At 48.3% G+C, this 144,179-nt stretch overlaps 1 protein-coding gene and 1 non-coding gene across 2 annotated transcripts; one reads left to right on the top strand and one right to left on the bottom strand.

Moving 5' to 3' along the window:
* Positions 1-38,945: 38,945 nt before the first annotated feature.
* Positions 38,946-39,096, bottom strand: LOC138448126 (5.8S ribosomal RNA). The gene has a single exon (XR_011259986.1). It is a non-coding gene; the product is annotated as a 5.8S ribosomal RNA (ribosomal RNA).
* A 6,460-nt stretch (positions 39,097-45,556) lies between these two features.
* Positions 45,557-140,115, top strand: TEFM (transcription elongation factor, mitochondrial). Its single transcript, XM_069654961.1, has 4 exons — positions 45,557-45,762; positions 100,516-100,997; positions 117,032-117,181; positions 139,625-140,115. Exons 1-4 carry the CDS (start codon positions 45,726-45,728, stop codon positions 140,063-140,065), a joined length of 1,110 nt encoding a protein of 369 aa, XP_069511062.1. The 5' UTR covers positions 45,557-45,725; the 3' UTR covers positions 140,066-140,115.
* The last annotated feature ends 4,064 nt before the right edge of the window (positions 140,116-144,179 follow it).

The following is a 144,179-nucleotide window of genomic DNA, read 5'->3' as shown; positions in this document are numbered from 1 at the left end:
GACTTGCCTCACACGCCCAAACGTGCAATGACGTCATGAAGAGGGGACGGAGCGTTTCTAAGGTCCGTTTCTCGTATGGGAAATAGACCCCTACCAATTAGGAACTACCCGGGTTTCACAGCAAAAGAAGATGTTTTTTAAGCGAGCACTGCCCGTTTTCCAGAGAGGTAGATGTGCTGATTTGTGTTTGCGTTATTTGTTATTGGGGTTCCGGAGGTCAAAAGTTATCTAATTTGCAGACTTTTTGCCTGTTGAAGGCCAGGTTCAGCTGCCTCAGTGATCGGGGGAAGCGCTGATGTACAGCCCTCAAAAGGTTGGGAAAATTGTGCTTGCATGTGCCATGTTGCACAACATGTCCATCAGGCACAACGTCCCCCTGCCCCCCAACATGGACATGCTGCCACCAGAGGCTGAGGACAACACTGATGATGAGGAGTAGGCTATTGCAAAGTGCCGCAATGGCAGGGATGGACGTTTCACCCGCGGGGACCTTATAGACCAGTACTTTTGAGCACCAGTTACACACATGGCACAAGACATTGAGGACACTGGGCACTGTACATGAATAAATGCACTCACAATGAAAAATCAATGTCCAGTCATGATTTATTTTTCTACACCAAATATATTGTGACAAAAACTATTATTTACATTAGTAAAAAGCCTTAACTCCCTCTACTATCCCACCCGAACAATCCCTCCCCACACCCCCTCCCGAACTATCCCTCTCCACACCCCCTCCCCATCTATCCCTCCCCACAGCCCCTCCCCAACTATCCCTCCCCACACCCACCCAGTGTCCTATTGCCGTCCCTTTTTAGGCTGAGAAGTGCACTCGGCTGCTGGGCGAGTCAGCCGCTCAGATCGACGCCTTGGGCTGCTTGGAAGGGAACTCCCTGTAGTCGAACTTGTGGAGGGAACCAGTGGCATGGGCCTGCACCAACACGGAAATTGACTCTACAAGGGAGGACATGACACTGTTCCCCTCACACACCGTGCCAAATGCAAAATGGAACCTGTGACTCTGCCCTGTCACCGTGCACACCTCCTGGAGCTGACCTGAAGTCCCGCATGAGCTGGGCCTAATGCAGGTGGTGTTGCACCATTGAGGTCAGGGATTCATGTCGTGCCTCCAGTCTGGACAGGCGCCCCTCAATATGCCTGCCATTGCATAGGGGTATGGGTTTGGGGGCTCATTAGGCCCACAGAACTGAATCCCTCGGCCTCCTCATAGCTGTGGTCGCTTTCAATATTTCCGACTCCACCATCGTCCCCAATGTTGTCAGCTGGACCCCATTGCGGAAGGGGTGCAGGTGCCTCCTGGTCGGTTGGTGGCTGGGGGACAGGTGCCACCTGGTTTGTGGGTGGCTGGGCGACAGGTGCCTCCTGGATTGTGGGTGGCTGGGGTGCAGGAATTGTTGCCCGCTCTCATCTGCCGGAGGATGCAGTAGAGTCCTGGGTGGACGTGGTGGTGGTCCGGCGGCGAAGTGGCCTGGATGTGCTAGGCTGTTCAGCTTAATTGGCAGATGATGTGCCTGTGGGGGTCAGAAAGGCAGGGCATCAGTGATGGGTGTGGATTCATCAGTCAGACATTAAGTGCTAGTACTTTCCGATGTAAGTGCTGTGTCATGCACATGGTGGTGGCCATTGCATGGTGCACACATGCATGTGTCGGGGATGCTGTGTGGGTGCATGTGTGGTGTGCGAACATGGTGTGTGCAGTGGCTGTTGCGTGGGGTACTGGTGTTTCCCGGTTTGGGTGTTATGGGTGTGCCACATTAGCTATATGACGTGGTGTTGTGGCTGGCTGTAACACAGATGTGTTAGACATATGACTACTGCCCATGGCAGTTGCTGCATTAGTGATGATTTAGTGGGATGGGCTGTGGTAGATGGGACGAGTAGGCCACATGTATCATTGATGTGTGCATCTGGTAATTTGCTGGTGGTGGAGGTTCTTGACACTGACGTGCCTTTGGGCATGTGCTAGCACGGCGGTGACAACAGAAGTTGTGCTGTGTCAGCAGGCATTGGGTACGACATACTTGACATGTTTGCCTACTCAATTGTATACAGGGTACAAGGTGTGTGATCTGACATTGGGCTTACGGGTACTCACCAGCCTCATCAGATATTACACCTCTAGCCTCCGAAGCTCCTACTCCTTCAATGGTCTCGAGGTGCATGACACTGCTGCATGCTTCCTCCCAGGGCTGCACGTGGATAGGAGATGCAGGTTCGCCTCCTGTGACCGTGCCCTAGGTGCGCTGTACTGACAGGAGGTTCCGTACTCTGAGATGTAGATCGTTCCACCTTTTGTGGCAGTCCCGGACTGTTCTGGGTGTTGTCCCGACTGCCGTGATCTCTCGGGCCACCTGCTGCCAGGTGGCCTTTTTGTGCATTTGTGGTTGCTGGCGTAGGTCACTGCTGAACACTTCATCAGCATTTTCCACTAGCGTGTCTGCCAGCATGTTTAGTTCAGTTTCGCTGAACCATGGCTTGCGCCTCCTTGCTGCTGACAACCAACCACAGACATGTCATCAAGGCTGTCAGTGCTTTGGATGTGGCTGTGACTCCTGTGCACTGGATTGTGTTTTGTTAATGGCCGCCGGTCCATTTCCTGTTCCGGCGATCACATTATTTTTGGTCACGGTAATACCGGTACCTGTAACAGCGGTGCTGTCAGGTCTGGGAGCGCAGAGCCGGATTCAGCGTCAGCAGCAATGAGGGTGCCGGTACGGGGTTTTTTGGAGGAGTTTAGTGGTATAACCGTCATGCTGGTAAACTGTTTCCGGCATGCCGGAATGCGCGGGTACGTTGACACGGAATCAACCGTAGATTCCAGCAGCAGTGCCACACGGACACGGTAGCAACGGCATGCCGGCAATTACGATTTTTTTTCCGGCAAACTTATAATGAGGCCCTATGTGTGACCAGAGGGGACAGAACTGGTACACATGATGCCTTTTCCAGAGTTTGTCACCTAGGAGGGTTCTAAGTGAGAAATCTGTTTGAATTCAGCGCAATGAATGAGTTTCCCTAGACCACCAACGGTCTCCATAAATATTTATAACGTTTAAATACATACAGCCTTATTACGAGTTTGGTGGTAATCTAGTGGAAAATCTGTGGAATTACCACCAAACTCATTTGCTGTTACCGCCACTCGGTCCCAGGATTTACCATTGGATTAAGAGTAGTGACAAGGCTGTGTAAACCCCCATTTTTGGAGTCCATAAAACTACACAGGGATTTTGGCAGCAGATTTATCATGAGCGGTAATTCTGCCAGGTTAAATCTACCAATGTTTGGAAGCACAGTGCAAGATTCACCGCCACTATTTGCTAGAGGTGAATCCTCAACTTTACCTCCAAATTCGGAATTCTGATGTGCAGTAAAAGTTGCAGTAATTCCATTCAATTTCAATTTACTGCACCACCAAACTCAGAAGCAGGCCCTTACTATATGATATTTGTTTATTGATGATGACTGCATGCGGGTTGTATCAGTTAAGAGACCATACAACAAAAATAATTAAAGGAGAGCATCAGTGATGTTGAATTCCATCGCAGGAAAGAACATTTCAAATACCCCCCCATATTAAAACGTATCATTAGTAACAAATACTATTGAGAGCATGGTTGGGGGTCGATATTTGATCAGTGGAAAGAAGACTACATACTGTGGTATACAAAATATAAATAAAAAGTGCATTGGCACTCTATGAGGTGGTTACTGTTATTCATTTAGATCATTGATTACTTTCACTAAACCACTGCCCCTGGAATATGAGTACCCAATTAGGACTGGTGATCTTAAAAAGAGATATACTGTAGCAAGGTTACCAGATGATTCACCATATTTCATTTCAGCCTTGGACTATATAATCTACTATTTTCAATTGAAGTGACCCAAGATTACAAATCACCATATATTTGATAGGAGAAAAAGGGCTGTGGGGTGGCTAACCGCTGTGTTATGAAGACGTGACTTCAGGGAGCTCCTGCTGGATCTGTCAATGATCCTGATAGAAGCACACCAATAGCGTGCAGAAGTTGGATCCAAATGGAACAATCAGTTGCAGGACTGGTGTGTGACCCGCACAAGAAGTTGTAGCGGAGAATGAGGAGTCTGCGACGCAACCTCTCCAGCGACAAAGGCGGCCGCCGTTAAATAGTTGAGGACGGCCAACATGCCCCTTTGTTCGAGGTAGTCAAAATTCTCCTCTACAAAGACCGTCCTAACCCTCCTTTAAAACACCATTCCCAAATACCCCCTGATGAGCAAGACAAATCCTGTACCTCCCAAGCTCCCTGTACAGGACAAATACCTACGTTTGAACTCTCCACACAGGGCAAATACCTATGTTTGCCAATGCAAATGGCCAAATACACCCTCTGCACAGGACAAACTGCTCCTTTATACTGGAGCACAAGTAGGTCGCCATTTTTCACTACCCAAATGTGTCCCTCTGTGCAGGATAAATGCTCAACTATGCACGTGTTTATTAGCTCTCGACCATGATGCTGTCTCAAGGCCCTGCCTTCCAGCATGTGCGATGACAATGTGCTAAACTGAAGGGCGCTGCAATGCTCAAGAATGCCCCACTGCACAAGACACATCTCCACCCCTCTGCTGCACGTAAGAGATTCACAAACTAACCCCCTAACCGGGGCGGGCCTAAACACCCCTCCGTTAGGGTGACCAGACATCCCGATTTTGACCAGAGAGTTCCATTTTGATTGACTATTGATAGTGGGCAACACTTATAAGTCAAACAAGCATCGGCATACTTTACATATTTTCCTATATCCCATTAACCAGATCCGTCACATCGCAGGGTGGGATCATACCCCTAACCTTTCAGGTACCCATCACACGCATTACCTGATTGTGCCACAAAGCCTGGTAACAAAACGAATACATATGAAGGCATGTAATATTAATTGGTGCAATCACAGCAATAGCTCCTTTATTAGCGGCATACATAATAAAACTAAGTCCAGCCCTAGAAATACTGTGCAATGGGTGTTTCTTGTGTCCGCTTTGCTTGTCCCAGTGCTTTAAGTGGGCCGGGGCAGTCTCCAAAAAGAGGGACACATTATCCTGCCACGGCCGCAACGGGAGAGGCGCCCGCCATTAAGTCTGGCAAGCTGACAGAAGTGCCAGTCAGCTACAGCCACACTGTGGCTGGCTGGCACTGCTGTCAGTCACTGTAACTTCCTCTGGTGAGAGGAAGCTACTCTCCCTTTGTTTCCCCAGGTCGCCGAGACGTCTTTAACCCTCAGCGAACCTTGGAATTCCTTGACATATTTCAAGGTTTATAAAAGATGGCTTGAAAAGTAAACAATTCAAGCCATATTTTATAAAGCTTTGCCGACGTACAAAGACGCCTCGGGCTTTGTCCATCGTCAAAGCTTTATAAAAGATGGGATTGAATTGTGTACTTTTCAAGCCATCTTTTATAAACATAGAAATGTTTTAAAAAGATGGCTTGAAAAGTATGCAAACCGTAATGTATGCACACAAATATATATAATTGTTATTTGTTTGTGTGCGTACCTTACTACGGTTTGTGTGCTATGCAAGCCATCTTGAAGTACACAAACCATAGTAAGGCACGCAAACACATATATAAATGTAAGCATTTATGTATTTGTGTGCATACCTTACAGGTTTGCGTACTTTTTTAGGGCACGACCATCACACAAGCCACGCCCCAAATGAGCCCCCCTTCGATTTTTTTTACCCCACCTAAAGCCCTGGCTAGTCCTTTTATGTTTTTAGCCGTCCCATTTTTTTAAATCTTTAAAAATCTGGTCACTGTTCCCTCTGCACAAGAACACAATCCAAAAAATAACTACCCATCTTACTGTAAACGGTTATGCTGGAATTCGTACCCAAATGTGTCCGTGCACTGTCTGCACAGGATATAAATCAAGTATGTCCCACTGCACAAAACACATCTGGTCTCCCCTATCTGTTCCACATACAGCCCCAAAATAGCCCTCTCCAGCAGACAGCTAAAAAAAAAAAAGGCACTCCACAATAAAAACAAAAAAAACATGAACATTACTACTGTAAACTGGTATGCTGGAAATTCCCCTGGCAAAGGAGGCATGCCCGTGCTCAGCCCCATTGCACAAAAAACACCTCTGCACATTGCCCCTCTCCACTAAAATAACAAGCAAGAATGAGATAATTTTAAGACTTTCTGCACAAATTCGCTTGGTTAACGTGTTCATCAGCTCTCGGCCACGATGCTATCTTAAACTCGAGCGTTCCGGTCTCTGCCACGACGCTGCGCCATCCTCCCCTTCTTGCCGTGCCTTGCAAAGAAGATGTAACGCACAACCCGAGCCACGTGACTTGCCTCACACGCCCAAACGTGCAATGACGTCATGAAGAGGGGACGGAGCGTTTCTAAGGTCCGTTTCTTGTATGGGAACTAGACCCCTACCAATTAGGAACTACCCGGGTTTCACAGCAAAAGCAGATGTTTTTTAAGCGAGCACTGCCCGTTTTCCAGAGAGGTAGATGTGCTGATTTGTGTTTGCGTTATTTGTTATTGGGGTTCCGGAGGTCAAAAGTTATCTAATTTGCAGACTTTTTGCCTGTTGAAGGCCAGGTTCAGCTGCCTCAGTGATCGGGGGAAGCGCTGATGTACAGCCCTCAAAAGGTTGGGAAAATTGTGCTTGCATGTGCCATGTTGCACAACATGTCCATCAGGCACAACGTCCCCCTGCCCCCCAACATGGACATGCTGCCACCAGAGGCTGAGGACAACACTGATGATGAGGAGTAGGCTATTGCAAAGTGCCGCAATGGCAGGGATGGACGTTTCACCCGCGGGGACCTTATAGCCCAGTACTTTTGAGCACCAGTTACACACATGGCACAAGACATTGAGGACACTGGGCACTGTACATGAATAAATGCACTCACAATGAAAAATCAATGTCCAGTCATGATTTATTTTTCTACACCAAATATATTGTGACAAAAACTATTATTTACATTAGTAAAAAGCCTTAACTCCCTCTACTATCCCACCCGAACAATCCCTCCCCACACCCCCTCCCGAACTATCCCTCTCCACACCCCCTCCCCATCTATCCCTTCCCACACCCACCCAGTGTCCTATTGCCGTCCCTTTTTAGGCTGAGAAGTGCACTCGGCTGCTGGGCGAGTCAGCCGCTCAGATCGACGCCTTGGGCTGCTTGGAAGGGAACTCCCTGTAGTCGAACTTGTGGAGGGAACCAGTGGCATGGGCCTGCACCAACACGGAAATTGACTCTACAAGGGAGGACATGACACTGTTCCCCTCACACACCGTGCCAAATGCAAAATGGAACCTGTGACTCTGCCCTGTCACCGTGCACACCTCCTGGAGCTGACCTGAAGTCCCGCATGAGCTGGGCCTAATGCAGGTGGTGTTGCACCATTGAGGTCAGGGATTCATGTTGTGCCTCCAGTCTGGACAGGCGCCCCTAAATATGCCTGCCATTGCATAGGGGTATGGGTTTGGGGGCTCATTAGGCCCACAGAACTGAATCCCTCGGCCTCCTCATAGCTGTGGTCGCTTTCAATATTTCCGACTCCACCATCGTCCCCAATGTTGTCAGCTGGACCCCATTGCGGAAGGGGTGCAGGTGCCTCCTGGTCGGTTGGTGGCTGGGGGACAGGTGCCTCCTGGATTGTGGGTGGCTGGGGTGCAGGAATTGTTGCCCGCTCTCATCTGCCGGAGGATGCAGTAGAGTCCTGGGTGGACGTGGTGGTGGTCCGGCGGCGAAGTGGCCTGGATGTGCTAGGCTGTTCAGCTTCATTGGCAGATGATGTGCCTGTGGGGGTCAGAAAGGCAGGGCATCAGTGATGGGTGTGGATTCATCAGTCAGACATTAAGTGCTAGTACTTTCCGATGTAAGTGCTGTGTCATGCACATGGTGGTGGCCATTGCATGGTGCACACATGCATGTGTCGGGGATGCTGTGTGGGTGCATGTGTGGTGTGCGAACATGGTGTGTGCAGTGGCTGTTGCGTGGGGTACTGGTGTTTCCCGGTTTGGGTGTTATGGGTGTGCCACACAAGCTATATGACGTGGTGTTGTGGCTGGCTGTAACACAGATGTGTTAGACATATGACTACTGCCCATGGCAGTTGCTGCATTAGTGATGATTTAGTGGGATGGGCCGTGGTAGATGGGACGAGTAGGCCACATGTATCATTGATGTGTGCATCTGGTAATTTGCTGGTGGTGGAGGTGCTTGACACTGACGTGCCTTTGGGCATGTGCTAGCACGGCGGTGACAACAGAAGTTGTGCTGTGTCAGCAGGCATTGGGTACGACATACTTGACATGTTTGCCTACTCAATTGTATACAGGGTACAAGGTGTGTGATCTGACATTGGGCTTACGGGTACTCACCAGCCTCATCAGATATTACACCTCTAGCCTCCGAAGCTCCTACTCCTTCAATGGTCTCGAGGTGCATGACACTGCTGCATGCTTCCTCCCAGGGCTGCACGTGGATAGGAGATGCAGGTTCGCCTCCTGTGACCGTGCCCTAGGTGCGCTGTACTGACAGGAGGTTCCGTACTCTGAGATGTAGATCGTTCCACCTTTTGTTGCAGTCCCGGACTGTTCTGGGTGTTGTCCCGACTGCCATGATCTCTCGGGCCACCTGCTGCCAGGTGGCCTTTTTGTGCATTTGTGGTTGCTGGCGTAGGTCCCTGCTGAACACTTCATCAGCATTTTCCACTAGCGTGTCTGCCAGCATCTTTAGTTCAGCTTCGCTGAACCATGGCTTGCGCCTCCTTGCTGCTGACAACCAACCACAGACATGTCATCAAGGCTGTCAGTGCTTTGGATGTGGCTGTGACTCCTGTGCACTGGATTGTGTTTTGTTAATGGCCGCCGGTCCATTTCCTGTTCCGGCGATCACATTATTTCTGGTCACGGTAATACCGGTACCTGTAACAGCGGTGCTGTCAGGTCTGGGAGCGCAGAGCCGGATTCAGCGTCAGCAGCAATGAGGGTGCCGGTACGGGGTTTTTTGGAGGAGTTTAGTGGTATAACCGGCATGCTGGTAAACTGTTTTCGGCATGCCGGAATGCGCGGGTACGTTGACACGGAATCAACCGTAGATTCCAGCAGCAGTGCCACACGGACACGGTAGCAACGGCATGCCGGTAATTACGATTTTTTTCCGGCAAACTTATAATGAGGCCCTATGTGTGACCAGAGGGGACAGAACTGGTACACATGATGCCTTTTCCAGAGTTTGTCACCTAGGAGGGTTCTAAGTGAGAAATCTGTTTGAATTCAGTGCAATGAATGAGTTTCCCTAGACCACCAACGGTCTCCATAAATATTTATAACGTTTAAATACATACAGCCTTATTACGAGTTTGGTGGTAATCTAGTGGAAAATCTGTGGAATTACCACCAAACTCATTTGCTGTTACCGCCACTCGGTCCCAGGATTTACCATTGGATTAAGAGTAGTGACAAGGCTGTGTAAACCCCCATTTTTGGAGTCCATAAAACTACACAGGGATTTTGGCAGCAGATTTATCATGAGCGGTAATTCTGCCAGGTTAAATCTACCAATGTTTGGAAGCACAGTGCAAGATTCACCGCCACTATTTGCTAGAGGTGAATCCTCAACTTTACCTCCAAATTCGGAATTCTGATGTGCAGTAAAAGTTGCAGTAATTCCATTCAATTTCAATTTACTGCACCACCAAACTCAGAAGCAGGCCCTTACTATATGATATTTGTTTATTGATGATGACTGCATGCGGGTTGTATCAGTTAAGAGACCATACAACAAAAATAATTAAAGGAGAGCATCAGTGATGTTGAATTCCATCGCAGGAAAGAACATTTCAAATACCCCCCCATATTAAAACGTATCATTAGTAACAAATACTATTGAGAGCATGGTTGGGGGTCGATATTTGATCAGTGGAAAGAAGACTACATACTGTGGTATACAAAATATAAATAAAAAGTGCATTGGCACTCTATGAGGTGGTTACTGTTATTCATTTAGATCATTGATTACTTTCACTAAACCACTGCCCCTGGAATATGAGTACCCAATTAGGACTGGTGATCTTAAAAAGAGATATACTGTAGCAAGGTTACCAGATGATTCACCATATTTCATTTCAGCCTTGGACTATATAATCTACTATTTTCAATTGAAGTGACCCAAGATTACAAATCACCATATATTTGATAGGAGAAAAAGGGCTGTGGGGTGGCTAACCGCTGTGTTATGAAGACGTGAGTTCAGGGAGCTCCTGCTGGATCTGTCAATGATCCTGATAGAAGCACACCAATAGCGTGCAGAAGTTGGATCCAAATGGAACAATCAGTTGCAGGACTGGTGTATGACCCGCACAAGAAGTTTGGAGGTTGGGAAGTGATCCTATAGCGGAGAATGAGGAGTCTGCGACGCAACCTCTCCAGCGACAAAGGCGGCCGCCGTTAAATAGTTGAGGACGGCCAACATGCCCCTTTGTTCGAGATAGTCAAAATTCTCCTCTACAAGGACCGTTCTAACCCTCCTTTAAAACACCATTCCCAAATACCCCCTGATGAGCAAGACAAATCCTGTACCTCCCAAGCTCCCTGTACAGGACAAATACCTACGTTTGAACTCTCCACACAGGGCAAATACCTATGTTTGCCAATGCAAATGGCCAAATACACCCTCTGCACAGGACAAACTGCTCCTTTACACTGGAGCACAAGTAGGTCGCCATTTTTCACTACCCAAATGTGTCCCTCTGTGCAGGATAAATGCTCAACTATGCACATGTTTATTAGCTCTCGACCATGATGCTGTCTCAAGGCCCTGCCTTCCAGCATGTGCGATGACAATGTGCTAAACTGAAGGGCGATGCAATGCTCAAGAATGCCCCACTGCACAAGACACATCTCCACCCCTCTGCTGCACGTAAGAGATTCACAAACTAACCCCCTAACCGGGGCGGGCCTAAACACCCCTCCGTTAGGGTTACCAGACATCCCGATTTTGACCAGAGAGTTCCATTTTGATTGACTATTGATAGTGGGCAACACTTATAAGTCAAACAAGCATCGGCATACTTTACATATTTTCCTATATCCCATTAACCAGATCCGTCATATCGCAGGGTGGGATCATACCACTAACCTTTCAGGTACCCATCACACGCATTACCTGATTGTGCCACAAAGCCTGGTAACAAAACAAATACATATGAAGGCATGTAATATTAATTGGTGCAATCACAGCAATAGCTCCTTTATTAGCGGCATACATAATAAAACTAAGTCCAGCCCTAGAAATACTGTGCAATGGGTGTTTCTTGTGTCCGCTTTGCTTGTCCCAGTGCTTTAAGTGGGCCGGGGCAGTCTCCAAAAAGAGGGACACATTATCCTGCCACGGCCGCAACGGGAGAGGCGCCCGCCATTAAGTCTGGCAAGCTGACAGAAGTGCCAGTCAGCTACAGCCACGCTGTGGCTGGCTGGCACTGCTGTCAGTCACTGTAACTTCCTCTGGTGAGAGGAAGCTACTCTCCCTTTGTTTCCCCAGGTCGCCGAGACGTCTTTAACCCTCAGCGAACCTTGGAATTCCTTGACATATTTCAAGGTTTATAAAAGATGGCTTGAAAAGTAAACAATTCAAGCCATATTTTATAAAGCTTTGCCGACGTACAAAGACGCCTCGGGCTTTGTCCATCGTCAAAGCTTTATAAAAGATGGGATTGAATTGTGTACTTTTCAAGCCATCTTTTATAAACATAGAAATGTTTTAAAAAGATGGCTTGAAAAGTATGCAAACCGTAATGTATGCACACAAATATATATAATTGTTATTTGTTTGTGTGCGTACCTTACTACGGTTTGTGTGCTATGCAAGCCATCTTGAAGTACACAAACCATAGTAAGGCACGCAAACACATATATAAATGTAAGCATTTATGTATTTGTGTGCATACCTTACAGGTTTGCGTACTTTTTTAGGGCACGACCATCACACAAGCCACGCCCCAAATGAGCCCCCCTTCGATTTTTTTTACCCCACCTAAAGCCCTGGCTAGTCCTTTTATGTTTTTAGCCGTCCCATTTTTTTAAATCTTTAAAAATCTGGTCACTGTTCCCTCTGCACAAGAACACAATCCAAAAAATAACTACCCATCTTACTGTAAACGGTTATGCTGGAATTCGTACCCAAATGTGTCCGTGCACTGTCTGCACAGGATATAAATCAAGTATGTCCCACTGCACAAAACACATCTGGTCTCCCCTATCTGTTCCACATACAGCCCCAAAATAGCCCTCTCCAGCAGACAGCTAAAAAAAAAAAGGCACTCCACAATAAAGACAAAAAAAACATGAACATTACTACTGTAAACTGGTATGCTGGAAATTCCCCTGGCAAAGGAGGCATGCCCGTGCTCAGCCCCATTGCACAAAAAACACCTCTGCACATTGCCCCTCTCCACTAAAATAACAAGCAAGAATGAGATAATTTTAAGACTTTCTGCACAAATTCGCTTGGTTAACGTGTTCATCAGCTCTCGGCCACGATGCTATCTTAAACTCGAGCGTTCCGGTCTCTGCCACGACGCTGCGCCATCCTCCCCTTCTTGCCGTGCCTTGCAAAGAAGATGTAACGCACAACCCGAGCCACGTGACTTGCCTCACACACCCAAACGTGCAATGACATCATGAAGAGGGGACGGAGCGTTTCTAAGGTCCGTTTCTCGTATGGGAACTAGACCCCTACCAATTAGGAACTACCCGGGTTTCACAGCGGTTGATACTAGTTCCCATCTGAGAAACGGACCATCGGTTGTCAGGGCCATTTCTCAGATGGGAAATAGCTGCTTCAGTGTGAGTGAGCTAGTTCCCATTAGAGAAATGGCCCTTTTTTGCCCCCTAGTGGCTAAGTCCTGCATAATAATGGGAACTAGCCCACTCACACAGAGAAGGCTAGTTCCCATTAGAGAAATGGCCCTTTTTGCTCCCCTAGTGGCCAAGTCCTGCATAATAATGGGAACTAGCCCACTCACACAGAGAAGGCTAGTTCCCATTAGAGAAATGGCCCTTTTGCCCCTAGTGGCCAAGTCCTGCATAATAATGGGAACTAGCCTACTCAAACTGAGAAGGCTAGTTCCCATTAGAGAAATGGCCCTTTTTGCTCCCCTAGTGGCCAAGTCCTGCATAATAATGCGAACTAGCCTACTCACACTGAGAAGGCTAGTTCCCATTAGAGAAATGGCCCCTTTTGCCCCTAGTGGCCAAGTCCTGCATAATAATGGGAACTAGCCCACTCACACAGAGAAAGCTAGTTCCCATTAGACAAATGGCCCTTTTTGCTCCCCTAGTGGCCAAGTCCTGCATAATAATGGGAACTAGCCCACTCACACAGAGAAGGCTAGTTCCCATTAGAGAAATGGCCCTTTTTGCCCCTAGTGGCCAGGTCCTGCTATTTCCCATTAGAGAAGTGGCCCTTTTTGGCCCTAGTGGCCAAGTCCTGCATAATAATGGGAACTAGCCCACTCACACAAAGAAGGCTAGTTCCCATTAGAGAAATGGCCCTCTTTGCTCCCCTAGTGGCCAAGTCCTGCATAATAATGGGAACTAGCCTACTCACACTGAGAAGGCTAGTTCCCATTAGAAAAATGGCCCTTTTTGCCCCTAGTGGCCAAGTCCTGCATAATAGTGGGAACTAGCCCACTCACACTGAAGCAGCTATTTCCCATTAGAGAAAGGGCCCTCCGACCTGGAAAGGCAGAAAGGTCCTCTCGGCTAATGGGAACTAGCCCACTCACACTGAAGCAGCTATTTCCCGTTAGAGAAACAGCCCTCCGACCTGGAAAGGCAGAAAGGTCCTCTCGGCTAATGGGAACTAGCCCACTCACACTGAAGCAGCTATTTCCCGTTAGAGAAGCGGCCCTCTGACCTGGAAAGGCAGAAAGGTCCTCTCGGCTAATGGGAACTAGCCCACTCACACTGAAGCAGCTATTTCCCGTTAGAGAAGCGGCCCTCCGACCTGGAAAGGCAGAAAGGTCCTCTCGGCTAATGGGAACTAGCCCACTCACACTGAAGCAGCTATTTCCCGTTAGAGAAGCGGCCCTCCGACCTGGAAAGGCAGAAAGGTCCTCTCGTCTAATGGGAACTAGCCCATTCACACTGAAGCAGCTATTTCCCGTTAGAGAAGCGGCCCTCCGACCTGCAGAGGCAGAAAGGTCCTCTCGTCTAATGGGAACTAGCCCACTCACACTGAAGCAGCTATTTCCCGTTAGAGAAGCGGCCCTCCGACCTGCAGAGGCAGAAAGGTCTTCTCTTCTAATGGGAACTAGCCCACTCACACTGAAGCAGCTATTTCCCGTTAGAGAAGCGGCCCTCCGACCTGGAAAGGCAGAAAGGTCTTCTCTTCTAATGGGAACTAGCCCACTCACACTGAAGCAGCTATTTCCCGTTAGAGAAACGGCCCTCCGACCTGGAAAGGCAGAAAGGTCCTCTCGTCTAATGGGAACTAGCCCACTCAGACTGAAGCAGCTATTTCCCATTAGAGAAACGGCCCTCCGACCTGGAAAGGCAAAAAGGTCCTCTCGTCTAACGGGAACTAGCCCATTCACACTGGAGCAGCTATTTCCCATTAGAGAAGCGGCCCTCCGACCTGCAGAGGCAGAAAGGTCCTCTCGTCTAATGGGAACTAGCCCACTCACACTGAAGCAGCTATTTCCCGTTAGAGAAGCGGCCCTCCGACCTGCAGAGGCAGAAAGGTCTTCTCTTCTAATGGGAACTAGCCCACTCACACTGAAGCAGCTATTTCCCGTTAGAGAAGCGGCCCTCCGACCTGGAAAGGCAGAAAGGTCTTCTCTTCTAATGGGAACTAGCCCACTCACACTGAAGCAGCTATTTCCGACCTGGAAAGGCAGAAAGGTCCTCTCGTCTAATGGGAACTAGCCCACTCAGACTGAAGCAGCTATTTCCCATTAGAGAAACGGCCCTCCGACCTGGAAAGGCAAAAAGGTCCTCTCGTCTAACGGGAACTAGCCCATTCACACTGGAGCAGCTATTTCCCATTAGAGAAGCGGCCCTCCGACCTGCAGAGGCAGAAAGGTCCTCTCGTCTAACGGGAACTAGCCCACTCACACTGAAGCGGCTATTTCCCATTAGAGTAACGGCCCTCCGACCTGGAAAGGCAAAAAGGTCCTCTCGGCTAACGGGAACTAGCCCACTCACACTGAAGCGGCTATTTCCCATTAGAGAAACGGCCCTCCGACCTGGAAAGGCAGAAAGGTCCTCTCGGCTAATGGGAACTAGCCCACTCACACTGAAGCGGCTATTTCCCATTAGAGAAACGGCCCTCCGACCTGGAAAGGCAGAAAGGTCCTCTTGGCTAATGGGAACTAGCCCACTCACACTGAAGCGGCTATTTCCCATTAGAGAAACGGCCCTCCGACCTGGAAAGGCAGAAAGGTCCTCTCGTCTAATGGGAACTAGCCCACTCACACTGAAGCGGCTATTTCCCATTAGAGAAACGGCCCTCCGACCTGGAAAGGCAAAAAGGTCCTCTCGTCTAATGGGAACTAGCCCATTCACACTGAAGCGGCTATTTCCCATTAGAGAAGCGGCCCTCCGACCTGCAGAGGCAGAAAGGTCCTCTCGTCTAATGGGAACTAGCCCAGTCAGACTGAAGCAGCTATTTCCCATTAGAGAAAGGGCCCTCCGACCTGGAAAGGCAGAAAGGTCCTCTCGGCTAATGGGAACTAGCCCACTCACACTGAAGCAGCTATTTCCCATTAGAGAAACGACCCTCCGACCTGGAAAGGCAGAAAGGTCCTCTCGGCTAATGGGAACTAGCCCACTCACACTGAAGCAGCTATTTCCCGTTAGAGAAACGGCCCTCCGACCTGGAAAGGCAGAAAGGTCCTCTCGGCTAATGGGAACTAGCCCACTCACACTGAAGCAGCTATTTCCCGTTAGAGAAGCGGCCCTCCGACCTGCAGAGGCAGAAAGGTCCTCTCGGCTAATGGGAACTAGCCCACTCACACTGAAGCAGCTATTTCCCGTTAGAGGAATGGCCCTCCGACCTGCAGAGGCAGAAAGGTCCTCTCGTCTAATGGGAACTAGCCCACTCACACTGAAGCAGCTATTTCCCGTTAGAGAAGCGGCCCTCCGACCTGCAGAGGCAGAAAGGTCTTCTCTTCTAATGGGAACTAGCCCACTCACACTGAAGCAGATATTTCCCGTTAGAGAAGCGGCCCTCCGACCTGGAAAGGCAGAAAGGTCTTCTCTTCTAATGGGAACTAGCCCACTCACACTGAAGCAGCTATTTCCCGTTAGAGAAACGGCCCTCCGACCTGGAAAGGCAAAAAGGTCCTCTCGTCTAATGGGAACTAGCCCATTCACACTGGAGCAGCTATTTCCCATTAGAGAAGCGGCCCTCCGACCTGCAGAGGCAGAAAGGTCCTCTCGTCTAATGGGAACTAGCCCACTCACACTGAAGCAGCTATTTCCCATTAGAGTAACGGCCCTCCGACCTGCAGAGGCAGAAAGGTCCTCTCGTCTACTGGGAACTAGCCCACTCACACTGAAGCAGCTATTTCCCATTAGAGTAACGGCCCTCCGACCTGGAAAGGCAAAAAGGTCCTCTCGGCTAATGGGAACTAGCCCACTCACACTGAAGCAGCTATTTCCCATTAGAGAAACGGCCCTCCGACCTGGAAAGGCAGAAAGGTCCTCTCGGCTAATGGGAACTAGCCCACTCACACTGAAGCGGCTATTTCCCATTAGAGAAACGGCCCTCCGACCTGGAAAGGCATTAAGGTCCTCTCGTCTAATGGGAACTAGCCCATTCACACTGAAGCAGCTATTTCCCATTAGAGAAGCGGCACTCCGACCTGCAGAGGCAGAAAGGTCCTCTCGTCTAATGGGAACTAGCCCACTCACACTGAAGCAGCTATTTCCCATTAGAGTAACGGCCCTCCGACCTGGAAAGGCAAAAAGGTCCTCTTGTCTAATGGGAACTAGCCCATTCACACTGAAGCAGCTATTTCCCATTAGAGAAGCGGCCCTCCGACCTGCAGAGGAAGAAAGGTCCTCTCGTCTAATGGGAACTAGGCCACTCACACTGAAGCATCTATTTCCCATTAGAGAAACGGCCCTCCGACTTTTCTGCCTCTCCAGGTCAGAGGGCCGTTTCTCTAATGGGAAATAGCTACTTCAGTGTGAGTGGGCTAGTTCCCATTAGACGAGGGGACCAATTGATCTCCTGTTGATCATCAACTTGTCCCGAATGTCCTCTTTCTGATAATGTTCAAAACAACACTTTATAGCCAACCCTCACAGTGCTGTAACAAACTCCTCAATGGTCTCACAACATTTCTGTTGTCTGATGGAAAATTGATAACAAGCCAAAATGTTATTCCCCTTCACCTCGTAATGCTTGTCCATCTTGGCTATGCATACATCAAGCTGGTTGCCCATCTTGATGCATTCAGCTAGTTTTAAGAAATTGTTGTCCAGCCCGACCTTGACAAAGAAACAGTGCCTCTTTCTTTTTACTCAAATAATTAGGACCATATACTGCTAACATATGCTTCTGGAATCTTTCTTTCGATTTAATAACCTAGGAATAACCCAGTGCCTGGTATATTTCCCATAATCTTTGAATTCATTTCTGTTGCTTCCCTATTTTTGTGCTCTTGGTATTTGTCACCTTGTTCACAGGGACAAATGTCTGTAATCTCCCTTTTAAAGTGCAATGAAAAAACACCTCTCAAGAGTAACAGCCAATTGTGCTACGGCATGCTCCCTTCTTTTGCAAGTGCAAGTGTTTCTTTTGGTCGCTACAGTGCACGTGGGACAGGCACAGCACGGAGCGCAGTGTCCGCAGTGAAGGCCTTCAGCTTGTTACATAGCTAAGCAACAGACATGTCAACTCCTTATCATGTCTAAAATTGCCAGGTAACAACTTGCAACACCGGACCGGACAAGATTTATTATAACCATTTAATTGGACCAAAGTGTGAAATATCTTAGCCGTTGGCATAATTATGGATCTATGTGTTTAAATTGAACCTGAAGTAGTTGCATTTTTTCCAAATGTTTTGTACCCATTTTTTTAAATATCAGATTTTGGGGTAGGTCGCTCTCACTGCACTTGAGGATGGTGGACTCACATGGGAGACAGATGCCGAAGGCCGGGGACATCACCTCCAGCCGTCCTTGAGTTTTGGCTGGGCTACATTACAGCTTTTCCCTTCGTGGAGGTTTTGGCACACTGCCGGGGCTCCCTGGTGGGGGAAAGCTGTAACATAGGCCAGCCAGAGCTCCAAGATGGTTGCAGGTAAAGTGCCCAGCCTTGAGCGGCTGTCTCCCATGTGGGTTGACCATCCCGCAGCCCAGCAGCGGTTCCAGGAAGCACCAGAAGGGTGCCACTCCCTCAGGGTAGGTGACCCTGTCAGTGCTCCCTGGGACAGCCGCTGCACTTGTAGATGGTCACTCCATATGGGAGACAGCTGCCCAAGGCCAGGAACAAACTATCCTGGAGTTCTGGCTGGCCTGTGTTACAGCTTCTCCCTCTGAGAAAGGTCGAGGAACCTGCCGGGGCTCCCTGGGAATCCTGCTGCACTTGGGGATGGTGGACCCACATGGTAGAGTCATCCAAGGCCGGTGATATCACCGCAGACCATCCTGGAGCTCTGGGTAGGCAGCATTACAGAATTTCCCCTCAGGGAACGGATGGAGACCCTGCTGGTGCTCCTTGGGAGTGCCGTTGGACTTGGTGATGGTTAACACTTTTTCACCCAGGTAGGTACACCCGCACGAGGTACTGTTTTCATCCAGACACCTTTGGGAAGGTAGGCCATGTGTTGGCGGTATGTTTCAGTAGTTTCCAGGTTGGAAATGTCTGAAAATTGTGTTTATTTTCCCTAAATTTCAGACTTTGCCAGGCTTTTGGGTAATAAATTCTAGGGCAATTGGCACAAGTCAGACCTCTGTGGGTTCCTACGGGAGTCTGCTCTCCTGAAACACTTGGGTTACCAGTAGTTTAGCCCTTTCCATTTGCACCAAGGTAGTTGCACCGACACATGAGGTACAGTTTTCGTCAGGACATGTGTGGGTATGTAGGATAGTAGGACATTTGTTGTTTTCTCTTGGTTTAACATTTTCATGCATTTGCTATTGCACTTTGTTACACAACCCTTTAATTTCCCAAATGTGAACTACATGTAGTTGCCGATTTAAGCACTGTATGCTTTTGTAACCTGCTCAAGTCACCTACCCTTCAAAAGGGCTGCCTGTGCTCTTTCAAAAATGGTATGCTTGCCATTCCTCACATTTATTTTCCTTATTTACACATGCTAAGTATGTCTGTTTAGGCCGTCAGCATAAAATTCCTGTGTACTATGGCTCCGTTTTTGGCTTATGGTACATGCGATTTCCTAACTGGAAAAGTCAGGGGAATGTAGCGGGGCACTGCTTTTCTAAATATTCATAGAAGCCATTACCTTACAGGTTCAACCATGTCCAGCACATACCTTTTTTAACTGTAATTTTTCAAATCTTTCCCCAAACTATGGGCATTTTCCCTACATAGATGTTGCCTCACCTGCACAAATCCCCCTTTCCTAAACTTGGAATTTTGTCTACTTTTCAGAAATGTATGCCTTGGTCTTCCCTTTCAGCTTTCCTACCCTCCTCTTCCATTCCGTCCCCGCATGGACTATTGGGGGGGGGTGGGGTTTGGGGGGTAAACCTGCATAGCTCTCACAAAATTGATGGTAACCTTATTTTTTTGGTTTTCACTCAACCTGTTCTTGAAAGCCTGGAAAATGGCAAATTCAGCACAGCAAATCATTTGTTCCTAGCTCTTACAAGGAAACACCCACAGGCTTCTTTGTACATAATTTTATTGGCATTGTCTGAAAAAACACGAAATGTGCTCCGTTTTCGGTTATTTTCTCTCACCCCCATACAGCAAACTAGGATTCCTAGGTGGCGTTATGATCCCCTACATGTGGGAAGAAAGGGGGCCAAATTTGAGGGAGATATCACATGTAAATAAAGCATTACAAGGGATTGAATGGCGACATACCGAAACCACCAAAAAAGGGCTTGGCGCGCGGGGGGGGGTGGGAGGCATTGGCAGTTAAGGGGTTAAAAACAAATAACACATTAGCTTAAAGAAATAGACAATTGGGTAACTGAAGTGTTTTTATTATGACAAGTGCTTACACTGTAAAGCAACAAATAATACATATACATGTGTAATCCAAAGATCAAATTGGTGGAGGCATATGGAGTGAACCTGCTTTACCTGGGGGATTGGAAGGAAAAAGAAGCCGAATAGTGAAACATTTATGGAAAAACAGTTCTCATAACTGCACATGAGTCGCTGCAAGAATTGGATAAAAGAAAAAGTAAACTTTATTATTGCAAATGTTCACAGTCTTTTGTCACAATATTTCCTGTAAGGGCTCAACAGATATTACGACTTCACACCTTCAGTAGGGGAACGATGATACACAGTGCCGGAGGTTTGTGACGCAATTATCGATCTATAAATTATTTGCTTTTCATAATGGTGCTGTAGTGTGAATAAGTACAGGTAAACTATAGACAACTAAAGGTCTCAGAATATTTGCAAGTAAAAAATGTCACTCGAAATATGGATTTATAGGACAGTGGGCCTCATTACAAGGTGGGCGGAATGGGTTTAACAGCGCCGGTAAACCCAATCCACCCTATTACGAGGTTCCCTTGCGGGACCCCCCTCAGAACATTTGGTCAGACCAGACGTCCTTTGCGGGTCCCGCACGGGGACCATTCCCATTGAGCCCTGTGGGGGCTCAAATGGAAATGGGGATGGGTTTTTTGAATGAGGAATTACCGGATCCTCCAAGGTTGGAATGGCCTGGTAATTCCTCATTCAAGGAACCCGGACCAGAGTTTGGAGGCAGCCATGGCGCTAATAGCACCATGGCTACCTCCAAACTCGTAATGCGGCCCAGTGAGTTAAAATAACATGAAAAGCAACTCACACTGCCTAAAATTAAAAATGCGATTAGAGTGGAAGGAACTCAGAAACACTTGACACGTTTCTCAAGCGCACCTGGCACTTTTTGAATCCGTTATACTCTTGGCACTTTAGTCAGGCATTTGTAATAGTTACGATTTGCCTTGAAGTAATATGGTTCTGCTTTGACTTTATGACGCATTTGCACACAGCACTTTTATATGGATGTATAATGGATTTATATGTACAAGGCAGTTTGTCAGTATTTAATATCAGGCATTCCAAGCGGAGTGGCCGAGCACGAATGTACAAACAGAATTTAGCCTGTAGACATTCTGCCCCAGTTCCATAAAAGGCATGATGTACTAGACATTAGCCCTTGACCTGAATGGGCTTGGCCATGGGTAGCCAATGAAGATGGTGCACACATGGAGTAATGTGAGCACAACTAGGTGTGTAAGTGGCTACTCTGGCTGCAGAGTTCTGCAGGACCTGAAGGTGCCATAAGAAGTAGCCAGTTTGTGCCAGAAATGGGGCGTTGCAGTGTTCCATGGAGGACATAACAAGTAAGGACACCACAGAGGCACGTAACTGAGAAAGGAGTAAACAAAGAACCTTGCTATGGGGTTTTCAGTTGAAGATGGCCCCTTTGACATACTAGACTTAGCTTTCCTGTCTGCGGAATCTCAGATGTCATATTTACCCCCTAAAGATGGCCAAAAAGAGGGGGTCCAAAAGGCAGTAGAGGAAGGAGGGCCCACCACCAACACCTCATTTTTTCCCCTTGAAGCAGCTATTACACATCCATGCACCCACAGCTTCGAGACAGGACCTAAATCTGGTCGCTGTCTCGACAAGAGAGAGATCTAAACGGACCAGGATCTGTGTGATCTGTTAAGAATAACAGTGGAAGCCGTGAGAGCAGATAAGCTTGGTAAGAGGTTACATGTACATGTTAAACAAAACCTGGGAGATGGAGGAAACCTGAGGGAATCCACATCTCAAGGCAGACGGTACAGAGTGAAAAGGGGGGGGGTGGAAATTGACTGTTCGGTTAGAGGAAAGCAAAAAGAAAGTCAGGAAAGTATGGCACCAGAAAGGCCGGCCAAGACGAGCAAGGCGGCATGGTCAACGGTATCAAAGGCGGCAGATAAGTCTAGTAATAAGCACCGACGCTGCCAGAGTTGTGCATCCAAGCCGCATCATCAGCGTTGGAGACCAGCACCCCCTCTGTGCCACATCCTGGACGAAAAATGGATTGAGAAGCGTGGAAGAAAGATTACTCAAGAAAGGGCAGACAAAGGTTCAAAAAGCTTCATAAGAACATTCCAAAAGGGCCCCCGCGACCACCCCACCGTGAGGAGCGCGCTCCTCCCCGGCCATCCGAAAAAGGAGCAATAAGTGGCGTTACAAGACCCCAGGGCAGCAAAAGCAAAGGGGACGACCCGTGAAGCGAGCGGTCCCCAAGAAAACTTCAACTGCAGCGTTTGGGGGCAGAGTTAGTGGACCTGAGACCGCCAGCAGCGATGCCTGTGTGGGGACTGGCAGTCAAGCCGGAGGAGATCAGAGAACCCACGCGGGTGGTGCAGAAGACACAGGGTGCCCATTCAGCCAAGGCAACATAGGCGAGACTGGGGAGTGTGAGCGGACCACTTCGGATCCACTGGCAATACAGCAGAGCCGGCGCAGCCAGGACGCCCAGCTACAAATGAGAGGGAGCGGGTAGTATTCCCCTGAAATCCTGCGCCTGCCTCTGCCCCATACAGCAAGCCCGGCTCCACGCAGCGCAGGGCCTCCACGAACCACGCGGCACAGGGCCCCCATGAGCTGTGATGCGCCCCAGCTAGCGCAGGGTAAGTAGGCATAATTAAGGGAGTTGGCAGCCATGAAGCAGGCGCACACAAGACGCTCCTCTCCCAAACAACGGACATGGAGGTTTATGAAAGCATCTGCCCCAGCGCACCATAACCTACACTTGGAAGGAGACCCCCCCCTATGGCAGGAGACCCGCAGCATACCCGGACCCCAGCAAAGGCCCCATGCCCATACCATTCAGTAACATCAGAGGCAAACTGCAGTAATAGAAGGGTGACAGCACTAAGTCTCCTACAGCACCCCCCCCCCGCTAACGGCCAGGGAAGGAACCCGGTGCGAGGGGTGGGGACGGCACGTGCCCCCAACCCTCAACATTTGACTCTGCAGGAGAGCGCCGCTTCGCTCCACCACCCACCCTTATGAAAACTAACCCTGCCATGCAAGATTAACCGAGAAGGAACCTCCATGGGTTCAAGAGCATACTTAGAGGCTCAGGAGTGGTGGGAGCACAGGGGCCCCCCGGGAAGAAATTCAAGAAGCTCCTGGGCTCCAGGCCAGTGTGACACTGCGACCATAACCACTTTCACCTTTGAGCATATTAGTCCCACAGCCCCCAGGGGGCAACCAACCCAGGCTCTAAAGGGGAGCTAGACCCCCGCTGCGCACAGGAGGGAGAGAAAAGCATCCCCTTCCTACAGAACAACTGGCCAATACCCCGGGGTCAAGAGGAACCTCAGAGGCCTGGGAAGAAGCCCCCTACAGTAGGGTGCAGGCAGGCACTCGCCATCAGCAGGCAATGTTGCGCAAGGAGGCCAAAAAAGGCCCCCCCAAGGACCAAGATCTCAAGAAAACAGAAGGGACCCTCCAAAAGATATGTAGAAATGAGGGGGAAGCCGCGGAGGAAGAGGATCCATGGGTGACAGAGAGGCAGCAGTTGGAGGAGCCCCCGACGTTACCACAGGGGCAAGAGGTCACGAGCAAGGGGCTGCAACAGTGCTTTAAGGCATTCAGTGACCAAATGACTGCTACCCTTCAGACACAATTAAGCCTAATACACACAGAACTTGCACAATCCCTGCAGGAAATCAAAGGCGACAGTTGAATTGATACAAATGAAACGCAATTCAAGAACTCACTTAAAACACCCGGAAGATAGATGTATTAGCGAAGCGGCAGGCGGTAGCGACACAACCTGGAGCTCCAAGCCAAGGACTTGGAGAACCGCTCGGAAGGTCCAACATCAGGGTGAAGGGGCTGCCAGTAAGTGTGAGCGATGCTGACCTCAGGGAAACAATGCAGCATGTGTTCAAAGATTTGCTGGGCATGGCTGGGGGAGAAATTCTCAGATAGAAGGTCCGCAGCGAGAAGAACCCCAGTGTCCTATTACATTATTCCTAGCTCAAGTATTCAGGTGACCAGCCTGCTTTGAACACACTACTTTTTTCAAAGTAAACGCTTCAGACCCCCAGGACGCTCAGGCAGGGGCTGGGACAGGCAGTGGTAGCTCGCCTCACGGCGGACCGCCAGCTCAATCCCAAAATCCAACTACAAGCTTTTTAACTGCAGCAACTTTAATATATGCTATTGGAGCTGGAGTTACCGTGGCTGCTGGCACCAGACTTGCCCTCCAATGGGTACTCGTTAAAGGATTTAAACATTGTACTCATTCCAATTACAGTGCCTCGAAAGAGTCCTGTACTGTTTTTTTCGTCACTAACTCCCAGAGTCGGGATTGGGTAATTTCGGCACCTGCTGCATTCCTTGATGTTCTAGCCGTTTCTCAGGCTCCCTCTCCAGAATCAAACCCCGATTCCCCATTGCCCGTGGTCACCAAAGTACCATCGAAAGTTGATCTGAATCCATCGTCACGGTCACATGGATGTGCGATCGGCCTGAGGTTATTTAGAGTCACCAAAGCGGCCGGGCGAGCCCGGATTGGTCTTGGTCTGATAAATGCATGCATCCCGGGAGGTCCGCGCTCGTCGGCATGTAGTAGCTCTAGAATTACCAGTTATCCAAGTAACAGATGGCACGATCAATGGAACCATAACTGATTTAATGAGCCATTTGCAGTTTCACTGTACCAGTCGTTTGTACTTACACGTGCATGGCTTAATCTTTCAGACACGCATATGCTACTGGCAGGATCAATGAGGTAGCCGCACCTGATGGAGGGTGGCAACGGGAGGAGCCGCGCGACTGCCTCAGAGCCAACCTGCGCACCCTCTTGGGCTGTCCGCAGGACCCGAGCGCCAAAGAGCATCCCTAGACGTGTGCGTGTCGGGTGGACAGGTTGGTCACGCAGGCGCCCGGGCCTGCTCAGCCATGCCACAGGGTGGGTGGGAGGGAGAGGCCAGGCACAACTTGAACCGGTAGTGGGGTTTGCCAGCACGCTGCCACTGGTATGGCGACAGAGGGGGTCAGCAGCCAACGTGTGTTCCGAACTGCTGGAGAAACGTGCTTGGTGGAGGAGGGGCCGCGTCGTGGCTTGCGAGGGGAACCCGTCTGATCTGACCACTGGGGAGCTGCCGGGCTGCTTAGCCTTCGCTCTAGAGCTGCCCAAACGAGGGGGCCCTCCCCGAGGGAAGCAAACCCTTGACACGGTCCCAAGGCGGGTGGAAGCAAATTGCTTGAAACAGCCGAGGATGGCCAAGCAGTCCAACCCTAGACAGACCAAGTGCACCAAATCGATCCCATGGAGTGCTCGGAAGAGCACCCCCAGCAGGCCAGTCTCTGCTGGGGCATTGCGTGGGGCACGCCCCCCGGCTGGCCCGGGTTTTCACCATAGAGCCTGGGTTGGGCAACGAGAACCAAGAGGAGCGCAGACAGGTCCCTCTCACCCAGTCTATAGTAATCCGGAGGAAGGAGACTAAGTTTCGTCATCTGTGTACCCAGAGTGACAGAGCGGGACCTCTCGGCAAAAGCCTCGGGCTCCTTAGAGACCCAACTGGAGAAACATTTTAAACTGACGCCCATCAGAACTTCCAGAGCAGCCAAGCCGCCTGGTCCTTGCAGACATTCCTCTGGCCAATAACCAGATGGCCGGGCTCAGAGAGCGGCCATCTGGTAGGTCAAAGCATTCCAATGGGCCTGGATGGGAAGGGCCTTTGGCCCCCCCACCTGACAAAAGACAAGGCACCGGCAGGTGCCCAAAGGCATGGGCCAACACCAATCGTCATCCTCGAGCTCTGGCAAGGCCACCTTAGAGTTTTTCCCCCCCCCCTCCACATAAGAGGTTTTTGATCCACCCTGGAGCTTATCCCTCTGGGGAGGGGCAGTCGCCCCACATGTGAGACAGGTACCCAAGGCTGGGTGCTTGGGGGGGACCAGCACCCCCCCAGCCATCCTGGAGCTTTAGCAGGGCCCACTTAGAGCTTCCCCTTCCAGGGCTCCCAGCAACTACCGCAAGGCTTGGGGACTCCACCCACACGCACAAGGCTGGCACCCAAGGCCAGTGGGGGCAGCAGCCCCAGTCACCGTGGAGCTCTGGCCCGGGCCGCCTTAGAGCTTCGCCCGCCACATTAGAGCTTTACCCTCCAGAGAGGGACAGGGCTCCCCACGATCACCACCAGGCTTGGGGACAGTCAACCCAGACGTGAGACAGGCACCCAAGGCCAGGACACCCCCGCCGCCAGCCACCCTGGAGCTTTAGCAGGGCCCCTTTAGAGCTTTTCCCTGTGGGGAGCGATGCGACTACCACTGGGTCCGGGGGCTTTCACCCTGGAGCTCTGGCCTGAGCTGCTCCCACAACATTAGAGCCTTTCCCTCCAGGACTAACCCACAAACACTGTGGAACTCAGGGCCGGCCACTGCGAGAGCATTTACCCCCACGCGGAGGAAAGGGACCCGCTCAGGGCGCCCCTTGACACACGCACCTCGTCTTGGACCTGACCACAACTGGTTGATACTTGCCAGAGGACCGGGAGAAACCCACGAACGCCATTGAACTAAAGCCGGTAATTGCGCCACGGCCGCCCTGAAGGCCGCAAGGTGGCACTTCCATGCCAACCGTAGACAAATGCAGGAGTCAGCCGTGGCAACCACAACTCGGGCCATCTGGGCCTACTCCCCGGGCCAGATGGCCCAGCGGCCGTACCTGCCCCCACCGCCCAGGGGCACAGGCTTAAGGTACCACCCCGCGTGCTCTGGGGTGGGTGCTTAAGCTGCTGCCTCTCTTCCCCCCCCTGGGTTTAAGGCACCAACTCAGCGCTCTCGGGCCAAGGAGACACTTCCACACCGACTATTAAGCTTACGGAACCAGACCGGAGACAAATGCAGGAGTCAGCCGCAACTCGGGCATCTGGTCCACCAGCCACAACTTGGGCCATCTGGGCCTACTACCAGGCCAGGTGGTCCAGTGGCCAGCCGGGCCTGCCCCAACCCCACTTTCCAGGGGCACAGGCTTTAGCTACAACCCCGCGCCCTGGGGTGGCTGCACCCTCTCTTCCCCTGCCCTGTTCGGGGGCTTAAGGCACCACCTCGAAGGCCCAGGCCCAAGGCCATCTGGTCTGCCAGGCTGACCAGGAAAGGTGAGAAGAGTGCTCCCCGCCCGCACACCCCCGCAGGTGCGCCTCTGTGGTGGGTGGTATTTTCCTGGTTACCCCGCATGCCCCAGGAGGAAGGATGGAGAACCTTGGCGGTGCTGCCGCCTTGCAACAAAAGCTTGGCTCAGAGGATGACTTCCAATAGATCGCAGCGACGTAGCTGCTCTGCTACTTACGAAACCCTGAACCAGAATCAGGTTGTCGATGAATGATTTAGCACCAGATTCCCACAAACATGCGGTGCACTATGGGTGAGAGAGGTGGCCCCCATTCTGTCCACACTCAAGTCCTGAGGCAAGCGGCTCTACACACCGGCCCCAAGGCCGGTTGTCCTAAGCTAACTGATGCTCGACAGCGCTGCAGTATCACGGTCTGGGGTGGAGGGGGGGATTTTGGACGTAGAGGCGTTCAGTCATAATCCCACAGATGGTAGCTTCACCCCATTGGCTCCTCAGCCAAGCATGCACACCAAATGTCTGAACCTGCTGTTCCTCTCGTACTGAACAGGATTACTATTGCAACAACACATCATCAGTAGGGTAAAACTAACCTGTCTCACAACGGTCTAAATCCACCTCACGTTCCCTATTAGTGGGTAAACAATCCGATGCTTGGTGAAATCTGTTTCACAATGATAGGAAGAGTCGACATCGAAGGATCAAAAAGCGACGTCGCTATGAAGGCTTGGCCGCCACAAGCCAGTTATCCCTGTGGTAACTTTTCCGATACCTCCTGCTTGAAACCCAAAAAGTTAGCAGGACCGTGAAGCCCTGCTTTCACGGTCTATATTCATACTGAAAAATCGAGATCAAGCTAGCTTTTGCCCGTCTGCTCCGCGGGAGGTTTCTGTCCTCCTTGAGTTCGCCTTAGGACACCTGCATTATCCTTTGACAGGGTGTACCACCCCAGTCAAACTCCCCACCTGCCACTGTCCCCGGAGCGGGTCGTGCCCGGCAGGTGTCGGGTGCTTGGAGCCAGAAGCGAGAGCCCCATGGGGCTCGCCCCCCGCCTCACCGGGTAAGTAGAAAAACAATAAGAGTAGTGGTATTTCACCAGCGGCCCGAGGGCCTCCCACTTATCCTACCTCATGTCTCTTCACAGTGCCAGACTAGAGTCAAACTCAACCGGGTCTTCTTTCCCTGACGATTCTGCCAAGCTTGTTCCCTTGGCTGTGGTTTCGCTAGATAGTAGATAGGGACAGTGGGAATCTCATTCATCCATTCATGCACATCACTAATTAGATGACGAGGCATATGGCTACCTTAAAGGTCATAGTTACCCCATCCGTTTACCCACGCTTCATTGAATTTCTTCACTTTGACATTAGGAGCACTTGGCAGAAATCACATTGCATCAACACCCTCCACAGGCCTTCGCAATGCTTTTTTTTTTAATTAAACAGTCAGATTTCCCTGGTCCGCACCAGTTCCAAGTCAGCTGCTAGGTGTCGGCCGAGGCAGAATGCCGGCCCTGAACCCCCAGAGGAAGAACAAGATTGGCGAACACTGCAGCTGGGGTGATCCCCAGGAAGGGACCGGCTCGCATCCAGAGGCTGACTTCCCGTACCTACATTGTTCTGACATGCCAGCGGTTGTCCGCCTTGGAGACATGCTGCGGATATGGGTAAGGCCTGGCGCGAGATTTACAAAATCTCACCCAAATTTTTAAGGACCAGCGGAAGCTCACCGGACGCCGCCGGAACAGCGACGCTTTGCAAAGCTCGGGCCCCTTTCTCGGGGCAAACCCATTCCAGGGTGCCCTGCCCCTCACAAAGAAAAGAAAAGAACTCTCTGTGCGGCTGGGGGCGTGGCTACAGAGCCATGTAGGAGGGCGTGTTTCCAAGGAGGCTCCTGATGATCCTGAAATGATCCGAGAAAATGTGACACATTGAAACCATCCTGGTCTGAATACATCGTTTGCCCGAGTTCATGAACTAACACTGCCCAACTGGAGCTGGAGATGGGGAGGATCAGCGCTGTGATGCGAGCGAAATCAGCTGGAAGAATTTTGTGGCAGTGCGCTTGTGAGGAATCTAAAATGGCGATCCGCCAACAACAAAGAGATGTGGAGGACAGCTGACTCGCGAGCAGCCCGTTGTAGGAGAGAGAGCTGCGCTCAGATCGGGTCTGCCAGAAGGGGCCGCGAGTAGAGCGGAGCTGTGAAGACCCCCTGTGGCCACAGCGCGGGACACAGGGGAGAAGCCAGACGTCGGAGTAAAACGGCAAACAAACAGTGCCGTGATTGAAAAGCGCATGCCCGGTGCGCGACGAAACGGGACTGGAACCCCAAGCAGTCCGCGTGTATGCGTGATAGACTACAAGGCTGCTCACCCATGAATAAGTGACAGTACAATATACACTGCAATACTCGGCAGTGTATGCGCAACACATACGAGGCACCGGCGTGTCAACAAGCAGCTGTAGCGAAGTGACGGCGTGTGAGCCGTCCAAGCATTATGGGCGGTTTCGCTTGCAGCCGCAGTGGAGACTTGGTCATTAGACAGGCCTAGGACAGGGCAGCTTTTTGGGTCGCGCATGGTGTCCACGGCTGCAGGCTCTGTGTTGCGGCCATCCGGACCGAAGGTAACGCAATAACACGGATGTACAGGGCCAGCTTAGTATACGGAGTGCCACACAGGAAGACCCTGAAACGGATGCAATCACGTTTCACTGATAATAAAGCCGAGCACAGCCTAAGGGTTGCCTGAGACCTGACGGAGGCACACAGGGGGACCCTGATTAGATGTGATAGCAGCTCCTAGCAAAACAGATGCCAGCTTAATCATATTACCCTTTGCAACGTGTATAAGTTCACGCATCCACCGGGGACAAGGGAGTTGATCTTGCAATTGCAGTACAGGGCAGGGTCATGCAGAGCGCTGACCCTGCAAACATGGAACTATTGCATGGTGGAATGTGGAACCAGTAACTAGAATGAACCGGTGGCGACCAGAGCACTACTGACTTATATTGAACTAACTATCACGTTGCCAAGCAATTCTTTGAATGGGCTGCGATGCGGAGCTTGGATAGCGCATTCAAAATGGCACCAATGCGCGCGTGTATATAGACGCAGGGAGCTGCCCGGTACGCTGTGCACCAAGCGGATCGATCAGAGGGAGGCGACGCTGGGAGCATCCGTCTCCTTTAACGAGGTGATGGGAGGAGAGAAAAGAGCACCGTTGCTGCTCACAGACAGCTGATAAGCTGAAATGCCCATGACACAATAAACCCAGCGCCGAACCGTGAGACGAAGAGGCGCAGGCACACATCGGCAACCCAACCTGCAACAAACTCCACTAAACCATCCTGTGGAGGCTAGTAAACACAATAGCACAACGAAGAACAAGACATGCCTATGATTGATTTACGAATGCTGATCCAGCCACCCGAGCGGCACAGACAGGCTTAGACAGAAACACAGAGACTTGCAGCCGCCTGAAGTGGGAACAAAGAGATGCAGACAACGTGCCCGAGGTGGCCGCAAGAGGTAACTGCAGATTAAGGTGTACGGGGTTGCCCCATGAAAGTGGGGACCAGCAAGAGTGGCCACCGGAGCCCGCAGAGCCACACCAGCGCCAGGCAGACAGCCCAGGGAGTTAGATCGACTGGGGCAGGGTCCTTAGTCCTGTGAAGGCTGAATGAACCGACATGGGTACGTGGGAGGACACAGTCCATTCTAGAAATAGGGGAGGTCGCTGGAGGACACCCCTGAAACGATCAGGCCGGGCCTAGACATTTTGGGCAACTTAGCACGTTCTAAAAGAGGACAGCACGTTTTGGGGCCGACTCACTTTACCCTGACGCAACAAGATGTCCAACAAACCCATCAGAAAGAAAGGCAAGCAGCCCACACTGGACGATTTTGCCAAAACACCACCAGGCGCAGAAGGGGCCAGGAAGAAAGACAGGACCCCCGCTGGGGGCCCAGACATTATGGGCAACCAGGAGGTGCTTGCGGACCTGAAAGTGGCCTTGGAGACCAAACTGGGCCTAGCAATCAGTGAATTGAAAGCTGTACTTGAGCTCAAAGTTGGAGCGGTGCAGGAGGACGTAAATCTTCTCCGGCAAGACGTACGATTGTTGGCTGAGCGCACGGAGGACCTGAAAAAAGAGGTGGCCCCGAACACAGCAGCCTGTGCTGCCCATAAATCTGAACTTCACGCCTTGGTACAACGTGTGGGCAATCTGGAGAGCAGGTCGGAAGAGGCGGAGGGACGCGCCCGAAGGAACAATATTCCCATTGTCGGAAGGAGCTGAGGGAACTAACCCTATGAATACATCGAGTCTATGCTATTACAGGAGATAACCGGGGGAGCTCTGTCCTAGGGGTTCGCTGTAGAGAGGGCACACAGGGCCCTGATGAGGAAGCCACCGCCGGGGAACCCTATCCCCCCCCCCCCCAGGCCGGTGATAGCGAAGATCCTAAACTACCGGGACAAAAATCCTTGAACACTTTCGGAAGGGCGGCACGATACAAAGAGGTGCTGCGAACATAACGGCATACCCGGATTATACCTTGCAAGTACAGCGCAGCCGCATGAACTTTGGGTCCGGGAAAAGAAGATTGCGGGATGCAGGCCATAGGTACATGCTGCTTTTTCCAGCTAAACTGAAGGTTTTCTACAAGAGCAGAACCTTGTTTTTTGACACCCCAGAGGACGCCATGGGATGGTTAGATGCGCAGAGCTGTCCCCAGGAACCGGACATCCAGGGAGCAGAAGGTGGAGATAAGTAACATGCGTCGGAAAAGCGCCCTAGGTGCTGCAGCTCATGACAATGGGACTTGAATATAGCATTGCATATACCGGCAGAGGAGTGTGTTCAGAGCTACAATTATAAATATGAGACAGTGGCACTGGAAACCTTGATATAGATATAGGAGCTATACGGAGCATGACCTCACACCCCCATAGCAAATAGTTTAGTTAGGTCACTGGTAGTTCGGTGACACCCTGCTGGGTTCTGGGATGGGGCCTTTTAGGGCAGACCCAAACGCAGGGGGGCCCGAGATCCAGGGATGGAGCTGGGCACTTGTTGGGGTTGGGGTAGACGAAGGGGGGGGGGGGAGGTGGGAGGGTGAGAGGGGTGTGCAGTGGTTTGAAGTTGGGGGATGGGGAGTTGGAAAGGGGGTTGGAGGGAAGTTTGAGGGGAGGGAAAGGGTATTGAGCCAAAATGTGACCTTTAAGAGGCGGGATATCATGGTGATGGCGCCAGGGTGCCTTACAGTGGTTACCTGGAATGTCAAGGCCTCAACAGCTATCTGAAACGTAACAAGGTGATGATGTATCTGAAAAGGATGAGGACCGACATAACATTATTGCAAGAGACCCACCTTACTAGGGAGAAATTGGAGGTGTTTAAGAAGAAGTGGAGGGGGTTCCTGGTGGGATCCACATACTCGGCCTACGCTAGAGGAGTTATCATCTGGGTCGCGCCGCAGGTGCCATTTCAGCTGCTTCAGGTCACGGGTGACCCAGATGGCAGATTGACTGTTGTGAAGGGTATATTGAAAAACCGAGAAGTGTGTATTGTAAATTTATATGCCCCTAACCAGGACACAGCGGCTTACTTTAGGACCCTGTACGGTAGAGTCGGCCCTCTGCTGGGTGGTGGGATTATTTGGGGAGGTGATTTTAACTGTGTACTTAACCCTAATGTTGAAAGATCGGATAGTAAGATAGACAAACCAACCCCAGCAGCAAAGGTGCTGCAGGCCCTCCCGAGGGACTTAGACCTAGTGGATGTCTGGAGACAGTTGCATCCAGTGGATAGACAATACGCGCACTATACGGCACCACACGCCCTTCACACAAGATTGGACTATGTGTTCGCCTCCACAGATTTGGCAGGAGAGATGGAAGGTGCGGAATACAGAGCTAGGGTGCTTTTGGACCACTCCCCCCTGGTCCTGGAGTGGCGGCATCAACCTCCCAGGGCACGGATTCCCACTTGGAAGCTCAGAGCCGAGGCTCTGCAGGACCCGGGATTCAGGGAGGATTTAAGAGAGGCGATCACTGAGTACTTCGAGATAAATACTGGTAGTGTAAGCTCTATGGGAACTGTTTGGGAGGCGTTTAAGGTGGTTTTGCGGGGGGTTGCCATTTCGAAGTCTAGGGGGCTCCAGGGGGGCATGGAGCAGAGTGGAAGGGAATTGAGGAGGAGTTGGAGGGCAGGATGCGTACGGAAAGCACCGCTGATGAGGACAGAGACAGGATAAGGCAATTACAACAGGCCAGTGGGGACTGCTGGGACAGGTTATGTAAACTAAGCTATAAGAAATACGTGGAGAGACAGCACGCAGGGGGAGATAAGCCGGGCAGGTTGCTGGCCTGGCTATACAAGAGTGAGACGCCGCGAACGGTGATCAGGGAAATTAAAGGCAAGGGAGGGTGGACTCAGAATACCCAGGAGGGGGTGAATGAGGAGTTCCTGAGATTCTATAAACATCTTTATGAGGACCCAGGTGGCCCTAGAGACCACGAAATTCGGGTAAGTTTGGAGGACATGGGCCTACCCACCTTAGATGAGGCAGAACGTGCAGACGTAGATGCCCCTATTACGATGGAAGAACTCGAACTAGTGGTTCGCTACTTGCCCACCTGTAAGGCCCCCGGGTCCGATGGGCTTCCAAGTGAATTTTATAAAACCTATGAACAAGAGTTGCTTCCCCCGCTGCTGGCCATGCTTAACCAGTCGTATGAGCAAGGCAGGCTACCAGAGACCCTGCGAGAGGCGGCGATTATCCCACTTCTGAAGCCGGGCAAGCCTATCACTGATTGTGGGTCGTACAGGCCCTTATCGATGCTCAATCAGGTTAGTAAAATCCTCACTGCTGTACTGGCAAATAGGCTTAAGGCTGTCATTGGTAAACTGATACACGCCGACCAAACGGGCTATGTCAGGAACATAACTGATAATCTCAGAAGACTGCATCACATCCTTGACCAGACAAAAAATGACCCAGGTGAACTGGCAATAGTTTCACTAGACGCGGTCAAGGCCTTCGAGCCAGGGAAAAGGCCCTAGTTGATCACGACCTTTAAGGGCTATGGAATGGGACCGGGGTATCTCAGGTGGGTGACAATGTTATACAGCTCCCCGATCGCCAGGGTCAAAACGGGTGCTATCATTTCGGACAAATGGTAACTAAGCAGAGGCACTAGACAGGGCTGCCCGTGGTCGCCCATGTTATACATATGGGCACTGGAGCCATTGGCCACCTGCCTGAGACAGCAATACGAGGAGATAGGTATTCGCACTGCGGATGGCATGCACCTTGTTTCTTTATATGCGGACGACATACTGTTATATTTACGCTACACAGAAGAGAACATGCAATATATTCTAGACATGATGGAGCAATTTGCCATTCTCTCTGGCATAGCGGGTAACCCCAAAAAGTCTAGCGTGTTCCCTCTGGGGAGATACAAGCTTGTCTTGCCTAGGAGTCTGCCAGTGTTGCCGATTACCCTGGCACACAGTCGTTCCGATATCTCGGAATTGACATATACCATATGGCAGAAGAACATGCACGCAACACGGTTAAAGCAGTAGAAGGAATTAAGAACAGCATGGGATTCTGGTCCAGGTTACCCCTGGCTATGGTGGGGAGGGCTGCTCTGCTAAAAATGGTAGTTTTGCCCAGACTGTTGCATTTCTTTGTTAACATCCCGCATGGGATCCCGAGGCGCTTTTTCGCTAGCCTCCATAGCCTGTGTAGGAGCTTCATCTGGGGCAACTCCAGGAACAGGGTGGCCCTCTGGAAACTACAGAACTCGTGTGATAGGGGAGGGATCAACCTGCCAAATTTTGAGCTATACTATCTGGCAGAGCAGCTGCAGTATGTAGCAAGATGGCTGTCTGGCGAGGAGACGGCAGAAACCAGGCTGCTGTGCAGGGAACTGCTCCCCTTCTTTCACAAAGAAGTGGTGTGGCTGTCCAAGTCGAGGGTCCGGGGGATGGCAGGGCTGCTGGTACTGGGATGGGAGATATGGCACAGAACGTGGCAGATTGCGGGACACCTGGTTCCGTACTCTATGCAGGTGCCGCTTGCAGCACTATGTGGAGAGGATCCCCAGCTGATACAAGGGGTCCGCAAGTACTGGGAACCAGTGGGCCTGGGCACCCTGGGAAACATATGGCTGGAAGGGGAGGCATTAGAGTTCCCGAACCTGATCGAAGATACTGGGGTGCATAAAGGGCAGTACATAACTTACACCAGAATTGTCAAGAGAGTACGAGTGAAGTGGCCAACAGAGGTGCTCACCAGACAACCGGATGCCACCATGGAGGCTATATATGATATTTCAGAGGGTGGGCATGAGATTTCCCGCATATACGAGCTGTTGGGATCCAAGGTGGGGAAGGACTTGACCCAACAGACAACTTTGGGAGGATGAGGTGGGAGAGCCCATGTCGGATGGGCTCTGGAAAAGAGCCCAAAGATATCATAAAAAAAGTGTCCCGGAACGCAAGGCTCCAGCAGATCCAACTATATGTCACACATAGAGCATAGCTCACCCCCAGTAAGATCGCTAGGTTTGGTGGCCATACGACTCAGAAATGCCCTAGGTGTGGAGGAGGCTGGGCTACTCCACATGTTTTGGGCCTGCCCTGAGATGGGGCGGTTTTGGCAAGAAGTGAAGGCACGCTTAGCAGGAACCGGAATTACACTGGAGGTGGAGTCGGCCTGGGCATGCATGCTGGGGGGATTCCCTAGGCCACGTAACTTAAAGCACATAAGCAGAATGAAAGATCTAGCATATGTCCTGGCCAAACGAAGGATAGCAATGTGCTGGAAGGCAGCCCAGAGGCCGAGGATAGAGTTGTGATGGGCTGACCTCTTAAAATGGGCAGAGGCAGAAACGGCTATTTGGTGGGACACGGTTTGTAGGGGAGGGGAGGAGGTAGGACCCCTAATTGAATGGAGGCAGCTGGTGGCTACCATGAGTGGCCCCCCCCAGTCTGATCAGAGCGATGCTAAAACGGATAAAGAGACTACGATAAACCTGCCTGAAAAATCACAGGATGATGACATGGACATATTGGCTCAAGTTAGGGGGGGAGGGAGTTTCATGGGACTGGACAATGCTGATTGTAACACTCTGACGCTGAATCTGATGATGGAAGTCCCAAGAATTGTGTGTTATATAAAATAAACATTGTTTTTTCCAAAAAAAAAAAAAAAACTGTGCGGCTCCCGCCGGCTTCTCTGGGATCGTTTGCATTGCCGCACTGGACGCCGCAAGGGCGCCCGTCCCTGCCACTCTGGATTTGGGGATCTGAACCCGACTTCCTGTCGATCGGCTGAGGGCAATGGAGGTCATAGCCCATCCCTTTCGAACGGCGCTCGCCCATCCCTTAGGACTGACTGACCCATGTTCAACTTCTGTTCACATGGAACCCTTCTCCACTTTATTCTTCAAAGTTCCCGTTATAATATTTGCTACTACAACCAAGATCTGCACCTGCGGCGGCTCCACTCGGGCCCTCGCCCCGGGCTTCTGTGCGTACTGCAGCAGCCCTCCTACTCGCCTGACTTAGCCCCCCGCGGCTCTCAACGCTGGCCTGGTATGGGCCTGATGCTCCAGGGCCATCCATTTTCAGGGCTAGTTGATTCGACAGGTGAGTTGTTACACACTCCTTAGCGGATTCCGACTACCATGGCCACCGTCCTGCTGTCTATATCAACCAACACCGTTTCTGGGGACTGATGAGCATCTGCATCATGCGCCTTAACCCCGGGTGCGGTTCATCCCACAGCGCCTGTTCTGCTTACCAAAAGTTGCCCACTGAGCACTTTCATACAATACCCGGCTCCACGCCAGCAAGCCGGGCTTCATACCCATTTAAAGCTTGAGAGCAGGTTGAGATAATTTTGGCCCCAAGACCTCTAATCATTCGCTTTGCTAGATAAAACTGGGGTTTCCGTGCGCCAGCTATCTTGAGTGAAACTTCGGAGAGAACCAGCTACTATATCATTCGATTAGTCTTTTGCCCCTATACCGAGGTCGGATGACCGATTTACACATCAGGACCGCTAAGGACCTCCACCAGGCCGAGTTCACCATCTTTCGGGTCCTATCACACACGCTCATGCATCATCTCTGACAGAGGGTGGGAGACGGGTCGGTGGAGAGCCCACCGCAACAGGATGCCACTGCAATCGCCGGGCACCGGCCCTCAACATCATTACATCACAGGGTTTCATTCATCCCTCTGACTCGGGCAGGCATTATATTCTTAGTCAGTGTTTCCAGACAGGTCGGGTGGTTAACCGACCCCTGGCGCCCTTTGTGGGCCTCCCCACCCGGCAGCACGACGTGGTTGGGGTGTATTGAGGGCAGTCCACCACAGTCACATCGGGAGCCCCGTCTCCCGTGGCCACTCTAGCAACCCCCAAGAGGGGCCAGGACAGTTGCCGGATAGGGGCCCGGTGGTGGTCTATCTCCCTCAGCTCCGTGGACACAGCAAAACTGCTGTCAGGGGGCTGTAACACTCTCTGCTGGAGCAGAGAGCCACCTGCCCCCTGGGGCCTTCCCAAATGCACCCTGCTGGGGCTGGATGTGCCCGGGCCGCAGACCCGCAAGGGCCTCCACCGTTCCAGGTGACCAACCTGCCTGCCGTGTTGAATCCTGTGGGTGGACTGCACAGACCCCACCAGTTTACCGCTCAACCGTTTCACACCCTCTTGAACTCTTCAACTTTCCCTTACGGTACTTGCTGGTCACTAGTCTCGCGCCCGTATTTAGCCTTAGACAGAGTTTACCACACGCTTTGGGCTGCATTCCCAAGTAACCTGACTCCAAGAAGACCTGATCCCGGTGTGCAAGAGGCCGCTATCGGCCTAACACCATCCGCGTGGGGAGACTCGATCAGAAGGACTTGAGCCCCCTGAGTGATGCCGGGGAGTCGGTCTTCTGTACGCCACATTTCCCACGCCTGCTGCTGAATGGGGATTCGGAGCTGGGCTCTTCCCTTTTCACTGGCCGTTACTGAGGGAATCTTGGTTAGTTCCTTTCCTCTGCTTAGTAATATGCTTAAATTCAGCAGGTCACCATGTCTGATCTGAGGCCGTGGTCGGGGAGCACAAAGCTCAGGGCAGCTGGCCTCGGGCCGGTATGGGGGGTTGCCCCAGCCCTTGGCGCAGGCAAGTGTATTCTGTCCCAATCTGTGACCGAAGCCCACATGGTCACGAGGTCCGTGCTCCATGGTCATCCTGCGCCGGCAGCCGTGGGACACCAAAGACAGCCACACACAGCACGGCCAGGTGCCCCGGGGTAGGGTGAAGGTGCGCCAGGCTTTTTTAAAGCCTGCTGCCGCCGCCACCACATCCGGGGCGCGTCGGCCACCCGGCCCTCCCGAAACCAGCATGAGGTGGGGAAACTGGGGAAACCAGGACGCGTCGGCAATGAGCTTGCACGCCAGATCCAAGGATCCAGCGACGGTGCTGATCGGGGTCTGACCTTAGGGGGATGAATGGAATGGGGTCCCTGCGACAGCCCCAGCCACGCCCCTGGGAGTGAACCCCGGGGCGATTGATGTACAAGCGACCCTCAGACAGGCGTAGTCGCGGGAAAAATCCAGGGCCACATGGTGCGTTCGAAGTGTTGATCAATGTGTCCTGCAATTCACACTAATTCTCGCAGCTAGCTGCGTTCTTCATCGATGCATGAGTCGAGTGATCCACCGCCAAGAGTTTTTTGTCCTAGACGTCGGCCTGACCCTGCCGGTGCAGGAGAGGTTGGGGGAGGCAGCGCTGGCTGTGGCAGGACAGCCCAGCTCCCTGTCTAGCTCGGACGAAACCATTGTGGTTTCAAAAAAATAAAAAATAATAATCCAGGTGCTCAGCCTGACCGCCAGCTGCAGCAGCACAGCGCTTCCCAGGGGGATGGAGGTAGGCCGCTCCGCCACCTGCCCACACGGCCTGATCCACTCATCCTTCCCCGACCCCTTCCGCTTCCCTTTTGGGATGGGGGGCTGGGAGATGGACAACGAGGCAGGCCAGAGACAGCACAGACAGGGGGTCGGGTGGGACCACTAGAGTCTTCAAACCCCAGCCCGGCCGCATAGGACCCAGCTCCAGGTACCTGGGCAAGAGGGAAGGTCACCCACTGTGCCAGCGGGCCTGGCCATTGCTCACACACAGATGTGGGCGGCTGGAACCTTGGCGCCCACCGTCAAGTGAGCCAGCTGCACCATGGCTCATGCCTGGCTTGCCCGGGTGCCTGTCTGCCTGGGGAGGCACCCCTCGAGAGCAGTCAGGTTTCCCTCGGCTCCCGGCTGCCCCCAGTCAGCGCTTCCCTGGTGACCGGGGTGTGCCCACCAATGCCCAGCCGCTGGCAGGTCAGAGAGAGGAGTGTGCGCCCCCCGGCCAGCGCAGATGCGGGCTCAGTGAGGAGAGGGGGCTGGTTGACCACGCGCACCGGACCGCTCTGCGAGAGGTGCCCCGGGCTGTGGGTGTGCACGTCTGGGATGCAACCGAGGTCGGGCCCACAGCTCTCCCTCCCGCTGCTCCGCTGTTAATGATCCTTTATGCCCCCACCCACAAGCAGAAACCATGCACACTCAAATGCCCCATTTCTCCTTCCAAACACGTTCCAGATTCAAATGCCACCTCCCTCCTGACCTACATGCCACCATCCCTCCATCCAAACCCACACAAAGACACCAACATCCGTCCCTCCATACCTACAACAAGATGCTCCACCCCTCAGAGCCACACCCATATGCTTCATCTCTACCTCCACACTCAGATGGCGCCATTCGCCCTCTCTCTATACCCACACCCGATTACCCCATCCCTTCGACACACACATGCTCCCACCACTCCAATAAACCAACATCCTTCTCTCCAAACATACCCCATCCCTCCATTCACACCCAGATGCCCCCTTCCTTCCCACCAGAGCGCTCCAGCCCTGACCCACATGCTCCACCATTCCCTCACATGCCCCCATCATATGCCCATTCCATATCAACAATGCCCCCTCCGATCCAGACTCCACGATGCACAATCCCTTCCTCAAGACCCATACCATGATGGCCCATGCTCCCTCCACACAGAAAGATGCCCCTATCCGTCCTCCGACCAATGAGCCCCAATCCTTCCCTCCAGACCCACACCAATGTGCCCCATCCCTCCCTCCAGATGCACATCAATGTGTCCTGTGCCTCCCTTCATACCCAAAGCAATGTCCCCATCCCTCCCTACAGACCCACACCCATGTGCACCATCCCTTCCTCTCAGAACCACACCAAGATGCCCCATCCCTCCCTCTAGACCAATACCATAATGCACCATCCTCCCTCCACATAGCAAGATGCCCCTTGCATCAGATGCCCATGTGCCGATCCTGAATCACATGCAGATAGGCCCAGCCAAACCGCTCTAAAACCACCCATCCTAGTATGCCCCCATCCGCCCAGACCCACACCAATGTGCCCCGTCCCCTCCTTCCAGACCCACACCAATATGCGGTCATCCCTCCCCAGACCAATGTCCCCATCCCTCCCATCAAACCCACACCAATGTACCCCCAACACCTCCCTACAGAGTCACAACAAGATGCCCAGTCCAACTTCCCAACCCACACCTAGATGACCCATGCCACCCTCCAGACCCACTGTGCCCCATCTCTCCCTCCAGAAAAACGCCCATGTGCCCCATCCACCTCCCTCCAGAGCCATACCAATGTGCCCCACCACCTCCCTCCAGAAACACACCAGTGTGCCCCCACCACCTCCCTCCAGAGCCACACCAATGGGACCCGACCACCTCCCTCCAGAGCCACACCAAGATGCCCGTCCCACTTCCCAACCCACACCTAGATGACCCATGCCACCGTCCAGACCCACTGTGCCCCATCTCTCCCTCCAGAAACACACCCATGTGTACCATCCCTCCACCCAGATCCACACCAATGTGCCCCCACCACCTCCCTCCAGATCCACACCAATGTGCCCCACCACCTCCCTCCAGAGCCACACCAAGATGCCCCATCCTACTTCCCAACACACACCTAGATGACCCATGCCACCCCCAAGACCCACTGTGCCCCATCTCTCCCTCCAGAAACACGCATGTGCACCATCCCTCTCCGCCCAGATCCACGCCAATGTGCCCCCACCACCTCCCCCCAGAGCCACACCAAGATGCCCCATCCAACTTCGCAACCCACACCTAGATGACCCATGCCACCCTCCAGACCCGCTGTGCCCCATCTCTCCCTCCAGAAACACACCCATGTGCCCCCACCACCTCCCTCCAGAGCCACACCAAGATGCCCCGTCCAACTTCCTAACCCACACCTAGATGACCCATGCTACCCACCAGACACACTGTTCCCCCATCTCTCCCTCCAGAAACACACCCATGTGCACCATCCCTCCGCCAAGATCCACACCAATGTGCCCCATCACCTCCCTCCAGAGCCACACCAATGTGCCCCCACCACCTCCCTCCAGAGCCACACCAAAATGCCCCGTTCCACTTCCCAACCCACACCTAGATGACCCATTCCACCCTCCAGATCCACTGTTCCCCCATCTCTCCCTCCAGAAACACACCCATGTGCACCATCCCTCCGCCAAGATCCACACCAATGTGCCCCATCACCTCCCTCCAGAGCCACACCAATGTGCCCCCACCACCTCCCTCCAGAGCCACACCAAAATGCCTGGTTCCACTTCCCAACCCACACCTAGATGACCCATGCTACCCACCAGACACACTGTTCCCCCATCTCTCCCTCCAGAAACACACCCATGTGCACCATCCCTCCGCCAAGATCCACACCAATGTGCCCCATCACCTCCCTCCAGAGCCACACCAATGTGCCCCCACAACCTCCCTCCAGAGCCACACCAAAATGCCCCGTTCCACTTCCCAACCCACACCTAGATGACCCATGCCACCCTCCAGACACACTGTTCCCCCATCTCTCCCTCCAGAAACACACCCATGTGCACCATCCCTCCGCCAAGATCCACACCAATGCGCCCCATCACCTCCCTCCAGAGCCACACCGATGTGCCCCACCACCTCCCTCCAGAGCCACACCAAAATGCCCCGTTCCACTTCCCAACCCACACCTAGATGACCCATGCCACCCTCCAGATCCACTGTGCCCCATCTCTCCCTCCAGAAACACGCCCATGTGCCCCATCCACCTCCCTCCAGAGCCACACCAATGTGCCCCACCACCTCCCTCCAGAGCCACACCAATGTGCCCCGTCCAACTTCCTAACCCACACCTAGATGACCCATGCTACCCACCAGACCCACTGTGCCCCATCTCTCCCTCCAGAAACACACCCATGTGCACCATCCCTCCGCCAAGATCCACACCAATGTGCCCGACCACCTCCCTCGAGAGCCACACCAATGTGCCCCCACCACCTCCCTCCAGAGCCACACCAAGATGCCCGTCCCACTTCCCAACCCACACCTAGATGACCCATGCCACCCTCCAGACACACTGTGCCCCATCTCTCCCTCCAGAAACAAACCCATGTGCCCCACCACCTCCCTCCAGAGCCACACCAAGATGCCCCGCCCAACATCCTAACCTACACCTAGATGACCCATGCTACCCACCAGACCCACTGTGCCCCATCTCTCCCTCCAGAAACACACCCATGTGCACCATCCTTCCGCCAAGATCCACACCAATGTGCCCCACCACCTCCCTCCAGAGCCACACCAATGTGCCCCCACCCCCTCCCTCCAAAGCCACACCAATGTGCCCCCATCCCCTCCCTCCAGAGCCACACCAAGATGCACCATCCCACCAACCCTCACCTAGATTACCCATGCCACATCCAGACCCACTGTGCCCCATCTCTCCCTTCTGAAACCCGCCCATGTGCCCCATCCATCCCCCCAGACCCACACCAATGTGCCTCATCCCTCCCATCAAACCCATACGAATGTGCCCTCCACCAACTCCCTCCAGAGCCACACCAATATGCCCCATCCTACCCTCCCAACCCAAACCTAGATGACCCATGACACCCTCCAGACACACTGAGCCCCATCTCTCCCTCCAGACCCACACCCATGTCCCCCATCCCTCCCCCAGACCCACACCAATGTACCCCAAACCCACACTACTGTCCCTATCCCTCTGCTCAGACCCACACGTTCCTATCCCTCCAGCCCTACACCAATGTGCCCCTTCCACCAGACCCACACCAATGTGCCGCTTCCTGCCAGACCCACACAAGCATGCCCCTATCCATCCAGACCCCAAGATGCCCCATCCCTCTCTCTATACCAATACCATAATGCCCCATCCTCCCTACACATAGCAAGATGCCCATGTGCCGATACTGAATCACACGCAGATAGCCCCAGCCAACCCCCTCTAAAACCACCCATCCTAGTATGCCCCAGACCAATGTGCCCCATATTCTCCTTCCAGACCCACACCAATATGCGGCCATCCCTCCCCAGACCAATGTCCCCGTCCCTCCCATCAACCCAAAAAAAATGTGCTCAGCCCCCACATCCAACCCACACCAATGTGCCACAAGACCAACACCAACGTGCCCCTATGCATTGCAGACCCCACCAAGATGCCACCATCCCTCCATTCACACAGCAAGATGCCCCCATCCTGCCCTCCAGGCCTACACCTAGATGAACCACCCCCCCAATCCCACAATGTGCCCCCATCCAAAGCCACACCAAGATGCCCCGTCCAACCCACACCTAGATGACCCATGCCACCCTCCAGACCCACTGTGCCCCATCTCTCCCTCGGAAACATATCCACTGTCCCCCATCTCTCCCTCGGAAACATACCCATGTGCCCCATCCCTGCCCCTAGCCCACACCAATGTGCCCCATCCCTCCCATCAAACCCACACCAATGTGGCCCCACCCCCTCCCTCCAGAGCCACACCTAGATGACCCATGCCACCCTCCAGGCCCACTGTGCCCCATCTCTCCCTCCAGAAACACACCCAGGTGCCCAGTCCCTACCCCCAGACCCACACCAATGTGCTCAATCCCTCCCATCAAACCCATACCAATGTGCCCCCACCCCCTCCCTCTAGAGCAACACCAAGATGCCCCATGCCACCCTCCCAACCCACACCTAGATGAACCATGCCACCCTCAAGACCCACTGAGCCCCATCTCTCCCTCTGGAAACACACCCATGTGCCACAAGCCTCCCCCTACACCCACACCAATGTGCTCCATCCCTCCCATCAAACCCACATGAATGTGCCCCACCACCTCCCTCCAAAGCCACACCAAGATGCCCCATCCTACCCTCCCAACCCACACCTAGATGGCCCATACCACCCTCCAGACCCACACCCATGTCCCCCCATCCCTCCTCAGACACACACCAATGTACCCCAACCCTCCCTGCAAACCCATACCACTGTCCCTATCCCTCCCCCAGATCCACACCACTATGTTCCTATCCCTCACTCCAGACACACACCAATGTGCCCCCTTCCTCCAGAACCACACCAATGTGCCCCATCCCACCAGACCTACACCAGCGTGCCCTATCCAACCATTCAGGCCCCACCAAGATGCGCCATCCCTCCCTCTAGTCTAGACCAATAACATAATACCCCATCCTCCCTCCATAACAAGATGCCCCTTCCCCTTGCAACAGATGCTCAGCCGCAGTCGACCCCTCTAAAACCACCCATCCTAAACACACCCTCATGAAAGATTAAATTACTCTATTAGTCCCCTTTGATCAGTTAAACACCACAATCCACTGTCTCCCTGTTCCTTTTCTTAGCCCTCCATACCTTCCATGGTGAATAGCTGAACGTGATTTTTAAAATAAATGCAATTTCCCGCTTCCCTGTGGAAATCGGGTGGTTTGCAGGAACGTTCATGGTATCTCGAAAGAAAATGCTAATTGTATTTGCAGCCAGCCAACAGCACACGGATTGCAGCTGCTCCTGCAGCCTGAGCCTTGCCCAGACAAGGCGAAGTCCGACGCTCCAGGATCTCATAGAAACGTTCCGGTATTAAAAATAAAATGCCCACTACAAGCCGAAAGCATTCAGTGCCCTTGCACCAGCAGCCACAGCTTTCCCGCTTCCCGAATCCCGCTGCATCCCAAGCAAGAAAGTGCCCCGCCCCCGGAACCGCTTCATTGCTCCGACGGAAATCGCAGGGATGACCGAATCCCGCTGCATCCCAAGCAAAAAAGTGCCCCGGAACCGCTTCATTGCTCCGACGGAAATCGCAGGGATGACATCACAGACCACGTGATGAAGAGTGGGCGGGCCGTTGGTATGGTCCTTTTCTCGGATGGGAACTAGTCGCTACCGTTTCACAGCAAAAGAAGATGTTTTTTAAGCGAGCACTGCCCGTTTTCCAGAGAGGTAGATGTGCTGATTTGTGTTTGCTTTATTTGTTATTGGGGTTCCGGAGGTCAAAAGTTATCTAATTTGCAGACATAATCTAGTCACTGAGTGTAAATTGGATCACTCACCTCACGTTTTTGGGTGTACACTTCTAAAACTTATAGGCCGCAAGAAGTGTAATGTTGAGGTGGGGGTTTGTATTTTTGGATGAGTGAGATAATCTTTTTTCAGGGCATTTTCTAGCCACCTTGGTGCTCATGGGCCAGGGCAAAACAACAGAATGCACCCCCCGCCTCACACACTCCACTCCCAAACTATACCTCTGTGCCGTGTGACAAAACCCCTCCTCAATATGAATAAATAATTGCTATATAAATGAAGCTGGTTTGATTACTTTGTAATGCAAATACTTTACAGAAGAATTCTAATGTGAAAACACAGATGTTGCTGTATGAGTAAATGGTTTTTATGCTCTTAGGTAAGGCCTTGCCTGAATGCCGTTTCAAACCGTCCATACTAGCACAGTGTGGTGTAAACGCTTACTGGGGTCTGAGGGCCCACTGGCCCTGTATTGCAGGTGTTCTGTTCGTACCACCTCACTTGTATTTCGCAAGGGGCAATACTAGACTAACCATAATAATTATTTTCTGATGGAAGGTTATAATTCCAAGATAGACAGTCTGATTCACTCTTATTGTACTCTTCAAAATACCTCTGAGAGTGGGAAAGGGAACAAATAGCACCACTACGGGTTCCTGTATGCTTTGTATTAGATCACAAAGCATTTCAGGACTATAACAGTGATCAGAGATCTCTATATTGCATAAACAAGTCTGTGATAAAAGGATTGTATGTGTGAATCTCTAAATTCATAACAGCTGCATAGCTTGGTGCTCACATCACTGTTCACAACACTCACCCTAACATTAAAATGTTTGTAACCATACATATTCCCATAATAACTGTATGCATGTATGCCTCTGTATGCTGTAACTAAGACGCGCTTTCCCTGTAACCAGCGCTATTCTGTAACCAGCGCCACGATGCCTCAGGGCTGATTCTGTGCGCTTAACAAATGCGAATAAATAAATAAATAAATAAATAAATACATACTCATTTGGACAGCTTAAGTTTTTGGATGCAAGTATACAATGACTGCAACGCATCCACTCAAATGGGGTACAAGGGCTCTTTTGCCTCTTGTTTCTGAAGTATTTTAGATGAGGAAGGGTTGGGTCACCGTGTGAGCATGCTCAACCCCCAATACAGAAACAAATTCCCTTTTGGGAATTGTATCTATAGACAGGACAGGGTACCGTAGAAGAGAGACCCAATAAACCATGCACAGAAAGGATACACAGAAAGGATTGTACCTCTTACAAACTTTAGCCTAACCAGTAATAATCTGAATCGTTTTAAACAAAACTGGCTTCTAATGCATGGTAAAGGGTCCACAGTTCTTCAGCCACTATCTTCTCACTTTTACGCAGACCTCGGTTATTTCTGCAAAAAACGAGCAGGCCCATGCTTTATCTAACAGAACTGGCATTAGCATCTCTTATTAGTGCAGCTAGTGAACATCATCGTGTGACAGTGTAGAAAGAGCGTTTGGCTTAGTGGATGTACAATTTGAGGCAACTTCGTTGATTGCCCTATGCGTTTAAGTGTGGGCACAGTATGGCATGCTCATCAGAGCCATATACACAAAACGTTCTAGTATGCTATTGTATGGACATTGGACACATCAGACAAAAATAGGCATATGTGCTGTTATATATGGGAGCGCCACATAGACTCCCTTAACCAACAAGGTGGTTAATTGTAATGGGTTATTTATAACGTGCTTAATAGCCAGAGGTTTCTAAGCGCAGACCCGAGGATCGTACATCCTGTTGCTCCGCCTCGTCTTGCATTCAAGAAAAGCACATTGGCCCTGAGCTATCCTCCCGAGACAGTGGTGGCTTGGTAGTGCACACAACATTGCTGCACACATATCACTGCATTGATTTGCCATAGACTACTGTCTGCATGGTGACACACAATGAACTCTACTTTCCTAATCAAGGTGCCAAGTGACATTGAGTTGCCATCTGGTTTGCGTGCTAGGCAGTGGCTGGCTTGTTTAGAAAATTAAAAGATATTTAATGCTGAGCGTATGCATTTAGTTCATGTCCCAAAGCAGCCACTAGAATACTTAAGCAAGAAAATGACAGTTAACCTTCCCAGGGATGCGTCATATGTAAATAAAAAGCAATATACAAAAAAAACCGTTTTGGTGTGTCAAATAAACAGATATGAAAATAGTTTAAAACATTTTCTGTGTGGCATTTTAATTCTCTTTGAATAATGCATAGGTTTGGTCAGCTGATACTTGGGCTGGCCTGGTGAATAAAAATGCCCCATGTTCAGTTCTTAACACTGAAATGTTAAGCATATACTGTGTAAACACACTGGCTTCTTAAAAGAGCCATCACTTATAAATTGTCCCACTTGAAAGGCTGTGAACACAGAGAATGAGGGGCACAGGGTGTGTGACTGCAGAGCATCTCACACGCTGTGTTTGCAGTATGCATTCCTTTGTTTGCATATTCGAACGCATCGCATTCATCCACAAGTCGGTAGAGAGCAGCCAGCTAAACATCTCAGAGGAGCACCCACTGCACAGCAGGATGCTGAATCTTTAGTCCTGCAAAATCAGAGTCAGCTTTCTAGGTGGACCCCTTACTGCGCCCCTTCCTGAGCTACTTAGCTCTGTGCCCCAGGCCAAGAAACGGGGCTGTCACTTCCGTTTGGCCTTGAGTGAGAAGGCCACCCAGCCCTGTTTTTGTTCGGAATTCTGGAACTTGCAGGTTTTCTAAATTTCAAACGGGAAGGAGATTACTAGACCCAGAATCCAAAGGGGAAAAAACTGGACTGGGTCACCTTCTCAGACATGCCAATAGGAAACGTGAGAGGTCTGAGCTGCAGATAGTACATCCTTTGATCACAAGCCTGCTCACTCACCTCCACGTTTCACAACTTGGATATGAGTACATAATATTGTCCAACATAAAAGTGTTAGTGTTCGGCAGGAAAATGCAAAAATTAGCTATGTCAAAAGTCAGTGAATACTGGGAAAACTATTACGTCATTAAAATTGGAGTACTAATGGGGTTACTACTTTTTGCTTAATACAAAATATCCCACTGCATGCCGGAGTCTAGCCTCTAAGCGCAGGACCAGGTGTCAAACCCCTGCTGCTCTGTGTTGTCTTTCCTCCAAGACAAACACTTGCCCTTGAGCTAATACATGCCAACATTATCCATTCCGTTGGTGAGACACTAGTCCTGTCCTGGTTTTAACTTTGCATCCTGCCACTTGTTGTCCCTCGTTTACAATGGGGAAATCCAGGATTACATATCCCAGAATACAAAGTTAAAATCAGGAGTGGCATAATATTTCCCGAATGGAATGGATATTGTTGGTTCATTAGGGGGGTCTCCCTGTCAATTGACCAGAAAGCATTGTGAAGAATTGCCATCTGGCAAGGATGTAGAAGCCCGGGCTTTTTGATTTCTATTGATTAATAAAATGATGTAGGTAATTTAATTTCAGAAACATGGCTTGCTATTCAGTGCTCCCTTTTATAAGCTCCATGCAAAAAGCATCGGATATACTGTGCCCTGCTGCTTCCATCGCCTGATCTTCAGCTCCTGCTCTTCAGTGGCACAGAGCAAACTCAGAGGTCACACGTGCCCTGTTTGACAGCTGCTGTGACAGCCAAGTAACTGCATTGCAGATGCTGCATTTAAATATGCACCTCTGTCCCAAAACCACATAATTATGGAATTTACTAAACAAGTGGCAGTTGTACACTTTAAAGATAATCCCTACCTGAGTTTAGATTATGGTGGCTGGTATTTCCCATAATTATATGAGCCACATCTGATTGGTATCATACATGTGTCAACCCAGTGAGCACAGGCCAGCTGTGGACAGGTATCCCCCAGATGGGCAGTTCCTGCTGCACCTGGGGGCTGCCTCTGTTTGATCATTTGTGAGGTCAGGTAACGCTTCTCTCCAGCAAGACAGCCCCTCAGAAGTAGCTGTCCTGGGAAAGGGGAATCAAAGTAAGAACTGTCCTGGGACACACACTACACAAAAAAGACTAGCCTCACACTAGGGTGTTGCATACACAAGAGCCTTTGATGCTGTGGGCAAGGGAACAGGGTGGGGTGGGTGTAGACAGAGGGAGCTCGGCATAGTTATAGGAGGGTTCTTATCATTATCTTATTTCTCACTGTGCCCCTCTTTGCTTCCTGTCCTCTCCACTACTTTTAGCACAAAGCACTTTGGGTATGTCAGAAGGCAAAGAACACTTGCCTCAAAGAAAGGGATTGGCCTCCTTCTAGCACACTTGCTTTTGTCCAATTACCTGTGGACCTTATTTTTATTTTTACATTTATAAAGCGCACAAAGCGGCCCTGGGACATCGTGGCGCTGTTACAAGGCTTACTTAGTTACATGAAAACAACCGGAACGCCTATCTGGTTATTGGTTACAGTGAACCTGATACAAGGCAGTTAATGGTTACATTGACATAGTGGGCAAGATTACAGTCTCAGCGGTTCCACGGATACAGAGGGGTCAGAGATAACTCAAGATCTTCCGAGGATCGATGTAAGTGTGGGCCTAATGTGGTAGAGAGAGCTAATTGTAGAGTTTAGTTTTGAGTGATTTGCGGAAGGATGCGTGGGAGGTCTCATTCCTTAGCGTCGAGGGCATTCTAATGTTTAGGTGCTAGAAATAGGAAGCTGGAGCCTCCAGCTTTGACCCTTTTGAAGGTAGGGACGTTAAGCTGATTGGAGTGATGTGATCGCTTGGGTCTGGAGGAGATGGCTCAGACTATTGTTTTCTGAGAGATAGGTAGGGGATGTGAGTGAGAGGCACTTGTTGGTTATGGCTAGGGTCTTGAATAGTATACGATCTTTGACCCGGAACCAGTGAGCATCGCACCTTCCATCACAATGAGCCAATGAGCATCACACCTTTTAACTATAAAAGAGGGGTTCTTCTACTCATTTGATTCATCTCTGGACTTCAACCCCTCGGGAAGAATCTGTTGGACCCTGCTGGGAAGGCAGTCCTTTCGAAAGTCCTCCAGTTGTGAGGTGAAGGCATGTGATCCAAGGCACCACTTACGTAATAACTGGATTTCAATTCATACCAGCTGTGAGACCCCCAACAACACAGGATTGTCCACATTCATTCTTTAATGGTCAATGAATGTTTTGGGTCAGCATGTGTCGCTGCCCTGCACATTTCCTGCATCAGCACCCCACGAGCGTCCGCCCAAGAGGCTGCCATTCCCCCTGTTGACCTACCCTCTGTGGCCTTGATCGAGGCAACCCTGATGCCTCATATGCCATGGAGATGACTAGTTTGATCCATAGACCTATTGTCACCACTGAAACCTTCCTTCCAGATGCCCTACAGGTCACAAAAAAGATTGTCCGATTTCCTCCTCTGTCCTCCAAACATATTTCAGGACTGCTCTCTTCACTTCTAAGCAACAGCGTGCTTCTTCCTTCAGTGACTTGTGTGAGAAACCTGAAGGTGTCTCACCCGAAAGTTCCCAGGGATCTATCATCCAGGTGACTAGGACACAGCAATCACTTTTGGATCCAGTTCATGGATGTGGATCAGTGTCGGAGGATCACCTGGGTGAGGGGTCTTCGGGACGTGGGAGTCAGACACTAGATGGCGAGACACGGTATCCCCTTCCCTGTAACACCTTTACCCCATCCTCCGGGTAGGATACTTAGGCCCCCCCCCTCACAACACAAACACTTTCTCACAGACTGCTCGCTATGAGAGAAAACGAACTAACACTCGAACCGTATACCTGGCATGTCCTAATACAATGGTCCGGCAGAGTCAGGCAATTAATGACCATCACACACACCTGACTTCCATTACACTTCCCCACATGGATAAAAGGAGGAGCACAAGAGCACTCTGAGTGAGGCAAAGCACACGAGGAAGCAGCAGTTCCAAGATGGCAGTTTAACACGAGAAGAAAGATGGCAAAACAGAAGGGGATTGCAGGGAGGGAAGTGGGAGTTTACCTTTTCGATGAGGAACTGTTATTTTCACGAACCCTCAAGAATAGAAAGCGTAGGACCAGGAAACTAGGCTGAAGAATCCTGCATTGTGTGTCGGAGGTACCCGAAGCCCTCCTGCATCGACAATCAAGGTGGGGAGAATCGCCTGCTGCCGTGGTACTGGCCTCCCACAACAAAGCAACACCAGTGAAATCAACACAGCCAGTGAGTGGGGAGGCTGATACCAGACCGATCTGTATTGAAGCCAAGGTTGCAAGCAGCAACATTGTATGTTGAGCGCTGAAGCGAACAGTGTATGAAACACATGTTATAACCAACGTGAGTAAAATTGAACAACAGATGAGTGATTGAACTTTGAAATCAAGATACGATACCTTTGACAGAGTGGTCCGGCACCGCGTGCATGCTCATTCGAAGGTCTCTGTAAGGTATCCAACTGAGAGTTGAGAAAGGTGAAAGAGTGGCAAAGAACTGTGCATCTAAGTGGTCCTGCGACGGGTCACGCAAAATTCTGTGCACAATGGAAAATCTTCGATGTTGATACTGGCAAGCAAGTTGATGATAAAATAGATAAAACTGGTCCGAGCATGCACGAGGGAGATCAATTGTAAGCTTTTGGGATAAAGCAAGTTTGTGTTAAAGTGAATTAAATTGGTCGTGCCCGGCAGAGGGAGACTGATTGAACAATGTGTTAAAACAGATCTGATCCCGGCTGAGGGGGATCCGGGGTGAACCGTGAATCACCCGAGAAATTGTGTACATGAAAATCCTACAAGCATTGTGTTAAAGGCAATCTGGGCCCGGCTGAATGGTATCTGAGGTGAATTATGAATCACCTGAGAAATTGAGTATGTGTGAAATCCCGAGAGGAAAAGAATGTATTGTTTGTTTTTCGCATCGGGCCCTCTGAAAGAAGAGACTTTGAAAGGCAAACAGACTTGGGTACGGAAGGCCCTGATGCTAATGTTTGAACTGCGGCCTCATGCGAGAGTAGTCAGACACTGTGCTAAGCTCGAGTGTGCTGCCTTTTCCCGTGCTGAAAATGTGGAGAAGGGAGGCCAACGGCCTGACCATCCTGACATATAATTTCTTGAACACTTCTTTCTGTTACATAACATTGTTTCTCACACTATTTGTATTTAGAGGTATGGATTGGCAATAGGTTTATTAGTATAGGCCCTTTTATTTTGACAAGACACCACTAGGACTGCGTTATTATTATTTGATGGTCATAGCTTGCTCCCATCTTCAGATTTAGGATTAGATTAGTGGTTTTCAAACCTTTTTTGACGTTCAATAAACACCCTTGAACTGTGGTCACTTGTGTCCGTCTTACTGTTGATGCCATGCCTATTCTGCGAGCCCCTTTGCTGTCTTGTCCTTTCTGTTGGGTAGAGCCACTTTGATATCTCCCATATCTCTGTAACTCTAGCAGCATGAGAAACCAACTGCTTCTTGGCCAACATGGGACCCTTAAAATCACTGTGGCACTGCTGTATTTGAATTTCCTCGCTAGCTTAGAAATTATAGGCGTGGGATGGAAGATCGATATGAAAGCCTAAAGCCGTTCCAGGGACATTGCAGCCACACCTGACCTGCTCCTTCAGTCTGAAACCTTAACAAAAGAGATCTACTTTAGCTGCTACTTGGGAGCTGAACATGTCCACTACAGGGAAAACAAAAGTTTGCCATAGCTCCTGAAATGTCCCCATAGACAAAGCCACCTCTTGCAAGCTGGAAACACTCTGCCGAGTCTGTCTGGTTCCACATTATGATCAGTCAACCGTGATTTTTTGTCTGAATGTTTTGCAATAAACCTGCGATAATACCTGCAACAATACCCAATCAAGCCCAAGAATGCTTTAAGATTCTTTAGGTCTTGGCTGTGGAGGTATCTAAAACGGCTTTCACCTTTTCTTGCTGAGGCTGTACCATTCCCCACGAAGAAGCCTAAATATTTCACAGCTGATTGAGCCAGTTTACACTTCATAGGGTTGGCAGTCAATCCGGCCTCTCTGAGAGCTCTCATAATAGTGTAAAGATGGGAAAGATGGTCTTCCCACGTTTTACTATAGATAACTATATTGTCAATGTAGGTTCCACAGAAATCGGAATAGGGTTGTAGTATTCTGTCATAAGTTGTTGAAAAGTTGCTGGGGCCCCATGCAGACCAAAAGGGAGATCTTTAAATTGGAATAGCCCTATGGGTGTCGAGAAGGCTGTTTTTTTTCCCTTATCCGGGCCATGTGCAGGGACCTGCCAATACCCTTTAGTTACATTTAGAGTAGACAAGAACACTGCATTTCCCAGTTTATCAAGTCATCGATGCGTGGCATAGGATATGCATAAAAAGCGGAGATGGTGTTGATTTAAACTCAATGCAAAATCTCCAAGACTGGTCTGGTTACCAACACCATAAGGGAGGACCATGGGCTGGAAGAGGGCTCAATAATATTTGCCTTCAGCATATTCTCAACCTCATTAATGACTATTTTCATTCACACCTCTGGGAGTCTGCATGGTCTTAGATGAACCACTTTTTCCTTTTGGGGTTCTGATGTAATGATAAGTTCCATGTACTCTGCCTGTTTTTTCACAAAATACATTGGGGAAAGCGGTAACAAGGTAATTTAAATTCTGTTGTTTGTCTTTAGGTAGTTCTTGGGGAATTAATTCTAGGTTATCACTCTTGTGGGGTACCAGTCAGGATAATATTGGAGAGGTAAAGGCAGAAGGGTTCTCTTTCCATTCTTTCAGGAGATTTACGTGGTAGAGGATGGTCTTTTTTTCTTCTATCAGTTTGGGCTACCCTATAAGTACATGTTCCAGTTTGCTCTAGTATTTCATAGGCCCGTGCCATTTTGAAACAAGCATATTTTCAGAGGTAGGTAAAAGAACCAGAACTTTCTGAGATACTGAAAAGCATATAAGATTTACCTTTTTTATCATAGGAAAGCTGCTGTTGTTTTTGAGCTTTTTCCATATGAGTATGAACTAGAATTATGACTAAATTAATTTTTTCTTGTAACTGGGTGGCTGTCTGTGAAAGAGGTATTGGTGCTTCCTCCCAGGTTTCCCTGAGCATGTCTTAAGACATCTCTTGGTTCTCTTCCATACAATATTTCTAAGGGAGAGAATCCAGTAGATTCTTGAGGGGTCTTTCTCACTGCAAACAGGGCTCAGGAGATCATGCGATCTCAATCGTTCCCATCCTCGTCTGCTAACTTTCTTAGAATCATCTTGAGGGTCTAATTAAATCTTTCTACCAATCCATTGGTTTGGGGATGGTACACCGAGGTCCTTAGGGTTATACTATGTAGCAATTCCTTTAATTTACCCATAAGCTTACTCATGAAATGTGTCCCCATGTCAGTTAGAATTTCTTTGGGGAATCCAACTCTAGAAAAGAATGGTAGCAAATGCTTTAAGATTTGCTGAGTGGTTTTATTTCTAATGGGAAAGTCTTCTGGGTACCTGGTGGCGTAATCGGCTTTCACAAGACCACATTATTTCCCCAAATTGGAAGTTTCTAATGGTCCGATAATATCCAGCCCAATTCGGGAGAAGGAACCTTTGATTATCAGTTCTGGATTTAAAGGGGCAGGTAGAGGAATATGCGAGCTGGTCTTTTGACATATCTCGCATGTCTGAACATTTTTTTTTTTTATATCAGCATGTATCCCCGGTCAATAGAATTTTCCATTAATGTGAGGTCTTAGACTGTCCTAAATGACTCCCTGTCAAGTGAGAGTGTGCAATTTCTAACACAATATTCCGATGGGTTTGGGGTATTATCAGTTGGGTTTTACTTGTGCGTTCCCCTGAGGTTTCACTGGGATATAGTAGTCCTTGTTTCAGAAAGAAAAGGGGATTTCTTTTTTCTTGGCGCCTCCGGGATTATTTGCAAGTACGTCTCTGCCAGCATTGGGTCATTTCGTTGGGCAAAGTCTGGAAGGATGATGGGTTCATCTTCCACTTTGGCTCCGATTTTAAGTTTCTCATCTGACTCCCCAAAACCTAAGTTACTGCTCTGTTTCCTTAGGCTCTATCAATTCCTCAATACGGGGAAATAAAGCATTCTCTGTGCAATCTTGTCCTGAGGACGTATCTCAAAAGGGGTTTCTCCATGATTTTGCAAGTGTACTGTTATGCCTCCCCTAAAGTCCAGATCTATAACTCCTGCAAGTACATCCAGGCCAACTTTCCAGGGTAAACCAGATTTTGGTGCCAGCCTAACATAACAACCAGAGGGGGGTATTAGAGCTAAGTCAGTGGGAATCTAACCTCTTTTCCCTGGAGGGATGGTAGCCACTCTACTGCTGCATTAATAAAGCTGATTGATTATTTTGTGGCGGTAGTGGGGTCTGAGGCTCTGTTACTAAGTTTCTAAAATTTTAGGGTTCCCCAACTTGGTTCAATTGAGCCGTATCCCACTCTTGACAACATATGTGAGGGAGGCATGGTATCACAAGTAGACACTGACACACAAGCTAAACGTTTCAAAACCTTTATTGATGGTTTAAAAGGGGTTAGAAAACTCCTATCTTGCCCTATAACTAAGATGGGAGTATTCTCGACCATCAAAACAAAAAGAAAATACATTACTAGGCAGTCCTTAGTCAAAATAAAATGGCCTATACTAATAAATCTAATGCCTGCCCTCTTTCTAATACAATAAATGTGTGAAGGGAATGTGTAATGCAAAAAGGTAAATCTGTCACGACCCGTGACCCAGAACCCCACTGGCATGGTCACATGCCAGGTAGGGTTAGGGCTCGGGTTTCATTTGGGGCCCCAAGGGCCTTGCATTTTCACCGGGGGCTCTGTGAAATGGGACTTGAAGGGACTACTTTTTATGTGGAGGCCTGCAGCCAACATGGAGGCACCCATACAGTCTAGTCCCTAAGAACCAGACTGTGCGGTGCAGTGTTTTAGGGTGTGGTAGCCCTGGCTACTTTACCTGGACTACTTTACAGGGTAGGCTATATAAACCACACCCAAGCTAAAGAACGTGCTTCGCGTTATTCTGCAGCCAGCAGCGTAACGCTCACCGTGTTCAAAGACCAGCACCCGGCGTTCCTGGAATCGCGGACCTGCAGAGGAGACAAAAGAACATCATTAGCAGTACCAGCTTACCTGCAGTCTCCCATCCTTCAATCCCAGCTGCTCGCGGTCTTCCATCCCGTTGGCAGCATCTTCAGGACATTGCGCTCGCACCGGAACGAAGCACCTGGGGAGGAGAGAAAAAGGGACAACATTAAACAGGTTACTCGCGGCAATCACAGCAGCAACCAAAATCTCCTCACCTGGCTGGGCATATCTTGGCCGGTTCCGCTCCGGAAATCACTGCACGCCCAAAAAGACTATCGTAACCTGAAAAGGAATAAAGAATACAGGTTAGCCCAAAAAGACATTAGCGCGCCACACTTCGCGCTGAACCTACCTTTCATCATACGCTCCGCATCCATAAATCCCAGCAGGAGCCGAACCCAAGCAGCTCACCCAGCGAACCTCTGTATACCTAAGGGGGAAACAATCGGGGAAAGACATGAATAGCCCGAAACAAAGCAAAGGCCCTCAAAGACTACTATAATCGAACTTACCTCTTTAAAGACACTTGAATGGGTTGGCATCAGTGAAGTTAACTCTGTCGCTTCAACCCGCAGAGACTATGCGCCCCTGTGCAGAAAGCAGGACGGAGAGCAAGCCAGACATCATAACAAGGTGAGGGGGGCTTCCAGGTCAAGTCCAAGGGGCAGGTGGGAGGAAACGAAATCTGAGCCTAAGCCCAGTCCTCCTGTGTTTTCAGGCCCACCTGCCATAGAAGACATCATCCCGAATCGAGTACATCTGGGGGGAATCCGGCAACCAGGGCATACAGGCGTCCCCGTGGATATCAGGTGAGCGTAACAGAACGCGAAGCCTCATAAAAAAGAATCCACCTGGGCACCATGGAGACTTCAGAAATGGACCAACTTGCCCAGTTATTAGGGCAATTACGCGCCGAAGTGCATTCGGCTAGGCAAGAGACTAATACCCTGCGAAGGGATCTTGTCGTCACCAAGGATCGCACTGAAGAACTCAGCAGGCAACTACTGCAATCACAGGCCGGGCAAGCTCCATTACCAGGAACAACTACACCGGCACAGGCAACCACCTCGTCTACCGCTCCAGTGCAAATAAATTTACCCGGAACAATACCCTTAGCACCTCCAGAAAGGTTTTCAGGAGATCCAAGAAAATATGCAGCTTTCATGAATCAATGTTGCCTTCATTTCCTCTGCAGACCGGCTTCATTCCCTAACGATCAAGCACGTGTAGCATTTATTTTATCATATCTAAGTGGTAGTGCAGCAGACTGGTCAGTGCCGCTTGTGAGCTATGATGAAACGTTACTACGTAACTTTGGGGGCTTCCAAAGGGAAATGGAAAAACTCTTTGCCCGACACACCCATGAACAAGCTGTAGACAATGAACTCTTGTCACTCCGGCAGGGGAATCAGGACTTGCTAACATACATAGCAACCTTCAATAGGTTGGTGGCCGAAACCAGGTGGCCTGAAGACAAGAGAACCACATTGTTTCACCGAGGCCTTTGAGGGGAATTAAAGGACATCTTGGCTCAGGTAGTTGATCCACCGAGAGACTGTGGTGAATTCATCAATCTGGTGGTGCAATTAGATCATCGATTACAAGATCGGAAAGCGGATCGGTCCAAATCTGACACACGGGCCGTGTATGTACGAACCAAAGATGCTACTCCGTGCACGTCAGAGAATACCACAGAGCCAATGCAAATTGGAGGCATACGACCACCGTTAACAAAAGCCGAAAGAGACAAGAGAAGGCAACCGCAGTTATGTTTGTACTGTGGACAATCGGGGCACTTCTTAAAAGACTGTCCAATAAAACCTCCCAAGCGAATTGTAGGAGCTACAGAAAAGGATGAGAGTAAGGAGTTGGAAAACTGCCTAGCTCGACAAAAGTAGAGGTCAGTTTGTCGAGTGAGAAGAATGAGCCACCGACCTCACATTTTGCAATACCAGTAATCCTAATGAATCACCAACAACCTTCAAAGATGCATTCCGTTGAAGCTTACATTGACAGCGGGGCAGTTGGGAATTATATTGATCAAGATCTGGCCGCACGGATGGGGCTTCCCTTAAGTTTTAAGCCAAACACAGAAAAGGCGACCACAGTAGATGGGACTGAAATTGCTTCTGGACCAGTAACCCGATGTACGGCAGGAATAACCCTACTGTGCCAGGATGGACACCGGGAATCGATTTCCTTCGATCTCATCAAGGCGCCTCAGTTTCAACTGATTTTACTGATGCCATGCTTAGTTGCTCATAACCCTCGGATAGATTGGCGTGCAAGAAAACAAACTTTTCCTCATGATTGTGCCTCCACCTGCTATCTCCAAGAAAATGAGTTCAGTTTCAAGGTTTCTATGAGTCCAAGAGTCGGTATATCTACACTTGGCACAGCCAGTACTCTCCCTGAAGAATACCAAGATTTCCAGGATGTGTTCCAGAAGGAACAAGCTAATACGTTACCACCGCACAGGTCCTACGACTGTCAGATTGACCTCATACCTGGTGCACAGATCCCTTGCGGTAGAATCTACGCGCTCACCGAATCAGAAAATGAGCATCTAAAGTCCTATCTGGACCAGTACTTGGCAAATGGGTTCATTCGCCCATCCAAATTTCCGGCAGCCAGTCCCTTGTTCTTCGTACCAAAAAAGGAAGGGGACTTAACCTGTATTGACTATCGCGCCCTGAACCAGATCACCGTGAAAAACCGTTACCCACTGCCCCTTATTCCCGAGTTGCTAGATCAAGTCAAGGATGCCCAGATTTATACGAAGTTAGACCTCGGAGGAGTGTACCACCTGGTCCGAGTCAAAAAGGGAGATGAATGGAAAACGGCCTTTCGTACTAAATATGGGTTGTTTGAGCACCAGGTAATGCCTTTCGGGCTGTGCAATGCCCCGGCGGCGTTCCAATATTTTATGAATGACGTCCTAAGGGAGCTGATCGATGTTTGCGCCCTTGTCTACATAGATGACATCCTAGTGTTTCCAACCTCAGAACAAGACCATGTTAAGCATGTCCGTGGTGTCCTTGCCAAACTGTCACGCATTTCTCTCCCTCTGGGGATCCCATTCCTCATCCCCGTGCCCCGAACACCCCTCGCCCTCTTGCCCGGTTCCGGGACTCACAGGTTCTCTCTTCGCCCCAGTTGCCACGGCGCCGACTGCCACAAAGCTTGGGTCGGCATGCTCTTTGCCCGCAGAGACGTCTACCCCCTTGGCGTCTTCCGTGGCGGCTGTTAGACCGACTTCTTCCGTGTCACATGACCGCCGCCTTCCGCTCACGTGTTTCTGGACTACACTCAAGTGATGCGCTCGCGGGTCATTGTCATGATCTCTGCTTCCAAAAGGTCAGGGTTTTCCCAACTCCCTTGGAAGCAGATCCATAACCCAGGTTCCGAGGGCCAACCAGTCCCAATTGGGACCTTTTGGACCCAGTCCTGGCGCCAGTGGCACCAGGCTCATAAATATGCCCAGTCCCAGCGCTGGAAGCGCCGGGCTCATAATGCTTGGGTGGACTTACCTGCACCAGACCATGCTGCTTACTTGCCTGCCAGCTGCGCCTCTGATCCTCTTCTGTTTGGAACTACTTTTCCTGTTGGGTGGGGCAAGAGCCACTCCCTAGATTCAGAACACTGGAACTCTTCTGGAAAGCAGGAACTCTTTTCTTACCAAGGCGTGGCTGTGGAAGGAGACACCTAAGCACTACAGGAGGCTATTTAAACCACACCCGGTGGATGAATCTTGCTTTGCGTTATTCTGCATCCTCTGCAGCAGAACGCTCATCGTGTCTTCTGCATCGGATCCTGGGCCTAAGGAAAAAGGCTTACCATCCTGAATCCAGTCTTCAGCAACACCTATAAAGACAAGAAAGAACAGGTTCGCATTCCGGCATCTGAAAGACAAAGGCTTACCTACTCTTCGTGCGCTCCGGAGGTCTTCACACTGCATTCCGGCATCTGAAAGACAAAGGCTTACCTACTCTTCGTGCGCTCCGGAGGTCTTCACACTGCATTCCGGCATCTGAAAGACAAAAGCTTACCAACTCTTCGCACGCTCCGGAGGCCTTCGGCGCTGCATCCTGCATCTGAAAGACAAAACAAGGTGCGTTTAAAGACATTGGGGAACTTTAATACTCACGTGCCATTACTCTAACCCAGTGGGTATTCCGGCACCCTGCAGCCGCTCCGAACTCGTACCTGCAAAATAAAAGACAGTTAGAGCGCATCGTGAAGCAGGCAACAAGCGCTTACTTACGTGCTTCCAGGCGCTTCTATTCATCACACGGACTCCATCTTCAACTCACTTCAGCCCGTCATCCGCCATCGCCGGAACCTGCAAAACAAGAGACATCATTACTAAAGACTTTAAAGACAATAGAATTACTCGAAACTTACCGTTCGTGCAGTAAACGACGGACAGCAGTCCTCTGAAGTCAAGAGGCCTGCGCTACCGATCCAGTGAAGAAACTGGTTACAGCACCCTGCCCCGAGGCAGATGGAGAGCTCGGCATTCACTTACCTAAGGTGAGAGCGTTAACCTTTGGGGGTCTACAGGAGAGCAAAAAAGGAAAGAGATAGGGACACCCCAATAACCCCAGTTCATTAATCCCATATTTTCTATCTGCAGACATCTTACTCTTGAAGTCAGGCATACAGTGCACAGAGGTCCAGCCCAAAGAGCCAACCGGGTGCTACACATCACCTTTGAAGGTACGGTAGTCGCCCAGTCAAGACCGGCGCCTCTGCGAGAATCAGGTGAGCGTTACAGTCATGTGACTGGGAAGAAATAGCAGCGCCAGTATTTAAACGGCTCTGTTGCGGTGCTTCAAAGCTGTTTCTTCGGATTCCTGTACGGCGCTACATACCGTTTTGTTTCACCCTTTTTTGGATCTTGACCTCGGATTTGTTTCACGGACTGGCAACGGATAACCCTTGGCTTTGGTACTTGTTTTTGGATCATTGTTACGACCACGGACTGCTTCACGGACTCCTACTACGTTCCGCCCTTCTTGTGTGGATTCTGGCATCAGGTGGGCCTGGCACTTGCAACCTTGCTGGGATACTTACATACTGAAAGAGCAGCCTTGCTGGGTCTCGGAACCTTCCCCATAGGTACAACTGCCACTCCAGACTCCTTTTGGTAAGACCGTTCCACTTACTTGTTGATTGGATGTTGATTCTGTTTTGGCTTGACACTTAACCGGTGTTTCCTTTACAGTGGTTCGGGGTTCCACGAGTACCGCAGTTCCGGAAAGAACATCTCCCACCTGTGGCCTCAAAGGCGGCACAGAGAGTGACTTTGATTCTCTCTGTGCGGCACTTGTGGACAGAGGACTCTTCGGCTACACGACAGTCAACACACAACAGACTGTGAAGCCATCCTGTCGTGTAGCTATGGAGGGAGCTGCGGATGACCCCTTGACCACTATGGTTCAGGCCATAACCGTGTTACGTGCGGACATGGCCGCAGCAAATACAGCCATTCACCAACGCTTGGATACCATCCAGAGTGCTAGACATCCTCTACCCTCAGATGCTGAATTTGGGGATACCCCACCAGGCCCCCCGCCCGTCCAACCTCCCGTTCCACCCATTCCTAACCCCATCCCCGTGGTACTGCCCTCTCCTTTTCCTTTGGGTGCCCCTGAGAGGTATCGTGGGGATCCCGGCAAGTTCAGAACCTTCTTGAATCAATGCAAATTGCATTTTTTGTGTTGACCCATGGCTTTTCCAGACTCCACCTCTAAGGCAGCCTTTACTCTTTTTCTCATTTAGCAGGCACTGCTGCTGCCTGGGCCAATCCACTCCTGGAAAACGACAACCCAGCCCTTTGCGACTTTGAATTGTTGGTCACTGAGATGTCCCGAGTGTTCGATACGCGCCATATAGTCCAGTCCCGAGACCTGGAACTCCTGGACCTGGGGCAGGGTAGGGGGTCTTTGATCAAATACATTACTAAGTTCAATCAGCTTGCAGCCGAGACTTCCTGGCCTGAATCAAAAAAAGCCGTTGTGTATTATCGCGGCTTAAATAACGCCATGAAGGATGCCCTTGCGGTTGTTCCCTCCTTACCGACCTCTTACCATGATCTAGTCGATTTAACTCTGCAATTGGACGCCAGACGTTCTGAACGTAGGGCTGAGGCCGGTTTTCTGCACACCACTGCCCCATCTCCTTCCACCTGGGCCCCCTCAAACACCAGTTCCGAACCCATGCAAATCGGGGGCATCAGGAGCCCGATCACACCCATAGAAAGGGAACGTAGGAGGGTGGACAATGCCTGCTATTATTGTGGTCTATCTGGCCATTACGTGAAGGAGTGTCCCCGTCGCCCCAAGCTAAAACCATCGGGTTTTCGGAGTGCTCGACCCTAAACTCGGGGACCGGGTTGAGCGCTCCTTGTCATACCCCGAACCCTGTGTTTGCTTTCGGCCGCATCCGACCCATATATGTGCAGGCCATTCTACAACCCACACCTGACATCTCTCAACCAGTTACGATTATCATAGATTCCGGGGCTACAGGTAATTATATGGATATCACACTGGCCCAAACCCTGCACCTACCTCTTCTAGCCAAAACCCAGCCGGAACCAGTACAGGCAGTGGATGGGACTGCTCTGGTTTCCGGACAAATCAAACAGCAGACCGCCCCGATGCTTTTGACCATACAGGCTATACACAGGGAGACCCTGAGTTTCGATCTCATCTTAATGCCCCAGTTCGGTGTAATATTGGGAATACCTTGGCTACGGGAGCACAACCCCTTAATTGACTGGAAAGAGGGTTCGGTGCATTTCGAATCCGATCTCTGTCAACATTTCTGTCTAACCGCAGCCACCACTGTTGAGACACCCGCTCAAGCATTGGGGGTCATGGCTCAATTATCTCTAGAGGATCCCGTTGTCCCCTCCACAGAACCCCACACGGTTGGACTGGTCTCCACACTTATTCCGGGCCAATACCAAGACTATCTAGAAGTGTTCGACCATGGTTCATCAGAAGTTTTACCGCCACATCGCCCGTACGACTGCCCGATAGATCTAGTTCCGGACAGCACTATCCCCACAGGTCGTATCTACTCCTTGTCTCCTACTGAAGATCTAGCCCTCAAGGAGTACATTCAAAAGTCCCTCCGTCTGGGCCAGATACGTCCTTCTACATCCCCGGCGGCGAGTCCATTTTCTTTGTCCCCAAGAAGGAGGGTGACTTACGGCCTTGTGTGGACTACCGCAGACTCGATGCCATCACCAAGAAAGACCGCTACCCCATTCCACTAATCACGCCCCTCTTGGACCGTCTCACACATGCCACTGTCTTTACCAAATTAGACCTCCGTGGTGCCTACAATCTGGTTCGTGTGCATTCCGGGGACGAATGGAAGACCGCTTTTTGTACTCGTTATGGCTTGTATGAGTATACGGTCATGCCGTTCGGTTTGTGCAACGCTCCGGCCACGTTCCAGAGGTTCATGAACAATATCTTCTCTGATGTCCTGGACGTTTTTGTGGTGGTCTACTTGGATGACAGCCTGATATTCTCCCAGACCATGAAGGACCACGTACAGCACGTCAGGGAAGTGTTGTCTCGTCTACGGACGCACTCCTTGTTTGCCAAACCCGAGAAGTGCCAGTTCCATGCCGACTCCGTAGAGTTTCTTGGTTTTCACATCTCGTCTGGAGGGCTAGCCATGAACAATTCCAAGGTTCGCGCAGTGTGGATTGGCCGGTCCCCGATTCATTGAAGGCGCTCCAGTCTTTCCTTGGTTTCGCTAACTTTTACAGGCGATTTATCTCCGGGTTTTCTTCTTTGGTGGCTCCCCTCACTTCCCTGACTAGCCCTCGCACACCTTTTCTATGGACGGACACACATCAACAGGCCTTCGAGGCTTTAAAGACAGCATTCACTACTGCCCCCAACTTGCAGCACCCAGACCCAGAACTGCCATTCATAGTGGAAGCTGATGCTTCATCCTTTGCCCTAGGTGCTGTATTGTCACAGACTTGCCCTACCTCTGGTCGCCTTCACCCTGTGGCCTTCCATTCCCGTAAATTCACAGATGCCGAATCCCACTATACCGTGACTGAAAAGGAACTACTGGCGGTCATGGACGCCTTCCGCGTTTGGAGGCATCATCTCTTGGGTGTTAAGCACCGTGTCACGGTTTATTCTGATCACCAGAATTTACAAGACCTGGCATCTCTGAAGTGTATCAACAGCAGGCAGGTCAGGTGGCATCTCTTCTTTGCGGCCTTCGACTTTGTGATAAAACATCGCCCGGGTTAATACCCATGGCAAAGCCGATGCCTTATCGCGTTCCCCTGGGGGAGTGGCCTTGCCGACGTTTCCAGACACCCTTCTGGACGTCGGCAAGGTGGTTTGTTTGTGTACTCCAACCCTGCCCTTACTTGACGCGATACGGGATTGGGTTACTTCACACCCAGGCCAGTTGTCCGATTGGGATTTGGTGGTTCACAATGGTCTCCCCTTTGTTACTGATCGTCTATTCATGCCCACGGTAGACACCCGTAACATGGCCTTGGAATGGTCTCACGACGCCCCGGTTCATGGTCATCCTGGTCAGAAACGCACTTTGGCGCTGCTGAGAAGGTGGTGCTGGTGGCCGTCTATGAGAAAGGATGTTGAATCTTACGTCAACGCATGTGCGGTTTGCGCACAGTGTAAACACCGTAGGGGTCGCCCTGTGGGTCTCTTGCTTCCTTTACCTGTCCCTCCCAAACCGTGGCACACCTTGACCATGGATTTTGTCACTGACCTACCCCGGATCCGGGGCTTCGATACCTTGTGGGTGGTCATCGATTCCTTTTCTAAGATGGCTCGTTTTATCCCTTGTAAGGGCATCCCCTCGGCGCCTACACTGGCCCGGTTGTTCTTCGAGAATGTCTTTTGTCTTTTGGGGCTTCCTTCGGTTCTCGTCTCGGACAGGGGTTCGCAGTTCACCTCGCGTTTCTGGCGGGCCCTGACTAGGTTGCTCGGAATGGACGTCCGTTTCTCCTCAGCATATCACCCTGAGACGGACGGTCAGACCGAGCGACTGAACCAGACGCTGGAGCAGTACTTACGTTGTCTGACCCTACAGCTGCAGGCTTCCTGGTTGAGCGTACTGCATCTTGCGAAATTCGCATACAACAACGCTGTCCATTCTTCCACTGGTTTCTCCCCGTTCTATGTACTTTATGGTCAGCACCCTCGTGTTCTGCCCTTCACGGATTTGCCTACTTCTGCCAATCCAGCTGCCCTTGCACGTGTTAGGGACCTGGCCTCCGTCCACGCTCGGGTGTCGACTCATCTTGTCGAGGCCCAGGCGTCCATGAAGGCGCAGGCGGACAGGAAACGGGTGATGGCCCCGTTGTATACTGTGGGATCCCGCGTTTGGTTATCCACCCGACATCTGCACTTGGTGGGTTGTCGCAAGCTTCTACCTCGCTTTGTTGGTCCCTATACGATTACTCCTGTTATCAACCCTGTGTCTTATCGACTTGCTCTCCCGGGTTCCTGGCAGCTTCACCCTGTTTTCCATGTTACTCTGCTCAAGCCCTGTCCCGCTCCCACACGGCTTCGCTCTCCTGGGGCCCTGGTGTCTCTATCCACTCCAGATGTTTTTGAGGTCTCTGCCATTCTGGGTTTCCGTATCTCTAGCGGGTGTCTCCAGTACCTTGTAGATTGGTCCGGGTATAGCCCTGAGGAGCGGTCCTGGGTCCCGGCTACTGATGTCCAGGCTCCCCGTTTGGTGGCACGGTTCCATAGGGACCATCCCTCGTGCCCACGGGGTCGTGGGCCTTTGGGGGGGCTCTGTCACGCATTCCTCTCCCTCTGGGGATCCCATTCCTCATCCCCGTGCCCCGAACACCCCTCGCCCTCTTACCCGGTTCCGGGACTCACAGGTTCTCTCTTCGCCCCAGTTGCCACGGCTCCGACTGCCACAAAGCTTGGGTCGGCATGCTCTTTGCCCGCGGAGACATCTACCCCCTTGGCGTCTTCCGTGGCGGCTGCTAGACCGACTTCTTCCGCGTCACATGACCGCCGCCTTCCGCTCGCGTGTTTCTGGACTACACTCACGTGATGCGCTCACGGGTCATGTGACCGGGAGGAAATAGCAGCGCCAGTATTTAAACGGCTCTGTTGCGGTGCTTCGGTGCTTCACAGCTGTTTCTTCGGATTCCTGTACGGCGCTACATACCTTTTTGTTTCACCCTTTTTTGGATCTTGACCTCGGATTTGTTTCACGGACTGGCAACGGATAACCCTTGGCTTTGGTACTTGTTTTTGGATCATTGTTACGACCACAGACTGCTTCACGGACTCGTTCCGCCCTTCTTGTGCGGATTCTGGCATCAGGTGGGCCTGGCACTTGCAACCTTGCTGGGATACTTACATACTGAAAGAGCAGCCTTGCTGGGTCTCGGAACCTTCCCCATAGGTACAACCGCCACTCCACAGACTCCTTTTGGTAAGACCGTTCCACTTACTTGTTGATTGGTTGTTGATTCTGTTTTGGCTTGACACTTAACCGGTGTTTCCTTCACAGTGGTTCGGGGTTCCACGAGTACCGCAGTTCCGGAAAGAACATCTCCCACCTGTGGCCTCAAAGGCGGCACAGAGAGTGACTTTGATTCTCTCTGTGCGGCACTTGTGGACAGAGGACTCTTCGGCTACACGACAGTCAAGACACAACACAAACTGCGCCAACATCGACTATACGCAAAACTTGAAAAATGTTCTTTCCATGAAACCGAATTTGAATTTCTTGGTTTCGTTCTTACTCGGAAGGGCATTGGAATAGATGCACACAAAGTGGATGCAATTCTAAAATGGCCCTCCCCGACCTCAGTAAAAGGGATCCAGAGTATGCTGGGCTTTGCAAATTTCTACCGTCGATTCATCCCAGACTTTTCTCAGATTGTGCATCCAATCACGTTACTTCTACGAAAAAACAATACAAAATTCATATGGTCAGAAGGTGCTGAAAAGGCCTTCCAAAAACTAAAGGAAAAATTCACCTCAGCCCCGGACCTATGACATCCTCGTCCAGATTTACCTTACATCGTGGAAACAGATGCTTCCAGTATGGCGATGGGGGCGGTTCTTTCTCAAAAAGACCCTGAAACTGGCCAATTGCACCCTGTGGCCTTCTGGTCACGAAAATGTACGCCTCCTGAACTCAATTATGCCATTATTGATAAGGAACTGCTTGCTATAAAATCCGCCTTCAAGGCATGGTGGCATTATCTCTTAGGGGCCAGGCATACGGTCACTGTAATTACGGACCATTGGAACTTACAATATTTAAAAACAGCAAAGCCGCAATCCTCGCACCAATTACGATGGGCCCTTTTCTTCACTGAATCTGACTATATAATCACTTATCGGCCAGCCGTAAGAAATGCGGAAAGCTGACACACTCTTGCATGGGCATCGATGAAAGAGAATATGCAATTCCAGATCCAGTGGCCATAATACCTGAAGATAAGCTTTCAGGCCTCACCACAGCTTTAACACAAACTGAACTTAGAAATGCGATCCAACAGGAAATAACCCCAAGCAAGTTACTGGAATGGCATACCAAAGGAAAACAATACGTTGTCAAAAATCAACTGCCATATTTTAGCGAACGCCCGTACGTGCCTAAGACCGAGCTACAACAACAAATCATTTCAGAATATCACGACTCTTTGATGGAAGGTCATCCCGGAATCGCCAAAACCTTAGCCAAAGTAAAATGCAATTATTGGTGGCCCACTTGGCGTCAAGACGTCATCCGATACGTTCAGTCATGTGGAGTGTGTGCAAAAAACAAGCCATTGAAGCAAAGACCAGCTGGCCTCCTGCAAACATTAGAAATACCTCCGGCACCATGGCACACAATCTCTCTCGATTTCATTACTGATTTACCTCCCAGCCAACGGTTCAATACCATTTTAGTTGTAGTGGACCTATTTTCTAAAATGGCACACTTTATCCCTTTCAAAGGCCTTCCAGATGCTTCCCAGCTAGCAAAGTTGTTTTTAGAAAACATTATCAAACTGCATGGATTCCCTTCAGTCCTGGTCTCTGATCGAGGGAGCCAATTTGTATCAAACGTCTGGAAAAAGTGCTGCGCTATAGCTCACATCGACATATGGCTATCCACCAGCCATCACCCCCAAATGGATGGTCAAAGAGAGGGGACCAACCAGACTCTCGAACAATACCTGCGATGCATGCTGCATCAAGTTGAGGGAACCTGGAGAGATCTATTATGGATAGCCGAATATGCTTATAACAATTCTGTACATTCCAGTACTGGGCAAACACCCTTTTTCACCCTCTACGGCAGACATCCGCATACTTCCGAACTTGACAGCCCTCCCAGCCTCGAAATGCTGGCTGTAAAGACGCTTCATGCAAACATCACTCAGGCCTTTAAAAGGGCAACAGATCAATTAATCCAAGCCAAAAGTAAGCAAAAAAGGTTTGCAGACCAACATCGAAAAAAGGCTCCTGACTATAATATAGGAGACAAAGTTTGGCTAGCAACAAAATACATACCACTAAAGGGAACCCAAACTTTTCGTCCTGGCTATTTAGGGCCTTATCCTGTTCAAACCATCATCAACTCGGCAGCATTAAAATAACATTGCCAGCTAACGTGCAAATTCATCCAGTGAATCACGTCTCACTGCTAAAACCAGTACAACCCGGTACACGAGTTAAACCACCACCTGAACCCATCATGATTGATGAAGAACCCGAATACGAAGTGAAAGAAATCCTAGATTCCAAATATACCCGATCCAAACTATACTATCTAGTTGATTGGAAGGGTTATGGCCCTCAAGACAGATCATGGGAACCTAGTGAGAACATTCATGCACCACGTCTAATTAGAACGTTTCATCGAAACTTTCCAGACAAGCCTGGACCAGGCAGGAGAATCACCTTAGAAGGGGCATTGGAGGGTGGCGGGGTGGGAGTGCTCTCATGACCCGTGACCCAGAACCCCACTGGCATGGTCGCATGCCAGGTAAGGTTAGGGCTTGAGGTTCATTTGGGGCCCCAAGGGCCTTGCATTTTCACCGGGGACTCTCCTGGAGTCAGTCCTGGTGCCTTTGGCGCCAGGCTCATATGTGGAATGGGACTTGAAGGGACTACTTTTTATGTGGAGGCCTGCAGCCAACATGGAGGCACCCACACAATCTAGTCCCTAAGAACCAGACTGTGCAGTGCAGTGTTTTAGGATGTGGTAGCCCGGACTACTTTACCTGGACTACTTTACAGGGTAGGCTATATAAACCACACACAAGCTAAAAAACGTGCTTCGCGTTATTCTGCAGCCAGCAGCGTAACGCTCACTGTGTTCAGAGACCAGCACCTGGCGTTCCTGGAATCGCGGACCTGCAGAGGAGACAAAAGAACATCATTAGCAGTACCAGTTTACCTGCAGTCTCCCATCCTTCAATCCCAGCTGCTCGCGGTCTTCCATCCCGTTGGCGGCATCCTCGGGACATCGCGCTCGCACCGGAACGAAGCACCTCGGGAGGAGAGAAAAAGGGACAAAGTTAAACAGGTTAGTCTCGGCAATCACAGCAGCAACCAAAATCTCCTCACCTGGCTGGGCATATCTTGGCCGGTTCCACTCCGGAAATCACTGCACGCCCAGAAAGACCATCGTAACCTGAAAAGGAATAAAGAATACAGGTTAGCCCAAAAAAAATGTGCGCGCCGCACTTCGCGCTGAACCTACCTTTCATCATACGCTCCGCGTCCATAAATCCCGGCAGGAGCCGAACCCAAGCAGCGGACCCAGCTAACCTCTGCATACCTAAGGGGGAAACAATCAGGGAAAGACATCAATAGCCCGAAAGAAAGCAAAGGCCCTCAAAGACTACTATAATCGAACTTACCTCTTTAAAGACACTTGAATGGGTTGGCATCAGTGAAGTTAACTCGGTCGCTTCAACCCGCAGACACTACGCACCCCTGCGCAGAAAGCAGGACAGAGAGCACGCCAGACATCATAACAAGGTGAGGAGGGGGGCCTTCAGGTCAAGTCCAAGGGGCTGGTGGGAGGAAACGAAATCTGAGCCTAAGCCCAGTCCTCCTGTGTTTTCAGGCCCACCTGCCATAGAAGACCTCATCCCGAATCGAGTACATCTGGGGGGAATCCAGCAACCAGGGCATACAGGCGACCCCGTGGATATCAGGTGAGTGTAAAAAATTGTGTTCAAAAGAAATGTCAGTATGGCTGAGTAAACTCCCTTCCCCATGTTTTGTAGCACGGGGCAAGATGTCACGTTTGGAGCTTGCAACACACTCTGGCGTTGGACACAAGGATGCAGTTCGTTAGTGTGGGCATGCATGTTGGAGGGGTTTCGTAGACCGCGTTAATTAAAACATGTGAGCAAACCTAAGGACTTGGCTTATATACTTACCAAGCGCAGTATTGCGATGGGGTGGAAAGCATGCAACAGACCGAAGGCAGAGGTTTGGTGGAATGATCTCCAACAATGGATTGAAGCCGAAACGAAAGTGTGGAATGGAGCGGGTGGTAGGGGAGAGGAGGAGGAAACAGAAACCCTGACGGCCTGGAAACACATAATGACTACACTGTTGGTGTCTGCCCAGGACTACCCAAGCGATCATGAGACCTCTGAGAATACTGAGGGGGAGGAACCCCCAGAAAGGGAAAAAGCAGAGTGCGAAGTGGAGTAGGCTCGAGTTGGGGGGTGGGTAAAAAGAAAGCAGTAGATACTTAACGAAATATACATGTTGCTAAAGTGTTATGATGAGAACTGCTGGATTTGTTGAATGTTAATTTTTCATTGTAAAAGCCAATAAAAATGGTTCTAAAAAAAAAAAAAAAAGTATGCAGTTCGTTTCGTGGATCAGATCCCACTTGGCCTTCCACGAAAAGTCTTGTAATACAGTTCAACAAAAGTTTGTTTCCTTCTGGTTACCACAATTCAGTACAGGTTTTCCTACGCCGGGCTCAAACCTTTCAATCACAAATTGTGGGGTTTCCTTCCCCAAGCTTCAATCACTCCTTTTTATAGGCTACCCTCTGTCGGGCTCAAGCTTCTTTTCACTTTCCTTCCGCTGTCGAAGACTTTCGAAACTGCAAGGCTTTCGCGCTTTTTTTTTTTTTTTTTTAATTTTATTGGTTTAAATTAAACCTTTAAAATGTTTGCTTAAGGTGACACAAAACCATACATTACACAGTGACATAGTCAACTACCTCCTTCAACATCTCCCTCCCTCATTGCCACACAAGTACATGACCATTATCCTTTTTTATGTCTTTAAACGCATGTGCAACCTTAGGCCAGCCGTCTCAGGCTAGTTCATTTTTAGCATTTAATCTCTCCTCAATGACGGCAAGGAAGGAGGTCAAAGGTAGGATTAGTTTCATGTCTGAGCCATTCCACATATACCTCCACCATTCATCAGCACATACCGACTGGTGTGCACTATACCAGCCTCCCAAGTGGATTGATCGTATGTCCTTCAATGTTGTGCAGAAGAGCACTAGGTGTTTTATAGATTCTGGCTCCTTTCCACATAACCGACACGTCGTAGATAAATCCACGTTTCCCGCCCAATGAATAATTCTATCCTTTGTTTTCATTGCATTAAGGCGGAATAGCATGAATGATCTTCTTGCTTTCGTGGACGGAAAGCGACTCAAGTATTGTTGAAGTATTCCGTAGCCTCTTGCTTCCCCCGGAGAGTTTTTCATCGCATGGGCTTCGTTGCGCTCATAGCATGTGTTTATCCAGTCAAGGCGCCATATTGATACCTTGGCAGCTGTTGGATTTGTGAGGAGGGTTTCCAAGTTGATATTATAGACCTTTAGCAGGTCTTCGCATCGTCTTACCCATTGCGCGAGCAAGTCTGAACCTTTGGATGAAGCGTTGTGTAAGATCTCAAATTGGAGTATTCCCTCCTCTGCTCTTGATTTCCGATACAAGCTAAGTTGGTTCCAACTTATCCTTGCATGTAATGAAATTAGGGCTAGTTCGTATCTTAGACATGCCGTTGAGATGCCTGGAGGCAGGCTTAAGGACTTTGTCCAAAACATGTGTTCAAGCGAGGCCCAGTGGGTTAACGAGCAGCCAAAGGCGTTTTCTGCACCGTAGGACAAAATCGGAACCGCCTTTTGTTCGTAGAAGTTCCGTAAAGGTTGTATAGAAAAGTTCCCATATTTCCTATGTAGCATCAGGCCTTGACATGCCAACTGGGCACATTTCCGTTTTGAATCTGCCACCCAGGGTTCATCACATATGCTTGAATTTAGAAGCATTCCGAGGTATTTAACGCTTTTTGAGATTTTCAATTTTTCTTGGTTCAGCGACCACACCTGTCTTGGGCTTTTTTGTAGCCGGTTTGTTTTTAGATTCTCAAAGATAAGTATTTCCGTCTTTGTGGTATTAATCTTTAGGTTGTTCTGATGCACATATTTTTGGACGGCTTCTAGTTTACGCTGGAGTCCAATTGGCGTTAGATCTAAAATAACCAAGTCATCAGCATATAGTAACCAACTTATCTTTGATGCGTTGAGTTTCGGAGGAAAGGATCTGACAGACTGAATGGTGTCCCCAATGTCAGAAATAAAGAGACTAAAGATTGCTGCTGCCAGAGGACACCCCTGCTTCACACCCTTGTATGTTTTTATTTGTGTTGAGAGCGACCCCGAATGATCTAACCGGACAAAGATTGACGTGTCATTGTGTAGTTCTTTTAATGCCGCCAGTAATCCCTCAGGACATCCCCACAATTCTAGCTACTGCCACAATAGGTCACGGTCGATCCTGTCGAAAGCCATGGAGAAGTCAACAAAAGCTAGGAACACTCTCGTATTCGTTCTAAGGGCCTCCATTTTCAAAAGATTTAGAATCAATAAGTTCAAGGAACATCCAACGGATTTTACAAAACCAGCCTGTCTTACATCAACTCTATTTGCAGTCTTTGCCCATGTAATCACTTTTTTTTGGAGCAGCGATGCAAAGATTTTTCCCAGTACATCAAGTAAGGCCACCGGACGGTAATTTGCAGGTGCTAATCGGTTGCCTTTCTTGAAGATGGGTATTATTATCCCTGATTTCCACGATGCAGGGATTTGTTTTTGGTCGTTGATTCGTCTGAATAGCTCAACGCATATCGCTGTCCATAAGTCAGGAAACTGTTTAATCATCGCGTTTGACAGACCATCTGGTCCAGGGGCCCGAGAATTTTTTGCTCTCATTATTATCTCGCGAATTTCCTCATCTGAAAATTGTAGGTCCCATGATGTTATATTAGACATTGACTTAGAGGGTGGCAAATCTTTATGATACAGAGCTGTAAAGTAGTTTACCCATTCTTTTTCAGGCACTGGGCATGTCTGCAGAGCAGCTTGCGGGGCTTCAAGACCATTGAGTATGCGCCAGAAGTCTCTACTATTTTTGTTTACAAGAGTCTTCATCGTTGTTTCTGCATCGTTTTGAATTAATATGGCTCGATGACTTTTAATCCAGTTTTTGTAGGATTGCCTTGCAGATTTGTTTTTTGCCACAATTTCTCCAACTGGGCCTTGATTATTTTTACGAATTTCGGCTCGCATTGCACGTTTTCGTTGTTTTATAAGTAAGTCAAAACTATGCTTATTCTGGAATGACCCATTTTTCATACCAATATGTTTTGTTTTAAATTGCACAGAATTGGAACGTAGTCAATGACCTTCTCTGTTGATGTAAATTGTTTGTAGATCGCGAGGACCTCCTTGTCGACTAATTTTAACCGAAGTCTGTTTGGTTCTACTAAGACCTTTTGATCTCCACGTTTCCCTCGGTTTATCTCTCCAATCTTGAAATATAATTTCGAGCATTTCATGGTCGCTGTGGGTCATTGGACATATTTTCATTGACTTTATTTTCTCATGCATATTGTTAGACACGAAAATATAGTCAATGGTGGAGCTTTGGCCATCGCGCTGCCACGTTGGTTTCGGAGGAATATCACCTGGCGTACAGCCATTTAATATTGTGAGGCCTCTTACTTCCATTTCATCAGTCCATGTTTTTGCTAGATTAGATTTTAGAGAGTTCTGAGGTTTGAAGAAATCAATATTCAGGTCCCCGCAAACTATTATGTCAGAGCCGCAGCCGGATTCTAATAAATTGTCAAGAATTTTCGTGACTTGGTCAATAAACTCATAGGATCCAGTGCGCTGATGGTTCCAATAGAGATTAATGATATGTATCACGTCGTTCTTCTTATCGGCGGCCGCAGACTTGCTTATCTCAGAGGCCTGGATGTACGGCGTATGATTATCAGATCTTAACAGCCGGTAACCAGACGAACGATTTATCATTGTCAAAAGGCCGGCTATCGGGCGACCTTTTTCAGGCTTCATGGCAGGATTCAACGCGCATTCAAAGTTTGCTATTGTAGGTGATTCGCACATCCAGGTCTCTTGAAGACAAATCAAATGTAGTTTACTAGCCCAGTTATTGACCATCAAATGACCAAATCCGCGTGTGTTCCAAGAAATAAACGTGAGATCTTGTTGCGATTCACACTTTGAACATTAGCTGTTTGCCTTCCTATTCAGTGCGCTCGCCATCCTATTCAGTGCGCTCGCCATCCAGGTCCAATCTTCATTTAAGATAGGTCGCAGTGGATTGTTTGAACGTGCCAAACCTGGGGTCTCAATTAGATTCTCATTATTTATTGTAATTTTAATTCTCTCCATTGGAATGGTTGAATCCTGTGTTCCAACTCTAAAATCTTGCGACCGGGAGCTGGATTGAATGTTTTTATAATCCATTTTGATCTTTGCCAGTTGTAAATGTTGTTTTGTGGGAGAATATACACTCTTTCTCTTGTCCCACTCTGGTCCGTAGCCGTTAATGTCACGCTGAGCGAATTCCCCTTTGTGGTCTTTATTTTCATCCTTATTTCCTCTTCTCTCGCAGTCCGCCATTTTATAGGCGTCGAAGCCTAATGAATGCAGTTCTTCGTTTGCCTCTAGAATTACATTTGCGATTAAGATTGAGTTTAAATGTAAAATTACTCTGTCTGTTCGAAGGTCATCTGGAAATTCGATTATTTTTATGTCTTTTGAATCAAGCGACCGAAGTTGTGGGACATGATGTAATAGCCTTAGCACATTTGAGCGATTCAAAATTAGATTTTCATATCCATGTAGGCGCTCCAACATTAATTTAATCAGGGCCGTAGAGTCAGTTGTTCGTGTACTAGACCTCTGCTGTCTCATGTTCGAATTTTGTCCCAGTGGTTCTAATGGCTGGGGGTCCACCTTCCGGTGCTTCGACGGTTTGAGAGTAGGAATCAGTGCCAGTGTCGCTTCCTTTCTTTCTTCCAGTGGAGTCATATGTGCAAAGCTCAGACTTAGCTCATTGGGGCTCATTGATTTTGCGTGGTTCCTCCTCCTTTGTCTGGCTCTTTTTTCTTGAAGTGTGACGAACTCCGGACTCCTTGGTTCTTTCTTGTCATTTTTAATCTCAACGATGGGAGGTAATATCACGCACATTCGGCCCTTAGATTCGCTAAGTGTCTTATCTAGGAGAACCTGGGGTTTTGGTTCTACACTCACTTTCTGTATATCATTATCTGGAGTGGGCTTCTCTGTGCTAACCACTACTCTTGGGCTAGCTAAAGGTTCCTCAGGGATTATACCAGAACTTGCTTCATCCGTAGCATTTTCCTCATAGACCGATAGTTCCAGTAATTCGGCCTGTAGTGTCTCATCCTCATCGTTTTGTACGCTCACTTTCTTCTTTGCCTTTGCATCATCTTCAACATGATACTCACTCTCTTGGTCCTTTGCCTTTGTCGCCTCTTGGTCAGGATACACCGACTTGCCTTCTTTAATTGAATCAGCTAGTTTTAGGCTTGAGGTAATCGCTTTATCAACTAAGTGGAGCATATTTATGTTTCGCAAGAACTTTCGTGCACCTTTTTGTTGCGTTTTTTTCCGAGCCGGCATGTTCTTTTGTTTTTTTGTATTTGGCGCATTTTTCGTTTTACCCCCTACATGACCTGGGCTCGCGTCTGTCTTTGAGTTTCCAAAAATAGGGAACAAGCCCGATTGCTTTAATATCACAGACTGATCACTTCGCGGGTCAACAACCAAATCTATTGCATTCTGGCTCAAAGCGGAACAGGAGGCAATTTGGACATCCCCCAATGCTGGGTTCATCGCATTTTGTGTCTGTCTAAACGCAGAATTAAACGAGAGGTCGAGTGGATTTGCATAGCTCTCCACGTTCCTGTTCGTCTTGTTAGTAGTAGTTCGCAAATCCTCTTCCAACATCGTCTGATCAACCTCCGTCCTGTCCCCTTCGTTCATTGTGATGTTCGTCACGATCTGTGACGTTTCCGTTGTCGTCTTGAGGTGTAGAGAGGATTTGTGTAGAAACTCCAGTTGCGGGTGGAGGGAGGCATTCGATGCCGGTTTTGGAATATTTGCTTCGTCGCGGGGGCTCACTACTTTAGGGATCCAACCTGCGTCTTTCTCTTGACAGGCAGCCCCCAACGTCTCCCCTTTGTGGACAACGTGAGATTTACGAAATAAAGACAAAGCTTCCCTCGCTACCTCAGCAAATAACTTCTTGTCAATCCTGTCATTTTGTTTAGATACGTTCATGTCTTGTATGCCTGACAGCAACTGCTGGTTCATCTCATTTTGTTTAAGGCTACCCAAGCCCTGCATTGCCTCTAATTGAACCAGTTTTGAGTTCATCAATGCTAACAGGGTTGACATATCCTTTACATTGTCATTTAGTGATTCATACAGTTTTGTGAACGGTGTAAGAGAAATTGCCATGGCAGCGGTTAATGTCGTTAATAAATCGTTTAGAGGGACATGGCCACATGTCACTCGATTCCTGATTTCGTTTCTCTCAAGTGGTTTTGCTATGTTGGTACTATAGTGTCTCCCCTCTCTTCTTATTTTAGGAAAGGGGCGTTCACCAATCGAAGAATCTGAAGTTTCCGCCTCTTCTGATGAAACATCTGAAGGCGAGTTAGTCCTGCTAATCACATGTGTTATTTCCCGTTTTCTCTGTTCTACATGATCCTGTTTAGAGGCCCTATTCTGTGAGATGGGCACATGTCTCTCCTGCGTCTGTATACACCTCATAGGGGATACTGCCTCTTGTGCTTTATAGTTATTCGGTCTATCTGCTCCCCAAATGCCTTGATTAAGAGCTGTGTCATACATACTTAGCTTTTTGGTTGACACATCAGTTGTGGAAACATTTCTTGGTGTCAAAGATGGCTGTTTATCACAATTCCTAGTTTTATTTAAGTTTATTAAATTTTGCAGCACGGTAGAAACCAATTCTAACGAGTTTCTTTTATCACATGGGGGATTATCGTTTAACCCAATCGTGCTACTCTCAATGGACTCCTTCTGAGCGCTACCATACATTTTCAAACCTATCGGATGTTTCGTCTTTGTATAGGCCATCTACACTGACCTTATTGTGATCAGGACTGGTAGGTAGAGCCGGGCAAGTAAATGAGACGTTGATGTTTTCTATTGAATTGGCATTAGGTAAGTCAAGCATTATTATAGAGTCACTTACTTCTTTCATCTGCATCGAGCGCTCCCAGGGCGACTCTGCAGGCATGGTATCAGCGGCGTGATCGTCTTTTGGGAGAGCACCCGCTTTAGCACTCCCGCCCTCTTCCAGCCTCACCAGGGTGTCGATATCGACACAGCACGGACTGTGCGAAGTGTCCGTCTCTCCGCACCGCCTCCAGACGGCCGCGTCATCAGCGAGTGTCGGGCGTGCCTCCCCCTCAGTCAGCGACGCCGCGGCATCTCCCCGCGCGGGCTCCAACGCCGCAGACTCTCCCAAACGGCCATGTCTTACCACACTCGGTGAGTGAAACTCCGTCGCATCTGTATATGTGTGTTCGGGTAGTTCTTCCTCATTTAGTATTTTGTCACGCACTACCAATGCGTTGGTCTCCGTCTCCATTAAAAGGGCGAACTCGGAGACCTTAAGACTGCCAGTGGTAGCGCGAGATACTTCTGAGCTTATAGTAGGAACTGCATAGTTCAACTCTCCATTGTTCGGGGGCTGCGACTCTGCCTCTTGGCATGTATGATTAAACACGCCATCGAAGGCTTCTGTTGTTAGGTCCACATAAGCTGGCGCATCTTGTTCAGTAGACTCTACTAGATCGGTTACAGAGCTACATGAAAAGTATTGACTTTGTTGTTTTTTCCTCGACCGTTTAGCATTTAACTCTTGTGTTTCATCCGTGGATGCAGCCCTTTTTAATTGGGCTCTTGTTCTCGAGATTGTGAGTCTCGCTGTGAGGTTTAACGGATCCATAACTTGTAACGTTAAGTCCCTGTTCACCTGTCGCCGCACGCCAAACAGCAAACAGTAGAAACCACAGCCCTTTGCACACAGGGCTTAGCGCCACAAGGGCGGGAGAGGCGGCCTTAAGTGCCAAGTGGACTGGGTCAGGTGACTGGGTCAGGTGACTCAGCCAGCCAGGTGGTTAAAGGCACAGGCACACGCACCTCTCTTCCTTATCCTCCTTCCTCCTTCGTCCACGCCACAGCAAACAGTAGAAACCACAGCCCTTTGCACACAGGGCTTAGCGCCACAAGGGCGGGAGAGGCGGCCTTAAGTGCCAAGTGGACTGGGTCAGGTGACTGGGTCAGGTGACTCAGCCAGCCAGGTGGTTAAAGGCACAGGCACACGCACCTCTCTTCCTTATCCTCCTTCCTCCTTCGTCCACGCCACAGCAAACAGTAGAAACCACAGCCCTTTGCACACAGGGCTTAGCGCCACAAGGGCGGGAGAGGCGGCCTTAAGTGCCAAGTGGACTGGGTCAGGTGACTGGGTCAGGTGACTCAGCCAGCCAGGTGGTTAAAGGCACAGGCACACGCACCTCTCTTCCTTATCCTCCTTCCTCCTTCGTCCACGCCACAGCAAACAGTAGAAACCACAGCCCTTTGCACACAGGGCTTAGCGCCACAATGGCGGGAGAGGCGGCCTTAAGTCCCAAGTGGACTGGGTCAGGTGACTGGGTCAGGTGACTCAGCCAGCCAGGTGGTTAAAGGCACAGGCACACGCACCTCTCTTCCTTATCCTCCTTCCTCCTTCGTCCACGCCACAGCAAACAGTAGAAACCACAGCCCTTTGCACACAGGGCTTAGCGCCACAAGGGCGGGAGAGGCGGCCTTAAGTGCCAAGTGGACTGGGTCAGGTGACTGGGTCAGGTGACTCAGCCAGCCAGGTGGTTAAAGGCACAGGCACACGCACCTCTCTTCCTTATCCTCCTTCCTCCTTCGTCCACGCCACAGCAAACAGTAGAAACCACAGCCCTTTGCACACAGGGCTTAGCGCCACAAGGGCGGGAGAGGCGGCCTTAAGTGCCAAGTGGACTGGGTCAGGTGACTGGGTCAGGTGACTCAGCCAGCCAGGTGGTTAAGGGCACAGGCACACGCACCTCTCTTCCTTATCCTCCTTCCTCCTTCGTCCACGCCACAGCAAACAGTAGAAACCACAGCCCTTACCTCGGCATGACCACTTCAACCTTAAAATGTCACTTTTTTTCTTCTACACCAAGGCCCCTTGGTAAATGTTGTTTCAAGCACAGTCCTTATTTCAAAGTTCAAAGCGATCTCAGCAGTTCAAAGGCAGCTCTCACATCCAGGTTTTCCTCTGCCGGGATCAAACCTAGCAACAATTAAAATCTTGTATCTCAGTTTCTTTCTCTTCCTTCCGCTTCAACGGCATCAGACATTTCACAGAGACTTTCAATTGGGCAATATTCTTTCGCCGGACCACTGTTATTTTATATCTTTAATTTACAGTTCTTTACAATGCTTTGCTTTCTCTCGCGTCTAATCAGCCCGCACACAACCTTCATTCATCGGATACTGTTGCCGTCAAGTTTCATTTAACACAGACCGGACTTTACTTGCTTTCATCAACTCACCGGATGTGTTAATTCATTTTCATCTTTTGCGGCTTTGATCCTGAAGTCAAGGCTGATATCCCAACTGCCGCTGCACCTCCTCAACTCTGCCGGGTGGCTGGTGTCCCTGAAACACAAAAGAGGTTTGCCTCCTCTCTGGCTGGGCTTCCTTGCGCAACTTTACAGGCCCTTCGGTGATAACAATCTCTCACCGGGGTGTCCAAGGTTTCTCCGTACCTTGGTTCCGTCCCTCTGCCTGTCGCTCTGCTCCACCTGGTTCGCCATCACCCTGGAAGAACTGCTCTTTCTCGTGCATCAACTTGCTCAGAGTGTGTCTCAGTGTTCCACCTTTTAACCATGTGGGGGAGAGTTAGTAGGTAGCAGGTGTATGTAATTAAGATCAAGTACCCGACCCTGCCTGATCTTATTAGTGGGACATGTCCAGTGTATTGCATGGGTGGTACTCCTTGTAGCCTCAGACCTCCTCTTCCTCGGCTCAGTGTTTGTGTAGGAAATGGGAGAGGGATCTGGGGAGTTAGAATATCCTATAAAATAGGATGGGACAGGGGTATTTAGAAAGGGGGGATACCATGTCTCGCCATCGGGCATTCCTCCCCCACTCCCTGAGGACCCCTCACCCAGGTGATCCTCCCGCACTTGTCCACCTCCAGGGTCTGGATCCAAAGGTGATGGCTATGCCCTGCCCAACTGAGTAAGGGATCCCCAGGGTTTAGGCAGTGCATCCTCTGGTTTTTCACATCAAGCAGTCTAAATACAGGGAAATCTGAATCTCTTATAGGTGGAGCAGAGCGACCAGCAGGTCCGCCAGCCTCATAAATGGCTTGGTATCTGTTTTCAGCCTAAACAGTAACATATATTTTTTTTTTATTATTTATTTTTTTATTTTTAAGATTTCTACAAGAACTCAAAAACAGTTCAGTAGCACGAAAAAGAAAGTAAAATTCATGAAAAAACATCACCAAGGGAACAAGAACATGGGCTGTGGTTCCACCAATAGAGGTATACGAAAGTCAGATGACAGTGTTCGATTTTAGTTTTTTCGATTGCTAAATTCAAGTTTCGCAGACGCTGTGTGCCATCGTGTCTTGTCCCCAGTGATTAGGCGATTCCACCAGATTTCTTCATTACCCGCAAACAAATTTACAGTCAGAGGGCTGAAAAAGGCGATCCTTGCTTGTTGCAGGGCTGGGCAGAACATTAGCAAATGCCTGATGGATTCTATTTCTTCAGGATTTTTGCAGAGTCTACAGGCTTACCGTGGATCCTGTTCTGATTGCAAGAATTTCCTGTGTAGCCAGGACGTCGAGACAGGCTTTTAAGAAGATTCTCATCAAGGCTTTATTAGGGTATCTTTTACAGTATGCCATTGGTTCTTTCAGTTTGTTAATGGTCATTGGGAGATGGGCTAAAAGTTTGTTGCGTGCTGCTTTTTCCGTAGTCAAAATCCAGTCTGTACATTGCAATTTGGTTTTAATCCTAACAGGGTTATTCTTTAGGTCTTCCTTGCTGCACGCAATTTCCTGTAATTTTAAATTTTGGTCCAAAGCCCATTTATTCATCGTCTGGTTATTGCCCTTCTCAATCTCTTCTGCAATCATGTGGTAGATTTCAAGGCTCTCTGGATGAATGACTTTCCTGTATAGTTGTAGTGTGGAGATATCCACCACAGCTTTTAGGGAAACAAGGCCAAGTTCCCGTTGTATCGGTGCTACAGCAGTGGAGTTTGGTAAGCCCAGCACGGATCTCCAGATGAAACCTTCGAGTTTGAGCCAGAGGCCCGGAGGAATAGACGGGGTGGCATCCATGCCATATGTCAGCGAGGGAATAATCTTGGCCTTGTAAAAGTTGATGGCTGGTTGCAGGGAGAATTTACCATATTTTCGATCAACTGCTCGCAATTGTGTAGCTAGATTATTTGCCTTTGTCCATAAGTCGTTTTGCAAGCTCCTGGCCCACTTAGTACTATCATGTTGCACTCCGAGGTACTTGAAAGACTCAACCACTTCTATTTTAGTATCATAGAGGAGCCAGTTGAAAGCCTCTTTCTTTTTGGTCCCTGGTTTTTGGAAAATCATTATCTTGGTTTTGGATTTATCGATTTCCAAATTGTTTTCGCTGGTATAGGCTGAAAGGTTATCCAATTGTCGTTGCAACCCGACCTGGGTCTGGTCAAGTAATATCAGGTCGTCTGCGTATAAAAGTCTCGGGACCTGAGTATTACCTATTTTGGGTGGAAAACATCTGATTATGGATTGGGTCTCTTTGTAATCTCCGAGGAAAGATATGATCAAGGCGGGAGCCAGAGGACATCCCTGCTTTACTCCACGGAAAGTCGGTATGCAGTTTGAGATAAAACCTTGGTTGTTTAAGCAGACGTTTATACTGGTGTTTGAGTGGAGATTGATTATTGGGTCCAAAATGCTCTCTGGACATTTCCAGGACTTAAGTTTGGACCATAGTTTATGTCTGTCCACTCTGTCAAACGCTGCAGACAGATCCACGAACGCTAGAAACATCCGTGGGGATCCAGTCAGAACTCTGTCTTTGAGTAAACATTTGAAACCAATAATGCTTCCCTCCTGAGGAACTTCCACTGACTTGGCCTGTTTTGAAACTTGGTAATAGGCATCTTTCAGGTTTATTTCTGCCAGTCAATCTCCCCTTGCCACCAAGTGAATTATTCATTCTAAAGTTTCCCTTTTGAGTTTCTCTCCCTTATGAATACATTAAGAGTATTGAGGTTGTATACGAGTCTACAGTGTCCCAAGTGTTTTTGAACAAGACAGACAAGGTTCTAAAACCCTTCCCTTTCTGTTCACTGTGGACTATCGCAATTGTCCTTTTTTTCAAGCTGCTCTTTGAATGCCTTTCTCATGGTTGCCTCCTCGGTCCTGCCTCTTGGAGTAAGTGCCAGGATTATGTCTGATGGCCTGATAAGTCTATCCAACAACCCCATTGCCCCATTTGATTAGCCCAGGTGTCTGCAACCACGTTTCCCATGTTCTTTAAAAGTGTTCAGTCTTCTGCCCACAGGCCCTCTTTTTAGGTTTCAGAACTTGTGGTTCCTTGGCAGTAATTTCAGCTTTCCCTGTCTTGGCCAAAATCCCTGGGTTTTGCAGACTATTCTGGATGTCAGGAAATGACTCTTTCATCCAGACAACCTGTGCATTGTTGATGATTCACTCTTTTTCTCTTACTTATTCTATCAGCGTTTTTATCGAAAGACTGTATAGACCTTGTCTTCTAAAGAGTCTCCAAACAGTTTGTTACCCTCAAAAGAAATCTTAAGGGCAATAGCTCCTTGCAAATCCTCAGCATGCCAATCTCTTAAATGATTGTGGCATCTGGATGAGATGTTTGCTCCCATTGCCATCGCCGCTTGGTAGGGAGATTTTTCTTAAGGCTCTGTGGTCTGGGTCTTCATGTAGATTGTCCTCACTCGGGTAGGCTTAACTGAAAGGAGGTTGTGGGGTGGTTTGCAAAAGCAGTACACACTTTTCATTAGATACCAATTAAGAGAAATTCAACACACTACACGTTTGTATAAAAACATATAATCTTTATAAGAAAAGGCAAAGAGAAAAAGATACACTAACTGGTAGGTGGTGGAGGAGTAGAAAGATGAGATTGTTGTCGTCGGCGGTTCTGGTGATGCAGGGTTCCCATGTTGTCTTCAGGCATTGGATCTAGCTTCTGAGACTGGGGTCGGCTTGCTGATACTCCCAACAAAGAGCAGATATTGAAGAACAGTTGAAGAAAGCATACCGGAGATGAGCCAGCCACGGAAGATGGACCAGGAAGCCGAGCTTGGTGGTGCAGTCACATAATTCGAGGCAGTATGGCCCCTGCAGGGGAAACAGAACCAGAGAGCATGTTGGGGGACCTGTGGGGAAAGTTCTTCGGTCATTAAGGCTCAGAAAGTGTACAGTTTTCTTCCAGGGTCTGGCGATGCAACCACGGTCAGGACCTTCAGAGAGGAGCTGTGATCCAGTTGTTTTTCATTCTGGTCTTCTTTGGAGAGGCAGAGCTTCGCCACCAGATTCTTTGGGACGTCAAAGGGTGCTGCTGCAGAGTTTGTCATTCCTCAAGCAGCAGGCCTGACAGAGTGCAGGTTCAGAGATCCATCTACAGATGTTATGTCTGGCTTTGTGGGCAAGGGGATCTGCTTTTATCCACCTCAGGAGCCATTGAGTCAACACTGCACACAGTCACAGACCAAGCATTATTCTAACAGAGGGGTGGTCAACCAATTGCAGATGATCAAGCGTATCTATGCATTCTGGACAGTTCTCTCACACAACTGAATGACTCAACCCTGTTCCAGACAGTCCTTTTCACATGTCTGTCATAATTGGTTTCAGACTGGCTACAGCCCCAAGTCCTGAGAGAGACACACAGACACACACACACACAGACACACAGACACACACAGACACACACACACACACAGACACACACACACACACAGACACACACAGACACACACACACACACAGACACACACACACAGACACACACACACAGACACACACAGACACACACACACAGACACACACACAGACACCCCCCCCTTCTCTCTCATACACAAAGAGGCACAAGGGATAGCCATGTGACCCTTCAGGTCTTTAAGGCAAACAACAACAACCTCCAGTTTGATTAATGGAAGAGTTATAAAAAATAAACTTTAAAAAAGGACCCAGCCAAGTAAAACAGAGTCCACCCAGTGGAACCATTTTACACAAGTGAAAAAGCCACCACCAGCCTATCCGCAAAATAACAGAAATGTTACTCTCTCTGGGACACTAAGGGGTACCTTTTGAGGAGGGGTGAACATTTCGAGTTGCAAGCTACTAGCCTGCCATAAAAAGTCACTTGCCACCTCAATTCTATACATACACACACAGCACATTATTTCTTACTCAAAAATAGTCAATTATCACTAGCTAGTGGTGAATGCAAATTTTGCCCCCTGCTTTAGGAGTCATAAGAACTCTTAAGACAGGGCACAAAAAACACACAGCCACGCTATGCTGGGCTTGAGATTTAACCTGTCTGGGAGGAAAACAAGTCACAAACCCAAAAAAGCAAGGAAAAGGAAAGGGGGCTACCTCATGTGGTAAGAAGGTGGCGTTCTGCTTCAGTACTCTGATGGAAGTCTACGACTTTCAGCCATAGTAAAGATCTGAAAGGAGCTCCACCTGCTTCTGCATGTCCATTAAAATCAGAGTGCTACCTGCTTCCGCTTCCTTGGCTTTGATTAGCTTCTTAAAACCAGACAGTACCATATCCATTATATAAGAGACATATACATCTGCCCTCAATGTCAGATGTGCTCTTGCTTAAGATCTTTTCAAGGCTGTGCCAGTATTCCTATTTAATGAGCCCCACACAGCTGCTTCCTTTGCACCCATGGATGATCTCCTTGCCAAGCTAGACAGGATAACGTGCACTTCTCTCTGGCAGTGACATTCCATGTCCTTTTAAGGGATACAGCTTTGACATAAACAGTGGCATCACAAACTGTTCTAGCTCTTTTCATTCCTTTAAGATCTTATCTTTAATGCCAGATATAAGAGGGAGTTCAATTTCCGTAGATTGATTATACTGTCCAATCTTGGGGTGTGTTAAAGCTCCACAAGCTTCAGGATCAAGTAACCCTCTTGCTGTTCTGTCCTTTTGCTAGTATCAGCTTAACCTCTTCCTTATCCAAATATTTGCCTGTGGGTATTTTTCATACCTTGATGCGGATGGGACTGTCAAAGCGGATGATAAAGACGAGCACCTCATGTCTGAGGTTAAGGAAGATGAAGCTGTAGATGAAGGCAACTTAAGACTTGCCTTCTTTCTTTCTCTTCCTGTTATCCTGCTCATGAATCGCCTGATTTACAATGTTTTTTAAATCTTTCGGGGGCCAATGAATATTTGTTACCTTTTCCTTCTTTTCCCCCTTCATCTTTTTAGACTGGCTTTTATCATACTATGAGGACCTGCAGAGTGTGTCCTCTTAATCTTTTCTCTTCTCTTTGCTGTTAGCCATCTTTATAACATCATTACTCTTATACGGAAGCCCGGCAAACACATAACACAACGGGATGCAGCACTGCATTCATATACGTGTGGTTCATGCATGCGCTCTGAGCCCCCACAATTAGTCCTGAACTTCCCCAGCCAGGAGGTGCTTGGCTGCCCGTTTGGCAGGGGACCTGAGGACGCCTTACTGATTGACAAATCTCCATGGCACAGGTACTGCAAACATCAAGTCTGCACAGCCACCTCTAGGCCTACTTGCACTCCCCATAGCTTGCAGTGTTCCCCAGGTACAGAACACGTCTGTCCTGGGGTCGCTGTGCTCCAGTGCCCTCGCACCTGTTTCTGCCTGGTGTCTTCAGGACTCAATCGTGCCCCCTCGTACCACAGGAGACCTGATGATCTTCCTTCCCTTGCTCCACCTGCTGCCCTGAGGAATTTTAGGATTTTGGTTAGCTCTGGATCATTGCTTCCTTAAAGGAATGGTTCGATCAAAATTATTTATTGCCCCTACGGGTCGGCCATGTGTTTTTAAGCCTAAGTCGCTCGATTTTAAAAAAATGTCCTATGGACCTTACCCGAGTTTTCGTCCATTAAACGCACGCGAAAACAGGCACCATGGAGCTGCCATTTTGTGATAATCCTATCACTCGCCGCATCGCCCTGGCTGACCTGCTTTTGCGGCACTAAATCATATCCCCCGCCCCTGAGCCTGACATTATCAAAACATTCATATTCCCCGCCTCTCTCCGTGACGTTTCTGTGCTGCCTAGGCCAACGCGCCCAGTCGTCTTCTACGCGACTTCACACAGAACCCGGAAACCAACACAGATCAGCTCACAACACAGCGCGCCACAATTCGGAATATGAAACTGTACTTTAAAATCAAACAGCAACACGGTACATTTGGTAAAGTACATTTATTTGACATTAAATGTTTATAGAATATTCAGCAATTGCCATATGAACTCCGAAAGTCATTTATTTTCTTTTATCTCTATCCACAAATCCGTAAAATTTTATCGTGAGTCACGCGCTGTTCCTTTATGGTACAAAGGGTGTTGGTTTTCGTTCAAAGAAGCACTTTTGTCGCACGTTGAACCGCAAGGCTGTTCCATCAAGTAGGCACTAGGCCAGCGTAAAGGTTGATATGTTGCTTCTAGCCGCTAGTACCGCGTAAGGGCATATGAGCCCTTGGCGATCTTCCCATAAAATCATCAGAATGGTGCAGTTGTTTACATTAAGCTGCAGCTGGCGGCTGAAGAAACCGTCTGCCGGTGTCTGAAACTGGTGGCAGTGGCAAAATGGAAGTATATACACGTTTTGAAAACATAAAATTTATAATTAGTCTCGCCAGCCGATCTTTATTAATATTATTCATTTTATTTATTACGGCCGAGCTGAAACTATTTGCTTTCAAGGATAGTGCAATGGAGTATGTTCGGCTCTATAATCAATGCGAAAACTAACGAAATAAATCGAGGTTAGTACACAATGAGAAACTACTTTTTGTCTACATGCGTGTGGAATGTGGACCTGCATGCCCATGTGCCCGCTACAAGGACGATTCCACAAACGTTTTCAAAGCTCGTCATTCATTCATTTATTCATGCATCCATTCATTAGTTCTTCATTCCGGTATAAAAGCGTCTAAAGAGTTACTTACATTATATTTGCAATTTCCATTGTGTCTATGCGTAATGCAGTCCGTTAATCCCACTGTGCTCTTGACAACTATTTTTTAGTATACTGAACTAACATGAAACTCGGTCTAGTTTAAGAATTTTCTGTCTTATTGTCTCTTACTTTATTGCCCCTCCAAAACCCCCCTTCAAATGAAGTTCTTTCGGTATGGTCCCTGTCTCCCAAAGTCAAAAAACAATAGAACCTTATACTGCCAGTGCGAGTTGTGGGCCTCTTCAGGGCGCGAGCTGAAAATCAAAGCCGCTGACCTTCACTAGAAATAAGCATACATTCTTTCTTTGCAACATCCCGTAGTAAAGCCATCTGTGAGTACTTGAAGTTTCGAATCAATCTATGTACTGCGCCTCAATATGCAAATGCGAACTGGCTTCTCTCCCATCTGCAACGGCTCGCTTGGCGCGTTCTAAGGCCCCCAATTTTGTCCTCGTTGTCTGCGAGCTTTGAAGCCCCAAAGAACCATAACTATTGAGACTTTTAATTTTTTGGGGAAGGTCAGGGAAAGTATAAAGTACCTGAGGTGTTGAGTTGAAAGTGAGATTTATTGTTTGTTTGTTTGTTTTATTATTTGCAATACGCAAGCCTCCCCTCGGTTAACAGTGCCCAGCATTTATAAGAGATTGCGAAAATTAGTTACATCAACAAAAATATATACATACACATATAGACAAGGTCAGCAATATGAGGTGAATAGAGAGAGAATTCAAAAATGACACCCAGGTAGTTCGGCACCCAGGATGGTGAAGGTAGGGGTTAGGGTTAGCGTACTTTGCATGCACACTTTACAATAAAATTCATTTACAAAAAGACAATCGTATTATAATTATTTAAACCGGGATTTGTACGTCACAACCAGCTCTCCTTTGGGTGGACATGGCACAGTGGCAATGTTGGGTGGCAATGGATCAGTGCTCTGCACAGAAACATTCAAAAGTCCATATCTGTGCTTCTCTAATACAGCAACAATAAGGCTTTTGACAAAGTCGAACTCCATTTCCTCATAGACTGGTTTGATCACCCATTGCTTACTTCTTTTTGAAAAGGCCTTAGTGTAGCGAGGCATCCTTACATTACCCTTAGTCCTAGATTGTTCACGGCCGAGATTCTCGTTATGGGCCAAGACGGCAAGTAGAGTCCTATGTCTCATGCCCTGTATGCTGAAATGCAAGTGCTTTGACCTGTACTTTAGGCACATATTGTGGAACACCTCCAAACCTCCAGTGTGACAGAATTCTGTCAGTCCCCTCAAATCTCTTGATAGAGTTTTATCGAAAACAATCTTCTCAATGGCTTTGTGTGTCGGTGAAGATGGATTCAACCACTTCTTCTTCCGTGTCTCCACTGGGAATAAAGGGCCATATTCACATTGGTGGAAATGTAGGTTTTCTGACCAGCGGTGCACGTTGGTACAGTGGTGCATCAGTGACCGCCATTTTTCAAGTAGTATTTCCACTGACCCTTCACAAGTTTTGGAGCTCCACCAAAGATGGTTGCTGATAGACTGGGACCACTCTGAAATACTTTCCAAACCTTTTTTTTTCCCTGCAGCCGAGATTTTCTTATTGATTGATTTAGCAAGATGCCATACGTCAAATTGATGTTTAATATGTGGGAACTGCTCTCTCATTGTCTTGGCAATTGAAACGTGTCTGTCCGTGGCTATGAGGTCGATGTGCATTCCACTCGATTGCAGATATTCCACTGATTTTATAAATCCTAGTTTCTCCATGGCCACTGAGGATGTACATTGTGTTACCTGCACGACCACCGAACTCACAATGTTCTTACTATCCATGTCCTGAAAGTGGTAGGTGCAGTACTTGGCAGAAAATCCAGGGCTGTCGCACTGTCCATCGCCGGCTAGCCTGAATCGTTTGCCTTCAAATGTACTTGCTAGAGACAATTGTTCAATTTTCCAAGCATCACTAATGGCCGGAAACAGATAATCATGTTGGTATTTATAGTACTGCGTCTTTGAAATGAAATGGAGTCCCACAAACTGAAAGAAAGACTTTAACTTTCTAAAACTGGAGCCACTAAAAAGTGATGCAGCTGCACACAGTAGATTGCCTGCTGGCAGTTTCCCCAGCATCGGTTGTGCAGACCATGAGAACGTATGATGTAATCTACAGGCGGCATGTATTCTGACGTTACTGCCTTGTTTTTGACGAGTCACATGAATCAATGGCTTCCCACATACTTTCCCTCTGACGGAATGCCCACATTTCAGCATACTTATAATATCCATCAAACAACTGTCGAATACTATGTATTTGTCCTCTTTCATTAGACTGTCATCCTGCGTCAAAGTTGTTTCGGCCTGTGACGTTGAGGACATATCACCACATTTGAAAGAAATATCGCTGCTATCAAGTTCTGATGCGTCAGTGAATGCTGCTGCTAGTTCATTCTCTGTCATTTCAACATCTGCTACTTCAACATTGATGGGAGAACACAACAATGTCGACAGCTTTTTTGGTGGCAATTTTTTGGCGGGTGTAGATTGTGTAAATTGATCTACGACTACTGCAGAGCTATCTTCAATACATCCAGTATCATGTTGTTGCGGTGGTGCGGACGTACTGTAGCAATGGTCCAATACAACTTTGCTGGATTCTCCGGTCACATTAATTTCATTTTCTGTACATTGGACATGAGCATCCCGAGTCTCAACACGCCGCGTCTGAATTAATAGTTTCTCCATAGTCTCCATAGTGGAAATGGTTTGGCAAGCAACATCTCTCATTCGTTTCACTGTCTGTGTATGTATAGTTCGTAGACGCACGGGTAACTAGAGGACAGATTGGAAAAGGGATGTTCAGTTTAAACACAAGATAAAGTATAGTACAATTGACTTTAAAAAAACATAAAATGGTCCCCAGCACAAAAAAAATTCTAAAGTTATGAACTGTTTGTAACTAACCTTATTTTTGTTTCTTTTCTTTGCAACTTTTTTGACTCGACCTTCAACATCTGCACGCTGTTGCTCCGATACGTATCCGCATGTCTCCCCTTCCTCTTGCGCTGCAACGACTATATTTTCTGTATCCGCATAGACAGCACGGAATGAGGCTCCATCGACTCCCTGAAACATAGTATTTTCATTACTGTGTATCAAAATATTGTTAGCATAAAACGCACGTGAGGACGAACACACATGTACATCTCAATAGCCAAACACGACTTAAACATTGTGTGGAACAATCAAACAACAAGTATTCGAGCTCTGATGACCTAGTTCGATGGAGCTGTCAGTATCCATACCTCTGGCTCTGCATGGACTGCCACGAATGATTGTATTGAAGAGGAGGCATCAGCAACTCCCTGAAACGCAGTACTTGTGTTAGTATGGTTTTCAATATCGTAAACATAACACACACTTGGGGTCGACGGCACAGGCACATATAAAGAGATAACCACAAATGTTGCATTGTCTAAAAGAATCAAGGAATATTTAAAAATGATCAGATTTAATCGACTTATTTCTCCGATTTCTTTACATCTGCATCATCTAAATGGGATCTTGTGATTGTAGTGGAAGCTCCATCATCTCCCTGAAACACAGTACTTGCGTTAATAGGGAAGAAAGTATGGCAAATGGAATCACGTTATATGATCACGCTCGATGGAGCTGTCGGTATCCATACCTCATGCTGCTGAAGAATATCTAGGGCTGTTGTCAATGTGGTGCGCACTTCCGAAAGCTGTTGGGCCGATTCGTATCCGCATGGTCCCGCTTCCACCGGAATTACTTGAATGTCAGGCTCTGCATCAAGTGCGTGGGTTGACAATTCAACAACTGCCTGAAACATAGTATTTGCATTAGTAACGATTACAATATTGAAAACACAACACACGCTTGGGGTCGACCGCACAGGTACATATCAACGGCTAACCACAAATGAAACATGGTGTAGAACAATCAAACGACAAGTGTTCCAGTCCTGATGATCACGGTCAGTTGAGCTGTCAGTATCCATACCTCGGGCTGCTGAAGAACATCTAGGGCTGTTGTCAATGTGGTGGACGCTTCAGCATCTCCCTGAAAGACAGTACTTGCATTAGTATGGATAACACTAATTATAACTGAAAACAAACACCAGGGGACGACAACTAAGGTGTATATCAATTGGAAAGCACTAACCAAACAATTGGTAAAATAATCACACGATACATACAAACTATTACTTGACATGCATAAAACAAGTCTGTAGCGGAATAGCCAAGTATGATTACCTGATACGCGCTAGAAGTGGTTGATAACTGCGAGCACGTGACAGAAGTAGAATATTCTTGCTTCAGATTCAAGGGATAGTCAAGAAGTTGTAAAGGTAAATTATTGTTTGATAATGAAATGCCAATATTAAAATTGCCATGTAAGGAGACAGAATACTTGAGTAATGCGCAATATAGGACAGGTCCCTGTGCCCATATATAGATTTCGTTTGTGGGTCATGAAATCTAAAAATAATATATTGATAGATGTAATTATTCAAAAAGCTATACACTCATATCAATGTCGAAAGTATTACAAATTGGAAACAACACCTAAAATATCAATGAATCCATTCGGCTACCTACACACTACCGCAAGGCCTAAAGCTAAAAACGGACACTTGACTCACCAGTGGCGGATTGTGGACGAATCGAGTGGGAATAGCGTTTGCGAGCAATTTTCGTGTCGATCGCCATTTATTCTTCTTTGTTACCAAAGATGTGGTGTACATGTTCGAGGGAAAGTACCAGCTGCAGATGCGGTATCGATCACCCCTCTTGTCCTCAAAGACTTGTTGCACTCTACTTTCATCCAGTGGATATCCGCAATGTCTGACCCATTCTCTTATTCGATCAACAGTTTTCGGGAACACATGCATTGTAGTGCCTTCAGACTTAGCATGGGTCTTCGAAGGGCAATCGAACAGGCAGGCATTGTTGAAAATTCTGAAAAGTAAATATCAAGATTGTTATAAAACCTTGATGAATAAAAATGACATAAAAAAGTAAATGAACCATACCATGCTCAATGCATTGTTTGTTTTGGTCACCGGAACTATACCAGTTCATCATGTGTGGCTTAGTATTTGCATAAATTACAGAAATTTCTGTTTTGTCTTGCACGAAAAGGAACCATGCTTACATTATAGACTGGACCCCCGAAGGACGCAATCCGATGACAATTGACACAGATGAAAATAAATAGATCTATTGATAGCATAACAATTGAAACTCAAGTCAATAGCAATGAGACCAATCACCATAGCTCTATTGGGTACTGTAATAGCAAATAGATTGAAATGTAAAAATGACTGAAATATTACTAGGATACATGGCCTTACCTTGACCAACAAACAGTTGGATTCAGCAGGCCGAGCAGTATGTTGCAGGAGAAGAGGTAGATGGCCACAGGTAGCACACTGACGAGTTTGCTCGAAGCGGTCACAGATAGCACGGCGACGAGCAGATTAGCATAGATCTCAGTGCTTCTCAGGTAGAAGGTTCAGGAGTTGACTTGCAAAGCACAAAGATGTTCTCATGAGACATATCAAGTGGTTTATAAAGTATTAGAAACAGGGGTGTGTTTGTGAATGAATGACGTGTGTATGTCGTGGTATTATGTTTATTGCAGGGGGGGGCGGCCTGCCTGGAGACACGGGGTCTGAGGAGGCCAGGTGAGCGATGGCCCTTGGGGGTGGGATACCTTTTGAAGTGTACATGCTGTTTGGCACCTTGGCCGTTTGCGCCCGTCACTGCCCCCCATGCCAGCGCTCATCCCTGGGTGCGAAACGCCTTTGATAGAGGGGGTGGGATGGATGGGCCCTGGGCGTGCAGATAAGGCACAGGAAGACTGCTGAATGGAGACACACTTATGTGGATTTCAGGGGGGCGGCCTGACTCAGGGGAGGCCTGCCTGGAGACACGGGGTCTGAGGAGGCCATGTGAGCGATGGCCCCTGGGCGTGGGATACCTTTTGAAGTGTACATGCTGTTTGGCACCTTGGCCGTTTGCGCCCGTCACAGCCCCCCATGCCAGCGCTCATCCCCGGGTGCGAACCGCCTTTGATAGAGGGGGTGGGATGGATGGGCCTGGGGCGTGCAGACAAGGCACAGGAAGACTGTTGAATGGAGACACACTTATGTGGATTGCAGGGGGGCGGCCTGCCTCAGGGGAGGCCTGCCTGGAGACACGGGGTCTGAGGAGGCCATGTGAGCGATGCCCCCTGGGCGTGGGATACCTTTTGAAGTGTACATGCTGTTTGGCACCTTGGCCGTTTGCGCCCGTCACAGCCCCCCATGCCAGCCCCGGGTGCGAACCGCCTTTTGTGTGCAGGCAAGTGTGTGGGAGCGAGGGGCCATCAGGCACCTCTCATCCTTTACTTCTCAGTATAAACTCGTACCAAGTGCCTCCAGTAGTGGGTTCGCCCCTTGCCCTTATGTGATGTTAACTTTGGATGACATTCGCGTAGATGGGAACACTGAGCAGGACACGGGGCATCCATTTTTGTACCCCCTTTCCACTCCATTTTGGTGACCAGGCCTCACTGCGATAGTACAGCGCGCAGAGCACATGGCCCACAGCCTCGTTCCCACTCTGACTGGAAAACTCCAGAGGTATTTGCAACAGCTAATAAATGTAACACATCACTCTCTGAGATCACGGTCCTGCATGTGAACCGGCCTGAACCAAGCACATGGCTCGTTCTTCTCCACAAACGTGTCCTTGCCCACGCACCCTCGCCAGTGGAAACTTACTGCCATTATGACCCTGTGTCCCTGCAAGGTATTCTCTTCATGTGCCAGACCACTGACCACGTCATGATGCCCACCTAGCAGATCCCCCAACTAACATTTAGACCCCTACTGCAGTATATCGTTGCCTATCAATAACAAATGCCACATACCGGAGATTCTTGTGAACACAGACCAACACTTCAAACAGTGTATTATAGTGGTCAAGACCCTTGACCTAAGGCCGGTATAATCCAATGTTAATTGATAGTATAGATATATGTGTGACTTTTATAGAGACATAACCGACTGAAAGACTTTGATCAAGTGTTATTTAGTGCATGCATTATTGATAATATGTTATGTTAGCTTAGATAGTGACCACCCCGCTTCACAGCGACCTGAACTTCACCCATTCCGAGCACAGGTGTCTGACGTCCATCCATGAATGAAGACACACTTGATTGATTTAAAAAATCAAAACAACCGTTGTTAAAATATATGTGGTGTTATATTTTGTAGCTTATTTTGATGACACAAAAATACAAAACTTTACACATTGTACAGTTCAGGTTGCAGCACAGCGAGAGAAAATCCCCTGTACTGACCGCTGTCACTCTGGAACGTTTCTCTTATGGCACGAACGGCACAGGCGGGTATCACTCTTCGAACACGGTGTCCAAGCCTCCCGTGAAGCCACCATGTAAAGGAACGATAGGCCACCAGCCTGTACCACCTGTGAAAAGGAATGAAACAAACTGTTTTTAAATGACCAAGATAAGTTTAATAAACGTTTGTTGTCAATGACAATTCTTGTAACTAATGGCATTCTGCTCGGACAAATGCTATCTAGACACTGCACACTATTGAACGACTTTTGTGCGTTACAATGATATGTATATGTAATTTTGGATATAGTAGAAGACCATGAAATTGGAGTGGCATGAAGCAGAGTATACTTACTTGTTACTCGGATTACGAGGACTAACAGTTGCGCGAAGTTCGTGCATAAGCACCATCATTATCCTCAACACGGACCGTGTGAGGCAGGCTGCCCTGAAGTCTGGCAGCTCGGTGATGCATTGCGGTCGTGGCTCGCCTTCCGAAATGTAGGCCACGCATCCCGAGTTTTCACAGCAGCAGCAGTTCTGGTCCTCGGTTGGCATTAGCTCGCACCGATTGCATGTACACCAGTTGGAAACACCGTCCATGCGACTAGGTCCAGGCTCTTCAGCTGTTGAATCGTCCTCCCAACTGCCGTCCAGAGACCCATCGGTTTCGCGTGTTTCCCTTTCCAGTAGTTCCTCCTCGGTATACTCGGACTCGTACATGTAGGGCATTATTGTATCCATTGTGTGTTAAACAAACTAAAATAATTGATAGCGGTGGTACTGGTATCTGTTCACACAGGCTACAAGCAACGAAGGTAGCTGACCAGAGCACAGAAACGAGTCACAGAATACTCAAAGTAACACATAGTGAGGAACTGGAATAGAAAATCTGCTGCTTTGAGTTGTGAAACGGTCTGTTTATACTTATTGAGGAAAGAGGCGTCCTGCCATTTCCATGGCGACACGTCATTAGTTGAAGCGCAGCGATTGTTGACACGAGCCGTGCTTTGGCGTTGTGAAATGGGCGGTACGCGTCTGCTGATGACAGGCTCAGGGGCGGGGGATATGATTTAGTGCCGCAAAAGCAGGTCAGCCAGGGCGATCGGGGAAATGATAGGATTATCACAAAATGTCAGCTCCCTGGTGCCTGTTTTCGTGTGCGTTTAATGGACGAAAACTCGGGTAATGTCCATAGGAAATTTTTCTAAAATCGAGCGACTTAGGCTTAAAAACACATGGCCGACCCGTAGGGGCAATACAAATTTTTGACCGAACCATTCCTTTAAAGGTCCGCAGTGGGGAGGTGTTGGAGGAGGTCACTGCATTCCTCAGTCAGTGCCTGTCCAGTGCACAGGCACCTTTTTGATCAAGGGGATTTTGGGAACATGGAGGTATTAAGGAGGGGTGATTTCATAACAAAAAGTTGGGACACGGTTCCTATTTGGGAGGCAGTACCTCAGAAGTAAGTACTGGGACGATAGATGTCGATAATGAGGCAATATGCCACAAGCTGACCCTGTAGGTAATGGCCCGCTGCCCAAGTTAAAGGCCTGAGCGCAGGGAGAGTCCATTAATGAGAGTGGCAGTGCCGTTCCCAAAAGGGTTGGCACGCCACTGAGGGGCATATCGCCATTAGCACCCGTGTAGTTCTCTGCATGGGTGCTAATGATGGCCTTTAAGAAAAACAAAAAAAAAACTTCCCTTTTTTGCCTGGTGCCGCGCTGCTGATTGGAAGTACCTTTTCCATGATGATGACTGCTGGTTTTGCCACTCTCTGTATCCCCTTTCTGTAAACTTCTCCAATATCTCCCTCAATGTCTTTCCAAACTTAGCCTCAGTAGTGTGTTCTATTTATACCCGTATTGATTTAACTTATTAATGTATGCTCTTGTAAAGCACTATATCATCAACGAGGGAGGGGGGGGTCACAATTTCCAAAACCCAACACTTACATAAAACAAAAAGTTGTTCATAAAAGCTTATTTTGTTTCAATGCTGCTTGATATATTGATGTCTTACACTTTTGTGCTGCATTACATAATCGGGGTTAAAAATTCAAGTTGCAAGCTACTAACCAGCCATCAAATAGTCACTCACCACCTCAATTCTATACGTACGCACAGTACACCATTTCTTACTAGCCAAGAGTCACATTTCAGTAGCCAGTGACAAGTGCAAAGTTTGCACCCTGACATAATTATTTTAGTTTTGCTTCTTGGTAGATGATTTTGTTAATGGCTGCCACTGTTTGCGTGCTTAAAAAATATAATAAAATAGCAATGGTTCAAATCTATAACAGACGCACCGTGATGAGGTGTATGTGTGCCTTGCATTGATGGCCCATTGCCTTTCAGAAAAAGCAATATTTTCATAGGGTTTCATCTTGGAATGACAGATATGCCTGACAATATTATTGTTTGTGTGTGTGTGCCATACGCGCCAGCTTTTGGAATGTGCATTTTACTTGTGCATGAAAACTGCAATCCTGCACAAGGTAATTTATCAATGGATTAGGTGCATTATTTTTGAAACATAGTGTGATTGTTTCCCTAAAGTTTGACAACGTAGCTATGAGTAAGAAGGGTTCTGTGTAAATCACATTTTGTTCAAGCATCTTGGGATATTTCCTGTCGGGGTATTGTTCGCAACTAGCTTTGACAAATATATATATTTATTTTTGGAAATGTTAGGGTGACCTTGTTTGTTCTCACACCTCTGTTCATCCACTCAAATCTCCACATTCTGCCCTTGCGAATCCTCCATGAATTAAAAACATGACATGATTTACAGAAAGCAGCAGTGTCTAAACCAAAACAGTGGGGCTTCTTGAGTATGCAAATGAGACCTGCCTGATCTCTGAAGCATGCATGCAATGTCAGGGAAATTAAAACACAAAGCTGCGCTGCAGACTGGGAAAAACCCATAGCTAGAAAATGTGATGGTTGCAAGGTAATGAAGTAACCTTAACCACTGACATTGCTCTAGGCAACCCCCCCCCCCCCACCGTTTAGCCATTCTGTGCTATTGCAAAACGGAACTAGTCGCATGCAAATACATCTGATACTGGCACCAATGGGAGCAGCACAAATTGGTAGGTCACATCCCCTCTGCATGGAACTGCAAGCAGCCCAAGACTTGATGGGCCTCATCAGTGATAGAGTGCGCCAGAGACACATGTCTTGGCATACCACCTCTCACCCAGGGTGACAAACTATTACCAAAACCATGTGCTGGGAGGAAGTATACACCTTTTTAGCCTGTGAGGAGGGCCTTACACATTTTACCTTCTAAAAAGCCAGACTTATTTGCTTTGCCAATGTTTGTTACTGGGCAAATTCAGTTTCTAGATCACCTTAAATCATGTATAAGCGACACACGTGAAGAAAAATGTAATTGGCTTTACATGTCCAACCACCTGCATGTTTCTATGGTCTTTTGAAAAATGCTGCTTCGCTGACTAATGAACAACAGTATCCAAATAATAGAAATAGAAAAAATCAAATGTACCTTGTCTATTATTCTCTGCTGCTAGAATGTGTTTGGATATTAATTAGAACCTTATTACAAGGGAGACATTGTGTAACCTTGTCTCCTTTCTGTAAAGAACGTCGGGATACTGGAAACCAATGGAGTTAATGAGCCAATATGTGTTAAAATTGCGATTTTCAGGAGCGGGACATTAAGGAAAGTAGATGTTTGGGACAGGTAGCTGAGCTGCAATAATTTTATGGATGAAGATTTCCCTTTTCGGATATTTCCAAGTGGTTCTGGCATAGAAACAACTATAACATTACTGAATTGAATATCTGTAAAAAGCGAGCTAGAACATTTTTGCATTTTAGTCTATAAACTACAAATAAATGAGGTAATAGGAGCTTGAGGGAATAGCACGGTCTATGAGAATCTGTAAAAAAAGAAAACCAGATTTGAAACACTGAAGCATTTATTTATAATGTGTGAACGTTTGGATGATTTAAGAAATGTAATATTTAGTAGATGTGTTCATGATCAGGATTTTAAAACTTGATGATATGTTGACAAGGATTTTAAGTGGTCCTCAGATATCTATGACGTTAGCTTTTGTATACTTCTGGTAACTCATTAAGTTTATATATTTTGACACATTTTATGTATTAATGGAATGAATCGTGGCCTGAATTTGTAAGTCTAAATTTATATGTATTTCATAACATTTTAGATTGATATGAAATGAATTAGTATTTTGTTGTTAATGTTAACTGTAAATGGGTATAAGGTTTGATATAAACTAATTTAACCTTTTAAATAAATAAAAATATTAAAAATAGTAACTTTGAACACGTGCTGCATGTTTGCCTGTTGTTGTTGTACAAAACCCAGAATTCTCTGCAATGATGCAGTTCCTTTGGTTTACAGCCTTTAAACATGCGTATGACAGCATTTGCCTGTTTTACAGATTACCAACCAAAGAAAAGCCTTAAAACCTTCCTATTTTTACATGTAATATACAAGAAAATTCATGACTAGTAATCTGTATTTTTGTACCTGCTCCTAGGAAGGAAATTGCTTTCGCAGACCCCTCTGGTTTCATATCCACTGGTTAAGTCAAGGTCCATCTACTGCTGTAACTGTTTACGAAAAACAATCGCCTCCACCGAGGGGGATTTTCTTAATGACTTGGTAATTGATCACAGCTCAAAAGACCCTGGACCAAGCGTCGACTTTTTCTACTCCGATGAAGAGCGAACTGCCATTCTTGAACTATTGAATACAGCTTCAGAGCATGAACTTGCTGCTGTGAAACTGCTGCGGGGAAAGAAATCTGCCAGCATTGTGGATTACCGGACCCAGCATGGGCCCTTTCACGATTTGCATAGTTTGACAAAAGTACCAAACTTTAAATATAAATCAACAGTGAAAGTGTGCGAGAGTATTATTGGCCATGCTGAGAGGGGAGAACGGAAAGAAAGAAGAGTGCCAGAGTTCAGACCTGTGAACAAATTAATTAAACCAGAAATAAGAAGAGACAAGCTGGAGGTATTTACAGTTTTATTCCCACTTCCAGATGTATATTTCTGTTTTCTGGAGCAGACTGGAAGGAAGGCATGGCATCGACAGTAAGCGAGACACAAGTGACCACAGTTCAAGGGTGTTTATAGAACTTCAAAAAGGGTTTGAAAAATTGACAATTGCCTATCTAATACTAAATCTTATCGATGGGAGCAAGCTACGACCATCAAATAATAATAACGCAGTCCTAGTGGTGTCTTGTCAAAATAAAAAAGGGCTTATACTAATAAACTTATTGCCAATCCTTACCTCTAAATACAAATAGTGTGGGTCTGTTTGCCTCCCAGCCCCACGTTTTCAGCATGGGATAAGGCGGTTAACGCGAGCGTAGCACAGTCTCTGGCTTCTTTAGCATGAGGTTACAGTTCAGTCACCAGCAGCACAGCCTTCGGAGCGTAAGCCTCCTTGCTTCTCAAAGTCTCTTCACTGAAAGGGCTCGATTCGAACAAATAAACAACAAATTCTTTTGCTTTTCAGATTTTCACAAGTATTCACATCGTATCAGTCACTCTCCACCCCGGAACCCCCTCAGTCATGCTCAGATCCTTTTAGCATAAAGTTCTGCACAGGCTTCCCTCTGGCGGGCGTGAGCCTACCTTTCACCTTTCACTTTATTACACACTGTTTGTAGGTTATTCTTTTCGGGTGACTCGCGGTTCACCCGGGATCCCCCTCAGCCGGGCTCAGATCCCTCGAACACATTAGTCTCCCTCATCTGGGCTCGGACCAATGTTAAGTTTACATCAAATATCAAAGACTTTCGAATGTGCACAGGGTTTGGCTTGACCCGTTGCAGGAACATTTCGATTTCACAATTCTCTTTCTTTTAACGCTCGCACCCTTTCGGTTGGATAGCTAGCTAAGACTTTCAAATGAGCACCCATGTGATGCCGGACCACTCTGTCTATGGTATTGTATCTTACCTTCAAAGTTAATTCACTCATCTGCTGTTTTATTAATCTTTATACAATGTTGCCACTTGTAACCTTGGTTTCCACACAGACTGGTCTAGTATCAGTCTCCCCAACTCACCAGGTGGGCTGACTTCACTGGTGCTGCTTTGTTGTAAGAGGCCAAGGACAGTACAACGGCAGCAAACTCTTCTCCCTGCCTTGACTATTCAAGCCCCGGGTACCTCTGACACACAATGCAGGATTCTTCAGCTTTAATTCCAGGTCTTATGTTTCCTATTCTCGGAGGCTCATGAAAGATGCAGTCTTTCAGTGAAAAGGCAAGGGCACTTCCCTCCTTGTAATCCTCTTCGGTTTTGCCATCTTCTGCCTTTTATTAAACTGCCATCTTGGAACTGCTGCTTCCTCATGTGCTTTCGTGCTCCGCCTTTTATTTGAGTGCGGAAGTGTGGTGGAATTCAGGTGTGTGTAATGATCTTTAATTGCCTGACCCTGGCTGACCATTGTATTGGGACATGTCAGGTATACGGCTCGGGTGTTCTTTCATTTTCGCTCACAGTGAGTTGTCCGTGGGAAAGTGTTAGTGTCGGAAAAGGGGGGGGTGCGGTGTTGAGTCCCTATGTATCCTACCTGGTAGGATGGGGTAAAGGCGTTACAGGGAAGGGGTAAAGGCGTTACAGGGAAGGGGATACCGCGTCTCGCCATCCGGTGTCCCACTTCCACTCCCTGAAGACCCCTCATCCAGGTGATCCGCCCACACTGGTCCACCCCAGGAGCTGGATCCAAAAGTGATGGCCGTGTCCTGGCTACCTGGATGACAGATCCCTGGGGACTAACGGGTGAGACACCTTCAGGTTTCTCACAAGACGGAAAGACTGATAGGCCACAGAGCTAGCAACACCAAGATAGAGATGATGGCCTAATAAAGAGGGTAAGGAACAATTGCATAAAGACACAGATGTGCATCACACAAGAGGAAAACGGAACTGCTCATAGAAATAACCAATAGAGAGTCTGGCAGACCACAGAATCACTATGCACTGGCTATAAGATGTGGGAGTACAAGTCAGATAGATTCAGCAACCGTGGCAAGATTGACAGAGGAACAGAGACTCCACAGTGTGAGAGACTGAAACATCTAGAGATCATCAAGCAGAGATTGACAAACATGAAGACAGCCACTGAGAAACAAACAGACGAGCATGGACCCTGTAGTTTCTCCTTTTAAAAATTAAAGCACATTATTTTGATTTGGAATTTTGTTTTACAATTAAACACCACATGTCATATAAGGATCCCAAACGTACAAATTACATATAAAGCTGTTCACAGTATAAAATAAAAGTACACTGGTAGAAACATTTGATACAATCAGCATCACAATAATTAATCAGCGTATTCATAACACTGATGAACTTGGTAGAACAAAACAAATCTTTTATAAATGTGCAGATCCTCAAAAGGTTCAGCTTGCAGCAAAAAAATTAGGATTATCAATAAATGTTTTAATTCTATGTTCCATAAATAGTGGTTTCTGCATCTTCTTTCAGAACTGCATATTATGTACAGACCAAACACAAAATGTAATGTATATCTATCTACTCCACCACCAATCGAGCTGTTGAATAGAAACTCAAATTTGGTGATATTCCTCTCCTAATTGCCTTAGCGACTTTGACTTTATATTACTTAGGAGTTTTTAACCTGAACATACACGACCAGCAAGTTCATTTGACATGCCCTCCTCCCACTTTTCAGCTTCCCATTTTATTCCACTCTTAATTTCTTCCCGCCCAATGTCTAAGCGTGTGATCACTAGTTCAGGTGGATTCCATAGCCTAGTTAAGGGTTTTACTGAGTGAAACCAGATATATGCTCCCCCATCTCGGGTGGCCGACGTTTCTTCATTAATATTTGTGCTGGCCGGGTGATTTAAGTTTCTTATAAACGTAATCCATCAAGGCAATCTACACTTGCATGGTGACCAGTTAAACAGCAGTTTTCAGTCGCAGGGCACAGGTTTGGGTGGTTCACTTTGGCACACCAAAAACGGTGTTCAAAACATGTTCTGTAATATATCCAGCCCTGGTATCGCCCCATAGCTATGCACCATGCATTTGAGAGGAAACTTCAACCTGTAAACATCGAGGGATTTTGTGGGTATCTGGGAACCACATTTTGGATGGACCATCAAAAGTCCAGCAGTACGCTGCAATAAGTCTGCAACTGCTGTTGATTTATGACATACCATCCCCTCTTAGAGCAAATTAATGCCGGTGTAGTACTATTGTTTGACCAAAGCTGTATTACTTCTGCTTAAATTGCACTTATGCCAGCAGACACCTTTGTCAATATCAAGACCCACATTGTTTGGAATAAACAACAATGGTGCGTGAACATCCTTGGCTTACCTATTTGTTGGCCACAAATGGCCTAGCGACTGTCTGTGACAACAACTAATTACAACATCTGTGTAATTGCTACAGGCAATGCAGGGTGCAAACATTGTATGGTGTACCTCAATCACATCACAACGACAACTTGCTACCCATTGCTGCCATCACACACTGCTGTCCCTGCCCTCCGCCCAATGTCAACATATTTGGGGTTGATGCTGCAACTCCCACTGGCTCATTGTTGAGGATGTATTTATATATATATATAATGTATAAAGCGGGAACTCGGGCATAAAGGCATTTAGGCGCTATACGGGGGAAACAGGATTGGCAGCTGCAAGTGGGATCTGGATGTACTTTTAAAATAGATACATTTTCAGGACCAAGGTGGTCCTTGATCTCATGTAGCCGAATTGGAAGAGAATTCCACAGTGTAGGGGCAAGCACCGAAAAAGAGCAGCCTCCAGCACGCTCTCATCGATATTGAGAGACTACTAGCAGATTTTTAGAAGCTGAACGAAGACACCTAGCTGGAAGATAGGCAACCAGTTTGGATTGCAGATAACTGGCATCTGTTTTATGGATTGCTCAGTGTAGAATACAGAGCATCCTAAATTTGTTTCAATCCTTCACCAGAAGGCAGTGAAGCTGTCGTCTAACAGCGCCTGAGAGTGAGAAAGTCTAGGAGCACTTAGTTCTAGTCGTGCTGCAGAGTTTTGAAGAGTTTGCAGATGCTGCGTTAAAAAGGCTGGTTCCCGAGATTTAGGCCGTTACAATAATCCAGTGACCCCATGATGGCAGAGGTAACCACCATTGTGCAACATTCCAATGGAAGAAACCGCAGAATCTTCCTCAGCACTTTGTGTTTGGTAAAACCGACATTGCACACAGACGAGATGTGGGCCTCTGTAGAGCCAGATGGTAAAATGTTCATGCCCAAACCTTTCACCCTATCACTGCGAACCGGGCAAGCAGCCAGAGAGGCTGGCCACTACTCCATGTCACATTAAATTGTACAAGGCCAGTTACCAAAACCTCAGTTTCTTTGTGGTTCCATTTCAACCAATTTCTAGCCATCCAATCCCCTATTGCAGATAAACAATTTTTCAGTTTGGATGGTGGCTCAGCTATTGGGCAATCAAGACGAAACAGTCGCTGTGTATCGGCATATGTATATAAACCTACTCCGTGTTCAGTAATGAGGTCAGCCAATGGACGAAGATATAAGTTACAAGAAGAGGAGACAAGAGAGGAACCCTGAAGGACACCACACATAAGAGTTGTAGGGGCAGATTGAAATGGCTGAAGCGAACAGCTTGCGTACAATCTTTGAGAAATTAAGAGAGCCAGGCAAGAGGAGAAACTGATATCCCTGCCTGTTCCAGCCGATCAAGGAGCCTGCCATGGTCAATGAGGATCAACACTCCGACCTCGCTGCGGTCCTGCCAGATCATCTGAAAGGGAGGCCATGACAGGTACAGTACCCATAATAGGTCTGAATCCAGACGGAAAAGGATGTAAAAGGTGCCTAGATTCCAAAAAGTGAGAAAGATGGGGAGTTATATTGGCTTCCATCAGCTTCATAATGACCGGGAGGAGAGATATGGGATGATAATTAGCAACTAGTTTGGAATCCAGTTGGAGTTTCTTTAAAAGTGGGGTAACCACTGCAGCTTTCAAAGAGGCCAGAATCACCCTAGAAGGTAAAGAGGGATGAAGGGCTGCTGTAAACAGAGGAATAATTTGTTGGTGAAAAGACAATGAAAAGTGACAGTCGGTTGGAAAAGCAGACTTGAGATGGCCCAAACCAGGAGATACTACATCATCTGCAACAAGTTAAAATTTAAAAAGATCCAGGGGGTTCCCCCCACTGGGAGCTTGTTCTCGATGTGTGGTACTCCGTCATCATTTGAGATTGCTTGTCAGACCTTCTCGATCTTTTCAGCAAAATGTGAACTAATTGCGTCACATTGAGCTTGAGAGCAGGAAGGGTCAATATCTGGCAGAGGCGGAGAAGAGTTCCCTTGCTACTGTAAAGAGTTCTCTGGAAGAACACAAAGCAGAGATAATGTAATTTACCTAAAAAAAGATCTTTAGCCGCTTTAATTGCAATTTGATAGGCAACTAATCCCTTCTAGGATGGTGCACTACCCATGGCAGATGTGTTTTGTTACAAATATCAATCAACATAACCTAGCATACTAGTTGCGTCTTGAAAGTAGGCCAAATGTTTAACTATTTCTTTAAACAATTCATCCTCTGTATCGTTTTACTCTGATTACCACTGTTGCCAAGTGCAACATTTTGAATATCTGCAGAAAACAGAGTGAATGTTCTTTCTTCCCATATTAAAGTGATGGACTAATTCAAACATAATTATTACTGAACTGATGAACTTGCTTGTCGAAGACTGCCTATATACTCAGGATGCAAAAATTCAATTTGCAAGCTGCTAGCCAGCCATAAACGTCACTTGCCGCCTCAATTCTATACATACACACAGCACACAATTTCTTACTCTCCAAGAGTCAAATATCACCGGATGGATAGCTGAGGGACAACGCGTTTGTCTTTGAAACAAAACAACGCAGAGCAACACAGATTCGAATCATGGTGATGTGCTTAGCCACTGGTCTTCAGTATTATACACGTTCTAAAAGATTAATTATCTCTAGCCAATGGTCGTCACTCAGCACAGCAGTTGCCTTTTTCCTAGCCTTGCCGATGTGGTGGTGCTGCTGGCTGATGACGTTCCTGTTCTTATCTTCTTTGTGTCTGGAGTCCCTCTGCCCTGTTAGGCAGAAACTTGTTCAGTTCCCTTAGGGACCACTGCAAGAAGTTTAAGTCTACAGGAGTAAGCAGTAAACCCAATTGGTAGCAGTCTGCACCACCCAGATTTACCTGGTAGCTGTGGCTGAGCAGTCAGACTTCTCTCAAGAGGAGTTAGGCAGTATATGAGTATACACAATAGGGCTAAAAATACAGTAGCACAAGCAAACACTGACCAGAGCTTTGGTATAAAAGTATATAATTATTTATTTAAAAACACACTTGTAAAAATACACTGGCACTAATATGTCGAGCAAGTTCAAACACAGTCACTATAAGTATATACACCTCCCTAGTTAATTATTCGACAAGTCTAGGTTAAGACACCACTTATTTAGCAAAACAGAGGTGAGCGCGTAACCATAGATGGCCCTCCAATAATTGGTTTAAAAAGGGAGAGAAAAGGCAGAATAGGAAAATAACACCGTACCAACACTTTTAAGAAACCACAGCAAGTCAAGAACTGCAGGGTCTACTGTAGAGCAAAAAGTTCATAGGCCAGGCCCACTCTTGGAGAGAGCAAGGCGGAATGTGCCCAAGATCACACAGTGGAAATGCACTCAAAGTCTTTGCAGAAAAGTCAAGAGGTTGGATCAGTTCAGAAAGGTAAAGTTAGCAGGTCTGAGGTCACCCCAGGATAGAGAGTCAAGGATTTACGGGACACCTTGGATAATCTGTTGCAAGGGATACCAGGCGAGACACAGTACCTGAAATGGTGAGAGAGCTCCAGCGGGGGCAGTTGTTCCTGGCAGCGGGTGCAAGTCGGGGCTTCGTCCAGGGGAAGAGATGATCTCGAAGTGGAGGAAAGCTGGAGGTCGTTTCACTGCCAGGGAAGAAAACAGCTGCAGAGTTTCCCGGTTAAAAGGTATGACCCTTTTATTCGCGGTAGTTGTGAAGCATGGCTATCCGGGCCGGCCGGGTGCTTAGCACGGGCGATTCGACCACGAGATGATCCAGGAAGGCGAAAAAGGCGAACTGGTTGGTCCCACCAGCTCAAAGGGAAGAAGACTCTCCTGGAAGAAGATCTCCTCTGTCGTCGGGAAAGTGGTGAGTTTCGTACAGCAGGGTTCCACCGGTGGTGTCGTCGTTGTAGATGGCTCAGCTTCTCCCCTCTTCGGATTCTTTAGGTCCTGTGGCGACTTCTGAAGTTCCAGTCCCCAAAGCCCTGTTTTTATGCAGCAAAACCCCCATTCATCAGCCTAGCTGTCACTCAAACATGCTAAGTGGTGAACCGGGCGGCTCACCACTGGGCCACTCACACAAGAGTGCGACTTGAGTTGCCAAGGAAACTCAGTCCAGGGTGCCCAATCCCCCTCCCACACATCCTGTTGACCCCAGACAGAGTGGCACCATTTCGAGGGCTTCTGTGGAGAAGCCTGCCAAAAATTGGAACAAAGGGCTCGACTTGGGTTGGAGTTTCAGAGGCGAACACAAACGCCATTTTAAAACTGAGTCCTGGCAAAAAGACCCAAACGGGGAATAAATATTAAATAAATAACCTGGCGGTATCTTTAACATTGCACCAAAAAGTGGTGCGTTTAAAATGAATGGGAAAATCCCATAGGAAATATTCAAGTGGAATATTTCGCGTGGTATACACTGCCACCAGTCAGAAACTAAACAAGGGGGGGTCTGGACAGTGGCCCCTTGGAAATCAGACCCAGGGGCAATCGAATTACCCCTACCAGTACTTCCACAATATGATGGTTTGTACTGGTTCTGTTCACAATTTGAGACTAGTAAAGCCAATGGTGACTTTACATGCCCTGGGAGACAGTAGTCAGTCCCAGGGTATGGAGTCTATGTTTGGGGGTCACTATGACACCCCTGTGTTACTGCACTGAGGGTGCTGTGTAACACACATACCAAAAACACATGAAGCCCTATGGAGTAAAAGACCCTATAGCCCATAAAACACATTACATAGTCAAAGGACATTCTCATATCATGCCTAAGAGTGGGAGAAAAAGAGTCTCACTCTTAGCAGGAGAAAAAAAGAAACCCCAAAAATCCAGCAAAGCTGCTGGGGGACTCACTAGGTTTGGGAAATTAGCCCTAACAGAGAATTCTCCCTAACACTCGCCCCCCCCCCCCCAGACTAAGGGACAGGAGGATTTAATCCACTCCTGGATGAATCTCATACCTCTAGTCGATGACATACATCCTAGAGAGACCATCAGCATTTTGGTGGAACACCCTGACCTGTGCTCAATGGTGAAATCAAACCCTTGAAGGCAGATTGACCATCTCAATAGTTTTGGGTTTTCCCCCTTCATTTGCATCAACCATCTCAAAGGTTGGTGGGCAGTCTGAATGACAAAAGTAGAACCATACAAGTATGGCCTAAACTTCTAGAGAGCCCACACAATGGCAAAACATTCTCTTTCAATTGTTTCCCACCTTGGGAAACAATTGAATGGGGTGCTCCCTACCTTTCCCATCCAGTTGGCTAAGGACTGCACCTATACCTACATTAGAAGCATCTGTCTCCCCAATGAATGTTTGGTGATAGTCAGGAGCTCTCAGTACTGGTGCTTGGCAAAGAGCTTTCTTCAGGTTTTCAAAGGCCTGATTGCACTCCTCATTCCATTTGACCTTCTTAGGGAATTTTGGAGAGGAGATTACACTCAGTGGAGAAGCTATGGTCCCATAGTTCTCAATGAAATTCCTGTAGTACCCAGTGAGGCCTAAGAAGGCTCTCACATGGGTTTGAGTAGTAGGTGTTGTCCAATTTTGCACAGCTTCAATCTTACTGAGCAAAGGCCTTATTTCTCCACCTCCTACCTCATGCCCAAGGTAGACCACCTTACTCTGTCCAATCTGGCATTTGCTTGCCTTTATGGTCAGGTTGGCCTTCGCAAGAGCCTGCAAAACATGTCCTGGGTGGTTAACATGCTCTTCCCAGGAGTGGCTGAACACTGCAATGTCATCCAAGTATGCCATGCAGAAGTGCTCCATCCCAGCCATAACCTGATTTACCATCCTTTGAATTGTAGCAGGTGCATTCTTCAGTCCAAAAGGCATAACCTTAAATTGGTATAATCCAACTGGTGTAGAAAATGCAGCAGTTTTCTCCTTGGCATGGTCTGTCAGGGCTATTTGCCAATAGCCTGACGTTAGATCAAATGTGCTGAGGAACTTGGCTGCACTAAGTCTATCCACCAACTCATTTGTTCTAGGCAAAGGGTGGGCATCAGTCTTGGTGACTGCATTAAGAGCTCTATAATCCACACAGAATCTCAATTCTTTGGATCCTGCCTTTGGTACTAACACAACTGGGCTAGACCATGGACTAGTAGAGGGCTCTATTACCCCGAGGTCAAGCATCTTGCTGACCTCCCCTTTGATGTGGGATCTTACATTTTCTGACATTCTGTATCCTCTGCTTTTGACTGGCAGACAGTCACCAGTGAGTATATCATGCGGCCCCAAGACGTCAAGCCTGGTGAAAGTGAGAACAGGGAGGCAAACTGATTTAACATAGATTTGCAGTCCTCTTGTTGCTCAGGTGTCAGATTTGAAGAGAGATTTACTCCTTCAATCTTTTCATCCAAGGGTAAGCCTCTGAGGAGATCGGGGAGAGCTTCACTCTCTTCTTCCTCTTCTATTGAAGCTAGAAGCAAGGCTCCTACTTCAGGCCTGGAGACATACGCCTTTAGTCGGTTGGTGTGGAAGACTCTGGGAGCCTCCTTGGGATTGCCCAAGTCCACCAGATAGTTCACCTCTCCAAGTTTACCCACAACCTTGAAGGGTCCCATCCATTTATCGTGCAAGGCCCTCTGCCTTGTTGGGATCATAGCTAGAACTAGCTGGTCTTGAGTGAACTCAACCATGTTAGCTTTTTGATCATGCCAATGTTTGACCAAAGCTTGTCCAGCTTTCAGGTTATCACTAGCTTCTGCCATCATGTGTGACATTCTCCTCCGGAGACCTATCACATAGTCAGTCATTCTGACTGGCTTGGGGGAAGGAGCACTCTCCAACCCCTCCTTAATCGGGGCCAATGGACCTCTGACTGGATGGCCATAAAGAAGTTCAAAGGGAGAATAACCTACTCCCTCCTGAGGGACTTCTCTATAAGCAAAGAGAAGGCATGGCAGTAGAAGGTCCCACTTTCTTTCAAGGGGGTCTTCTAAAGCACCTATGATGCTCTTCTTGGTTCTGTTGAACCTTTCTACCAATCCATTTGTCTGAGGGTGGTATGCGGTTGAGAACTTGTAAGTAACTCCACAGGTTTTCCACATGGCTTTCATGTAGTGGGACATAAAATTTGACCCCCTGTCAGAGATTACTTCCTTGGGAAACCCAACCCTGGTAAAAATACCAAGGAGGGCCTTAGCCACAGCCTGAGCTGTAACAGTCCTCATAGGAATTGTCTCAGGGTATCTAGTAGCATGGTCTACTACAACAAGGATAAACCTGTTGCCTGAGGAGGTTGGAGGATCAAGGGGACCAACAATGTCAATCCCTACCCTCTCAAATGGGACTCCCACTACTGGGAGAGGCACTAAAGGTGCCACATTCTTGGAACCAACCTTACCAAAAGTTTGGCAGGTGTGGCAGCTCTTGCAAAGCATATCTACCTCAGCCCCCATTTTTGGCCAATGAAAGTAGAGAGAGCCTTTCCTTGGTCTTCTTGAAACTCAAGTGACCAGCCAAAGGAATCTCATGGGCTAGTTGCAAGAACTGTTGTCTGTTTTCTTGAGGTACTACAAGCCGCTTGTAGTCTCCAGGTGCAGACTCATTCGGTTAACTGTAGAAGAGGCCATCTTCCCAGTGCAACCTATACTTCCCAGGCTCTTGCCCATCTGTCTGAGAAGCTGCCTGGTGGCGAAGACCTTCCAGAGTTGGACATTCTCTTTGTCCCCTACTGGAGTCTGCCCTGTTGGGTCCACCTTCTGCCAGTAAAGACTGCAGCTCAGGATGGTCAACAGGATCCAGATCTCCAATAAGTTATTGGCCTTCTACTAGCTCTTCTTTAGAGTCTAGTTCAACCACACAGGGTTGTACCGCCCTCTCAGCCTCAGCTGGAGGTGGAGTTACAGGTGTAACTTTGGACAACCAAGGGGAAGTCCTTGTTGGAAGCACTGGAGTGCTTGCTGCTGGCCGCTTCTTGGAAGTCTTGGTTTGCCACTTTGCTTCTGTTGATTTTGAGACTGCAGTAAGTTGTTCCAGCGGAGAAGGAGTGATATCTTTCTTCATCATCTCCAGAGAAGAACCTCTCATGGTTTTTTCTCTTGCAGGTCCGATTTAGCTCCTGTAACCTTTTACTAGGAGGTCTGGGGGTGTGTGACACCACTACAAGAGTTTTCAGGTCATTTCCCAACCGAACCCTTCCTGGTACCTCTCATTGTACACTGACAGGTATCTTCACAGTCATAGCATTGCATTGGATGAGAACTGGTAATTGGGGAAGCATCTGCACAGGCCCTCCAGCTAACTTGGTGAGGCGTCTGGATGCCTTAGCAACATCCTCTGCCTTGAAAAATGATTCATCCACCACAGTTATGCTGGCCCCAGTGTCCCTAATGGCAGGAGTCTCCTGACCATTCACCTGGACACTGTCCTTATAATACTCTTTAGTATTATCTGGGATAGAATTATACACATCTAAATTCTGTTGTTCCCACAACCCCAGAGACACTAAAGAAACACTGGCTGAGACTCCAATGGGATCATCAGCCAGTAGTAGAAAGTTTCCACTGGCCATCTGTACTTCCTCCTCTGGAGCGAAGGCTAAGGAGACAGTGTGGACCCCTGAAGGTTTACCCTTACATCTGGGATCCCCTTTCACATGGTCAGTTGAGCTACAAACATAGCATTTACCAAATGCTTTTTGGAATGGTGGCTTGTTCTGAACTCCTTCTGGTTTGGCACCAGAAGGTACACTAGCCTGATTTGGTTTCCCTTGTGGCTTACCCTTATTGTTTTGTTTGGGGCCCTCTTTGGGATTGGAATTATTAGAATTCTCTTTGGAGTCCTTTTTAGGCTGTTTCCCCTGATCCTTTTTCTGAGTTGCCCCAGAGCCCTTGTGAGTAGCCCTGTTGGCAACCCACAAGTCAGCAGCCTTAGCTAGTTTTCTGGAATCTAATTCCTTTGAATCAGCCAAATGTTGTCTGTGCTCAGGAGAGCAGGCATCATAAATTGACTCCAACATCACAAGATTCTTCATTCCCTCATAAGTGTTCATCCTGTAACCCTTAATCCATCCCTCTAAGTTCTTCAAACTTTCACTCACCCAGGTAGCCCAAGGGGTACCATCATGCTTTTTGAGGGTCCTAAACCTCTTAAGGTACTGGGAAGGGGTCTTCCCAAATCTAGCCATTAAAGCTAGCTTCACACATTCATAATCCTTCTTATCCACCTCCCCCAACTCCATTACCACATCAGATGCAACAGGGGGGGGCCTAGAGAACAACCAGGGAAGTAACTAATTCCCGGAGATGTCCTGGAGCCCATGATTATACTCAAACATAGCCAACCAATCCAACACATCCAACTTAGGCTCATACATACCCACAATCTCTTTAGGCATCCGGGGTCTTTTGGGACTGGTACTCCTAGAGGATCCGGATAGAGAAGCGTTTTCAACAATTTCTTCATTTCTAGCTCATGCTTGAGCTCCATTTCTCTGCGCCTTAGTTCTTGATTCAGTTCTTGGTGCCTTTGTTCTGCTTTAGCATTAAGTCTCTTAAACTCCAATTCAAGCTTCATTTTCTCTAGTTCAGTACATCGAGGACTAAATGTGGGACCTGGCAAAGGTCCAGTAGGTACAGCTGGTAGAGCAGACAGAGGCCCAGGGGGGACAATTACAACAGCCTCACCCTCCTCTTCTGACTCTGCCTCAAGATTATCAATACTTTGATCAATATCAATGTCAACACTGTTATCTACATTTTCTGGGAGAGTGGATTCCTCTGAGCCATCACCCAGACTTTGGTTTGCTAACAATCTTTCTATTAGCTCCATTTTCTTGCTTTTAGTCAGGAGATTCTTATGCTTACAGAGAACTCTGAAACAATCGGCAGTTTTTGACAGTAACTTTCCATAGTTGACAGGTTAGAAAATAAACTTTTTAGTGCTAAGCTTTGTGGTTAGTTGCACTAAGGTATCAAAAAGCACACTAAAATGTATACTCCATACAAATCCCACCGCTGTACACCAGTGTTAGGCATGTGCCTCCTGAGTTCCTTCACCTGCAGCGCTAGAACCGTACACGCCATGGGCTAGCTACCTCACTGACGATGGCCCATATATATATGTGCATGCCTACATTCCCGATGGATTAGTTTGCTGCCCCGTGGTACTGCAGCTGCCTCGCTGTACTGGCAGTTATTGCAGTACCAGATTGGCACAGTGTCATGTAGGCTAACAGGAGCCACATTTGGGCATGACCAGCACAAGTACCCAGAGCTGTCGCCTTCCGGCTCATCGTTCTTGAGAACTATCACAGCAGCGCCAGTGTGGCTCGTCAGGTTAATGAATAACAATGAGCCAGCCCCAGATGCAGCAGCACGTGACCCATGTACACTGTTCTTTATTTTTGTATGGCTATGCCCGACCGACCATTAAAATAATAAAGTTGACAAAAACCACATCATAATTTATGAGATAAGTGCAGTTGCGTTAAAATAAGTCACAAGGGTCAGGCCTAGCAAATGCCCCTACAAATGAAGCACTGGCTATAAGACATTTTGATAAGTTTCACGAGGATTTCCAAGATCCCCATTTTATTTAGGTCTATGAGGTCAGAAGCTCATGTCTTCTAAAATTACATTTATGTCTTGGAAGAATCAGAAACGGCCACCATTCAGTGCAATTGCAAATATCAAATGTTGGTCTGGTCATCCAACCTTACTTCGTTTTATGGCCTAAAAGCAACCCAAAACCTTACTGTGCCATTGGAAGACAAAATATACAGTGACAATGGGAAACCAAGTTTAACAGTGGAACATAGACAATCACAGAGGATTGGTGGGACATGGACATCACAATGAGGGAGACATCCAGTAAGCCACAGACTAAGACAGCCAAAAGCCTTGGCAGGCGGTAACCGATAGAAGGCCTGATTCTGATCTCGTGATAAATATAGGGTGGAAAGCCGACACACACACCCCTCCTCCAGTTTCCAACACCATCATTCTGAGGTGGTCAGAAATATTGGATGTGAAATTGTCTGCTTTCCAGCAGCAAAAGTTGCGAACATCTCTCGTTGTGGGGGAAACGTGCTCCAGTGGCACTGCAAGCATGTCTTAAAAAGACTGCCACTTTTCTAATTTAATACGTTTTCTTAAACTTTCATCTAACTAGAAAAGTGGTGCTGCAGTCGTAGAAATCCTATATTTATAATGGGGAACAGTGTGTAGTGGAGTTTAACGGTACCTCACAAGGTACTATTAATGAACTCCTCTTTCGGCTGGCGCAGAAAGGGTGTTCTGGCTTTAGAATACAGTCCCTGCCAGATACTAACACATGAAGTGGTTGGCAAGGATGTTGCTATGCCGTAAATCACGGCTTTCCAGGATGGCAGACTTGATTTATTACTGTCAGGTTAGCTCAGAATCCTTTGCATCATGGTAAAGTGTCTTTCTGCTGAGACACAGCACTTTTCTTATTTAAAATGCACCTAAGAATCAGCCCCAGAATATCATATAAACTGAATGAAAACGGACAGACTGAGACATGCACAAGCACTTAAAGAGGCAGAGCAAACGACTAAGAAACCTGCAGCGACAATGCCCATAGTTCTGGATATGGGAAACTATATATGTGGTGTTTCAGTGTGAAGTACACTAAATGGGGGTGTACAAAGGGTGGAGATGACATGGAAAGGAGAACACTGGGGGAGCAGGAGCACTGGGGAAGGTTTGCACGGAGAAGCCATACAACAGGGAGAGGACAAGGTGTGACCGGCGAAACAGCAAAAGCACAGATGTGGAAGAGTGATGGACGGGGGAAAGAGCAGAGGGTGTGCAGATCAAGTGAATGTCACGACGCTAGATAGTTAATTACTAGCTAGGATAACTACAATATCCCATTATCGCCAACGCCCTCGTGGTTGGGGGAAGGGAGCATCTCAGCAGAAAGAAATGGGAGAGTCAATGGAGGAAAGTGCAAGGAGAAGACAATGTGCATGGGGGAGAATAACAGTGGGAAGAGTGCAAGTGTAGGGCAATGTTAAACACTGACTGACTGTGATGATAGTTACATATTTAATGTACCCAATGCCAAATGCAACTGGCCAATCCGAGAGTAAAGTGAACATCAGATAAGTGAACCAGTAATAATTACTCTTTCCATCGTCGAGCAGCTGTGTACCATCACATTCCTGGTTGAATTGAGAAGCAACACTAAGCAGGGCTTTAAAAGGGTGTTGAGTGAGAGAGCCTAGCAGCGGTGCAACAAAAGAATAGCACTGAGCACATCTGAAAGAGAAGCACAGTAAATGTGGAAAATGGGCAGAGTTAGAGTTGGGCTCGAGAACTGAAAGCCAGGGACGGATCAAAACTGAGAGACAAACACAGAAAACCGAGAAAGGAAAGGTAGCAAGACTGATTCGGAAACAAAAACCGAGCATAAAAGCTAGACGCAGTACCTTTGCCATTGAGGCAATTTCATGATTCCCGTTTTTCATAAATATCTCTTCCTCACCCACTGAGGGATTATGTTAAGGCTCATCTGAAGTACCCAGAAGGCAAAACAATGCTTGCATGAACAACCCCTGTGGTCGCTGACAGCTGAACTCTGTGGTATTGGGGACCTTCTTGAGAGTTGGGGAGTAATGCAATTGCCTTTTTACAAGTTTAGATACGTAGGCCAGTTATGTTTTTAAAGAACAGTGACATTGATGTTTCTATTGTCCTAGGCTGCTGAGAGCATAGTATCCATTGTATTCGGGACGCACAAAATTGCATGGGCTCATGTCGATCGCAACCGAAGTGTTCTGGATTGGCAGCAGCAAGAATGCTTTCGCTTCATGAAAGGAACCTACTTGGCATCAGTTTATTTGGAAGATGTAAGTAGAAAGCCATGTTTGCCACTGCTGAGTTGTTAATGTTTATTATGAGAACGGAATGCATGCATGACATGTCTTAATCTAGCACATGGACAACCCACAGGAAGCACTTCAAAATCTAAGGCTAGCACCATACTTTCTCCAAATTTAATAGCTCTGTATCCCCCAAACCATTTGTCTTTTTTTTTTTTTTACTAGAAATCAGTGATCTATATTAATTATTCATCTTTAAGGCCCTTCTGTCACAACTGATAGTATGTATGTACTTTTATGATCCATCACCACACAGTACTGTCCTCTCCTAATGTAACCATTGTTGAAAACATTTAAGAGCCTGGCTTCTTCCATTTCTTGTTGTTGGTGCCACATGAGAAACCTTGATGCAACCATCATAACGACCCAGTTATTCTCTGGCAGAAGAATACATAATGGCATTATACTAGATTTGGGATTTACAGTGATGTCTCCCTTGCAATTAAGCATTTCATTTTTCATGTTCAGTGTTATACTAGCTTCTACGAATCCCTGCTTCACCACATACCTCATAGGAGCACCCTCATATCAGTCTTGCTTGGTCTTAATTCTTTCTTTTGTCTCTTCTATGGGAGGATTCCTATACTCCTTGGTGCTCCAGACTCTTTCTATCCTTTCCTATTTGGTACCATCCTCCATTACCTCGTTCTTGTCTTTTATATCCCATTGCCTCGCCATGCTGATAAGTGTTCCTTCTGTGTGGGTCATTCCCACCTGTAATTCCTGGTAAGAACCTACTCCTGATTGTCCTGGGTTCTCTTGTACCATTTGTTCTCTTTGCATTCTCTCTGAGGTGCAGTCACCACTTGTCCCTATGATTAATGCGCACTTCTGTCAACCTTATGATACTGCTGCAGGCCTTTGTCTTCATGGGATTTTCCGGGGACTTCATTGCTCCACAGATTACCTAGAATGCTGTAGCAGCTCAGTCACAAGCAGTAGCGCCTCTCTGAAAGTCCAAGCCATAATTTGAGTATATGTTGAACTGAAGGTCATTTTCACAATTGTTTTCACTAAAACCGCAAAGTAGTTACATGCTGCACTGTCTCATGATCCCTAGGTAAGATGACCCCTCTGAATAAAATGTGATTGATTCCACCTCAGAAAAGATGGAAATCCCTTACATTGGTTATAAATTATCATATTTTATAGCCCTCACATCACTACAGGTTACATATTGAGGTAGGATTAGGCAAGTGGTTTTTTAGGGGCTGTTGCCCCAGAACAGTTGAGGGTAGAGAGAGCCTGTACAAACTCTAGCTGAAGTGGTACAAAAGCGCATGTGTTTCTTGTTCACCTATATATGAAGATCTGAAACTGACTGCACCATGCTTGCACCACTGTTGCAGGGCCATATTGACTCAACTGGAATTCAAAAATATGTAATGCAAAGAATATAGACCGTATCGGTAACCAAATCCTGACTAGATAATACGAACACTAATTATTCCTCTACCCAAAGAGCGTGAGAGCCAAATATGCATCTGAAACTGAGAATACTCCCCTGCTCCACTCTGCAAAAGTAGTTGAAGCTCACTGTTGCACATGGATGGAAAACTTTACGTTTGGACTTATCCCACACCATTTTCAGATGGTGGTTACTTGTAGCATATCGGGACACAAAAAACAGGCCAGCAAGGGTCTCAGTCTAGTATGTTATTGATGTTGTGATTGGTGGTAAACATGTCGGCAGAAGGAGCTTGTTTTTAGCAGGTTCATGGCAAAACTACATATTTAGCTGGTTGCAGTACATAGTAGAATGCGTCTGAGAATTTAAAAAAAGCATCAAGTAAGCTGCGCACCACTTTTTTTATTTTCTCTCTTATTCACTCGTGAAGTTGACCTTGCGGGTGTGGCCTTCTCGGCTTGGAATTTGCAAAGTCGTTTTTTTGTTCCCTGCATTCGGAATAAGATCCCATTCAACTGTTGCTTACTAAGTGTGTCATTGTTGTATAGTGCTTGTGGATGGATGCAGGAAGCTGGTGATGTCGGAGAGAATGTTATGGTGTGAGTGAGGCAATGCTTGTTGTAAAGTTTCTAGTGTCAGGCTGTTGGAGAGCCCCTGCCTGGGTGATGGGAGCCAGTGTTTCTTACTAGCCATCTTAATGTAACTGGAATAAAGTAACTTGCTGGAACCTACCTGTTGTGCCTGAGGATCCTGCTTTACTTCACTGGCGACGGGGAAGGGATCTTCATGGAAGACTGCAAACGGACCTGCGTGATAAGATAAGAAGTTTAAGGTGACCAGTCTGCTGCAGGGGGTGCAGAGAAGGAGAGAGAGCAACCACTGCCCCCACACGTTAGTCCCATCAACCAGGGAGAAGAAAGAGGGGGAATCTGCAGCCCATATGAAAACGCAGGAGCTCTCCAACAGCCTGACTCTAGAACCTTTACAACACACATTCCATCACTCGCCCCATAACATTCTCTCTCTCACACCCAACACTCTCTCTGACATCACCAGCTTTCTGCATCCATCCCTAAGCACTATAATCGCCAGTGAAGTAAAGCAGGATCCTCTGGCACAACAGGTAGGTTCCAGCAAGTTACTTAATTCCAGTTACATTTAGGTTACATTAAGATGGCTAGTAAGAACACCCAGGCAGGGGCTCTCCAACAGCCTGACACTAGAACATTTAAAACAAGCATTCCCTCACTCATACCATAAGTTATCATGTGCTCATTAGCCACATCAGTGTGCGCATTTGGGCAAGATGGAGTCCGTTTAGTCCCAGTGGCTGCCGTTTTAGTTTTCTCCAGAGGAGGGCTGTGCCACTGAATGTGAGAAACCTGAGAGCGTTCTCACTTCTTTGTCCCCCTCTCAGGTGGCCAGTGAAGGACCATTGCATTTGGATCCCGACCCTGGGGGGATGGATATGTGAGGGAGAATCACCTGTGTGGAGGGTCCTTGGGGAGTGGGGAGAGAACGCCTGCAGGTGAGATACAGTATTCCCCTTTCCTTTAAATAATGAACTTTTCATCCCTGAGGCTTTTATAGGGTCATGTTATCAGACTCTGATACCTCCGCTCAGGATAACCAATGGAAACACCCTGGTTGTAGAAAGACTGGAAAGAGACCAATCCAAAGGTCAGGTCGGACTCTCTCGGAACTCTTGTAATCATTTCCCAACTCCTCAGATATATATCCACTCAGAAAGTAAACAAATAAGAGGAATCCCCCAAATAACACAGTCCCTACCTCTTGCCCAAACACACTATAACTTTAAAATGTGCCCCTTTTAAAACTGAGAGGATGAAGAGGTGACTACGAGCACTACACACTTCTAGTCAGTTTCACCACTTTAGTACTGGGTTGAGGAAGAGGCATGTAAAGGATCAGGCAAGGCCTTTTAATTGTCATAGTGAGAGTCCGGCAAACTACCGGCACCTGCAGCCTACTGAGAGACCACAGGTGTGTAAAGGCAGAGACGGTGGCTGGTATGTGGCGAGGAGCGGAAGTGAACCGGACCGGCAAAGAGGACACTGTGTGTGCCCAGGGGAGAAAGAAGGTGATGCTACCTGAGAGAGCCACGCGAGGACATAAACCCCGCACTGGCCAGTATTAGGTGTTCTCAGCTGGAGCTGGGGAACACAGAGAACTCCTGAATGCCGAGAGATGCAGCCTGAAAATTCTCGGTGAGCGCTGCTTGCTGTGAGCCCCGACTCCTACCCAGGAGGAGAGCAAGAAACGAAGATCAGCGCGAGGACAGACAGACCAGAGCAGCTCTGGTGAGTACAAGAGAAAAAGTACTCGGACCGGGGTACTCTGGGGCGAATGCAAGACAGTTAAGGTTACCGCATAATCAATAGATCTGTTACAAGAGTTGTGCATACATTACCAGATGATTTTGAAGAGATAAGGAGACATGGAAAAGAGGCCAAGTGTTGGGGAAGATACAACAGCCAATATTGAATATCGAACTGAAGAAAAGATATGAAAATCAAATGATGTGCTATGTTAGAAGAAGTGAAAATAGTGACAAGCATTGACAAAGTGAAAGTTGGTATGAACAATTTTTAATTAACCGAAAGCAATTGTGAGAAACAAGTTGTTGAATTCAGAAGACCAAGCTGAATGCAAGCTGTGGCAAAGCCAAACTACTGCCAATATACCAAAGCAGAATGCAAGTTGTGGCAAAGCCAAAAGACTGCCAATATACCAAAGCTGAATGCAAGTTGTGACAAACCCAAAAGACTGCCAATATAAAAGGGTGAAATGCAAGTTGTGGCAAAACCAAAAGACCGCAGAAAATAACACAATAAATGTCAAGTGTTGACACTGGTGCTAGGTGGAAAACCAGTGTTACTCAAGAAGGATCAAGAGCATCACAAGTGTCAAGGGTTATCGGTTGTGTGACCTGTAATGGGTGGACCGTGTGGTTCGACAACTGCACCTAGACCGAATTAGCCTAATCTGGGAAAGAGCCAAGAAAGAGCCCAGAGACCAAGGCTGTGTGATATAAGTGTTGAAGTGAAGAAGACGCATTTATGATACAAGGAAAGGGAGTGTCGGTGACAATTGTGCTATACTAGTCATTTCAAGAGACTTGAACCTTTTTGGAATTGTTTTGATCTTGGGGAAGGGTACCCTGAGATACCCTGGAATTATGACAAACCTGCGGAAGAGACCCTGAGATCTTCCCTGATGGTGTTATGCTTGGGGAAGGGAACCCTCCAGCTTTTCTTTGTGGAACTGTTTGAACTTGGGGGAAGGGGAATCTGAACTAAGCAAGCTGCAAGAAGCTCAGAACTTTTTTATTTCGAACACTGTTTCGTTTTGGTGCTGATATCCCTACACATTGTATATCTTTAATTGTGAGGGCAAGCATAGGTTTTGGGCACAGACAGACTTTTCATTTGAACTTACTGACACAGACTATCCTTAGTTTATTGAGGTGGGGAAATCCCACCTTAGCCTAGGGCAAGTTAGGCCTTAATCCATCCTGACATTTTAAATAATAGTCCTTTTTTTATTAAGAAAGTGATTCTGTTGTCTCTGTCTTACTTCATGATGCCTTTTGTAGGAATGCACCTCAATGCTCACACCAGAAAAAAATACAATCCACTAGGGGAAAAGGTCCAAAACACCACTTGCAAGGATAACGGGTATTTTATTCCTACAAAATAGAAGTGTGCCAGCAAAGAGCTCTGCTGCCGCTGAATGTTCTGCCAAAATCTGCATGAGCAGCACATTAGAACACAAAGTGGACATAATGTGCATTACGGAAACTTGCCTATCCGAAGCCTGTGGCCCCATGATTAAGCAAGTAACCCCATTCCCCCCGACTACTTCTTCTTTAGTAAACATCATCACGAGGGCCAGGGTGGAGGAGTTGCCATTATATGCAAAAAGGAATTGGAGCTGTAGGAGACTAAAATAGAATGTGATGGGGTGTGACATACTCCATACAAAGAACATTCCCTATCGCAACTATAACATTAACTTCTTAGTGCTCTATAGGCCTCTTGGAGAATCCATGGAAGTTTAATGACGATCTAATTAGTCTATTATCTCCTATGCAAACACCAAATACGGCAGTTATTCTATTGGGTGATTTGAACCTTTGGAGAGGGGACCCTAAAGACAAATAAGCTTTAGAATTGGAGACACTTTTAAACAACGAGAATATTGTGGTTTATAATTCTGAGCCCACATACATGAAAGGAAATACTTTGAATTGGGTGGCTAGTGATAACATCTCACTGACAGAGGTGATAACCACCCCTTGTGTGTGTTCCGACCATGCCTCCATTATGTGTCAGTTGCAGCTCCCCTCTCCATTCAAGCATCAACACGAACTACCCTGCAAGGTGTTAGGTAGAAACTACTGTGCTATTACAGCTGTGGATCTGGCAGAGTGTATGGATGCTCTGCTGATAAAAACACAAGATTCAGATCATCCAGACATCCTTATTGACAATTACGTCGGAGCTATGATGAAATTGCTCCATAGGCTCGCCCCTACCAAATTGAGAAGGGCAAAGGAAAAACCTAACCATAATAAATGGTTTTCCTTGGAATTAGCACAGTTAAAAGCCAAAAAATGGCAAGCTGAGCATGCCTGGCTGAAAGACCAAAATCCCATACACAAAGCAGCGTGAAAGTGTAAAGAAAAGGAATATAAAGAAAGGATCATTGCAGTGAAACGTAATCACTACAATGTTCAAATCAATAAGCCTGGGAACCAAACTAAATAACTTTTAAAATTATTTAAATCCTGGGAAAAACCTAGAGTGCTTATTGCAGAATATAAATCCCTCCAAGGAGGACTGCGAAAGAGCTCAAGAAGCTTTTGCAAACAAGCTGACACTCGCTCAGAATAAGATTAAGGATGAATTGGACAGGCTGAAATCAGCCATAATAGAGATACATTTCAGTGATGAACATCAAAATGGATCACCCGAGAGTTATACTTCTGGTCTAGGGGTCCAAAACCAGGGAACACCCTACCGGATTCAGTTTCGCAGAAACAACCACTCAGGAAATTAAGGAGACCCTCAAGGGCATGCACCCCACTAGTTGCCTACGGGATCTTCTACCAATCGAAGGTCATTTTTGAACATCAGGATATTTTCATTCCTTACCTATGTAGATTTGTTAATGCCTGCTTTATTCCACAATCATTTAAAGATGTGGTGGTTACCCCCTGTTGAAGAAACAGGACTTGGACCCGATGGATACAACAAATCTGCGACCGATTACTAATACACTGTTTTTCCTCAAATTGGTGGAAAAGGTTGCGGCCATGCAGCTTCAAGTGCATATGGAAGTGGTAGGAATCTTTCACAAGAAGCAATCAGGGTTTAGATGCGCCCACGGTGCAGAAAGTGCCTTGGTTAATTTACAAACCCAAATTCTGGCAGCTTTGGGAAAAAAGTGGATTAGGGCTGCTGACCCTTTTAGATCTGTCAGCAGCCTTTGATCTCTTAGACCATCAGATACTACTGGAGAGGCTGAGGGTGACGGAGGAAGGGAGGAGTTTTCTGAGGAAGCGGTCAGTTGGTTGAGATCCTTTCTGGAGGTGCACAGATTAAAGGCTTACTGGGGAGATACGACATCTGAGGCAGTACTCTTGGTATGTGGAGTCCCCTAGGGGGCATGTTTGCCCACACTACTTATTAATATATATAATCAGCGGGGGGCGTGGCCTGGAGCGCCGACAATGCGGATGCTCCTTTGATGGCCTCCGTGGGAAGACCATTGCCCCGATGAACTGGGGCTGATATAGCGTGAGAATGATGGACCTGGAGATGGCCAAGGCTCTGTGAGTCTCTGGAGCAGAGGTGACCACACTCCTGGGGTCTGCCGTGGTCCGGCCCCAGAGATATGCAGCTTAATCCCCCGCCCGCTCCTCATGCCAAGATGGCGGACGGGCGCCCAAAGAACTGAGGAGGCCGAGAGACGGCGTGAGTAGGAGGAGGGGCTCCCGCCGCTGAAGATCGCTGCGGTCCCCCACCACTGCGGACCCACACACAACTCCTTCCATCAGAGGCTCCCCTCCCCACTTTTATCCTATGAGCCGCGGCGGATCAACCATCTAACCGCTCATCGCGGCCCGTGCAGCCCCACCTGTGCGCTCCGGCCCCCCGGCTCCAGTTACAGGGAGCCGGCACCATCAGCCGGAGGGAGGGATCCTCACATACGTGACCCTGCAGCCCGGCCCACGGCCCCAGCAATGAGCCAGCCGCAACCCAGCGCACCAACATCCGAGGGAGAGATCCTCCCACACGCGACCCTGCGGCCCGGCCTGCGGCCCCAGCAACAATCCAGCCGCAACCCAGATGGCCGGGGAAGAGCCGTGAAACTCCCGCTTCGGGCACGGGTGGGTTCCGCCTGCGCCGGTCATACGAGCGCCATCCAGGAGAAGAGGTGAGCCAGGGGGTGGGGGCATCTACTGCACTGCACTGCCTCTGAACCCCCCCATCCCCCCACGAAGAACCGCCACAGGCAGCGGGGGCACCCCTTCCCGCTTTGACAGCCCTACATGTGCGATCTGACCCCCCCCCCCCGGCTCCAGCTACAGTGAGCCGGCACCAGCACACCAACAGCCGGAGGGAGGGATCCTCCGACACGCGGCCCGGCCCACGGCCCCAGCAACGATCCAGCCGCAACCCATCCAGGAGAAGAGGTGAGCCGGTGGGCGAAGGCATCTGCTGCAATGCACTGCTTCTGAGCCCCCCCCCCCCACAAAGAACCGCCACAGGCAGCGGTGGCCCCACACCCAGCGGTTCACAGCAACCCCCACTGGCATTGGGGAACACCAGCACCGGGGGGGGGCCCTCCGCCGGGACTCTCACCCTGCTCCCAAGCCCAACAGAAGGTGGGTGCTCTCGGTCTCCCCTCCCCCCCCCCCCCCCCCACCGCAGCTCCACTCAGCCACCCAGACCCCCGAGGAGCCAGGCCTCACTGCCCCGGGGGCAGACTATTAACAACTTGGTGGGAGTCGGGCACCCCTACTTGAACCTCCAGTGGCAACTAAGTAGGGGAAGCCAAATACCAACTACTATCCACCAACAGGACACACGAGATGATCTCCTGGGACGCCCCGGCCCACCCTCTGCAACCCCTTACCTACCTCTTGCGATCCTTGGCCCCCCCCCCACACCGCTGAAATCACCCCTCCAACCTCAAGGACCCGTGGGTCCCCCGACTCAACCAGGGAAACGAGATGACTAAACAAGTCAAAGTCGGCAAGAAAGCAGACATCGGTGCAATGCTGATGTCAATGGATAAATCCAAAAAACAAGAACCTCCTGGTTCCACCCCTCAGGAAGCCCCTGAAGACAAGAGTACCCTCGCAACAAAAAGTGACATTAGGGCCTTCATGGCTGACATTAAATCTGAATTCAGATCATGCATGTTGGAACTATCCACCAAACTGGGAAACACTGGCCAGAGGGTTACAGATGTCGAACAGAGACTAGGGGAAGTCGAAGACCGGTCTCAGGACCAAGCGACCACCCTGGTTGAGGTCCAGCGATCAATCAAACTCCTCCAGGATAAATGTGAGATATTAGAGTTTAAACAAGAGGATTTGGAAAATAGGGCCCGACGCAAGAAACTGTGCATTCGAGGGGTCCCGACCTCAATCCGAGACAAAAACCTGGCAAAATATGTGGGGGATCTATTCCAAGCCCTTCTCCCTGACCTAAAAAAGTCACAACTCCTCCTGGGCCGCACACATAGGATGCGCCCACGCCGCGGAGTGGAGTCGGACGCTCCACCAGATGTCATTACCCGAGTACATTTCTTCACGTCAAAAGAAGCCATCTCTGCAATCAGCCGCGCTCGTGATGAAATAACCTTTCAGGGCTCCCCCATCCAAATTTACCAAGATTTATCCATCCTCACCCTAACGAAAAGACGAGCTCTCCGAGACTCCTGGTCCAGAGTCCCGAGGTTCAGAAGAAAGAAATAGCCTCAACCGAAGGAACTCCATCACCCATGATAAGATAAAGAATGCCCGACGGTCGGGGCAACAGGCCCTAACCCACGGCACATGCCCGCTTCCGAGGAACAATCCATCTAAATCCTCGGAAGGCGATACCGACAATTTTAGCCATGTTGGCTACGAACAGTTACTGGGCCACGTTGGCCAAGGGGGGTGCTGGACCGACAACCCTGCCCCCCCTCCAGTTAAATGTCCGCCACCCTGTTGGAGGCCGGAGCAAAAACTTCCATGGCAGGAGAGCATGCAGCTACAGCACATACGAGATGCCGGCTGACAAAGCCTCGCCTACTGCTCCCCACCCAGACACAGAGAGACCGCGTTGCATCCCAGATCACTCCACCCTGAAATTCGTCTCACTGAATGTTAAAGGACTAAACTCCCCAGCCAAACGTAAGTCAATATTGCGAAAACTCCAGGACGAAAATGCTCCGGTGGCTATGCTGTAGGAAACGCATCTATTACCAGCCGATTTTGGGCGCTTACGCTCCCGCTTCTTCCCAAAACAATTTGGCGCATCTGGAAATTCCAAGAAAGGGTGCACAGCTATTCTCTTTAGGAAAGGGTTGGACCCCCAGATTCTGGACACGAAACTCTGCCCGGAGGGCCGCTTTGTTGCAGTGAAATGCCTTCTACTCGGGGAGCTATACTCCATTGTGTCAATATACGCTCCTAACTCGGCTCAAGCCGCCTTCTACAAGGCCCTATGTGCTACCCTCCCCTCCTTTCTAGATGGCCAAGTTATCATCGGCTGCGACTTCAACGGAGTCCCTGAACCCACAAAAGATAAATCTCACCCTCCATCATCCGGAGACTTCACCTCAGCTTTAGCACTCTTACAATTATTCAGAATGCTGGAGGTGGTAGATGCATGGAGGGTTCTCCACCCCTCGGAAAAAGACTTTTCATTCTACTCCCACATCCATAAAACCTTCTCTAGGATGGACCTCCTTCTGGTCTCCCCCCAGATCCTCTCATTCACCAATGACGTTAACATAGGCTCAAGGCTCCTGTCGGACGATGGCCCAGTGTCCTTGGAAATCCGGATTCAAGACCCCCCCCCCTGCCCGGCTCAACGTAGATGGATTATGATCCAATACTTAATGAAATGCCACTTAGGGACTCGATCGCAACTACGATCAAGAACTTCTTCCAGGAGAACCCTACAGCAGACACCTCGCCCGCCAACACCTGGGATGCCATGAAAGCCGTTGTCCGGGGGGAATTAATAGCACAAGGAGTAGCCTTTCACAAAGCCAGACGTCAAACCCGCCTAGCCCTCGAGGACGACCTCCAGAAAGCGGAGTAAACTCCTAAAGAAAAAAGTTGGTCCCCAAGAACCCAACGAGCCATTCGCACAGCACAGAAAAAGATCGAAGCCCACTACGCCGAACATACGGCACACCAAATGGCAAAGGCCAAGCAATTCTATTACGCCAAAAACAATAAAGCGAACAAATTATTGGTAGCCAAACTGGCCAAGCAAAATGAAACACGATTATTGGACTCCGGGATGCACAAGGCGAACCCAATACGCAGAGCAAGACAAACAACGCCTGGCAGCGGAGCATCTGAAACAGGTAATGACCGCCCCGCCCACGGGACGTGAGCGAACAAAGGGAATACCTATGCAAAGCAGCACTCCCCCGGACTCCGCCCGAGATCTCCTGGACTCACCGATCTCCAATGAAGAGGTAGATGAGTCCCGGGCGCAGATGGCTACACAACTAGGTTCTACAGGGTTTTCAAGCACCAGCTACTCGCCCCACTGGCACAACTGTTTAACTCCTTCAGAGAGACCGGCGTGATAACCCCCTCCATGCAAGAGTCAATCACTATCCTTCTCCCCAAACCCGGGGGGGATCCGAGATGCCCAGCCTCATACAGACCCATTGCTCTTCTCAACATTGATGCCAACATCTACTCTAAGATTCTGGCAACTCGCTTAGCTCGCATCCTCCCAGAAATAATCCAAGCTGACCAGTGGCTTCCTGAAGAACCGATCTACGGCTGATAACATCCGCAGAGCCCCGAACCTGGTGGACCTGCCTTCCCGTGACCTACAAGGGATTGTGCTCATGGCACTAGACGCAACCAAGGCGTTTGACAAGGTGGATTGGACATTTATGAAGCTTACCCTGGAGGCATTTGGATTTGGGCCGGAATTCTGCACCATGATCCTAGCTAACTACAAAGCGCCCAAAAGCCTACTCGGAATCAATGGCAATCTCTCGGCTCCCATTACACTGACCAGTAGAACCAGACAGGGATGCCCGCTGTCCCCTCTACTATTCGCCTTGATCATGGAGCCCTTCGCTCCAAGGATTAGGCTGAACCCCCTAATTAAGGGTCTTCACATCATAAACTGGCCCCTCACATCATAAACTGGCCCTCTACGCGGATGATGTCCTCCTAACCATCACTGACCCCTGCAGCTCCCTGACACACGCCTTGGCAGAACTAAACAGCTATGGAAGGGTCACAGGATTCACCATTAACTTCAACAAATCAGCAGCGCTGGGTATTGGGATCTCATCGAGTGAGCGAGAAGACCTGATCCCAATGTGCCCGATCCAATGGAAAACGAAGGCCATCAATTACCTAGGGGTCCGAATCCCAGCCAAACCATCAGATGTCTACCATATGAACTTCTCTCCGCTCTTCCAAGAACTGGAAACCGACCTGAAACGCTGGGCATCCCAAGAAATCTCCCTGATGGGCAGGATCACAGCGTGTAAAATGAACCTACTCCCAAGATTCCTGTACGCATGCGCCGCCCTCCCGGTGATGATCCCGACCCCAGCACTTCAGAATCTACAGAGGAAAATGCTTTAATTCATCTGGAGGGGGAAAAGAGCTAGAATCCCGAGAGACATGATGATGGGGAATGCAAAACTTGGCGGCCTGGGGGTCCCAGACCTACAGAAATACCAGATAGCAGCATGGCAAACGATCACTAACCGCCCCAGATGGGTGGACATGGAACAATCACGCTTGGCACTTCCCCTACGATTCCTTCCTCACATCCCACCGGCGACGAGACGGCAATGGCAAGACCTACTATTAACCACCAGGCATACTGTTGCCATATGGGACAAAACGATGAAGCAAAAGAAGATCCCAAGGGGGGACTCAACCCCTCATCACCGGTCTTTCTGAACCCGGCTTTTTCACCTGGAGCAGCGCCCCATAGTTTCAAAAATTGGATTGCAGGAGGACTGGAGTCTGTGGGGGCAACTCTTCGAAGGAGGACAACCACTTTCTTACGAACAATGTAAAGAGACCTTTCACCTCCAAGAAAGGGACAGGTTCACCTACCTTCAACTGCGCCATTGGTGCACCCACCCACAAACACTCCAAGCAGCAACTCGCCCTCTCACCCCCATAGAATTAACCCTCAAGGACCTACCAACCCGAGGTAAGATTTCTGTACTATACAAACTTCTCCAAAAAGACTTTCTAACCTCCAAGTCTCGGTCCATGGCACAATGGGAGGCAGACTTGGGACACCCCATAGAGGACCAATCCTGGGTGGACATTTGGACCCGCACCCAATCGGCATCCGCCTGTGTCACGAATAGAGAATGCGCCTACAAAATCCTACTGCGCTGGTACTATCCCCCTTTGAGACTGCACCACATGAACCATTCCGTGGACCCAGCATGCTGGAGACGATGCGGCCAAGTAGGATCCTTTTTCCACATGTGGTGGACGTGTCCCAAGGTCCAAAGTTTCTGGAAGGAATGCCTGGCGACCATTGCAGAAATTACGCACATTAATCTCCCACTGGAGCCCGAAACTATCCCCTTGGGCGCCCCGGTTCCCGGGATTTATCCACACACAGGCCTGAAAGCCAAGCTACTATCCCAATGCCTGCTGGTGGGCAGAATCGAGGTGGCCCGCACATGGAAATCAGAGGAAGGCCCACTCCTGCCCCTCTGGTGGGTGAAGCTATGGGATTTGCTCATCGCAGAAAAAGTGACAGCGGCTAGAGCGGGTCACCTCCACCGCTTCCAGAACATTTGGAACCCGGTCCTTGAGTTCGACCGAGACTTTCCAGCACTAACATATAAACCCCCAACTGGCCAGAAGGGTGCTGGAGAGCTGGCCCGCCCCACAGGAACAGGAGCAAGGAGAGGGGACCTGAATAGGGGATGAACTTGGGGAGGGTGGGGGGGATGGGAGTAACACTCTCGCATACTAAATGTAGACATTAAGTGAATGTATTGTTTTCCTGCCTTGTTAAAAAATAAACACATTTAAAAAAAATATATATATAATCAGCCACTGTGTCAAGAGCTGGAAAGAGTCAGCTTCTTTTTTTTACCAATTACGCAGATGACTTCAAGCCAACTAAGGAAATTAGTGGGACTTACACTGAGGACCAAATGAAGCTCAAAAACATATACCAGATAATCAAGAATTGGATGTCCTCAAACTGGCTGTGTTTGAATGCAGGGAAGACCGAGCTAATGATTTATGATTCCAAACAAGCCAGGGGAAGTCTCAATCAGGCTTATGCAAGCTTCTCAATCGAGGACAATCAGATTGTAGTAGCAAGACCCTTGGCGTTTAAATGGAGGCCAACTTAAACACTGATGCACATGTGCAGTTGATTGTAAAAAATATTAACTACTATCTCAGAGTTCTAAGACTAGTCAGTCCAAAGATCACTAAGGAGAATTGTGCCAAGCTGGCTCGGGCTGTAATTCTCTCGCATCTGGACTAATGTAATTCCCTTTTGGGAGAACCCAGTAAAAAGGCCATCCAAAAATGTCGGAAAATTCAGAATGCAGCCGTACGCATTGTTTACAATTTGACGCAGAAAGACCCACTATCCTCAGCTCGGAAAGAGCGGTATTGTACAAAAAAACTGTATCTAAACGGTTGCATGAACAAAAAGATGCTACCACGAAAGGTTCGAACACCAAAAGTTCAAACCTTTGGTGGTAGCATTGCAGGTAAGTAACCCCCGAAAAAAAAGAAAAGAAACTGGGGCTGCGGGTTGTCCCCCGCAACACCCCGCTCACTATACTGTACAGTATAGTGAGCGGGGGTTGTGGGGGAAAACCCCTGCAGCCCCCGTAAAAGAAAAGAAAAGAACCCTGCAGCGCCGGTTCCCGATCACGGAAGTGAAAGGGAACCAGCGGCGCAGGGACTCAGCGTGAAGAAAAAGGTAAGTGTTTTTTTTATGTTGGGGTGGGGTTGTGTTGAGGGTGTGGGTGAGGTGGTGTCATGGGTGTGTTGTGGGTGGAGGTGTGGGTATGTGGTGTGGGTATGTACGTGTGTTCGCATGAGAAAGGTGCAAACCTTTGGTGGCTCGCACCTTTCTCTTGCGAACTTTCCAGCCATGGCAAAATCAGCCACTAGCCAGAGTTTAGATATTGACTCTTGCTTACAAGTGTGTACTGGGGATAGCTCCCCAGTACCTTAGAGATAGGCTGGTTATATATCAACCTACCAGAGACTTGCGATCAGCCAAAGCATACCTTCTTAGAGTTGATCGTATAAAAAGAGCTCAGGTAAGAGGTCGTTCCTTTCCGGTCCTGGCAACACGAGCATGGAATGAATTGCCCGAATCGCTGCGAAAAGAGGGAAACCACATTGTCTTCAGGAAACTCTTAAAAAACAATACTTGTCTTTAGGAAACTCTTAAAAAACAAGACTATTCATGTAATGTCTGGACTCTTAAAAACAAGACTATTTATGTAATGTCTGGACCCTCCGAGTGCCCTTTCACCTGCTCCTTGGGGGGTGCCAGGCCATTGGTCCCTACCCTTCTGTCCATCTTCTTCCACGTGGGCGCTGCTGCACTCGTCATTGGCCATGAGGTGGTGGCTAGTTGGCAATTATGTACAAAGTAAAGAATACATCTTTATCTATGTAGCAGTGCACCTGGTATGAGCAGACAGTGGGCCGAGGGAAAAGCTGAGGTCATACTAACTCGCAGGATTCACTCGAACCCGGACAGGCTAGCACCTCTCAAAGGGCTTTCACCCTTGTTTGGATTATAAGTTTATCCCTTCCTACACCTCGCAAGAAACAAATCACGTGACCCAGAAGTGAAGGCAAGAAAGCCCCACTTTCTGATCTTTCTTGATCGATCAGCGGTCGAACAGCTTGATGATCAGATGATCAGTGGTCTGGGGTTGGCTGGCACCTTGGAATTCTGGGGTCTTGGGGTTAGAGCATTTGGGTGCTATAACTTATATTTGGGACTGATGGGGGTTGGAGGCCATGCCCTCCTTCTCGTGGGATTGTATCGTACAAAGACGCTCGGCCCTCCTCCTGTGGCCTTCCAGGGCACATTCTTCTCAGAGCACGAATACTGGCAACTTTTAAGACATTGAAGGGTTTATGGATCTCTGCAGCTCTGGTCTTTGTCATCAGTACCCGGGATACAACCTATTCCTTTCTTCATCTTCGCGGCCTGCGTGGCTTGTTGCCGCGCCGTGTTTATGACTGTTTCAATATGGCTGCTAATGTCGAAGATGGCATTTGTTCCTGCATGTGCAGTCCATCTACAAAGCATGCAATAATATGATTGTGTAAACGACTTTAAGAACACTCCCCAGCCCCTGGTCTCTTACATTACATCTCACGCCCTTTGCCTTATCCTGAACCGCTTGGCGGTGTGGGTTGGTCGTCTCCCCTCCCCAATACCTTCACATGAAGCACAACTTTATATCTTCTTGTGTTTTTTGGATGAAATATGTGCTTCTGGTTGGGCTGTTACTCCTTTAAAGTTCAAATTCCTTCAAAACACAGGGCTGAAGGTGCATTGTCCACCTAGTGTTCTTGTGTGATATGTACTCGATCAGTGGCATGGTTTTGCCCTCTCTTGTATATCACAGATATACATCTGGACAAGGTGGTCAGCTGTTCAGCAATTCGATGTTTCCCCGAAGGATTGCTCTACCCCTGTGGAATATCTTGTAGTGAATTAGAGTGTGGCTCTGCACAGGGCAAAGTCATGGTCCATGCCCCATAAGTTGCAAATGATTGTCTTGCTGCAACTCAAGTTTGAATAGGCCCTTTTCACAATCAGTTGCTCATCATGTGTACTAGCATTCTCATTTGCCATTGTGCTGGTTGTTACCCTCTCCCCTCAGGTGTATCGCTGCCCCACTGCCCTCAACAGTGCCGCCCGCTGTTGGGTGTGTATGTGCTTCACTGGGCACCCTGCAAAAGGAAACCACGCCAGGACTGTCCCTCAGCAGGTCACACCAGAATCTTTACTTTCCCGCTGTGCAGACCTATTTGTTGGGCTTGGTGCTCTTTCACAATATAATGCTGAGGTGGCAGTCTTCAGGTCCTGTGTGGTGCACCTTTTTCCGCTCCACAATAGAGCCATCACATCTACCCCTTTGTCATTCTGAGGCACTGTGGGCTTACAATGCCGCAGCTGTGCACAACTCATATGCTGCAATTCATCTCAATGTAGGCCGCCGGTTCCTGTATGTCCCCCAGCTAACTGGTACCCCATCCAGTCCAACTTACTGCTGTAGTGGACCCTCGGGTGGGAGGGGGGTTCCCTGGTTCCGCTCGTTTGCTGGCTTATTTATTTATTGGTTATTTGTAATGCACACTATACAGCAGAACTGTGTTTCAAGGCACATTTCCTACTGTCCTGTGGCTCCTCTCTGGCTGCCCGCTCACTAGGCTGTGCACAGTCACTGGTATCTACTCCTGGCATACGCGGGTGCCATGTTCTTTGGAACATTGGCCATGTGTCATCCTTAGCACTTGCACACATTGAAAAGGTGCTCTTCAGCCTCCACGGATCATCACATCTCCCCTCACCTCTGCACCTCAGATCAGCGAGATGCAAAGCAGAAGGGACTGGTAACCTAAAGTTGGAGGAAGCAGTTCAGTGAGACCCTGTCCTTTCTTTCCTCTATCTTGCATACATGTTAATATTTCTTTCCTTTTACATTTTCTTCTTTCAATTTTCTTTGTAATTGTAGTCTCCTATCCAGGAATATTTACGTAAAGGTTACCTTTTTGGAGTTTGGTAAAATATCAAGTGTATATGATATGGAGAAAGGCAATCAATAATAGTGGTTAGTTCTCAAACATAGAGATTTGTCAAGTATCGTTAGTCATTTATTTTTGTATTTTATTATATTCTATTTAACATTTGTAACGCGCCCCAAACCCTGAGCCATCAGGGCCAAGGTTACATGAATAGGATGTAGTGAGAGACAAAGACAGAGATACAAGTACATAACCGAGATACAGGTGAAGGGAAAGGAGGACGTTAGTGCTGCAGCCACAGAGTACAATTAGATGTTGAGGGCGGGAGCCAGTTTCCCTCGGCTGTGGTTTCCTGGGAAAACGAGGAGGTTTTGAGCTGCATGCAGAAGACCCCATGTGAAGGTTCTGTTCTCAATGTGTGTGGGAGATTGTTCCAGTGTCTGGCAGCATGGACGGGGAAGTTAGCGCCCCCAGCTAGTTTCAGTCTGTAGGGTGGGATGGTTAGGTGGTTCGAATGGAGCGATCAGGTGGGTCTGGAAGATTGCGTTTATTGGTATTTTTAGCGAGTGGTATCTTAGTCCAGCCTGGACCCTATAAGGGCTCTTGCAATCGTGAGACAGCTGCCTTGGGACAGGAACAGTCTGCAGGCATGAATGAGTATGCCGCTGAGGATGCGATGGCGCTGACGTGTCTGTTTAGGGACAGTGTAGTGTCCAGGTATACTCCCAGTGTTTTTATGACGTTGGATACTGGTATAGTAATTCCGTTGATAGTGAAGGCTTTATAGTTGAGGTCAAGTTTGTTGAGGGTGGTCTTTGAGCCTGTCAGGAGGATCTTGTTTTTCTCATACTTTCGGCATACCATGTTGGCGGACATCCATGCTTGGATTGTATGATAGATGGAGTTCAGGGCAGTGGTGTCGGTAGTATAGTTGCCTGAGATGGGTATAAGTATTTGCGTGTCATCCACGTAGTTTGTGTATGAAATTCCAAGACTGTCTAGATTGTCAAATAGGGGTTTCGTGAATATATTATACAATGATGGAGAAACGCAGGAGCATTGGGGGACTCAACAATAAATCGGAGTGGGTGGGGCAGGGGCTATGTCAGAGAAGACTCTGAAAGATCTGTTGGACAGGAAGGACGAGTTCCAGGTAGTGGCTTGTTCTGAAAAATTTGCAGCTAAGGCAAGGTGCTGGCAGAGGATGCGATGGTCAACCAGGCAGAAGGCTGCTGACAGGTCTAAAAGGAGTAGGAGGGAAACTTTGCCAGAGTCTATGACCTCGTCCATCTGTTTTTGTAGAACCAGGAGTGCTGATTCTGTGCCGTGTCCTGGTCTAAATCCTGATTGCACAAGGCCCAGGCATTAATCATCACGTTGTGGTCTGACCACGGATAAGATTCGTTGGAGGTTATGCTGATGGCCAGTTCATTTCGATAATCCAGTCCCTTGGTGTGGGTGGGGCTGTGAATGGATTGGGAGAGTCCAAGTGCAGTTAGTGCGTTGGAAAGGGAAAGCGCATTTTGTCATTAGTGTTGTTGAATCGCAGGTTCAGGCCTCCCAGGAAAAGAATTTGCGAAGAAGGCTTGGTGTTGGAAGCTAGGACCTGTAAGATGTCTTAGGATGTCTTCTTCAAAGGTGGAGATTGGGCCGGGTGCTCAGTATACTATGTGGTTGGTTAGTGTTGAGGTGTGTGAGAGGGTGACTTTGAGGGAAAGTAGTTCACTGGAGGTGGGCATGCCATTGTTAATCTATCTAACGGCTAGGGAGTCTTTGGAAAGCAAGGCTACCCCTCCTCCGTTGGAGTGTGATCTGTCTTCCCTGAAAATAGTGTAGTAGGGTGGGATGGCTAGAGTTAGGGCGGGGCCTGTGGCTGGTGTAGCAAGGTTTCTGATATCACAAGTAAATAGAGATCTTGTGTGGTGATGAGGTCTGCGATATCTAGGCAATGTGCAGTTAGAGATCTAGCATTGGCTGGTGCTGCCTTTAATGGGCAGGAAGGTGTGGTGGGTGTTGGTTCGGTTTTGCGTTTGGTTGTTGGCCTTTGGCCTTTGGGTACTGTGTGTTGTCATAGGGGCATCATATGATGTATCAGGCATAATTACCATAGGGACATTGCATAATGTATCAGGCATCCTTACTATAGGGGCATCACATAGGGGTTCAGGCGTCATTGCCATAGGGGCATCACATAATGTATCGGGCATAATTGCCATAGGCACATCACATAGGGTTTCAGGCATCATTTCCATAGGGGCATCACATAATGTATCAGGCGTTATTACCTTAGGAGCATCACATAATGTACTAGGCTTCATTACCATGGGGGAATCGCATAATGTACCAAGCATCATTATCATATGGGCATCTCATATGGTTTCAGGCATCATTACCATAGGGGCATCACATAGGGTTTCAGGCATCATTACCATAATGTGTCCGGCATCCTTCTCATAAGGGTATCAAATAATGTACTAGGCATCATTTCTTTAGGGGCATCTCATATGGTTTCAGGCATCATTACCATAGGGGCATCACATAGGGTTTCAGGCATCATTACCATAATGTGTCCGGCATCCTTCTCATAGGGGTATCAAATAATGTACTAGGCATCATTTCTTTAGGGGCATCACATAGGGTTTCAGGCATCATTACCATAGGGGTATCACATAATGTATCAGGCATCGTTACCATAGGGGCATCACAAAATGTATCGCGCATCATTATCATGGGGGCACCACATAATGTATCAGGCATAATTACCATAGGGGCATCACATAGAGTTTCAGGAATCCTTACCATAGGGGCATCACGTAATGTACTAGGCTTCATTCCCATAGGGGCTTTATATAATATATCGGGCATCCTTACCATAGGAGCATCACATAATATATCACGCATCTTTCCCATAGGGGCATCACATAATGTATCAGACATCCTCATCATAGGAGCATCACATAATGTATTCAACATCATTCCCATAGGGGCATCACATAATGTATCGGGCATAATTACCATAGGGGCATCACATAGAGTTTCAGGCATGTAACATAGGGGCATCACATAATGTATCAGGCATCCTTGTCACAGGGGCATCACATACTGTATCAGGCGTAATTACCATAGGGGCATCACATAATGTGTCTGTCAGGGTTGGTGAGGCGTCGCCTCGATCAGGAGGTTGAGGTTGGATAGGGGCTTCAGAGTTTTCTTTCTCAGCATATGCTGGGCATGTGCAATGTCATAAAGGCTGACTGTGTGCTGTTACGGAATTTCTTCTGAGGTTTTGCCTTGTTGGAGTTCCGTTTTGAAGGTTGGAACGGGTGCCTGGAGTTTGGCGTAGTTGCTTTCTTGTGCGAGCTTGGAGGTGGGCATTCCTTAACCAGAGTGGTGGTGCTTTGGAAGTGAGTGTCTGTTGCTTGCTCGGAGGTAAGGGTTCATGGGGTAGCTTTAGGTTTGAGATGAGCGAGTGGGCTGAGGGTGGTGGGGGTGTGATATGGTGTGGGGCCCTGTTGCATGGAGCTGCATGATATGATATATGATATGGCATTTGTAACGCGCCTATACACAAGTGTTTCAAGGCGCGACGAGGCAGGGAGGGGGGAACAAGGGGACACAGACAACGATCCTACTAGGCCAGGTGTTATTCAGATCGCGCAAGTGCATGGGTAGAGGGGAAGGGAAAAGTGCAAGGGGGAAAGGGAGAGGGGAAGTGCAGTACAGAGTTAGTAGAATACAAGATAAAATAATAAGGGCCAGCAGTGGCAAGTGCACGGTAAGTGCAAACAAGTGCTTGGAAGGGGGGCTGTAGGGATACAGAGACAGTCCCGCAGTGCAGGGGTTGCCGGGGAGGCAGTGCAGGGGAGAGTGGCTGGGCCAAGGACCAAGATCGTTGAGTGGCCCAGTTGCGGATTCAGTGCAGTTTCAGTAAATTAGCAGGGGAGAGGGAGGAGAGAAAGCCGAAGTGAAGAGGAACGTTTTGAGGTGTTTCCGGAACCGGAGATGGTTCTCCTCAAGTTTCAGGGAGGCAGGAAGGCTGTTCCAGAGGAAGGCCCCTGCCGCGGACAGAGATCTACCCCCAACTCATTGCTTGGAGAAGCGGCTGACCCTGAGGTAGTTGGAGGCGGATGAGCGAAGAGCTCGAGAAGGAAGAGAGAGTTTAAGATATTTTGGCCCCAGGCCCCAGAAGGCCTTGTGGACAATGCAGAGGGTTTTGAACTTAATCCTCACAGCCACTGGGAGCCAGTGTAGCCGATATCAGATCACAATGCATTTTGGGTATTGTGTAGTGGTGTAGGGCGGGGGTAGGAACGGTGAGGGCTCAGTTGCTCTGGAGTCTGGGAGAGGGTGCTGCATTGCAAGCCATATAGTCTGGGCTGTTAGATCAGGGAGAACGTACCTTGCAGAGTATAAGTGGAACTGGCCATCCATGGCCTGACAGGGCCAGGCAGGTGGGAATATCGCAGGACTTGATAGTGGGCCTTTGTAAGGGGCTGGCATTGCCTGCCGGCTCCCATGGACATCCTGCTCATTACATGCTACCGGCCAAACGCTGGTGGCTGCAGGTGGGCCATGGGTCTCAGGCAGGCTAGAAACCTTGAGGCGTGTAGTCGTGTCAGATATTTTTAAACGGCAAATTCACATTGTAACAGGGCTCACATTTGTGGAAACGGGTTGCATTGCAGGTAGCCCAACGGGGCGTTTACCTCAAGATGATCAGGCTGCATTAAATGAGGCCCCACAGAATTTACGATGTTCGAGCAGCTCATCTCAGTTTTGTTTACCTTGCAAGGTGGGTGATTTTTAGTGGTCTGGCATGATGTCTTCAGCGGAGCGGGGTACTGCAAATTTACAGTTAAGGATTACTGACATTTTATAAAAGTATAGGGTGTTGCTTTCTATCACTGGCCTGAGTTGGCTGATATACATATTCTCTGTGCAGTTGTTTCTAAAATATATTTTAAGTGTTTTTTCCCCTTTTCAGATTTCTTCTGTCGTTGCAATGATCCCCAGAGCCGATTATTATATTCTGGAGAAACCCTCACTCTCTATTCAGAATGTTAACCTGTTTCCAGTGGCCTTGCACCTCCGTACTGTGGAAGCCATGCTGTATGCACTGCTGGATAAAGAATACCTGGAAGGGGGTGACCACAGCGTGCTAAATATGGCACGCAATGCTGTTGGAAAACACTTTGAACTGATAATTGGAGACTCAAGGACCAGTGGGATAGACCTTGTAAAGCAGTTCCTCTTGGAGTCTGTTACAAACACAGAGCCACGAGTCTTCTTCCCACGAGATATGGTGGTCCGCTACAGAAATAAGTTTCAGACGAGTGGAGCCAACAGGGAAGAGGAGATGTGTGATGCGTTGCTACAAGCAATAGCTTTCTATGAACTGGTCTTTTTCAATGGTCATTCATTTTAGTGGAATGGTGTGCTGTGTTTTTTGATTTGAGTAAACTATATTATTATTAAGACTTCTGTTATTATTTTATTTAACTTCTCTGTATCTATAATTATTTTTCTCTCATTTTATTTGTATCTATCCTTTATTTTTTGCTGTGTAAAATTAATAGTCACTAATAGTATTTTTCCACATATATTAAAATGAAAAGAATGTAGTGCTTGGATGTCTGTAATAGGAAGCTCGCAGAGGTGTGTTCTTGCACATACAGTCACAATACAAAACATCCTGCAGCCATTTAAACATCTTGAACTGGAAAGAAATTTCATGTTTAAAGCCTCTCCATTGTGATCAGTTTAAAACTGAAAACTGGGAGCCGTCCTTATTTATTATAAATGTTCAGGTGTTCATTGCATCTGTATCAGATCTCTTGAGTGTATGTTCTGCAAGTAATGATTTTGCTGCAGTGGGAGCACTTCAATGCTTCTGTTCTCGTAGCCTTTAGCTGTAGATGTAGTCTATGTATAATGTTGTTCACAGTTTTTTCATCCACTTTGTAGATGTATCTGAAAGGGTAGGCCCCCTTTCTAGTGATATTTCAGCTGGTGGTATATTCTCTCCTTTCAGGAGTGTTCTAGTGCTTAAGCTTTAGCCTATGCCTCCTAGACTCTACCAAGCTTTCCTGGTGATCTCCACTTTTTTCCTGAAAGACGCAGACTCCTCTGAGGGTATGGGGTGTTATTTGTTTCATTAGGTGTTAGGGGGCTACATTAGGATAATCACGTGGTGGTGGGTTTTGTGGTTTGTAAGAGATTTCCTTGCATACATTTATTGTATAGCTTTCAATGGAGTCATTCAGTAAGGCAGGACCAGGGCATGGCAGACAGAAGGAAGGCCACCCAAGGGGAGGTACAGGCCAATCCCAAGTCCTGCAGAAGAGTTGGAACCCATCCCTTGGGACAGGGCTCAAAAGTTAATTCCTAGGGGAGCGTGGCCAGCAGCAGCGCGATGCGGCCGTGAGCCCTCGGGGCTCCCGAGACCGCCGCATAAATCCTGACAAAATAGCCTGCCATTCGCTGCTAGCGTGACTCCAAAAGACTGTACTGAAAGATAACAAGCCTTAGCACGCCTTCACGAAAGCTGGACCCGCATTTTGCCCTATTTGGGGCAAACGACGGTGAAGAATCTCCCCGGTGCGTGCTGATAGGAACGATCCCAAAATGGCGGCAGTGGCATGAAACAACACTAAGCCCAGCGGCGGAGGTGGAGACGGAGGGAGAGCCTGCATGCAACATTGAACCGGAGGAGCTACAAACTGTAGGTGACCCTCTGCTGAACCCTCGTAGGCAATGAGGAGCGGAGGATTGCAAGAGGGAAACTTGTGCGCAGACCGGACTGAGGAACATCCCGCAACACGGAAGGGAGGGAGGTGCGTAGTATAAGCTAATACGCGCTCCGTAACACGGCCTCGGAAGGGTGACGATCAGCTCCAGCAAAGTAAACTGCTGCGCGTGTGGGAAAGAGAGGCAGCCCCAGACACAAGCCACAGAGAGTCCTGCTCTACAGTCCCACCCCAGGCGCTGCTGGGCTATATGTACCTGGTTGAGCCACGGCACAGACAGAGCGTGCAGACTGGTGGTGAGCCCTGTCAGTGAGAGGGGCTGGCTGGGGAGGAGTACAACCCGCCTTTGCCTCCACTGCTGACAACCCGCCGAATTGATGCTGGGCCCGGGACGGCATAAAACAGAGAGTGGGAGGGGTGGCCACTACCCCGCAGTGCCGGTGAAAGACAAACAGTGCGGCCAAATCCGCGGAAAGGAAATCAATTTTACGGATCTGGCAAGCTGGTAGGACAGCTTGCAATCCCTCCCGTTGGAAGGCAAGTAAGTGGGGAAGGAAAAAAAGATACGGCCTGTGCCATGAGCCAAAAACACCTGTGTACGGGACTGGGAGTGGGCACTGGCGACAAGGTGCTGAGCAAAACACATGCACATTCGGAAGCATTGACCGTCAGGAGCCTGAGTCAGCTCCAGTTACTGAAGCCCGCTGACTGCTGCAGGTGAATTGTTCCCCCCCCCTATAGCGGGCCTCGGCTCAGATCTGCGGGGGGCAACTGTAGGGGGTGGCCGTGCCCATCCAAAGCCTCGCATTGGCCAACACTGGGGAAAAACAAGCAGTGAACTTGCATAGTAAAACGCAACAAGGGCCCAAGGATAAAGCTGCATAACGGGGCCCGGTGTGGAATCAGTCCCCTAAACGCATGAACCGTGGACCAGCACGGTCAACTTCAGGGCCCTGGCGACAAGACAGGTCCAAAGCATACTTAACCACGGGGCCCATTCTGCCTGGACGATAAGCTGTAGAGAGACATAGGCTTGACACCCAACCTGGCCCACTGAGTCCAGCAAAACAACATATCCTCGGCCCTGAATGGCAGCACTTAAGTCGGAGACGCCCAACGGCAAGAAATACAAATAAATCATTACAGAATCATATGCCACTGAAGAGTGACAGCGGAAAAGCGGACCGGCTCCCGGCACGCCTAGCGGCAGTGCGAACAGCAAAGCACAACCCAGCGCCACGTGATACTAGCATGGGCAAAGACAGAGGGAAAAAGCCAGGCACCTAGAGCAAAATAGATCAGTTTACCACACCCACGACATCCGAACAACATCACCCAGTAGACATGGGGGAGATGGGGGAAGGAATATCCCTAAAAGATGATATGGCAGCAATAGCTGAATCGCGGGCGTCCATGGAGCAGAAGTTAGACGGTATCAGCATGGACGTCCCACTGCTGCGACACGACCTCCAAAAATTGACATCCCGCACAGGGGAGGCAGAACAACAAATTTCGGGTGCAGAAGATGGACTGAGAAACCTGGAACAGCAGCTCAATAGAGTTACAACGCCTCTGAAGGTAATGGAAGGGAGAGTGGATGAAGGAGAAGGCAGATCAAGACGGAACAATGTCCGCATACTGGGATTGCCGGAAAAAACAGAAGGACCAAGTGTAGAATTGTTCCTCGAACAATGGCTGGCGGACATTTGAAAGTGTTCTCTAGATTCTTCTCGATCGAGAGAGCACATCGCGTGCCAACTGGTTGAGCCGTACCAGGCGCCCCACCACGCACGGTAATAGCGAAATTCTTGAACTATAGAGACCGTTATGCGCTGCTCCAGATGGCACGTACTAAAGGCACAATAACCTGTAACGAATCTAGAATAGCATTCTTCCCAGACTATATCAGGGAAGTACTGAAAGCAAGGCAGTTGTTTGGCCATTTCAAGAAGCAGGTACACGCCCTGAATATTAAATATGGTCTTGTGTTCCCGGCGCAATTGAAAATTTACCATAAAGGCACATCTGTCCACTTTATGGACCCGAAAGAAGCCTGGACCTGGGCAGAACGACACATTGAGGATGATTGGAGTGCAAACCGAAACAACAGAAATGGGAACCAAAGAGCCCGACCGGCGCAGGACCCGCCCGACAGACGCACCACCGCCGATTGAAGACGACTGAAACAGCGGGGGGCGCTACATGGCATTACCCGTCTCCCTGGTGCTGTGGATGCGCCGTGGAATTCTCATACGAAGGCTCAAAATGTAACAAGAAGCAGCAGAGATGAAAAAAAAAAAACTGTGCAGTAGGTCGGGATGGAAAAACTATCCCGTTCCTCCCCCCCTAACGCACGAAGACTGGTAGTTTACTAGTTAATTGCATTGGCGACGTTTGTAAGTTAGGTTGTAACTATGTTTGGGCGACAGGTACTTTGTGTTGTGGTGGAGTATGGGGTGGGGAAAAGGGATAGTTTATGTTGTTTTTGTATTGATCCAAAGTTCCGGTGCATTCACGGGAGGTAATGAATCATACCAACCAGCACATGCCGTCATATGCTGCCCCCAGATGGCAGCACATCCCCTCCGTGACCAACCCCTGCATAATGCCCCTATGAAACAACTCTCAAAAACCTGTGAATCCAACTCTACAAATTATAAATGGCACCCACATTGACCTATACACTATCTCCTGAGCGGTCCAAATCCCTCAAACTGATCACATGGAACGTGAACGGGCTAGGCTCCGGAATCAAGAGACGTCTTGTGATGCAGTTCTTGAACAGACACTCCC

Source organism: Ambystoma mexicanum, chromosome 3q, assembly GCF_040938575.1.
Source record: "Ambystoma mexicanum isolate Mex_15411 chromosome 3q, UKY_AmexF1_1, whole genome shotgun sequence".
In the NCBI taxonomy this organism is placed as follows: Eukaryota; Metazoa; Chordata; class Amphibia; order Caudata; family Ambystomatidae; genus Ambystoma; species Ambystoma mexicanum.
The sequence above is the reverse complement of the archived record's forward strand: the minus strand, read 5'-3'. Positions and strand labels throughout refer to the sequence as shown.

Coding starts and splice junctions, on each gene's coding strand:
- TEFM (XM_069654961.1), top strand. CDS start 45,726: ATGTTTTTTAAGCGAGCACTGCCCGTTTTCCAGAGAG. Junction 45,763..100,515: donor ACTGCCCGTTTTCCAGAGAG/GTAGATGTGCTG, acceptor ACCTGCTCCTAG/GAAGGAAATTGCTTTCGCAG. Junction 117,182..139,624: donor CATCAGTTTATTTGGAAGAT/GTAAGTAGAAAG, acceptor TCCCCTTTTCAG/ATTTCTTCTGTCGTTGCAAT.